This window comes from Amia ocellicauda, chromosome 3 (genome assembly GCF_036373705.1).
Source record: "Amia ocellicauda isolate fAmiCal2 chromosome 3, fAmiCal2.hap1, whole genome shotgun sequence".
Classification (NCBI taxonomy): Eukaryota; Metazoa; Chordata; class Actinopteri; order Amiiformes; family Amiidae; genus Amia; species Amia ocellicauda.
Window position 1 is genome coordinate 31,019,021 of NC_089852.1, and position 123,502 is coordinate 31,142,522.

The following is a 123,502-nucleotide window of genomic DNA, read 5'->3' on the forward strand; positions in this document are numbered from 1 at the left end:
CCATAGGCAGGCAGGCAGGCAGACTGTGCTGGCCTGTATGAAGTTAATCAGTCTGATGCTGAGCTGCACCAGAAACCCAAGCTCCCCTCTCCGCACCTCAGCCAGTACACACAGTGCGGGGCCCGAGGGACACATTACAGTCACTGTGCACACACTGTGCCCCACGCTGCACACAGCAGAGATTACTGTGGATCTGAGGGCAGGTAACACATAACTACGATGGTATTACATATGCACATATATATATATAAATAATATAAATAGAGGTAACAATATCTTCCTCTTTATAAGGTTGATTCTCAGGGCCAGCCCTGTGTCGCTCTGACACTGTGTCTGTCCAGGAGCCCCACATCGCAAGGTGTGGCTCTTCATATACTGAACCAGCTTGCAGTCTCTAAGTCTTTTTTTTTTGATAGGGGTAATAATAATGCTACTGCTACTGCTGTGATAATAATAATAATAATAATAATAATAATAATAATAATAATAATAATAATAATAGTGACAAGGTGAATGGCAGCAATAGTGACAGTGATTTGAAGTGTTATCGTGCTGAGATGTTTGTAGTAGCAGCTGCTCTGTGCCACAGTGTGCCTGTACTCCACAGCGCTGCGCGGAGGCCGGCGTGATGATGTCACGGGCTCCTGCATCGGCCCCACAGTGAGGATGCGTCACAGCTGCTAGGGTCAGCCTCTGACACGCAGAGCGGGGGCGGTTGCCATGGCGCTCCTTTAAACAGAGGCCTGTCCTTTTCAGACGCAGCACAGCTGAGGGGAGGTGTGAGGAGATGGGGGGCTCTGTCCCGCTCACTGCAGCCCACAGACTGCTACACAGAGGGATGCACCTGGGCGAAGGGAACAGGGCACAGCTGGACACCTGTAGAGAGGGGGGGAGAGAGAGAGAGAGAGAGAGAGAGAGAGAGAATCAAGGTGTCAGTCAGTTGATGGGCTCTTCTGGAAGCTAGTTGGCTCACTGCTCCACGAGTCTCTCCCATCACAGCTGCTGGGCATCCCAAGCCAGGCCGACAGAGGCTGCAGCTGTGAGCAGTGTGGATGCAGGCCCAGCGCTCAGCCTGCCAGCAATATGGGAAACATTCATCTGGGCCCCGTGTCTGCTCTGCTGCAGCCGCTGTCCCCCGACGGCTGCCCTGGATAGCGGGGCGGCCTTTCATTAGTAGCGCGAAGGTGCTGCAAGATACAGGGGGGAGAAAGGCTTTTTTGTTTGGCATCAAAGAGATTATTTGCTGAACCAGACTGCCTATGGGCTTAATATACTGTACTCAAGAAACTATTCCGAAAATTGCAGCAAATTGAGACCAAATGTGTAGGAAAGGGAGTTGTGTCTGACTGTGAGGTACCGGTAAATTGCCAGCATCCTCTGAGGTATCCAGCCGCGATCGGCCCTACAAATGGGCGGCCACTGCAGCGCGGCAGCTTCAGGCTCGGGACTGGAGGGAGCAGATTGCTTTTGGGGGTTTTGTTTTTCTTTTCTGAGTTGTGCAGAGAGAGGGAAAAGAGAGCCAAGAACAATATAAATAAGTAAAATACCCTCTGTATGTTATAGTTTCCATGGACCAACCCTACCCTTCACCTTACTCCCACCCTGAGGCTGTCCAGGTGTACTGATACACACACACACATAGATACAAAAACACACTTACACACACTAATACAAACACAAACGCACACTCTGAGAGCAGTGTAGGTGCTGGTTTGGTAGTGAGCTGGAGAGGTTTTCTCCCCCCAGTCCGTCACGTGCTCTGGCAGACCCAGAAGGCCTGTCTTTCATTGCTCCAGCATGGTTTAATGGGCCTTTCATGGGCTTGAGACAATGGGCTTTGTTCACGCCTAATTCAGCCTGCACTCACTGTGTGTGCGTGAGGGGCTGGGGGAGGGGAGCCCACTGCCCTGCCAGTTAGGAGGAACCGAGAGCACACATGGGACCCCATCTAACACACAGTGCCTGTCTGCCTGTGTGTGTGTCTGTCTGTCTGTCTGTCAGTCTGTCTATCTGTGTACTACTGTAAACCATCACTAGATGTGCTTTGTAGGATTCTTTGTAACCTACAATAATCTTATATATATATATATATATATATATATATATATATATATAAATATAAAAATTAAACATAACACTTAGACTACGACTACTTCACCCTCTCACAGCAGTCCCTCATGCCCTTCACTGTGTCCTGTGTCCAGAGGGGGCATCTTTGAACCAACGTCAAGTCCTGGCTTCGCAAAACCTCGCAAAAGGCACATAGCCAATAGCAGTCCAATCAAGATCGAGCAGCGGGATGCAAGGAGTGCAGGAGAAGGTTACATAATCCAGTCACCAGTTATACACTCTAGTGTAGGACTCAGGCAGACAAACCTCAGTACAGTAGTTTTATTCTAGCTTCCTCCCCCCCCCATGACACCAGGGCTGTGCTAGGAAGCTGTGCGTTTACTGCTCAGTCTTTTTTATTATTATTATTATTATTATTATTATTATTATTATTATTATTATTATTATTACTGCTACTATTACTATTATTATTATTTTAAAGTTTAATTCTCCCCACTGTGCCCTACTTAAGTTAGGCAATTTGTGTAGTTAAAGCAACTGAATTGCATACACCTCTTTGCAGCTCTATAACCCCACCTGAGGCTGCGACAATTAGCTTGTGTGAATGAACGTGTTCAGGGAGGGATTTATAAATTATGCCAGTTGTAAGATGATGTTAAACTGTGTGAGCGTCAAGAAATGTTGCTCGACTGTATGCTTTGAATTGCGTGTGTAAAAGAAAACGCTTAAAATAATCTTTACCCCTTCAGTGCATTGTATCACAGGGCAGAACACCGTGTATTACATCTGCATTACAGTGTAATAACTATGTAATAGGATCGTTCAATGTTTCCTGTCCCCACAGCACACTTTTGTGTCCTAGAACTGTTTTAATCCGCAAATTGTGATATTTTATGGTCGCGCATGAGGTACTTTTGTTAGCATGTTTTAGATGTATATAGCATGTTTGCACCCTTTTTCCTGTCCTACTATATGTTTTGGTAGCATAAAACACTTTTTAGTCCGAAGTGTCATTTTTTACATGTTTTGGACGCCTATGAAACATTTCCTATTTGCATATTAAACGGAATATGCTGTAGCCTCACAGCTTCTGAAATACATAAACTTATAATTACGCCATTACATTCAACAACCATGGACACAAGCATACCTGCTTTTATAATAGTACTGTCACACACCATCAGCTATGTGCAGTACACATAAATGACCTGCATATACTTCCATACAAAATAATATATATTGTGTAAAAAGTACTGTCACAATCAAAGTATATTATTATTATTATTATTATTATTATTATATGCGTACTTCTTATCACAGTGCAGCTGCCGCGGACACCGGGGGCTTCAATGGGGGTCTGGGGGGCACAAACTCGGGGTGGGGGGGGACCATTGCATACCATATAATACCATGCCAAGGAGAGGAGGGGAGGGGGGATCTAGGTCCTACACAACTTTTGTAAACTTTGACACCACTGCTTTTTTTAAACTGATACTTACATTTACCCCGTGAAATACCGCAGCTCCCCTACTGCTATCCGAAACACATTTCTCCCTCTGAATTTCTTGTATTCATTATCTTCTCTTCTTGCGCTTCTTTTCTTAACCCCCCCCCCCAAAAAAAAAAAAAAAAAACCTTAAAAGAATCAAAGCAACAATTATACCAATTTACAATGAAGTAAACACTAAAATAACAGTAATGATAACAGAGCACAAGACTTTAAAAACACGGTGAGGCGCTGAGCACTGAAGTCTGGGATTTGGGGAAAGGGTCCTCCTGTTCCGACCCCTCCTCCCGTCCGGGGCGGAGGAGGAGCCGCGGAGGGAGGGCCCGGGACGAGCCGCGGAGGGAGGGTGGCGTTAGGAGCCACTCATCCAGAAGAGCCTCTCGCGTAGAGGAGCCGCGGAGCCGCACAAGATGTCTGAGTAGCGGCGCGGCAGCACGGCCCCACTGCACCGAGCCTGGGATTAACAGCGCACGACACCGGAGCTCTTTTGAACCCTTTACCCCGACCTACCATTTTCGGTAAGTGTGTGGTTTTTGTGTATGAGTGTGTGTTAGAGAGAGTCTGCCCCCTTTTCTTTCCCTTTCTCTGTGCTTCCCCCACACAGCGACCCCCTCTGTGTCTGGGCTCACGGTGCGGGACGAGCAGCCGGGCACCTCTGCGCTGCGGGCGGGTTCACACAGCTGAGCGCATCCCGGGCTGTTTGCTCCCCACGCCCGTTTGATTGGGCAACTTCGTGTGCATTTTTGGCACCGTTTTCTGCTCATTTGGACCTTTGGCGATGCTCTGTGGCTGTCGCTCTTTGCGCCCTGGAAAGCGGGGTTAACCCGTGTTTGCGCGGCGGTGTCCATTGGCCGGGAGCGGTGCTGTCACCGCACTCGTCCGCCGCGATCACCCGCTTCGATCCGGGGCGCAGAGTGAGGCGATCCGCCTGTACCGGCCCTGAAGTGCTGGGATCTCCGATAAAACACCAGTGCGCTGAGTCTGCCTGCTGCATTAAAACAACAGTGCGCTGCGGCTCCGCTCACCCAGGCGCTGCGTGTTATGGCTTTTAAAAGGGTTTGCTGGAGTGGAAGGAATGCATTTGCCGTTGTGTTTTCTTTCTTTTCTTCTAAACTTTTCCTATCAAGGAAGAGTGCATTTAAATGAGAGAAGCAACACTTTTTACCGGGGTCATGGAGCGAAGCCTTGCCCGCAGGCCTGCAGGCCCCGAGGGAAGCCGCCGAGTCGGTCCGGTCCGTCTGTCACCGCGGGCCATGTTGCCATTGAACCCGGCGGCCTTTCCTGCTCCCAGACCCCCTTTGAACGTTGGATTTCGTTTCTTGTCCAAAACCAGCACATTTGTTTCAGTTTTCTTTACTTTCAGTAGTACTTTAAGGTTTTTCCAAAAGAAAGAGAGGTGTCTTTGAATGACAGTCTGGTTTTTCCTATTTTGTGTGTTCTTGTAGGTATGCTTTTCAAAATACTGAAATGTTAACTCCCCCCCTCTCAATTGTACTATGCCATTACTCGCTGGGACTAATGCACTAACCAGTCCAAATACGGTAATTAAAATGATAATAAGTTGAGGAATTGACAAATTGTCAATGCACACCATGTTTTATGAGTAGTGTTTTGATTAGGTTATTATAACTTCATAAGCAGATGGCAGAAACCACGCACAGACATGGGATACTGGGGATTTTGCTGCTTTTCTGCACAGGTGTGAGATGCTTTGTTTTGTTTATATTTTTGTAGGTTATATGTACACAATGTTTATTTAAAATGATAATGAGATGCTAGGTCAACTCTGTCTCCCAGTTTTACAACAAATTTGAATTTATATTTTTATTAGGTGGTGTAAAGTTGTTAAGTCTTTCCACATAACTCTTTCACTTCTGCATTAAACTACATGTTGTTGTTGTTGTTGTTGTTGTTGCTGATATTCTGATGCAGTCCAGAAATATGTCTGGTTTTCTAGAGGTAACGTAACTGTCTGATAGCAGTGCTCTGCCCAGGTTGATAACCTGTGAGGGAGAAGGTCACATGACGTGTGGCTGTCAGTTATGTGGGGGCATCTTTCAATCACTATGCCATGATTGATTTTAGCTTAACTGGAAAGACTGCACAAAAGGGACAGCAGAATCACGTGTGTCCTTTGCTTTCGGTCAGAAAATTATTTTTAAATAGACAGATGGTCAGGGCTTCATTCAGTCCTCTGGCTGCTGGCCGGTCGGGAGGTACTGTAGTCCAAGGGTAGCCTGGAGATCTCCAGCTGCCTGACGGTGCTGCCCAGAGGAAGAGGGGGGAAATAGTTGCGCACCGGTCCCAGTTGGTCTGTCTGCGTTGGCCGTCTGTTCCCTGGCCTGCCCCGTTGCACACGGGGTGATGTACGCAGGGCTGGGTGCTAGTCTGAAGTGGGATATTGTTTGTGGTCAGAGAGGCAAGGGAAAGAAAAAAGACTTCTATCTGAAGGGTGAACATTTTAAAATAAAAAGCAGACTTGTTGCCCCTTTGTCAAACTGGAATCCAAATGGCTGAACTGTTTCTAACACCTGCTGCCGGTACCTGGCAGATCATACACAAGGGGGCGAGGCAGGGTGGGAGGGGGCATGCTTTTTTTTTGTTTTGTTTCTCTTTACTTCTCACCCTCTCATAATTTACTATAATTTTTTGATTCACTCTCTCCATCTGTCATTTTCTCTCCTTCCTCCCTTTCTGTCTTTCTCTGCTCTTTCATGATTTTTTCTGTACCCCCCCACCTTCTCATTCTCTCCCCTTTATCTGTGATTCACAGTCCTGGCTTCCTCTCTGCTGCATCGCCCCCCACCATCTCTCTGTCTCCGCTCTCTTTACCCTGTCTTTACGCTTTTCTCACACACTCTCTCTCTCTCTCTCTCTCTCTCTCTCTCTCTCTCTCTCTCTCTCTCTCTCTCTCTCTCTCTCTGGTTGGTAGTAAAGCAGGGTTGTGAGGCGGTCGGTGTTCCTGGTGTGTTTTCACTCAGTGCTGTGTGGTTTTTGTCTGGGGGAAGAATGACCGATCGCCTCCAGCCAGGAGTAGTTCAGCACATTTCCATTCTCCCAGTCTGCGTTTTAGGGAAAGGCAACGCTGAGAAGAGATGTTTTTCCCCTGTGTGTTTTTCATGGAGAAAGATAAAGGACAGAACAGTAATTCGCTCTTGGCAATTAGCCAGAATTTAATTTTCTTTTAAAGAGTGGAATCCCTCCCCCCTTCCCCTCCCCGACTAAATGTATGCGAGTCTGAGTGTGAGAGAGGCGTGCTAAATCATTTCCAAGCTGCCCTGTAGGAGATTGCACATTCTTTTCTTTTATTTTTCTTGGTAAAAGTGCGTGAAACCATAAAAATGAGACGAGAAATCGTACCGAACAGGGACGGAAGACTCGTACACTCCCAGCTTTCCCTCCTTAGTCTGTGCCAAATCAATGATCTTTTTGTTCATTTAGTTTTTCTGGCAAATTAATTTCCTATGACTTTTTTTGTGTTTTGAATGTGTTCTCCAGAGCTGTGGAATTAGGAGTGCTGTGGCAGTGTAGGCCATGTTTTGATGACTTGATCCTCCCCACATATCTGCTGCTCCTGTACCTGGATTTAGCAGCAGATTGCTACACTGCATGTGTGGCTCACATATCAGAAACAAACTTGTTTAGTCATAACAGAGCTCTGCCACTCTCAATGGGTGTTGCGCCTTCGTCTGCAGTGACGTTTGCAGTGGAGTTAGAGATGCAGGAGCCAGTTAAACGTGGGCTATACTCTTGTAGCAGTATCGCCAAAACAATGGTTAGACAGCTGGGTCACTGTAGAGTTAGTCTCCTGGGTTGCGTATAGTAAAGCTTATGGTGAGTGTGTTTGTGTATCATTATCATCATCCACCTATTTCGATCCACTGCTTGATGAAGGCCTCCCCACGATGTTTGCATTTGTTTCGATCTATAGCTTCCCTTTTCCAGGTCACGCCTGCAGAGTTTATTATTTAATCTTCCCATCTTTAATGTACTCGTCTTCTAGGCCTCTCCTCATCTCATGGGATTCATTGGATAGTTTCCTGTGTCAATCTTTGGTCTGTTCTTCTTGCAATGTGTCCGGCCCATTGCCATTTTAAGGTTTACGGTTTCAACGATTTCTTGTTTTTGTTTGTTCTCATTTATTTTTCTGTGTCCTTTTGTTAGTCCAGGCAGATATGTCTCCATGCTGCTTTGCATCTGCATCTGACTACTGACCCTCCAAAAATAAATAAGAAAACGAAATGCAATAGGAAACTATTAGGCTATTTTAAATTGTATTTTGTCATTTCTAGGATTTCATTTTTTTGTTTTTTACACTTGGGAGTCTGAGAGAAGTCAGGCCGTGTTCAGCACAGTGACCAGCCCCAGAACAGCACTCTGATGAGCCGGCTGTGGTTTTGGGGGGTTAGGAGTTGCCAGGAGTTCAGCTCTCTGGCGTGGAGCGGCCGTACTCGGCAGCTGCCCAGGAAGCCACAGGAAGTCGCAGAGGGACCAGAATGGGCAGCGCACCCAGAGCCCTGACTCGACACTGAGGGGCTGACACTAGTGGGAAACTGGCAACAATCACATTCCAGAGCACACTGAAACTTCCAGAACCCGGGTGGGAGGAAACTGAGTTCTGGCAGAAGCACAATATACTTAAATCAAGAGCCATGTTATATTTAAAATCCCTTACTAGTCTTCCTTTAATGTAAATAATTTCACACTCTTAGAATCCTCTTCAGATTGCATAGAGCATGTTTTTAATTGCTGATGTTTTTTTTTTCCTTATCGGTCACATACTATGGATCAAATCTAATTCCCTACAGTCAGTTGCTGTTTTTAATTATTATTTAATTATTTGTGAACAGGCTGTTATCTTAAATCTGAGATTAGAGAAAAAATATATATGTGATCTTGGTCACTGTCTTTAAAGGGCAACAAAGCAACTCCTTTTAAACCTAGAGTGTGTGTGTGTGTGTGGTGGAGGTGCAAGACAATTGTATGTTGATCTGTGTACACAGTACATTGCCACCCGACACACTCTAGATAAACACACATGCACTCTGCCACGGATGCTGGGCTGACGATGAAAATCCCAGGACAGGTAAACAGAAAAAGTGTGCGCGGGCAAATAATCCCCTTTGAAGTGATTGTTTGTGTAGAGATTAGGACGTGCTGAGAGAGCTTGGAGGAGCAAGTGATCCCAGCCAAGACAAATTGCTGGAGCTGCAGCTCTGGCCAGAGAGGGGGCTTCTGGGTCAGGCAGCTGCAACTGGTCTAGTTTGCACTGTAGCTGTGAGTCTCTCTGTCTCGGTGTGTCTGCTATTCCAGCGCCTGTGATTTACTGACTGATTTAGATGCTTTGATTTAGGAATGGTGGCAATGGGGGCAAGAGCTGACGCAGACTGCTTTTATCACCGCTTTGCTGAAGTGTTTTTAGATTGTTTTTGTTTAACCAAGATGGTGATTTTGGGGATATAGGAATATGCTTTTGTGATGTTCTGCTCTTACCTGCAAACTTTTTAAAATTTGATATATAAATGCAATAATGATTTGTGAATGGCTTAGGTGAGATTTAGGCAGAAGGGGTTTCATAAGTGTATTTAGGGAGTCCAATCAAGTCAGGCCTTTCTAACAGGGAATCAGAATTCCCCACAATGCCCTGAATATCATAGCCTGTAAGTGGAACTCTTCAAGCTCTGGATTCATTGGTTCTTCACTTGCGTTACAATAAATGTTTTTTTCTGTGCCACATGCCATGTAAGTGCCAAAACCCTAATTAACTGCGAGCTTCTTCATAGATTGGCTGGATTTACTATGGCAGGTAGGGGTTTCATTTAAGTTTTAAACTTTAGACGAAGAAGTATTTGGGATTTTGTTTTGTTTTGCTTAGTGTTCCTTAATCCTGGATACACCAGCAATGACTAGAGTTTATTATTCTGTAGTTGTGGTTTTGACTGTTTTATCCTCTGTGTTCCAGCTATTATTAGCCGCCGTTTGATCTCTCCAGGTTGTGCCGTCTGCAGGAGTGCTGCTGCTCCCCTCTCTCTCTGCCGTTAGGGACTCGCCTGTTTATTAAAGCTCCGTGCAGCTCGCTGTGGCTGCTCTGCTCATGGCTCCGATCAGTGAGGGGGCGAAGCAGACTCGGGGAAAGGAGAACCGTGTTAGAAATATTCCATGTGACAAGAGGTTTTGATGATAACGAATGGCTTGTTTGACATCTCGTACTGGCAGCTTCTTCGCAGTGGCTTTCTAATCAGGAACAGATAATTTGCACTGTGTCGGCATGTTGACGGACAGGGCTGAGGCAGGATGTGCGTCTCCTCAACACGTTTAAACTTCGCTCCCACTTAATGTGTTTTCTGTGTGTGGTTTTTTCGCCTTTGGCGTCTTGTGTTCTTTTTTTATTTTTTAGGCAGCTGTTTTCACCATGCGGTTCAAGTTGCCCTGTTTTCTGTTCACGTCACTGTGCAGCAGTGCGAAACCACATGCTGGGCGGACCTGGCAGCACTGAACTCAGTGGGTTGATTAGGATGGAAGGAAGGTGGCGGGCCAGTGCTGGCAGGGCGGCGCACTTTAACCCCTTCTTCTGGTGTGAGAATGAAGTAATCCCTAACTATGGGGATGCTTGTTATACTCCAGTGCTCCTGCTGTTGGGTCTTGGGTGTGCCCTGCTGAACTCTGTTACACGGAACACTGGTGAGGATGCAGACAAACCCCTTCTCCCTGCCACTGACTCCCACTGCGCCAGGCATCTTTCCCACTGCGTGCATCCCTGTATCAGGTGTCTGCTCACTTAATGAAGTGACATTAATCACTCATTTCTTAATTGACTTCTCTTTCAACTGGCAAGTGTGGCAGACCCAGGATTTGATTTGATTTAAAATAAATACATCGATAATGGTCAAGCAAGCAGGCTTGAATTGATGCACCTGCTGCTCAAAGAGCTCTGTGAGAGTGTGCCAGGCTTAGTGTGCCCAATCTGAGCCCAAATGGAAGACCATAATATCCACAGATGCTGTAGTGGAGCTTTTGTTGCTCATTGGACTACTGGACTATTCTGGACTACAGAGCCAGTGTCCCCCCAAGAAACAGACCTGAGTCTCTCTCTGACTCCCTGTTGAGCTCTGGCTCCGTGCTCTGTGGGACAGTGAGTGCAGCATTGCCTACTGGGGAGAGAGGTCTCGGTATGTCTGGTACACTTGGAAATGAGTCCCCTCCATGCACCCCTCCCTCAAAAAACAGGTCTTGCAAAAATGGTGGCTTGTGGCCCTGCCAGCATTCCAGCCTGTCGGTGCTCTTGTGACGGTAAGAGTTATCTGTGCGTTGACTGTTGCACATAGAAACCAGTACGCCTGGTAAATGCGTTTAAAAGAGCAGTGGGCAGTGTGGAGAGTCCTGGCGCCCTGTCTTGACCTCTCTCTGTAAAAGGTCACTCGGAGCTTTTGTCTGAATTGGGGGGGGGGGGGGTGTAACTCTCGGGAGTTCTCTTGGAATGTGGTGTTTTTTTTTTTTTTTATGTCGGTGGGGGGGTGGGAGGAGAACCTTGTCAGGGTGAGGGCTGGGAGTTGTAGTTTGCACAGTCCCTGTGGAGGTTTGTAGCACTGTGGATGGGCTGTGAAGGTTCAAGAGGGATGTGCGTTCGGAAGGACAGTCGTTTTTGCAGTTAATGCCAGAGTCGTCCCCCCGACCCACCTCTTTCCTCACTCCTCTGTGCATTTGGGAAATCAGAAATGTTCTCCCTCCTAATTCAAATTTAATTTAAAAGAATTACTCATAATCTATAATTGGTTCCATTCATGTGTGCGCCCTGATTCTGATGTATGTGCTCAGTATAAATCAGAAAAACATTTCCTTTTGCTAAAATATTCCGGGCCTCCCTCCAGCCCTCCCTCTCCCTCTCCTAAAAGAAACCAGACGCTGTCTCCAGCCCCGGTTGACTCCCCAAGTGTGAGGCTCCGGTTTCAGATTAGCTGTTTTTTTTTTCTCCCCCTCTCCACCAATGCCATTTCTTTTGTGTTTGGATTCAAAACAATAGCTGGGAATAATTACGGAAAGAAAACATTTGCTTCCAATATAGCCTTTCACTAAAAGCTACTCGCACAAAAACAAAATCCTCACAGCCCCTGGCAGCAGTGAGGTGGCGCAGGCCTGCCAGCTCCCTGTCTGGTGACAAACACCAGCTTCCCCAGAGCCACTTTGCCATTTTTCACTGTTTTTCCCGGGTTGTTAACGTGAATAAAGTTCTGCTCCAGGGGAGACAAAACACTAACATTGACAATAAGTTTAGTGAGGAGCACTCCACTTTGAATTTTGTCTGTCAGAATGCTGGAGCTAAATTTCCTCCTCCTTCTGCATTAATTTTACTCTCTCTCCCTCCATCTATCATGCATAAATCTCACATCTTATGCACGAGGTCGTGATTTGTAATTTTACAAAATTCCACCTTACGCTCGCTTCCTGTGCATTGGCACACTGGCATCTTGTGGTTGGCAGGGCTCAAGGTGCAAGTCTGCAAGGGCCTGGGGGAGGAGGGGGGGCAGCCTAGCGATTCCAAACACACTCACCCCACATATCGAGGCCCGTCCAGTTACTTTTCATCTTTGTTCTCCGAAAGGCAGCTTGGTTTATGTGATAAGCTGGGCTCAGATCTGTGTGCTTTGTTTGTTGCCAGTGGGCTCTGCCATACTCGAGGCCAGGTGTGCGTTCCCGATTGTTGCGCTGTGTGGATCCGACCCGAGCCAACCCAGTGTGATTAATTTAGCCATCACTACTCTCTCCTCCTCTCCCACTTTCTTTCTGTTTTGCTCGCCATCTCCAGAAAATTGGAGAACCCCCTCAGGAAGTCCGATTTGAATGGTGAAACACTTTGTTTTGGAAAGTCTCCAATCTTGGCTGAGTCTGCGTCTGGATTGGCCTGTGTTTGTGTTGTTTTTCATTTATTTATTTCTAATGTCGTCGTCGTCGTCCCCTCTCTTAAAAAAACGAAGCTGTAAACTCGTCAATGGATGCCCACATCCTTAAAACCGAAAGAGAAAATAGCTACACAGTGCTGATGTGACCGATTAGTGTGGGTCGTCCAGAACTGCTTCCCTGAATAAGCTGCCTTCAAAAAGCCCGTTTTGTAGGCCACTTTAACGAACAGCCAGCTGCAGTTCTTATTATGTGGGTAGGGAGGGGGGGTGGGGGCAGGTATGGCGGCAAAAGAGAAACTTAAATAACAAGATAAGTGATGATGTCTTAGGCCGCCTCCATGGCCTGTAGTGCCATGATGACATGTAGGATTGCTGACTTTAAAAAAACAAAACAAATAAAAACATGACTCTTCTCCTGGCTTTGAAGACCGCAGCCTGCATTGCTGAACAGGGCTTCTGCAGAGTTTAGGATCTCTTTGAACCTCCAGCCAAGTCTGTGGAGAGATGCGGAGGCCTGGGGGGGGCAGCCTGTGTGCCTAAGCGCGACACAGAGCCACAGGTCTGTCTGCCAACGCCAAGCCGGATAAAATACGTTTGGCTGATGGAAATGTCCATGCAAACTCATTTTGAATCTTCGATCCTTTAGCCAAAGTGTGCGTCTCTACAGCCTGGGGTTTTGCAGAAGCCCAGCATTGCCAAAGCTGAACCAGAAAAAGCTGGACTTTAGATCAGTGAGGAGAGATGTGCCGAATTCACTGTGCTTCACCGGCTTTGGTTCAGAAATCCCAATACGGTGAAAATGCATCAATCAAACTGCACCTTATCTCTGACAATGTAATGAGAGTAGGGAGGAGGGGAATCGGGTTGGGGGGGGGCGGAGTTGAACTGTTGTAAATGGCTCCATTTAAAGAATAAAGGTTTGGTATCACCTCAAGATCAACCTAATTACAGACTAAATTCTTTCCTGCTTTAAAAAAAAATAAAAGGGCGCGTTCCTGAGGGCGCTCTCCCTGCCTGGCTCAGGAGTTCGTGTTGCTGTGCGAGCTGGACCAGTCGCTGCTGCCCTGGGGGCCGGCTATAAATACTCTGCCGTCAGAAGGGTCATTTCAGCTTTAATCTGTCTGAAAGGATAATGAAAGTCTTATCAATGGAGGAAGCAAGAGACTTAAAAGACTTGAGAGGAGGAAGGGGGGAATTGAAGAAAAAAAAAAAGAAGAAAAAAAGTTAATGGAGCCCCCAACTCTGCGACCCGCTCTTAGAGATGGGAAGGAGTGGTGTTTGAAGTGCAATTTAGCCTGTTATTGAAACGGCTTTCTATCAGTTAAGGGATGGGTAATAACCATAAGAGAGGAAATCGACCCTTCCAGCCAGGAAACATCCCCTGGGCTGCCGTGTAGGTTGTAGTAGTTGCAACTTTGTCTCGTCTTCTCTTTAAAGGCAACTCCTCCTCCCTCAATCTCTGTCACATCACTCTGTCCATTCTGCTCTCTTTCCATCAGTCTCCGGGATCTCTTACTTCTTCCACTCTACCTCACTACCTTAGTACTCATGGCAACAACTCGGTCTCTGTTTCCACCATGGTGGACAATCACTACAGCGTTGTAGTGCAGATGTAGTGCATCTTGGGGGTGTGGGTGTCCAGGCGCCCAGACTGCAGCTCATTCCCAGCCCAGAGCAGGAAGAGGGCAGGGAGGTGGCCGGAGCAGCGGCAGCACAGAGACCTGCAGAGAAGATGCAGCCCAGAGATTGCCATCCTGCTGATTGCTGCCATTTTGTAAACCCAGAGGAAGAGATTAGCGAACTGCTTCCACCAGGAGCAAGTATGTGGTAGCTTAGCAAAAAAAAAAAAATAACATGCCAGAGCCCTTTAAAACACATGCATGCATACATACATACATATCATAAAATGTAATAAATACAGCAGATTGTTTAGACACCACTTACCAATATTTACTCTCTCTTTAAGACCCTTCTCCCTGTCTCGGCAGGATGTGGAGCAAGCTATAAGATGGGGGGGGGGGGGGGGAGGTAATCGTTGTTGGATCTTGCGGGGGTGCTGGCGGTGTGGAGGTCCCTGGGCTGGCCTGGCCTGGCCTGTGCATGTGCAGGCTTGATCTCCTCTCAGCAGGATTTCAGTTTTTCAGTTTGTTTCAATTTCAGTTTTTCCATTACAGTTCTGTGTGGAATTCCTCTTTCGATTCAATTCCACTTCCAGTAGAGCCTCTTATGTCAGTGGCGAATAGAACTGGAATTGGGAATGGGAATGGGAATGGGTCTGAGAGAGGGAATTGGGATTGAAGAAGAGCGATTGGCCCCAACCCTGCTTCTCAGAGCTGCTGTTTGTGCAGACAAGAGAAATCCTGCATCTAGCCAGCAGGGTGACAGTACATTGCTGTCATAACGCACTCGGGATGACTGCTTTTAAGTGACATATGACATATATGACATATTGTCATTATTACTGCACATAGAGCAGGGAAGGGCCCAGGCCACTGTGTTCATTCATTTGTTTATTTATGTATTTACTTTTCTACTTGGCTCCCAACTGTTTGTCTGAAACCTGAAAGGTGATGAGGGACATGTATCCGCTTTACACGAAGAGCTTTTCTAACTGGCCTTTTTCCATCGCGGTGCAACCCGCATTTCCTTCCCCCGGCTACACGCTCCACAGGCTTTTCACAGGCAGCCTTGCCAAAGAGACAGGAATGTTATCGGCACGATCAGCCTGATTGCTGGGGTTTGATGTCTTAAACATAAGATTTACAGACTTTAATTGATTCTTCGTGGATTTAATGTTTTCTCTCTCTGATTTATGATTGCATATTATTCGCCAAGATTTCATAACGGATGCACAACATAAATAATGGAAAATCTTAAATTCGAACTATATTCCAGCTGTTGAGCTAAAAGCCAAAACCTTTGATGGATTATCCTTAAAAATAAAATCATATTTTATGTAGTACTATATATATAATTTTTTATCCCTGCATACATACATAGAGGTGAAGTGAAATATGAGGTAACAATGGCAGGAGCGTGAGGAGAGCTTTATTTGCCCACTAGTAAATATGTTTGGACAACGCATCAGTTTCTCTAAGAAACTGTTCTTAAGACAAGCTCATGACCCGAGAGGTGCTTTTTTCTTCTTTCTTACCTTTTGCACACTATGTAATATTTCTTCTTTGATCCTAAACTGTAGCAGTTAAACACAAGTTGTCTGCCTCTCATGAACTGCATAGTTCTAGAGTAACATAAACAGCCCTGCAAATCCATTTCACACACTTAAGGGATTAATTAGCCCTTAGTTGTTAATTCTGCTTATATCATTGCAAATACAGCCGAGAGTTAATTTATTATCTCGGAGACCCCCTCCATTTGGGAATTGTTTCTTCAGCTCAGTTGGCTGGCCGAGGGATGGGAACCAGCTTGATTGCTGTGCTTTGATGTCTTTAATTTTTCCGTCGGAGAAGGCCGTTCATTGGGGTGGGACTAGCCTGCGATGCCTGTTCAGCGAGTTGGCCTGCAAGGGCGTCTTGTAATTGGGTGCTCTGCCAGGCGCGCCTCTCGTCAGGGCCGGGGAAGATGCTGCAGTTTCTCAGCCATTTGGTCTGCAGCCGTTTTGGTGAGAGAACTGGCCATTTACTCAGAATCATCGCTGGAGGTGTGGAAGGGAGGGAATTAAATAAATGAATCCATAAATAAATAAGTTGTTGGAAGTATTAATTTCCCACCATCAGAGTACTTGGATTTAACCTGATTTTTTCAGTAGCAACAGCAGAGAAATATCTAAACAGCTTGGTTTATAACAATTTTTATATAGCTTTTTTGTGTTTTTGTTTAGTTTAAATCTGTTTTGTGAATGTGCTCAGCCGGTGTAAGAACCAGCTGTTGATTTGAGAACCACTGGCGTGTCTGTAGAGACACTGCACTGAACTGCCATTCTGCAGGCAGGACTGTGGGCTAAGGAGAAACGTGTCCAAGCTGCGCAGTGAGTAAGAGCGAGTGAGTCAGTTGATAGAGACACTCACACTTGCTCTTGCCCACATAAACTGGGATTTTTTTAATATATAAAATGAAGATACTCTTGTGGGGATTTTACTTACTCTCTCCCCAAAGCACAATGGTTATGTGATGCGCTCTGCTGCTATCCCAGAGCTCTCTGGCAGGCTACAGGCAGTGAGTGGAGGAGGACTGTGGGTCCCTATCTTACCAGGGTACTGAAATCCTAACCTCCACAGCACACTGGCACACATGTGCACAGGAATGCAGATGTGCTCACACACACACACAACTTTAGCAGAGAAAGGAAAGGGAACCTTCTCAAACTGGAAGCAGGAGTGTGGGCGAGTGTGTGGTTACATGGGCCACAGTCCTGCAGAATGTTCTCTAGCAGGGTTTGTAGTTATTTGAACAAGCTGTGTTTGGGATGTTGCCCTATATGAGGAGGAAGTCTTCATTTCTGTTGGCTGTGGAGGGGGGGGGCTTTCCTCTTGGTAGTACTTTTAGTTATGGAAAAACACTCAAATGACCACTGCACCTTTTTATATATATATATATATATATATATATATATATATATATATAATATAATCGGAGTTTGCCGTATGTGCCGGAACACATCTAGCAGGTATTTTAAAGAATCAGGTGTTGAATCCTTATTATTTTCTTGGTCACAACTGCTCCCTATACTCTTGAGGAGATCTATCCTGCTATTGGCACTAATTATTTCCGGGAGGGGCACAGTGAAAATTAACACTGGAGTTGGGTGTGTGGGCAGGAGAGGTGAGAGAGGAGGTGATTGTGTCATGGCAGCATAGACCCCTGCGTGCATCCTCTGGAAATTCACTCTGAAATGCAGAGTACCGCCCCCCCACTCTGTCCCAGCAGCGCTCGTTTAGAAAGCGGCTGATTGGACGTGTTTACAGTCCTGATCGGTGCACTGAGACCTGCCTGCTGATGCAGTCTGTGTTGGCTGCAGAATTAAATTTTGTTTGCTTTCAAAGTGTCGGCAAGAAAGAAAATGTATTAAAAGATGGAGAGGATATGTTGACCCCTAGTTTGTATCACCACCTCCTTGCCTGGGGGAGTGTGGATGTTTAGTAGACGTGGGCAGAGCCCTGACAGTGCCGCTCCACTGTGCTCCAAGAGACCCAGCCCTCTGCTCTTGCGCTCCTCCCATTACAGAAATTAAATAAATAGCTAGATAAGCGCATCCAATTGGAAAGGGAAGCTTTTTTTGCAGCGTTTCTGAACACTGGAGGAAAAGGCAGCCATCAGTTACTGTCTGAAGTGTTTAGCCATCTCCCCCAATCTCTGGAGACTAGGCTGCAAATTACAGGACAAGAAAAATAAACAGCCAGTGTGTGGAAAAATAAAGTTCAACTCCCCGGCCACACACTCTGCTTGGAACTATAACACGGTACGCTCGAGATTCTCAACTTTCAAAACCTCCCCCCCAGTTTGTTTAGTTTTTTTGTGCCCCCCCCCCCCCCCCCAACCCCTCATTCTGTTCTGTCTTTGTTTTGGTGGTTCACAGCTGGTCCAGTAGTCCGTGAAATTACACGGCGCACAGTGTATACATGCCCTCTGTCCAACTGTACACAGCAGATCCTCTGGTGAAATACCTACACTTATCGCAGGAGGGGAATTAGCACCGTGTCATTAGCATGGCCCCCTGGCGTGTTAATGTAGAGCAACAGGCTGCTGCCCTCTGCATGCCTCGGTGCTGGTGTGAGAGCTGTGCACGCGGGCAGAGCGAGGCACGCAGTCGGCAGTGTTTGTTTACCTTTGCCTGGATTGTTGAGTGTACTAGAGCTCTCGCCCTGCGCTGCACCAGCCCGCACCAGCCCGCCACTGCCCCGCGGCTCTGACAGGGAGCTTACACTGTTTCGGCAAAACGGAGACCTGAAACGGAGCTGCCTCGGATGTGTTCAGCAAGGAATCGATCCAATGATCGTTCAAAACTGAGCTGCAAGGATCAGGACTGGGGTTATGCTTACTCTCATTCGCACACACTCACGCTATACATACACGGAGAGAGAGAGACTCACTGCTCAGGACTCCTAGGGGAAGACAATCGGTCTGCAGTGGTCAGACACACAGGGCTGGGAAACGACAAGCGACTGGACCGCAGAGCCAGCTTGGTCTGAACGTTGTGAGCTTACTGGGCAGGGATGCAGGATGGCATATTTAATGCAGTGTGGTGGTGGTGGGAGCCCGGCACACCGATCTGGGGTGGGGGTGGTGAGCGTGTCTTTGGTTTATTTCACTAAAGTGTTTCACTGTACAGGTGTGGGTTGTTTTTTGTTCGCGTTTGCTCTCTGCAATCTGAACGTCAGTTTTGTAACTTGGTTATTTTTTTTTTCTTTGGGTTTTAATCATTTTGAAAAAGCATAATGCGGGAGGCAGAGGGATGAAGCAGGTGGACCTGATGCAAGTAGACCTTAGGCTTGTGCAAGTGACATAATTTTGAAATCCATCAGTGAAGACTTGTCTCGAAGTCTTTCTTCCTGCTGGTCGGCCCGGGGTGGGGGGGTGCATCTCCACACCACAGAACCCACTCCGTCTGGTACGGTACTGAGGCCTACGTATAGCCCTCTGGTGTTACTGTGACAAGGAAGTAATAATTGTGGCCCAAAGTTTTTACCTCTTCCCCCCCACCCCTCCTTTCTTCTTCCCTCTGCACACCCCCCCCCCCCGCCACCCTCCTTCCTATTGAGCGGCACCCATCAACTCTTATTCTGGCCCTTCAGAAAAACTGCTCTCTTTTAAAAAATACAAACCCCTGGGGCAATTGTCCCTCCACCAGCTCACTGCATTACAATGAATATGGACTCTATTAAGCTGCGTTCTGCCTGTTAGTGTCGTCAGGGGCAACCGGGCTCACTTATGAAAAATATGCAGCTGGTTATTGTGGACCCAGGGCCTCCTCTGGCAGTTGAACTGCGCACTCCTTACACTTGACACTGGCTCTGTTTATCTAAAGGGAGGAAAGAGTGAGTGTGTGTGTGTTTGGGGGGGGGTGGGGGTTTCGGGGTAAAATTATTTAAAAAGATCGAGCAGGGAGGGGGGAGCAGGCATGAGGGAGAGGGGGTGGGGTTTGGTTTTGAAGGGGGTTGGGGGGCGGATGGGTATCTTCATGAATATTCACCAGTTCTCCCCCTACACCCTCTCGTGCTCTCTCTCTCTCGCTCTCCCTCTCACACACACTCTCCTTCTCTCTCTCTTTCCACCCAGGCCTTTCCCTCTTCCAAAAGCAGATGGAATGTAAAGCAACAAAACAAAATAAAAAAGATAAAAAAAAAAAAAAAACACTTTCCAGGGGGAGACCGATCGTATTTATTCAATTACCAGGGCTGTCAAGATGCCTTTATCCAGAGGGGTGTGGGACAATGCGCAGTGTAGCTTCGGAGGGGGGAAGAAAGAGCAGAGGTATTCAACAAAGGGGCATTATTAAGTGACTTCTCCTTTCCTCGGCGCCACAAAGACTTAATGGCTCCCCTCGTCGCAGCCTCTCGGCTCAAGGTGCACTGCGGCCCAGATTAGCAGCCTGTGCTCTCTTTTCTCTCCTTTTCTTTTTCTTTCTTCCTTTCGGTTTTCGTTTGCCATTGAAAGAGTGCTGAGAACTCCAACATTTTTTTTAATTTGGGGGGCAGAGAGAATTCCAGAAAGGCGGCTGCTGGTCCACGTTACACGCCGTGAATGGGAATTATTGGATGTGTGTGTCGGGGGGAAGTATATATACAGTGTAAAATATTATTTTAAGTTTGTTCTGTGATATGGAAACATACTGTAGTTTGTAATGTAGTGAGATGAGGCCTAAAAAAAAAAAAAAAAAAAAGTATTGTTGCAGTGTCCCTTCCTGCACTCTCGGCTCCTGTAGCCTGACTTCAGACAGGCACTCCAGATGTGTCCTCCCATTACTGTACCTCTGTGTGTGAGCGTGTGGGCAGTCCAGTGGGTGTCTGTATGGTGTGTCAGAACCTTGTGGCAGTGTGCGGTGAGCCATGGTTTCAACAGTCTGCTTTCCTGTTTACCGGCCTGCCAGCGAGTGCTTACTGGGCTGGAGAAGATTTTTTCTGATTTGGATTACCAGTGAATTCGCACCCGAAGGTTTTGGAAGCAAAAAGGCAAAACGAAGACTGGATCCAGAGCTCCCGGCTGTGTGTCCAAGTTTTATGCGTTTGAAAGGAGCAACGGGCATTACAAAAAATAAATGTAAAAAAAGGCCGGAGACCATTTCTCTGATATGGATTGGCTTCTGTCTCTCTCCAGTTCATTCTGGGGCAGGCGTGAAGTGCAGTACTGCCTGTACCAGGTGGTTGTTTTGATTGGTCTTCCACGTACAGCTCGGATTGTGACTGAGGTGCTTGTGGTCATGAAGTCAGGAGGATGGTGGCATGCAGGGGCCCCCCAGAGCCCTTGTGCTCAATCAGTCTGTGAAATGAATGTATGGGGAATCAGAAGGGCACTTTCATTTGGGGTGTGGTGTCTGTCCTGTCCACCCCCATCCCTCCTGTCCCTCCCATCTCAGTTGCCTCTGGGCAGATAGGGGATGCAGACCAGGCAGCCAGCAGATCCCCCTGAAGCAGCCCCACACTGCGCCCTGGCTCTCGTCTGCTCTTTATAAAGGGCAGATGTTGCAGACAATCAGATCTTGACATTACTGCCTTTATTCTTCTGTTTTTTTTCCTTCTGGTTCCTCCTTGGCCTCCTCCTCCCTTCTACTCTCCTGATGAAAACCAGCAGTGTTATGTTGAGTTTTTGTTGCTGCCGAGATTGTGGCTTTTATTTCTAAAATAGGAAAGCTTTTTTTAATTTAGAAGAATATCACCCCCTTCAGGAAAGAGATGTGTGTTTTGTGTGTGCAGCCTTGTTGCTGCTGTTTGTTGTGTTGAGTAAGTTGAGTCTTTTCATTTGTTCATTTGACCCAGTTCATCCATTTCCCAGTGCAGTTCTGAGTGTGGAACCTTCTCAGTGGCTCCTGTTGGATGGAACAGGTGTGTCAACACTTGTTAAGCCAGGGGTTAAAGGTCACCGTGGCTGGGCTGTTCTGGGCAGCTAGTTGTATGCTATTCATGGAGTCTTCAGGGCAATGCTGAGAGGGCCATGCAGGAGAGCACCCAAATTACAAGCCAATGAAACTGCCCCATGTGGCAGTAATCGGGGCAGCCCTTGCTGAATTCTGGAGTGCAAACTTTGCTTTGCCCTTTCATATTCGGCAGGCTTGGTTTGTTTTGGAGCGTGGCTCGGGAAAGACCAGTGCTAAAGACACTGACCGAGGCATCTGCCCCGGTCTTGGCCCGAGCTTCAATCTCTCAGCGATGCCGGATAGATGCATTCCTTCTTTTTCCAGTGGCACCCTGGTGAAAGGGCACCAGTGTTTTGCGCTTGGTTGTAATTTGATGTATGTATGTGTGTTTGTTTGTCCTGTGTTGCTCCAGTGTTTTTGTTTGCCTCTCCATTGCGCAGGTTGTTATGGAGGGGGGAGGGGGGTGTGCAGTAGTCGCTGTACATGCACAGTCTAGCTTCTGTTTTCAAAGTTGTGTTTTCTTGGCTGAATAAACAAGCCCAGAAAGCCCGCTTGTGTTTTTGGATGCTTAGGGCTGCTGATGGCCTTCATTCGTACCACCCTCATTAATTATCCTGGGCTAATGACAGGAGAGGGGCTCAGGGGGTGAGTTTGGGTGGGGGGTGTGTGTGTGTGGGGGGGGGGGGGTTCTCGAGGGGGAGCTGAAACTGATCTTGATTTGCTGGCATTGTGGGACCAGTAGACCACCCTCCTTATCCTGACGGGAAGTTGTTAGTTTAACCTGACAGGAAAGAATTCAGAAAACTTGGCAGAGAAAGCCCCTTCCTACATTAACTGTTAATAGACTGACTGCTGGGTTTTTTATTTATATTTTTTCTTTCCGTGCACAGAGAAGCATATGAGGAACTTTCACTCGCAGCACTTCCTCCCTCTGGCAGTGTCTCTGCGTTTCAACAAACAAAAACCAGGAGTTTACACCAGACTTCCCCCCGCTTTCGAGACACTCTGACAATCCTGTGCACTGAGCCTCACTCGCTGTCGGCAGCCCCCCTGACCGCAGCAGCTCTGGTGTGTGTGGCTCTGCCTGTCGGTGTGGCAGTTGCTCCCCGGGGAGCCGATGAAATTAAGTCAACACAAAACAATTAGGTCGGTCAGCAGCATGTGCGTGGCAATGCCGGCCCAGCACAGGACCGGTAGGAGTCCTGTAGCTGATGCCCCAGACCTCTGTCTCTAAAGACACCGACTGGGAGTGTAGATGCTATGGATATCCATCACTGCCCCCCCGCACCCACCATATTGTCAAGTATAAAACCGACTGTTGAACCTCTATTGACTTCTCTGTAATCTTTAATCTAGAATAAGGGGACTTTATTAAACAATATTGAAATGGGAACTGAGCTGTACTTGGAAATGTAGATTTAACCCCCCCCCCCCAAGTGATGTTTTTTCTAGCGAGGTTCTCAAGTGTCTCCCGGTGGCTCCAGTCTGCCGGGTCGGGAGGAATGTGAGCGGTTGCAGTGCAGTGGAGCAGAGAAAGCCGGCTCTGTTCCCCCGCTCCTCCGGCCTGCGCGCTTACCTGACAGCAATTAGGAACCCCTGCGAGTCGCCCACTCTGCCTGTATCACTTACATCTCTGCTGCGTCTCAGAGGGGCTGGGGTGGTGGGGGGAGCGGATAGGGGCTCTTGTAGGCGGGATGAGGGGCGGGGGGGTTGTTGGGTTTCCACATGCAGGTGCAGTCTTGGGAACTCGAGCACTCTTTGATCGCGAGCAGAGAAGCCGGGCTGTGTAGGAGTATTACTGTGCTGGTACGGGCGCTTGGCCATCTCTCCCCAACGGCGCTGTCTGAAACTAACGGGACGGGTCTCACTTAATTACTCTTTTGGTTGTCACAGAGCTTGCAGTATATTCACTGTAGTTTTGTTTTTGTGTGTGTTCGTGCATGTCTCCAGCCTACTGTTGCACAGTTCAGCTAAAGCTGTGAGGTTGGAGAGATAACTGGCAGTTCTTTCGAATTAAGTCTCTGCTCTTGTGCATAATTGTAATATTACTCCCCTGTTTGTTTTTGTGCATCAATCTGGTATGGTATTGCTCACCCCACACTCGCTGTCTAGGGAGAGAAACAATCAACCCCCCCACATCGCCTGGTTCTCCGGTCTCCCTTTCCCTGCTGTTCTCCTATAGTAAGTCACTGCTTCACTAACTCTCCATCCTCTCCTCCCATCTCCCTGCAGATTGCCCCCACCCTGTGCTGGGTTTATGGAAGTGTTCCCCCATCCAGCCCCCACCGGATGATGACAGACTCTTTCCCATCGTGCTGGAGGACAATGGCGCTGCGGACGATCGGATTGGTGGTGACGTCGCTGCTGGTGACAGCTGTACATGGACAGCTATCTACTGATGGTGAGTACTGCGGTCTACCAGGCCTGGTCAACCCTGGTCCTGCAGGACTGCTGCAGTTGGGTCTTCTGGGTCGTGCTTGCAGATGGACACAGATAAATGCGCAGTATGCGGCTGCGGGGCGGCCTTAGGCTGTGCTGAATTTGGACTGCAGGAGCTGGTGTGAACGTGGCTGGGGAAATCATACACAGTCTGTAGTTCAGGTCACAAGCTGCTCTGCTGCCATTGCGCAACTCCGTCTTTCCACTTATTGACCACAGCGAGAGCCCAGGCCAGACCGACATGCAGATGCTGCCAGCCAGCCAGATGGACAGAGTTGGACACGGATGCTGCGGAGATGTTACTGTGTTGTAGACAGTCCGGCCACAGCTGTGCCTCCAGGGAATACCCTGCTGTCTGGAGCAGTGTGGAGAGAGAGGGGAACATACAGGGCAAAAGAAAAAAGACTGAACATGCTGAACAAGACTAGAAATGGTGGGATGCTGCAGAAAAGGCTGTATTTGCCGATTTTGGTTTTAGCCAGTTTTTTAGCCACTTGGTGCTTTCCTGCCTTGCATTTCGGTAGTTGAATGTGCGCGTCAGCATCCTCGCACCCGGCTGCCCTCGCTCACGCTTTACATGGCTCTGTGTCCTCTGTGGTTGCCTTCAGGTGGCCTTTGATCAGAAGAGGAGGTTTATTATGTGTTTGCCATGCGTGAGTGAGCTCCTCTTCGCTATAAAATGCCTGGCAGATATACCGGTGTACGGAGCGCCACTGATGACAGTGGAGACACTATCCGCTGCTGAGCTGTCCAGAATAAGTGCGGTATTGATGGAGGGAAACTCAATTGGCAACTGCTATCATGCCACACTGACTTCAAGTATGCATAAAGGAACTTATTGTGCCCTGAGCAAACCTTGCTGGGGTCCTTCCACAGCTAATAAAAAAATATATATACAAGAAAAAGGCAAAAATGCTGAAAATGGGGAGAACAAAATAAAATAAAGGCCTAGCAAGAAACAGATCTTAATGTATTTACATGAACATAAAACCAATCCGAACTGAATAATATAAACATGCGATGGAGTTAAACTGCACCCCTGCTTAGTTCGGTCTGCTTTAGGCTGGGGGCAGGGCTGAAATGGGCCTAGTTAAGTGAATAATTAGTTATATTCATGTGGAGTGTTTGCACGACTGACGGTCTCTCCCTTTCTGCGTTCTAGATGAAATGCCTGTCTTCATGGTGCAGCCCTCCTCGGTGGTGCAGAAGCTGGGTGGCCCAGTGACCCTACTCTGCAGCGTGGAGCCCCCCAGTGCCAACGTCAGCTGGCGTCTGAACGGGCGTGAGCTGGGTGCTGCGAATGCCAGCCTGGGGGTGCAGCTGAATCCCACCGCCTTGGTCATCCCCACCCTCACCAACACCACTGTGGGCCGCTACCAGTGCATTGCCACGACCACCGCCGGAGCCCGAGCCAGTGTCCCTGCCAACGTCACGGCTGCCAGTGAGTAAATCCCACCCGGCTCCTCTGCCTGACAGACAGACACAGACAGCCTTCTGCCCCCTTTCCCAACCCTCACCTTCTGCTCCTGCCCCTACTCCACTGTCTGTCCCTCCACCTTCTCCTGCCTCTTGACTCTGCCCCAACTGCCCCCCCCCCCCCTGCTGTTGCTTCATCGGGTGCTGCAGCAGGATTCCTGGGCACTTGTTCAGAGAGCTTCATCCACAACCCGCCCCCCCAGACTGCCTGACTCAACCCTTGGACCCTTACCTCCTCCCCATGCCCCTAGGGGGAATACTGAGAGGGACTTGTTACAGCTCCATGCACAAATATGGTCAAAGGCTGATGTTGGTACCCGCGTCTTAGCAGTCATGCTCTCATGGTTGACGAGGTTGTTTTTCTGGGACTCTGGCAGCCGTCCGCTTCAACGTGACTCAGCATCAGAACGTAAGGGAGCTCAGGATTGTTTGGGTTTAACTGTGGATTTGAAAATAGGCTCTTGGGGGTGGGGGCCAGGGGAGAACATAAAATCGTTCAGTTAGGTTATCTGTTGGTGATCCTGCGAGTTTTAGGTTCTGTTTGGGCCGTCCAGCCACCTGGGGGGACACCCGCTTGCCTGCTTGAGAGGAAGAGATAGGAAAACAATGACATCATCTGGCGGACGGAGGCCTCTGTGTGTTTGTCCTCCGTGGATCCCTGGAAAGCCAGGCGTGTGGCGCAAGGATTACTTCCTGCTAAAACAAACGAAGGAGCTCCCCCGAGCAAATGTTTGCTTTGCGAGAAGTGGAGTGTCTCTGGGATGGACTGTGGCCGACTCTTCGGCAGGCAGGCAGGCAGGCAGGCAGGCAGGCAGGCAGGTGGCTGGGCTGGAGAGAGGGGTCAGAAAGATGGACAGAGAGAAAGAGAGAGAAAGGGATAGAAAGAGGGAAAGAGATGGAAGGGAAGATCTGGTTGGAGAGAGGGAGGGATGGAGAGCTGAGAAGGAGAGGATGGGAGGGAAAAAGGAATAGATAGAGGGTGCATGTGGAGATAGGTGTGTGCCACTTGGGGAGGAAGAGACGGAGAGAGAGAATCCTTTGGCTTCCCACATCCCCTGCACTTCCTGCAGCTGGCAGGGAGACGCACTTGATGCAAAAGCACAAATAAACACGGGCTTGTGACTGTAAGGATATATCTAAATAATGGGGGCTGGTGTGGATTGTTGGGGGAGGAGAAATGGTGTTCTTCAGTCTGAGAGCCTCTTGAGAAACTGGTGGGGGTGGAGGGGGGCTTCGTCTCAAGGCAGGAGGCAGTAATGGGAAATTAAGAAAAACCCGGAGGATGGATGAGGGAGGTCTCCCCCTGCTTTCGGAGTAATATAATCCACCCCCCTCCAGCTCAGGGAGCGGGGGTGGGGTGGTCCTGTAGGGTTCACACTTTGCAGGCTGTCGGTATGTTCCCTGGTTTCTCGGGACTGCAGCCCCCCTGGCTCAGATAATTACTCACAGTGCATTCCCAAGTTGGGAGAGAAGAATAACGGGATATGTCCAGGAGAAGGTGATCCATGGGGGGGGTGGGGGGATAAGGGGAGCTGTGGCGGATTTATTCTAGGTGGGTTATCACTTCACTGTACCCCCAGGAGGACTTATTTTTCTGTTCAGGAAAGAAAAGCAAAAAACTAAAAAACGAAGGAGAGGGGACGTTTAGACTTTAGTTCTTTGTTAGCCCCTTCAGTCCAGTCAGTGACTCTGTAGCAGTTCAGTCCAGTCAGACTCTGCAACCATCTAGTCCAGTCCAGTCCGGTACGGTGCGGACCGACTCTTCAGCAGTACGTTTTTGATCCTGTCTCGCTCCAAGATTTTGTGATAAATTATACTAACTTCATGCAGATCCTGCTTTAAGTAAACTTCAGTTCTGCATTTTGGCTCTTAAGTTCTACTTTCAGCAGAATACTTTTTTAATAATTGTATCCAAATGCCTTGGGACGCCAGCTTTCAATTTATTGTGCAGCCATCGCCTCTTATTTGAAATATGCTTTTCTCTCTCCCCCCCCTTGCTGTCTCAGAGGCCCAGCGCCTGTGTTAAATCCTGAAGTCATGGAAAGGCTATTGCTGTTCTGGTTGTCTTTTAAGGATTAATGATATTTATAAAATAGTTCTGACTTTTATTTTTTTTGTGTGGGTGGAAGAAATCTCATTGGCAAGGCTCTCCTAAAAATTGTAAAAGGGCTGAAGGTCATTAATCATGTTTATGACTTGCTGATGAGCAATGATATGAGGGCTGCTGTTCTGAGTACAGTGTAGAGGTGGGCTTGGGGGGCTGTGAGGGGAGTTGGGGGAGTGGGAAAGGGAGTTGCCTTCAAAAAGAGCATGAGTAGGGAGTTTTAAACACCGCGAGGAAGCCTTCCTTAGGGAGTCACTTCAGTCCAACTTTAAAAGCTAAATGTTTCTCTTTGTTCCACAGTCGACTTTAAGAGGTTTAAAGAGGGCAAAACCTCACAACTAGCCGGATTCAACAACACACCAGCTTTCTTCTCCGTTTAACAAACCGAATGGTGACAGAGACCCAGACCTGTCCGCAAACCTTACTGGGAGTGTTTTATATACAGGGATTCCCATTGCTCAGAGGAAAATAAAGTTTCTATAATATAATTCAAACCTCACTAGACCTTTCATTTGAGGCATTGGACTTTTTAAAGTCCTTTTCAATGAGAACCATCCCGTTCTGGTCCCCCGCTCTGTGTTGCAATGCAGGAGGAGCAGCAGGGCTGGGGGGGGGTGCCGGGAAGTGGTCTGTGCTCACGAGGGTGAAAGGTGTACTTGCTGGAATCTGAGAGGGGGAGAGCCATTAAAACAACCAAGATGAATTTTGCAAAAGCAGCCAGTATTTCGGCGCTGTCGTGTCTCCCCCGCGAAACCCGAGTCCCCCGACGCTGGCAGCCTCCGTCCTGTGTTTCTCATTCCAGCTTGCTTGGGCCGGGCAGCAGGGAGGGGGTCAGGAATGCAGAGAAGACAGAGTACCTGTCAGCGCAGTCGGGGGGCCGGGTAGCAATGGTACAGGGAGTACAGTTTGAATGTCTAAGGAGAGAGGGACCGGGGGGGGCATTTACTCTGTTGTATAGTCAGGTGATTGCTCTCTTGGATGTTTTGCTGACACTGGTCTCCGTGTATGGGGGATGATTACTCTTCCCCAAGACAGTTTCCATTGGGGGGGTGGGGATGGGGGCAGGGGTTGATTGATTCAAGAACCTACAAGATTATATTTTGTAATCTAATGACAGAACAAAACGGAAAACATTCCCAAGCCAAAGCTACAGTGTGGAGATGATCCTCTGAAAATCCGCCCCGTTGAATACGAGTGTTTTCCTCCAGTCTGGAGTGCATTTCTGCAGAGCATTAACGGCTAACTCAAAGTAGTGACTAATATGATTTAGTTACAGCCAGGCCTAATGGAAACCAGACCCCCCCCCCCAAAGAGATGGAAGAATGTTAAGCTGGCCAATGTGGTCATCTTTACATAATATAATAATCTGAGATATGTAATGTTTAGATTTTAATTATTGATTTCACATTTAAAACAATAACTCCTGTGAGGGTGCCAGAAAAACCTGAAGGCGCAGAGGGAGGGGGACCGATTGAAATCCTGGCAGTGGGAAGCAGGATGCTCTGGGGTCTGTGTGTGTGTCTGTTGCTTTAGCTAATATTAAAATGACCCGAGACGAGATCAATCTGGGTGACAGGCATCTGGAGATCCTCAAGCAGTCTGTGGACTGGGCTTCTTCATCTCATCCCTGAGAAGGATTATTTTTTTTTATCTTCTCTTCTTCTTCCTTTAGTGCCCCCTTTAGAGTGCCTCTCTCCTCTTGGCCTGCAACCCCCCACTCCTTTCCCCTTGCCTCCACCCCTGAGCAGCCCCACCCCTCCTCTGGGGTTAGAGGCTAATTTAGTCTCCATGCCTACTCAATCAAGGGCCCCTCTCCTTCCAGGGCCTGTCAATTACCCTGACACGGATGACAGTTTGGTCCCGCAGCCGTGAGCTCCCCTGGGGCTGCATCTAAATCCCCCTGCCTGCCCTCATTCCTTGGCCCCGCTTTTCTTTTGAAGAAACCTGAGAAGGACCACTGTGACTAACGACACCCCCCTCCACCCCCTTTTGAATTTCATTCCCCTCCCCTCCCCCCTCAGACCTAGTCAACTCCCTGAACCCCCGCATCTAAATCAGTCATAAGTGCCAAGAGGTTTGTTTTGTTTCTTCTTTCTTTCTTGTGATATATCTGTTGGTTTAATTTTTAAGAGCACTGTTTTGTACAGACCCTTATACCGAAGAACATGATTGGGATTTTGGCGGTAGTGGTGATGTTATAGACACGAGGTTTCTGCTGTTCTGTAACTGCACTCGGTCTGTTTGCCTCAGTTTGACAGGCCACTCCTGTTCAGCCCAGCTTGGATGCCCACGGCCTCTGCCTCTTGTAACAACATAGCTTTCCTCGGGTAGATCCTGCAAGTTGGCTTGTGAGTGAAGCTTCAGCCAAATTAATAAAATAAATACTTCAACTACCACCACTACTGTTACTACTGCTGCTCCTGTGACTACACATACTATTATTAGTACTAGCGCTACTAAGCCACATGTCTAGGGACTGTATTTCTGGACACTCGTGTATTGATGAATGGCTGTAACCCGAGGGTGCAGGCAGCAGGGGGCTACAGGAACAGGCTGATGATCTAGTGGCTGTCCCTCCTTTGCCCAGCTGGTTCTGTGTGTACCGGAGTGTGTGAGTGTTGTCCAGGCTCTGTCTCACCGGCCCTGGTGTCCCTGCAGAGCTGCGTGACTTTGAGCCGGACGACCAGCAGGAGATCGAGGTGGACGAGGGGAACACAGCGGTCATCGAGTGCCACCTGCCGGAGAGCCAGCCCAAGGCCCAGGTGCGCTACAGTGTGAAGCAGGAGTGGTTGGAGACCTCCAAAGGTGAGTTTCATGAACCTCAACATGCCACACTGGTTGTAAGCTTTTTCTCCTCCTGTCTTTCTCTGCCCCACTCTCACTTTTTCTTCCTGTCTCTCCCTCTTTCCCTTTTTCTCTTTCTACCCCCTCTCTTTCTCCTCTGTCTCTCATCTCTCTTGTGCTCTTGATCAGTTCCCCCTCTCTCCTCTCCCTCCCTCTCTCTGTCTTTAATTTGTTTGGCTTTGCTCAGCCAAATTTTAAATTAATAAAAAGAAAAAGAATTGGAGAGGACTGATGGCGTCTTGTTTCGCCTTATTCTTCGAGGTAGGTAGTTAGTACTGATGAAATCAATCACCTAAGCCATTGGAGGCCCTGAGGCCCCTCTCCCTCTCTCTCTCTCTCTCTCCTGCCTGGTGGTCCTCTGCATGTCCCCTTAATGCATCGTGTGTTTCACTGCTGTACCAGTGTGTGGTCAGGGGCTCCTGCTAATCGGGAGAATTTATCTAGATAAGGGAGTTATTCAGTGAATCTGGGAACTTGTTTTTCTTTCTAATTTTTTGTTCATGCTATATTGGACAGGATGGGGGAACAGGACAGGATGGCATGGGGACAAGGGGGCAACAAATACTTGTATTTATTTTTGCTAGCAAAGTAACTCAAGTAGATTCTTATAATTTATCTCTGGGGCTTTAAGAAAAAGAAAATAAAAGTTGTATAAACTAAACCATGTTTTAGTTTCACTCTCAAAACCATAACCTCTTGAGATGAAGCCATAGCCATGTCAGTCAGTCCGTGCAGTCTGTAAGTCCGTCTGTTCTGAGAGGTGACGGAAGGCTTCTGTTCTTGGTGTCACCCACAGGAAATTACCTCATCATGCCCTCGGGGAACCTGCAGATCGTCAATGCTACCCAGGAGGATGAGGGCACCTACAAGTGTGCCGCCTACAACCCTGTGACCCAGGAAGTGAAAACCTCCTCCTCCTTGGACAGGCTGCGCATCAGACGTGAGCAGATGCAAATTTGTTAATAATTCAAAAATAAATGTCTAGTGTCTGTGAGTCAGATTTTTCCCTTTGTGTCTAACGCTCACTGTCCCCTCCCTGCAGGCTCAACATCGGAAGCTGCCCGCATCATCTACCCGCCGGGCTCCCAGTCCATCATCGTGACAAAGGGGCAGCGACTGGTGCTGGAGTGTGTGGCAAGCGGCATCCCGCCCCCGCAGGTCACCTGGGAGAAGGATGGCGTGGGACTGCGGCCACGCAACAACACGCGCTTTCTGCTGAGCAACCTGCTGATCGACACGGCGGGCGAGGGCGACTCCGGCACCTATGTGTGCCAGGCTGACAACGGTGTGGGCGCCCTGGGCAGGGCCTCCATCCTGTACAACGTGCAAGTGCTGGGTGAGTGCGTGGAGGTGGTGCCGCATTGCCTGCTCTTGCGTGCTTTCAGATCCCTCTCTAATCGGGGTCTGTTGCTCTTAGTCCAGCATAATTTCTGTGCATTACATCTTGGTATTATTATTCTTTTATTTTAATCTGCATCTTAATACCATTTATGGGGGGGGTTCTTTCATGTTCTCGGTCTCTGTTTTGAAGGCTAAGGTTGAGGAAACCTAAGGAGCTTCCTATGAACAGTGTCGGTCTCCTAGAAGCACAGTTGTTGCCCAAGTGTGCCTTCACAGAGAAATAAGGAAATAATGGTTTTCTTTTATAAACAGTTGTGCAGCAAAGACAAGTTCTGAAATTTGATGGTGTAAAAGCTGCACGTTGCTCTGTCATGAACACCCTGATCTCAGTGCTGCCGTGCTGTACTAGCAGTGAGTGCTGCTGCCGCTTACTCGACCAGAACTTGATTGCATTATAGCACGAGATACAGACAGGCCCAGATACAGCAGTGCAGGCCTCACAGATCGAGCGTTGAGTGAGTTTCACATGTTCTGTCAACATAGACGGAGGAATGTAGCCCTGGCTTGAATTCCAGCGAGTGACAAATTAACAGCAAAAAAAAATAAAATAAAACGTAACTTAGTAACAAGATTTTCCATTAAGTTTTTGTCTCGGGTTCTGAACAGCTGTTATTAATATCCCAAGCAGATCGCTGCTGGTTTAAGCAGCGTCGTTTTATTTGATTTAATTTTCTTTCCTCTTTATTGAAACCGATTCAAATTCAGCCAACCATCAACTGCACTGGGCTCATCGCATTATTGCGCTTTGTAAACACGGCCCAGTGACTGGCATGTTATTCCAACGATGCTCCTCAGCTGTCTCTGGTTTCTGTGCACAGCATAACGGGGGGGCACAGGGAAACGTCTGTATTTGGGGTTATAAAAACGGCGTGCTCTTAATCTGAAATGGGGCTCTGTTTTCACACGCTGCTCGCGGCCTCGCCAGCACTTTGTTTGTTTGCTTCTGTGCGCTTCGTTGGGCCTCGTGCTGCACATCTTTGCAGCTGTGCTGAATTCGGCTTGATCTTGATAAGGTTTCCGAGTCTCTCCGAGTCTCCGGCGAGACTGCTGCCCACGCCACTCCTGGGCTGACCAGCAGCGCGTCTGTCTGAGTCTCTGCATTGCTGGGGTGCATCTCTGGCTTCGGTCCTGGAGGTGCTGTGATGTAGCCCTGCGGTGCCATTCTACACTGTGGGAAGAATTCCTTCTGTCTGCTGTTGTCTCATGAGAAATAGATGCCTTCACCAAGGGCACCTTACAGCCCCTTCCTTTAGCCCAGTTGTGCTCATGCTGTCTCTGTATGTGTGTGTGTGACGCAGAGCCCCCGGAGGTGATGGTGGAGCTGCAGCAGCAGGCCGTGCCTTGGGGGGAGAATGTGCGGTTCAGCTGCAGCGTGCGGGGGAACCCCCAGCCCTCAGTGGTGTGGCTACACAACGCGCAGCCCCTGGCCCCCTCGCAGCGCCACCGGCTGTCCGTGCGCATGCTACGTGTGCTGAACGTCGGACCCCAGGATGATGGCATCTACCAGTGCATGGCGGAGAACGGGGTTGGCAGCTCGCAGGCCGCAGCCCGTCTCATCACCCTGTCCCCAGGTCAGTACACACCACCCGGGACCCCAACCTCAACTCTGTCTCTCTGACCCCCTTTCTTTACTGTCATGTTCTGGAAGACATCCAGTACATACAGGCTAGACCTGATCAAAACTTTGACTGACACTGCAAATCACAAATCATGAAGTTGTACCCCATTTGTTATTTTGTTTTTTTTTAATATTGTTCACAATGGCGGGCACAGTGTGCAGCTCCAGAACCACAGCAGTGCATTGTGGGAGCTGGCAGCTCTGCAATTTGTGAACTCAAAACCGAACTCTGTTGCACTTTGCAAACCCGGTTTTATTTATAACCCCATCAGAAGGCAATTTTTTTATTTAATATTTTTTAAGTAGAAAATGCTTTTTCTGTGCAGTCTGCAAATCTGTGCAGGGATAAATGAAGCAGTTTTCAGAACCTCAAAATCCCGACCTTAACTCCTTCTGGCAGTGGAGTCGGATTTCCTTGAGGCGATCGCTTTCTGTCTGACGCTGGGATTTTCCCAATGTCACAGGATCGACGTCCAGAGTGGGGAGACTGCCCTCCGCTGACCTCCTCCCTCTGCCCGATATCCTGAGGCCTCTGAGCCCAGACAAGATGCTGATCGACCGGGCCTCTCAGAAACCTGGGGCCACGGTGCCGGCCAGCCCCCCAGACTGCTCAACCTTCTCAGGACAGATCTCTCTGGCTGAGGCCCCCATCATCCTCAGCCTGCCCAGAACAGGCAAGGCCGACTCCTACGAGCTGCTGTGGCGACCCCGGCACGACGGAGGGGCCCCTGTGCTGGAGTACATCGTGAAATACAGGAAGGTAAGACAGACCGACTGTGAGCCTGTGGGGAATTGTTGACCAGGGAGAGGGTTTTTGTAGTGTGCTGAAGACGGTAAGCTTGCTCAGCAATTACCTCTATCACTCTAATGCAGTTACTGTAGTATTGCTATTTCTTGTTCACACCCACACGCAAAAGAAGAGTGTAGTATCAGTATTAATACTGGATTGATAATACGCATACACACACTCTACACAGGGCGGGGTGTGTTTGCTGTTGTGTGTTGCTGATGGAGCTATCCCCCTCCCCCCCCCAGTCTGGAGACCCCACAGACGAGTGGACAGTCAGTGCCATCCCCGGCTCCCTGCACAAGCTGACCCTGGCGCGGCTGGACCCGGCCAGTCTGTACGAGGTGGAGATGGCGGCCCGGAACTGCGCCGGCCTGGGGCAGCCGGCTATGATGACCTTCAGGACTGGGAAAGGTAACCAACCCTCTCCAGCTCCGGCCTGCTCACTCATGTTATCTGATTTTATAGTCTTTTTTTAGTTTTAGTTTGTTTTAATATGGAAAGGTGTTTTTTTGTTGTCTGCTGAATGTAGCTTTTTCCAAATGTTCCCAAAAATGCTGTGTCCGGTGTTGCAGTGCAGTGACCTCCTGTCCTCTTCTCACCCTCCAGGTCACATTAACGGTCAGAAAACTCCGATCAAGATAGTCCCTGGACCAGTGGAGACCGCACGACTCTCTCGTATGTCTCATTATCCCCATCTCTCTCTCCTATCACAGCGTCTTCTGCTAACCCTATAATATTACAAAACACTGCAGTTTTTAAATCATAACTGCTTGTGCAACACCTTAAGTTTCTTCCATTAGGATTAAAAGTCTTTCTTAGAAAACCTTTTTAAACTTTTAACCAATCTATATTTTTCCCTGATATTTTTAACACTAACACTGGTGTCTCTCTCTTTCTCTCTCTCTCTCTCTGCTTCTACTCCCCTTTTGTTACCGTGCATAGGATAACCAGGCCGTAAGTGCTCCGCATGCAGCTGTTGTGTGTGTGTCTGGTGTGGTTATACTCTCAGTAGTGTCTGGGTTTAAGCTCCAGTCAGTGGCAGTTGTATAAATCACTGCTCTTTGGTACGAGGTGCACTGACAATCGCCCTGCCATTCCTCTAGTAGTGGAGTAGTACCTGTGTCAGCTTTGGGCTTCTGTTTGTGTCTGAGGAAGACTGAAGATGCTGTGAGTCAAAGGGGTTGACATCTTACCCCCCCCACTCTCTCTCTCAGCTCCCGAGGCCCCTGACCGCCCCACGATCTCCACGGCATCGGAGACCTCCGCGTACGTCACCTGGATCCCCCGGGGCAACCGCGGCTTCCCCATCCAGTCGTTCCGCGTGGAGTACAAGAAGCTGAAGAAGGGCGGGGACTGGACCGTGGCCGTGGGCAACATCCCGCCCTCGCGCCTCTCTGTGGAGATCGCCGGCCTGGAGAAAGGTGAGGGCAGGCCTGGGGGAGGAGCAGCAGGGTGGGGGTGGAGTCGGAGCAGCTTCTCAGAGGCTCGTGGTAGATCTGTTTATTTTACACATTGTTAAAATGCTGTATAGAGAGAGAGAAACAGATACAATCTGTGTGAATGTCTGTTAATACATGAATCCCTTACATTTGAAAATGTATTGCCCTATTTGCCCTGTTCCTGAGCCCTAGACCTGTATGTGATGGTTGTTGCTTCTCCCTTCAGGAACCTCCTACAAGTTCCGTGTGCGAGCGGTGAATGTGCTGGGCGAGAGCCCCCCCAGCGCGCCCTCCAAGGCCTATACCGTGTCGGGCAGCAGCCACACCCACAACGAGCGGCCCATCGCCGGGCCCTACATCACCTACAACGAGGCCATCAACGAGACCACCATCATGCTGAAGTGGACGGTGAGGAGCAGTGCGTGTGGTTCAATGGCAGCCACAGAGGAAATCTACTCTGATGGTTGGAATGCTGTGGCTTTGCTGAGCTGTGATTTTACCCAGATTGCTTCTGGAGAATCTGAGATGATTCATTTATGGAAATAATGACCTGATGCAGACAGATCGACCGACACAATCGCACCCTTACAAGGAACCGTGACGCCGGTGCAGAGGCCTGGAGTGAGACGAGTGTCGGCTGACCTGTTTCTCTTTCCTTCGCAGTACACTCCCACCAACAACAACACCCCCATCTACGGCTTCTACATCTTCTACAGGCCCACGGACAGCGACAACGACAGCGACTACAAGAAGGATGTTGTGGAGGGTAAGGCTGGCCACTGTCCAGTCCCATTTGATAGACGAGGCTCACAGTAGTGTGGCTCCACACTTGTCATAGTGTGATACGGGTTGTCTTAGTCCTGTAAGTCGCCTTAGACAAAAGGTTCTGCCACGTGATGAAGATGATGATGATGATCACTTAGCCCCGTCCTGTCTTCCCTCTCCACAGGTGACCGGTACTGGCACTCCATTACCGATCTGCAGCCTGAGACGGCCTATGACATTAAGATGCAGTGCTACAATGAGGGTGGGGAGAGCGAGTTTGGCAACGTTGTGATCCTCGAGACCAAAGGTGAGTGGAGATGCTGGGTCCTGCTTCCCCCCCTCGCTCGTTGCCTCTCCATCAAGACAAAATGGACAAAAAAACCTGAATAAGCTTTTAATCTTGGGATACGGGCCACACTGAGCTTTTTGTTTAGTTGGCATGTTGCAGAGCCAAAGGCTGGGCATCTCTCTCTCCAGCTGCAAGATGCCTCCGCTCAGCCCTGAAGCTGGCTGTGGACATGGTTGTTAGGATGTGCCGTGTGGTTGCGGCCCTTGTGTAGCGTTGAGCTCCCTGTGACCTCACCGTGCGTCTCCCTCTCACAGCACGTAGACACCCGCGGCCCCCGCTGGTGGAGACGACGCCGGGCCCATTGGAGATGGAGGGCAGCGTGGCCACGGTGCCGCGGTCCAGTGACCTGCCCTACCTCATCGTGGGCGTGGTGCTGGGGGCCCTCGTCTTCATCATCGTCGCCTTCATCCCCTTCTGCCTCTGGAGGGCCTGGGCCAAGCAGAGTGAGTGTGCTGCTGCTGTTGATGCTTTTACTGTAATTTGTTGTTATTGCTGAAGTCTTGTATAGAGCAAATTATTTCCATAGAGTAAACCTGGTTCTCTGTAGAGCTGATTAATAATGCATTTCATCGGTGCAAACAATTCGTACACCTCTGTGGAGTAGCGGTTGTTGTTGTTGTATGGAGTGCATGCTGTTGATGCTGGCTGGCGCGTTGTGTGTTTATACAGAGCAGACCTCAGACCTGTGCTTCACAGGGGGCCCTGCGCCCCTGTCGTCCTGTCAGTACACCATGGTGCCCCTGCAGGGCGTGGTGCTGCCAGGTGGACACTGCCCGGGGGAGGGGGCTCTGCTGCCCCACACAGACTACAGCACCAATGGCAAGCTGCCCGGCTACTGCCTCTCCAGCGCACACCAGGTGAGTCCTGGGGTCCCTCTGCGAGTGAAAACCTGCTCATAGATGATGCTTATATTTACCCTAAGTTGATTGCTTAATGTTATTAGAGGTGTGTCAGTGTAATGTGCTGGTTGTCCAAGTATTTGGGTTTGGAGTGAGTTATCTCTTACTCACCCCTCTGCTGCAGGACGCCCTGGACTGCGAGATGGAGGCCAACACCTTACTGCCACAGAGAGCCACAGCAAATGGCAAGCCGGCCATCTACCATTACTGTGACAGGTCAGTATGTTTGTGTGTGTATGTACAGACGGGTAACAAAGGAAAAAGCTGAATAAATGAGTGGAGGAACATAACGAATGCAGATGCCTCCAAACAGGTATACTGCATGATACAATTAAGCAATTAGCATCCTATCACGCTCTGTGGCATGTATAAAAATGCTGAGCAGTCACCAGATCTCAACCCAGTTGAACACCTATGGGAGATTTTGGACCGACGTGTTAGACAGCGCTCTCCACCACCATCATCAAAACCCCAAATGAGGGAATATCTTTTGGAAGAATGGTGTTCATCCCTCCAGTAGAGTCCAGAGACTCGTAGAATCTGGCACCATGAGCCGCCAGAACAGCTTCAATGCTCTTGGCACAAACAGCTTACTGACACCTTACTAGTTTTTCCTTTAATTTTTCACCTGTCTGTATATACGTGTCATTATTTGTGGCCAGCCCAGTGGCTCTCATCCTGCAGCCTGAGGCCAATGGGAGGCTCTGCTCTGGAGGACACTCCTGTGCCAGTGCCACTCACTCTTGCCTGCCTGTGTCTGAGCTCAGTCCACCCAGAGGTCCCTAACCCCTCTCTCCCCTGGCTGTCAATACCCCAGGACTCCAGAGCCAGACCACAGTGAGACCTCCTACCTGCCCGATGACTCCACCCACCAACTTCTCCACACGCCCGAGGAGCCGATCAACTTGTGCATGATCACGGGAGGCGACGCCCACTCCCACTGTGGAGGAATGGGTGTGGCCAGGGAGGTTCACCTTAACGCAGGTAAATATCCCACCTGTGTCTCTGCATTCCCCTTTTGGGATTTTTGTTGTTAAACTGGAATCTAAAGCTAGAGACCTGCAGCTACACTGGCCATCTATTCCCTTGAGTGCAGTAAAAATAGTGATGTAGTTATTTTCCTCCTGCGGTGTTCTGACCACCTCTTTTTCTCCTCTCCCTGCGCAGGCTTGCCATGCATTGTGCTTTTAACTCCAGTGGAGGAAGTTGAAAATCCCAAAGTTCCAGAGCGTCCGAGTGGCTCCACTTCCACAACGCAGCAGCCCCAGAATGCCCTTCAACAGGAAGTGGTGTGGGGAGTGACAGAGAGGTGTCACAATGGGACACAACTGGAAGATAAAGGGACTCAGAACTCATTAAAAGAGTGAAAAGACTATAGGAGGAAAAGGAAAAAGAGAACTATTTATTTTTGTATAACAGACATATTTATATATTTATACTTTTGTAAATAAATTGATGTGTTTTGTTATACTGTACATATAGGGGGATTTGTATTATTATTTATTTTTTTCTTAAAGCAACATGGATATGTTTTACTCACAGAAAGCTGCCTGGCAGGTACCTATGGACAAAGGGAGTATTCTGCTGGAATCTTTTCAATTCCTTGTTTTCTTGTACCAAGAAAATCTTTAATCATGCCCCGTGTTCATTAAGAGTTTTACCAGAACATGCTTTGAACATACAATGTATGTTTTGGGCTCGACCTAGGCATCAATATGGTAAATGCAGTCCTAAGTACTTTCCAAATTTATCATTTTCTCACATTATTTTTGTATAGGTTTCTATGAAATAATGCAGAATGTCAACTCTGATGAATCGGAACACCACAATCCTTTAAAAATAGAGATCTGATTTATAAAACAATGTGGAAGATACACTGGTACCTTGTTTTGTAGTACAGACGCAGTGCCGACTCTACAAACTGGCCTCCTGCAGTGGTGACTCTCCTGTTGACCCTGCACTACAACGTGCCAGTGGCCTTTGAAGAAACGCCGATTCCATCGCAATTAAACTGCAGACCCTGACAGTCCCATAGCGACCGCTTCGCTTGCCGTCCTCCGCAGACCAGGGCTCTGTGGTGTTCAGTGCCGCGCTGCCCTGCACATCGCTGTACCCACTCCAGCCTCCTGTAAATACTGAGCGTGTCAGCCCAGGGGCCGGGCTGTTCTATACCGTTCTTGAGCATCTTTTGTATGTTTGTATGTTTTGCATGGTTGAAGCGTTTTGTACTGTTTCTTACAAGAAAGTATAAATCTGTGATTTGCAGGTGCCTTCATTAACAAAATACTACAAAGCATGCTGACTAATTTCTTATACAGCAAAATGGAAAATGTTTAATTTTAAGATCTCGTGGTGTTTGGATATGCATATTTATTTTTAGGCATTTATATGGATTTATCTGTGAAAGAAATTCTGGTAAAACTGGCTTAATATATATATATATATATATATATATATATATATATATATATATATATATATATATATATATATACAGATTTTACACATTTTTAAGATTTATTTGTGTGTGTGTATGCGTGTGTGTATGCGTGTGCGTGTGTGTGTTATTTTTATTTGACTAGGAATATCTGTGTATTTCAGCAGGTCTTTTTTTGACCACAGTAATAGTCTCTTCAGAGACACTCATCCCTATTGCCCAGTGAGTATTATTGGTCCTGTGCTGCACGACTCCAGCAGTCGGGACGTTTGAGCTGCTCAGTGTTTGCATCCCTGTGTATCAGGGGAACCCTGTGCTTTGAGCTGGGGCGGTTAGCTCTCCGATAATATGAAGGATCACTTCTGTTCTGTCTTATGTAAATTGAACAGCCCTGTGTGGCATCTTTATTTTTGTTTGTGTTTTAAATATATACATTTTACATGTCATGCACTTATGAAAAATAGCAAATACTTCCTAGGAGAGAAATGCATGTAAATAAAGCTTGAGAAACTATGTCTTTGCATCATCTTTCCTTCCTAACGGGCCGCAGTGTTAATGTGCAGAGATCTGGGCGGACGCTGTTTCCCCTCACGGCTCGGGTATGGGTGTCACAGCCTGCAATTCTGCATTTCAGATCCATGCATCATATCACAGCAGGCGGCTGCAGCTGCTCCCTCACGAGCACGGACAGTTCTCCGGAATGAATTCCGATCTGAAGAGTAAACCCTATTTTCAAGCCTGTAAACTGATTTAAAAGCTAGTGTTCACAGCTGAATAGAGTGACTTCGACTACAGCTCTGCTTTCCTACAGACGTGAAACAGCATTTGGTTTGTAAAGCAACAAAATGTCTTGGAAAAAGGACCCTTCACTCTTGTAGTCAACGCTCTCCTGCTGGAAGCAAAAATCACGGCCCAGACTCCGTGTCCGCTGGCTGCCTTACTTCATTCTGGTTTCTTATCACATGCTAGAAGTGAACGCCTGAGTTCTGGTTCTGTAGGCTGAGCACAGCTGGACTCCACAGTGATCCATGTGGCGCTGGGAAAAGCTGGGCTGACTGTGAAGTGCTCAGCAGTTTCCCCTCAGTGGCACGCTGCTGACCGGGCAGCCATTCTCCAGGATACTTCAGGCAGGAGGGTTGAGAAATGGTGGATGTTTTTTCTCATTTAAATTATCAAGCTTTCAATAAGATCTATATGTAAGATTAAAAAAAAAAAACATACATTTGTATCACATTGAGTATAATGTTTACTCATTAGCAAAGAAATTTCATGTCTTTCAAAATGGTCCATTTTATTCATTTTTATTGTTCAGATAGACAATGAACAAATAAAGTTGTAGTCAAATTCTGTTCTCCCATCATTTCCTTTCTTAAGATATAGTACATGCATTCCAAATGTCTCAGATTGGCAAAATAACTCCTAGCAATTAGAGATTGTTACACACTTTAAGTTAGTGATTTATGTTGAATAAACCTCTCAAGGTGACACCACAGAGGTTTACTAAACTTCCCAGTGAATGTCTTTATACTGAACAAGAAAAACTACTGCAGTCAGGCCTTATTTTAAGGGGAAAATTGCATTAACCTCCAAAAAGGTTATCAAAACTTTGAAATATATACATTGGCTAGCATAAGGTTAGCCATTTTATTAGTCCAAGTTTAAAACTTGAATCTACTAAGACTTATGGGAACAGATGCATTTCAACACTTCTTAAAAGTCTTTTTCTAAACAGATGCATTACTTTATTGTTAACCCTAATTTACCCAAATTGAAATACAGGCGCGTTCTGACCTACGACAACCTCGTTTTACGACATTACATACTTACGACAGCCCATTATTTTTCAATATGGACGTGCATGGATTCTGTTGCATTTTCTACGTACCATTTAAATATAGTCTAACTTATGGTTACAATCTTTAACATTTAGCCTTACTTTTATCGCCTTACGACAGATCATAGGAACAGACGCGCCTGTATGTATAAAGCACTTCACAGGTGTGGTGCTGTGGAGTGGAGTGTCGTGGGGTCAGTACCAGGTGAGGGGCACTGCTGTTGTGCCTGTTGTAAGCTAGATTGCTCCAGTAAAAACCCAGTTGTGTTGCTAGCATTCCTGATTTTGTTTGAACTGCCTTAATTGAAGTTAATCTTGTCTGTAGTTTGCCTTAATTTAAGTCAATTCAGTACAGCTGCTGCGTTGGTGAAAGTAGACAGGTTGAAGGAAAGGTGATTTAGTCTAGGATTAGCAGGATTTCAGTTAAGTGAGTTGTGCCAGGTGGATCCAGTTGGAGACAGTTAGGTGTGAATTGGGGGCAGGTAGACAAAAGGGTACTTAAAGCTGCTGTTGAGAGCAACTGACTGGAAGATGGTAAATGTCATACCAATCCACAAGAAAAGGGACAAAATTGAGCCAGGAAATTACAGACTAATCAGTCTCACCTGCATTACTTGTAAAATGTTGGAACAAAATGATTAGACAGAAAACTATATTCTTGGAGACAGTCAACACGGGTTTAGACGAGGCAGATCAGTCTTACTAATTTATTCGAATTATTTGAACATGCTACTGCAGCTGTAGATCACGTGAAAGCATATGATATGATATACTTAGATTTTCAAAAAGCTTTTGATAAGGTTCCACACCAAAGACTGATCCTCAAATTGGAAGCTGTAGGCATTCAGGGTAATGTAAGTAGATGGATTATGAACTGGTTGATGTCTAGGAAACAGAGGGTGTCGATTAGAGGAGTCGCTTCTAACTGGAGTGAGGTTGTTAGTGGAGTTCCACAGGGATCAGTACTAGGGCCTTTGCTTTTTCTAATCTATATTAATGATCTGGACTCTGGGATAGTTAGCAAACTTGTCAAATTTGCAGATTATAATAAAATAGGTGGCTCAGAAGATACAATCTTGGCAGCACAGGTTATTCAAAGGGACTTAGATAATATTCAGTTGTGGGCCGACACCTGGCAGATGAAACTCAATGTGGACAAGTGCAAGGTATTATATGCAGGTAACAACAATGTCCACTATAATTACACTATGGGGGGAATAGAACTAGATGAAGTAACGCATGAGAAAGACCTAGGAGTCTATGTGGACTCCTCACTTTTCCATCCAAACAATGTGGGGAAGCAATAAAAAAGGCAAACACAATGCTAGGGTATATTGTCAAAAGTGTAGAATTGAGTACAAGGGCAGTAATGTTCAGACTGTACAATGCACTCGTTAGAGCTCATCTGGATACTGTGTGCAGTTCTGGGCTCCACACTTCAAGAAAGATATCGCTGCTCTAGAGGCAGTTCAGAGGAGAGCAACCAGACTTATTCCAGGTCTGAAGGGAAAGTCCTACTGAGAGACTGAGGACCTGAACCTTTTCACCCTGGAACAGAGGAGACTACGTGGGGACTTGATCCAAGTCTTCAAAATCATGAAAGGCATCGATCACATCAACCAGAGGAGCTTTTCCAGATCAGCAGGGACACACGCACCCGGGGACACAGATGGAAATTGGGCTTCAAGGCATTCAAGACCGAAAACAGGAGACACTTCTTCACACAGAGAGTCGTCACAATCTGAACAAACTCCCCAGCGATGTGGTAGAAGCTGAACATTTGGGAACATTTAAAAATAGACTGGATAGGATCCTTGGATCACTTAGTTATTAATAACATTTAAAAATAGACTGGATAGCATCCTTGGATCACTTACTTATTAATGGACACCAAACAAGCACGATGGGTCGAATGGCCTCCTCTCGTTTGTAAACTTCTTCTTCTTCTTCTTCTTCTTATGTATAAAGAATATAATAATAAGCATGTGACCCCGACCCTGCAGGTTGCAGTCAGCGTGGAAAATGGTGAACTCTCTTTGTGCTTATAGGTGAAGCCTTATATCATAGGTGAGATATAGATCTTAGATATAGAGAAATATTTGACAATCAATCCATTAATAAATACTTTTCTTCAGATTATAAATACCATGTTAAAGGTGCAAGATGTATAGAGAGAAGGTAGGCTAGGAAAGGGGTAACAAGGAATATAGATTACACTGGCTTTTAAAAACGATCTTGATCTGGAGAGTTGGAAATGGTGCAGCATTGGGCCACAACTTTCCCAGCAGCACCCTGTGAGTCCTGAACCGCAGCTCACCAGAGCGGCCACTGGCAACTGATGAGACATTCAGTCACGTAGTCACTGTGTGTCAATAATAGCACACTAGAGCCTTTGACACGCTTGTTTGTTTTTTTCATACAAAAAGGTCTTTAATAATCAGCTTTATGTATTTACACATATCTACATACAATACAAATATTAATCCAGGAAAAGAATAAATACAAAATAAATATTTACACTGAGGTCCAAACCCATTGCTTCTGCAAGCAGCACCTCCTGATATCAGTTACACTGAGCCCGTCCCGTCCTGCTATTGGGTCGGACACACCAAGGCCGACGCACACAGGAAACATGTCTCCCCAACCCCGCCTTTTACATTCCCATCTCTTGTCAGCTGACGCACTGCTTCTCCAGCCCTCTCGCCCCTTGCCACACTGCTGTTCCAAACACACAAACAAAAAGAGCAACCGCCAACGAGAAGGACTCTGAACAATAACCCAGATCCATTCCCAGTTGTCATTTTAGTACAGGCTCGTAGTTATAAATAATGCAAATAAATATTCTGGCTTTGTATTCTCTTAATGTTTTCAATTATTATTGATTTATTTTAAATTAATAATAATAATAATTCATACTAAACCTTCCCACCCTCAACAGCCACAGCTAGCATCACCTGAGTATCCCACACTTACTTCTCTGGGCTCTGTGCTTTCAACAGTGTTACAAAGATTAGTTTGAAATTGGTTAAAAAAAACAACTAAATAATAATAATAATAATTAAAAACCCCAACCAATTATGAATTCCCACAGTGAGGACTATACAGGAACAATTACAATATTAACATTATATAAACAAAGAAACTCAATTTTCTCTGCCCACACCACACACCATATGTCAGGGTCTCACTGCAGCATGAGGAGCAGAAACCAGGCTGATTCAGGAACCCACTGGAGCCAGAAAAGTGCTAATATGTTTTTGCCTTAGTGTGTAGCACCCCCTCCTGGCCAGAACCGGCATTTGCGCTGTACTTGCTGAGTCCAGACCAGTCCCATTCAATTCAAGCCGCTCTCTCCTTTTTATGAACAATAGTTGATTTCAGATGCACAAATTCACCATCCTTTTCCTTTCTCCAACATTAGAGTCTGAGTTTCTTCCTCAGAATGTTTCTCTCATCTTTCATATGCTTATTTCTAAAGTCCTTTTTTAATGCTACACTACACATCCTGGAGGCAAGGAGGGGAAAGGTCAGAAAGGTAAATTTATGCATCTTTTGCAAGAAACAAAACCAAAAAACAGCCTCTATAGAGATGACTTGTATCTCATGAACCACAGCTCAATATTCATCACAGAAAGCCTTAGCGGGAGACCATTTCAGTCTTATCAGGTTCGTCTTGGCCAAAGTATCACAAAACAGGTTTTAAAAAACTCAGACAAAAACAATGTCAGTGAAAGGAAAAGTGTTTACCACATTTCGTGCACATCACCATGTTCGAGACAGAGTGCGTATGGAGCCCATGAAACACTCGACTGTGGAGACTTGGCACCGCTCCTCTGTCAAACAGGCAGACTGGTCGGACCCGCGGCTTTGCCTTCTGCACCCAGTGCTGTTCCCTCTGCTCCCCCACAGCCAGTAGACACCCATTTCCTCTTCCCGTCATGTCCAGTCAAGATGTGCCACTGGTTGCGTCTCCCACAAGGATTTTTCTGTCAGACGGGGGACACAGACCACCAATGCGTTCACCACTCTGGAAAACTGTAAAGCGCTTGATCTTAACCAGGGCAGGGAGGCTGTGGCTGGCAATCACAGGTGTTGGTTTCCGAACCCTCGGGTAGTCTTCTCACTATGAGCCCTGAGGCTCTGAGGGCCTGGGAAGAGGGACTCCCTCACACGGCCGAACTGCCGTCGTGGCCCAGGATGTGGCTGATGTTGTGGGCCGGCCGGTTGGAGGGCTGCTTGGTGGAGTCGGAGGCAGCAGAGTTGGACAGCGAGAGCAAGGGGGACATGGGCATGGTAGAGCTGTCTGAGGGCAGCGCGGTGGCAATCTCGGGGAACAGCGAGGTGAGGTTGAAGTTGGAGAGGTGGGGAGTGATGCCGCTGGAGTTGGTGATGGGCATGGGTGGCATGTCGGGGAGCAGGGGGAAGCTGGGCTGTGCGAAGCCCACAGGCCGTGGCGGGGACAGGATGGAACTGAAGCGATTGTTGAGGCTGCCACCATTGCTCTTCTCCGTGCTGGGGCTGCTGAACATCTGGTTGGAGAAATACTGGATGGAGATGTCGTTGGGCAGGCTGGGGTGGGTGGCAGGCGAGTAGGAGGGGTAGAAGGAGGGCAGCGTATTCTGCGGCTCTACTGGGAGGATGGCAGGCGTCCGTGCGGTACTGGGCTGGGTCACGGGTGGGATGAAGGAGGGGTTGGTGTTGATGGTGGGGTTCATGCCACTCTCAGGGATGAAGGGGAAGCCAAAGTTCTGCGACAGGCCATGCTGCTCTGCTGAAAGGTTGTCCCCGCCCACCTGGGGGCTGTCTGCCATGAAGCGCACAATGCTGCCGCGCCGCTCTGCCCCCTGCTGGCGACTGAGGATCATCCCCCCGCTGGACGGCAGGGGCAGGTGGGCGTCCGGCTCAAAGGGGTTCCCGGGGCGCAGGGTTCCAGATCGCCCCCTCTCCGTTGGGCGGATCTTGGAGCTCTGGCCATCCTGTCCCGGGTGGCGCGAGCGCTGGCTGACAGAGTTGGGTGCCCGCACGGAGGAGCGTCCAGGCTCTGTGCTGCTGTGGGGTACCGCAGAGTGGGGCAGGCCAGGACGCACGCCCCCTGCTGGGTGCTGCATATTAGCGCTGACCTGCGGGTTTAGGTGTGCCTTGTTGCCCTGGCCATCGCTGATCCTCATGGGCTTCTGTGCCGGCACGTTGGGGCTGGCGGTCTTGGCCTGCAGGTCCCCGGCCGAGGAGGAGCTGGAGAAGGAAATGTTGATGGCATTGTTCCTCGAGCTGATGGGCCCAAGCGGCATGTCGCAGCTGTCCCGGCCCTGGGCCTCGCTGTCCCGGCGCAGGTGGACACCGTCTCGTGATGGGGGGCAGCTGTACTCCATGCTGACCGGCGGGCAGCACTGCGTCACCCTCTGGTGCTCATGCATCCTCTGGTTTCCACCCACCTGCTCCCCGAGGTGGGGTGCCAGCAGGCTCTGCATGAAGCTCTGGTGGCAGGCGCTCTCGTTCTCCCTGGACTGGATGGCGGCTCCTCCCTGCAGGCTCTGGGGCGGCGCGTAGGGCCCTCGCTGCTGCCGCTCGATGGACGCCCCCTGTCCAATCCGAAAGCCCTGTGACTGGACCCCTCGGTGTCCCGGGACGACTTTCGAGGACATCTCGTTACTACGGGAGACCTGCACCTCAAAGCTGCCCAACTGGTGCTGGTTGGCGCCGATGGTCTTGAAGGGAGGGCATTCAGACACCCTCTGCACGTCAGACGAAACAGAGTGTTCCGCCGGGATTCTGCCCTGGATGTTGTGCACGCTGCCTTTTCCCCGGGATGCCTCTAGGTAGCTCCTCATATCTGTGTTCGAGGGCGTCTTCCCAATGAGGGCCTCTGCGGAGTAGCTGGAGATCCGGTTCCTCTCCTGCCTGGAGGGAGTGCAGATGATGTCGGCAGGCCGGGACACGCTGCTGGGCTGGGAGGTCATCTGCTGCTCCAGTGTGCGGGAGGTCAGGAGCCTCTGCATTGTGCTTTGTCCAGGGACGTGCTCCACCTGCACACCCTGCGGCTGCCGGCCGTTCCCGCTGTCTTGCTGCTGCTGCTGCTGCTGTTGCTGCTGCTGCTGCTGATGTTGTTGTTGTTGTTGTTGTTGTTGTTGTTGCTGCTGATGCTGCTGCTGCTGTTGTTGTTGCTGGTGCTGCTGATGCTGCTGGTGCAGGATCTCCTGACTCAGGTGGCTCTGTGAATGCCCGCTGTGGTGGCTCCTGGCGGAAGACTGGGTCTCGCAACTCTTCTCTGGGTGGGGTCCTCCAAAATGCTGCTGCTGCATCTGCTGCTGGAGGTGCTGGTGGCGGGAGTGAGACGTCTGCTGATGTTGTTGCTGCTGCTGCTGCTGCTGCTTCTGCTGCTGCTGCTGCTGCCCCCCGCCCTTCTGCTGCAGGGACTGGTCCCCACCTCCGCCATGGTGCTGCTGCTGCTGCTGTTGCTGCTGTTGCTTCTGTTGCAGAGCCATGGCTGGCCCCTGCTGGCCCCCACGCACCAGACCTCTCTTCTTCTGGATCTGCACCTCTTGCTGCATGGCCCTCTGCTGGTGCAGGCTGTGGTGCTGCTGGCTGACTGGCGGGCCCTCTGACTGGGTTAGGCAATGCTGTAGCTGGTACAGGTGGTGTCGCGAGCCCTGGAGCTGCTGCTGCTGCTGCTGCTGCTGCTGCTGCTGCTGTTCTTGCTGCTGCTGCTGCTGCTGCTGCTGCTGCTGCTGCTGTTGCTGTTGCTGTTGCTGTTGCTGTTGCTGCTGCTGCTGTTTGAGGTAGGGGTTTCCACTGCTCAGGTGGAGTGCCCCCGGTGCCGTGGGGTGCTGGGGATGCTGCTGTAAGTGCTGCGCAGTTTGCTGACTCTGCTGCTGCTGCTGCTCCTGGATGGCCACTTGAGGGGCGCAGTGGATGTCCGACTGCCTGAGCACTGTGCTCATGAAGGCATTGTTTGGGAACAGAGCACTCAGTGCATCCTGGGGTGGGCGGCCGCCACTGGAAGAAGCAGAACTCACGGAGATGGGGGGCAGCTGGCTGACCATCATATGGGGGTGGTCGGGGACCGTATCCAGGGCCCTGCCCACTGCAGACTTCATGTCCACTCTGCCCATACCTGAGCTGTGGCACGACTTCTGTCGCTTGCTCGTGGGCAGCAGCAGGTCCTCCTGGGTGGGTCGCTTGGCTGCGTCCTTCAGGTGCTCAGTGCTCTGCTTGTGGTGCAGGTCACTCACAGCCTGGCCACGCATGGGCACGCTCTTCAGAGGGGTGTATTCTGACATCTGCCCACCACCCGGGCACTGCGAGAGCAGCGAGGTGCTGGAGGAGGACCGGGGCACATGCACGGCAGCAGACACAGGAGTCGGTTCGTTGCTGGTCTGTGTCAGGCCCAACGGGCAGGAGTACGGGTGACTTATGCTGTTCTGCCGGATCAGGTTGTTGATGCTGAGGCTGCCCACTGGCCCTGAGGCCTGAGAGGATGGGAGTGACTGGGGGTGGGTCGTCCCTGCATCGCTCCCACTGGACGACACCATCACCCTGTCGCTGCTCAGCTGGGCCTGGGAGGCAGCCTTCACACTGTGTGTCTCCGGCTGCTTGGGGAGCTTGTGGAGCTGGCTGCCTGGCCTGTCCTTGGTGAGGGAGGGCGTCTGCTGGCCTTTGGGAACCTCCCATCCTGGGGCAATATCTACCACACTCCCAGTGGCAGCAGCAGTAGAGGCTTTCTTGCTCTGGTTTTCATGGTCGAAAATAGCTTTGGCTGCTAGAGCAAAGATGTCCGCCTGTTCAGAGAAGCTGAAGCCGCTGAAGGTGCTGGTAGAGGAGCTGACACAGGGCGCCTCCTCCCTGCTGGCATTGGGCAGCATGGAAGCCACCGAGAACCCCCGGCTGCTCCCAGAGCTGCTGGACATAGGCGAGTCAGTCTGCCGGCTTGACACCAAGGGGCCACCCAGCGCATCCTGCTCCAGAGCACACACTTGTTGCTGGGGAGCTGATTCCTTGCGGTTTGTGGAAAGAGCCCCGCCCTCAGCAGCCTTCTCGGTCAGTTCAGCCGAGGGGGACTGCCTGGAATGGGTTTGCTCTCTGGGCGGTAACTGGACGGGCAGTATTTTGTCCTTGTTTGTCTCGGAGCAAACTGCCATCGCAGGGACTGCCTGCTTCCCATCTGATGGCAGGGGCTTGGTCTGGGCAGCGGGCAGAGGGACGGACTGGGGCTGTTGAAGGCGAGGGTCGGGAACACTCTTGGAGATAGAGGGGGCGGCACATGTTAACGGTTTGCTGCCACCACAGACATCAGTGACTCTGGGCTCGCCTCCTGAGGCCTGAGCAGGAACATCCAGACAAGAACTGGAGCTGGTGGAAGAAAGCTCTGGGATACTGGCCATCACTGTGGTCAGGGACTCGGAGGAGGCAGCTGAGGTGGCCACAGAGGTCTCCTGGGGTGGGCTGGTCGACTGGCTCTCCTGTAAGCTGCGTTGCTGAGTGGCTGAAATAGTGTCCTGGGAGCACAACTCGGGGGTGAAAGGAACAGGCCTCTGTCCCAATGAGGACTCTGCCTCTGTGGAGCAGGAAGCGACAGTGACTGCACATGTGACTGCTTCAGGGAGCCCCATGCCAGGAGCCTGGTTGACAGCAATGGTGGAAGCTACAGGAGATGCCACTGCCGCCACAGCTGGAGCCACCATTGTGGTACATGGTTCCACCGCAGGGGACAAGCCCTCGGCAGGGACAGCACGGGCTTCCTTGCTCGGGGGCTGCGGCTGAACCCTGGCAGGCCCTGGTGGCTTCCCCACAGGACGCGGAGGATTGGTCAGGGAGCCGGGGCCCTGTCGGGGGGCCGCCTGTTTGGCCGAGCTGGATTTCTTTGCTGGTGTCCTTTTGGGTTTGCCTCCCGAGGGTGTGCCTGACTTCACCAGTTTGACTTCACTGCTACTGCTGGTGGGGACACTGGTGCTGCTGGAGGGGACACTGCTGCTCAAGACCCCAGGCACGGCAGCTATGGAGCCGCTAGCAGATGAGGAGATAGTGGGGCTGCCGGCACTGGAAACCACAGTGACAGTGGTGCTAGGTAGGGGGCTGCACGCCTGGCCACTGCTGGACTGCACTGTCTGATTAGGGGGTGGAGCCATAGTGATCTGCATGCAGCTCTGGGTGGCCATCTGCGAGATGCTCTGGTTGAGACTTGCGAGGGCGCCGAATGTGTTGAGGGCCACGTTGGTGTTGGGGTCCTCGCAGGTAGTGGGCTGGATTATATGCATGGGGCTCTGACTGGGCACCCCTGTGGACGCCTTTACGGGCTGCAGGGCGAAAATCTGACCATTCACTGAAATGGTCTGAGGCTGCTGCTGCATCTGCAACTGCATCTGCGTTTGTGTCTGCATCTGCACCTGCGTCTGCATTTGTGTCTGTGTTTGCGTATGTGTCTGTGTCTGTGTCTGCGTCTGTGTCTGTGCAGGCCCTGCTGTGTTAGATGCACAGGAGGCGAGTGGCCGAGGGAGAATGTGCACCAGGTGTTTGCCTCCCACGGTCTGCACGCTGGGGATGGTAGCTGAGCAGCTCGAAACGGCAATTTGATTGGCCACCGGGACATTAGCGGGTACAACACTGGTCTGTGGGGTCTGCAGGACTGAGCTCTGATTGGCTGCTTGGATGATGACAATCTGCTGGCACGGGGCCGGGGCTTGATTGGCCAGGCCTTCCCTGACCACGGCTGGGGTGGGGCAGGGGTTGGCGGGCTGCAGGATGACCACGTTAGGGTTGCTGGCCGCCTGTGGGACGGGAGCCCCAGCTGCATTCGTCATCTGGATTACCTGCATGGCCTGCAACAGGGGCATCACACTGGCATGAGGGGGCAGTGGGATCTGGGGCTGGGCTCGGACTGGCTGTACCGGCAGGGTGACCGCTGCTGTCTGAGGGTGGGCTGCAGACCACACAGACCCCCTCGACCCCGCAGTGGGGGCAGACCTGCTGCCCTCTGTCATGGAGCCTATGCCTTCATTCCCCGAGGTGGGCATGAGACTGGAGGCCATCTGATTCAGGGGCAGCACGGTGTTGCCTGCCAGCTGCAGTGTGGTCCAGGTGGTCTGGGTGTTCCCGGATGATGTCATCCGGGGGAGGGTGTTGACGCTGCTGGAATCGGGGCCGCTGCCGGGGGAGGCCAGCGGAGGGGGCAGAGAGGTGGATGGGCATAGAGATGCATGGCTCAGCACCCCAGAGCCGCTGTCTGGGCCGGGCGTGGGGAATATTTTCTCTGGGGCCTGTAGGGCCAGCTGCTGGGGTCCCGGAGGAGCCTTCTGCAGACTGGAGGCATTGACCTGCTGCAGCTGCAAAGGCAAGACTCTCACAGGGCTGATGGCTGCAGCCGGCAGTTTGCCACAGCTGTCCGACCCCACAGGTTGGTTCTGCATAGGAGGACAGACAGGGGGATTCTTGGGGGGGGCATAGTGTGACCCCTGCAGGGTGATGTAGGAGACAGAGGGCGTCAGTCTCTGGGCGGGCCGCACTGCGCCGGGAGATGCACTCCCTGCCGACTCATGCACGGTGCTGGGCGGGGTGGGAGCAACCGTGTCCCGGGTCTCTGCAGACAAGGCAGGGGCTGTGGTCTGTGGTGGGGCCCCATTGGAGCACAGTTTCGGGAGGGCTGCTGGCGTCACGTCGCAGCCAGCCTGCACCACCACTGCCTCGGCAGGGGGCTTCCTGGGACTCTGGCCCGCGCTGAAGACCACATTCTGTACCGGCACGTCCTGCCGGCCAGGGCAGATGATGTTGCCATTGGAGTAGACGATGATGCCCTCGGGCACCTGCTGGTGCGTGGGCGTGACCTTCGCCACCCTCGTGCACTTCAACTTGCCCTTCCAGTGGATGGTGGGGTCATCCAGGAAGTTGATGCCATTGGCCTTGAGCAGCTCGATATAGTGGGCGTTCTCCCGGCGCAGCTCTTCCTGCTGTCTCCTCAGCCTCTTAATCTCCTCCGCTGAACGAGAGAAAAGGGAATCGCACTGTATGAGAGGGTTGCCTTTTATAGACACGTAGAGATACACGCACAGACACAGACGCACACGCAGAGATATGCACCAACGCATACGCAGAATCTTGCACCAACACGCAAACGCACACAAAGACATGTGTACACACATTCTTGGTTTCCATTGCACTTAAAAGGCAAATAAAATGAATTGGCAGTGTAATGGATGGCTCAGATTGCAAGGGGTGGCACAGCGACTCTGAAACAGTGTGGATGCGTTAGAAACAACATGGCACGTGCACACACCGGCGCTCCTGCCTCTCAGCGCACAGGGTGCAGCTGGGGAGCGTACCTTGCTCTCGGTCTCCTCCGTTTAGAAGCAGCTCGTCATTCTGCTGCTTCAGTTCAGTGATGTACACAAACGCTTGGTCCAGAATCATGTTCTTGCTCTACGACAGAAATATTAATAAAACAAACCAAACTGTTAAAAACAAACAACATAACACACACTAATATATATATATATATATATATATATATATATATATATATATATATATATATTAGTGTGTGTATATATACATATATATATATATATATATATATGACCTGCTGTGCTAGGCTGAGCAGGTGGAAATCATGCTGTAAGCCTTGAGGAATTCAGGAAAAACAGGAGACTAACAGACTTTTCTTACAAGGATGGCACAGAGGGAGTGGGTACCTGTTTTAAAGCTTGAGAGCACGGCAGGAGTTCTCCAATCCGGTTTATTCCTGCGTTGATCTTCTTCTTCCGGTGCCTCTCAACTGCAAGACAGACAGAGGAGAAACAGTAGTAAGATGTGCATGTGACAACAGTGCATTCTGTTCTAGAATAGAGCTTTACCACAGGGTGGTGCTGCGGTGTGCTGTACAACCTCTATGGGACCAAAGGTTTCACAGCTGTAGCCCCTTTCTCTGTATCTTTAGTAATATTAGCAACAATGAGATACAAACCATGCTGTCGACTGTAACAGTCCTCCTGCGTTTAAACAACTCGTGGAATAACAAACAATAATTCAATGAAAACACAAATATAGCTGTACAAATAACTGCTAAACAGCCCTGCCTGCGGGCAGCGCAATCAGAATCATGCAGTCATTGTTTAATGCTGCGTCTAGTTTTGAAATTAAGACATTAATCAGGAATATTTCCAAGGAATACAACGAAACAGTTCTCCACCTAAAATGTTAAATCAAAAATGAAATGCTGAACATTATGCCAAACAGCCTGTACCACAGTATGCCTCACAGATCAGCCAAATTAGACCCAGATGGGTCAGGAGCCGCAGAACGGCGGTTATCAGTTTACACAAGAGAATGCTAAAATCAGGAATTGGGAGAACATGGCAAAAAGTACTTCGCTGAAGGATCTGTTAAAAATATATGTGCTTGCCTGCATTGTGAGTCTCTTTGTTTTTCTTTCTGCAAAGGAGTAAAAAAAAGAAACAGAATAATTAATCTGCCCTGTGACTTTGAAAAAAGAAATTAAATAAATCCCAACACTGCTCAATTTAGTCAGGTCTCTGAAAGCCCCACGAAGGACATATGGAGTAAAGTCTACGGTGTTGAAAATTACAGACCAAAACCGTGGGAATTCTATTTGCTTACTTTTTAGCAATCATGCAAGTAACACATTTAACCAGTTACCTTAAAATAATAAAAATAAAACCCATAAGTAATTAAGCTTATATGCATTTAAAATATACATAATCATTACAAACTTACAAGGCAATATAAACAGTTACGTAGTGAGCTAGACCATAGAGAGTTAATCAAATACATAATGAAATAGAATAGTGTCTACCATGGCTGCCAGCGCCGAAACTTAAAACAAACAGACAAACACAATTCCCAGAGTCTCTGGATAATCCAGTTACTCACCGGTGAGGCTTGGAGGCAGGGGTCTGGTTCTCAGTCATCTCCGGCATGCTCACACGGGCACGTCTCTGTAACACACACACGCAGACACGGGTCACACTGCAGCCCAGGACCAGAGCCTACACTGCCTGCACACTCCAGTACGGCTGTGAAAGGCAGGTGCAGTGATACAGCTTATTCCTTCCTCCACAGCTCCAGGGCAGTTGCCCTCTGCACTTGGTAACTTCACTGTCCCTTATGGAACTGCCCGGCACGAAAATACTGTGCTCTGATGCAGCTTCCTGCTCAGACAGGTGGCTTCAGCGCTACATGCTGGAACAGAAGAGTTGTTGAGGGAGAAGAGGAATAGACAGGTAGAGAAGACAAACAGTGAAGTGTGCGTGTGTGAATGGGGGGATTGATGGATGGATGAATGGACAGACAAATGGAAGGAGAAGTATAGGGAGAGAGGGACGAACACAGTAAGGAGGCATGTGGAATGCAGTCTCCTCTCACAGAGAGAGAGGAAGAGAAGCTCACCTCCGCCACCTTCAGCTACAGTCCAGTCAGTGCGCGCGGTCAGTCTCTGCTGAAGGGGCGTCCCGGACAGTCAGCAGCTCCTCTGACCACGGCGCTGCAGCCCTCGCTGCCAGGCCTGCGACACATAGAGACACTCAGCACCGGAGCTCAGTTCAGACAGCTGCAGATTAAGACCTGCTGCCTTCATCTGAGCCAGCATTTTATGTCTCCAACTCCTGCAAGGAGTCTTGAGGTCAGGCATGGCTAAAGGCACTAGATAATATATAATTTTAAACACACACACACATAAACATGTGCTTGTGAGCCCCCTCTCCCCAGACAGAGGAAAATGTCCAGCCAGCCCACAGCACTTCCCAGGAGCCTGCTGGTATCAATCTATTAGGAAAGAAAGCTGCCCCAGAGCCGCCCTGGCCGGATGCTGGACTCTGGATACATCAGAAATGGTGAGTGATGGGGGTCGAGTAACACAGTGCTCTTTGGACATCTGCTCATGTCATGGAAGTGTCTCCTCTGCAGTGTGGACACCAGCCAGGACCCAAGGTCAGGTTACCTTATCCCCACTGTGTTTGTGTGTGCTCCTTTATGTGCCATGTGTTGCTTCTGACAAGTCAGTGTTCATCTTAATAGTGGACAGTGTGAGAAGAGCAGTGGACAGCATTTTGAATAATTGGCACCGGAGACAGAGAGATGTGTCAGAGTCCTTTGTGGATAAAAATAATAATATGTTTCTGTGAGATGAAAAAGTTGAACTTTGATCAGGTAGTGCTAGAAGCTGCTCAGGCTTTACCCGTCTGTCCTGGGGAGAGCAGGCAGGTCCACGTGAGCAGTACAAGTCCCAGAGTCCCCTCCAGCCATCCCCGAGCACTATGAATCAACACAAGGTTTGGGCTGTGTGTGCAAGATTTAAAAACTCCTTTTCATCTCCTAAACCGAGCCCAGAACACAAACGAAGACATTGTATTCAAAAAGTTTATTTTACAATTAGCTCAAATGTGTTCCACAAAGGTACACTGAAGTTGTATTTTATTTTATTCGGCACAAAAAATAAAATCTATGAAAAATGTTCTGTGCACCAAGCCAAGAATAAAAAACCCTACTAAAACTCAAAGTAGATGGCTGATTAAGAGCTGGTAAACACAGCCCTATGCAGGGATCTCATTACTTCAATTTTTTTTCATGGCTCAAATCACATTTACAGATTTGAGTTGGCACTGCTGGCAAAGCCACATTCCTGAATACCACCCAAGAGCAAAGAAAGGTCAAGTTACAGGAGACTCTACTAGCCAAATGTTCAAAGCTGAGCAGCACTATCTAATTGCATCAAAGTTCAAAGGCCAAAATGAAAATGGCAATCGATTGTCACATTTTTGTGTGTGCTTGGCTGACACAGGGGAGGTTAGGTCTGTGAATCGCAATGAAGGCTCCTGCGTGTGGTGCATCGCTCTTCTCTAGACCCCACTGCTGGAGTGCACTGTTCCTGCAGAGGCTCCAGCGGGAGCAGAGAGACCATGTTCCAGAATGGGAGAATAAGGCGTTGGGTTAGAGCAGGAAAACTGGTGCCCACTGAGTGCCATTTCCTGTCCTCCGCCAATCCTAATTCTCCATGCAATTAAGTATTTACACCCCTCCACTTTTTGTAATGCATTGCTCAGTTAAACCACAGGTTTTGTTTAATGTCTGCCTTTCTTGGGAGAGTCTGCTGAGGAAAGGCCTGGGGGATTCCCTGGCTGATACCAGTACAATACAGTATAATAATAATAACAACAATAATGTATTTGGCTGAGCTTTGATCCTAAGTGACCTGTGTGGATCTGAACAGAGCACCTTGCTGAAGAGTACAATAGCACTGTCCTTGGATTGGAACCCTAATCACTACTCCACACCACAGACCCCACTACTGTAGAATTCAGAAGCATATGAAAGGATGAAGTACAGCACATACTGTAAAAAAGCTCTTGCAGGATGATTATCATTCACTCACTCCTGCAGCTCTTGCAGGATTATTATCATTCACTCACTCTTGCAGTTCTTGCGGGATTATCATCATTCACTCATCCCTGCATCTTTTGTGAGTGTATTATTGATCACTCACTGCTGCAGCTCTGGACACATATCCTCTACCTTGTTGCTGCATCATATACGCAATAGGTTTTGCATCCAATATCATGCTATTTTTAAAAGCATGCCCTCTCTCCAATCACTGATCACTCCCATACCTGGGTGGCTGCATAAACTACAGGATTGAGTACCAGTGGCCTTCAAGTGCTCTAAACCTCCCCAGGATGGGGTGACCCCTCCTAACACACTACAGGGACACATCTTTACGCTGTTTTATATTGAAGCTATATTATAAGTTTTACTTTTAGACCATTAGAAAGTAAGCAAGTATTAATAGAGTATACATACGACTATGCTTAATGCAACTATGCTTAGGCTACATAAGATGGTAACCTACAGACCTCCATGCTGTATTAACACTGCTTCTGATACACACATAGTTGCACAGTATCACAGACACTACCCAACCCGTTACCTTGCCTCTGCACGACCACTGATGGATACTACTGTTTCGACTGATACTAGCCGGCATACTAGCATAGCAAATATGAGCTATATATTCTGCAACATGCCATTATGCAAAAAGGTCTGTCGCGTACAGACAACGTATCTCCCGATAATTTTATTCTAGTTACTATAATTACAAATAGTGTTGTTGTTATTGTTGCTCATAAAAGCTTTAAACCCGCGAAAAACGGTGGTAGTTTTGCTTTTCTCCAACACCAAACAAAATAACGGACGGACACAGCAGTAGTACACTCTCTGCTGCCAGTGCGTGATGATGGACACTAACCGTGCGGGACCTAAACAATCTGGATTACTTCAATACCTGTACATTATGATAAGCAATTAATTAAATAAATGTTGAACCTGTTGGTGTTGCGAACAATACACACACACACACACACACACACACACACACACACACACAGCCGAGCGCCGTCGTGTCAATAACGCCCGGACCCAATATGACAGCCCGCCCGGTGTACTGAGCGGAGAGTATAGCCCTTTACTGTACTGCCACAACAAAGCACAGACACAACATTGATCTCACAACACGACACCATACCCGGCCACAGCCACGGTACAGGCGGGCTCATCCCTCTCCACTGCACGGTGCTCTGCTGGCTGCATCGTTGTGTATATCGGTGATAATAACAATAAGACCCGACAACAGGCTATGGCATCAACCGGCGAGTCAAGCTCTACTGAGGGCAGGAAAGGTGCAAAATATACATATACCATTTCTGGGTAACTAACCGAGTTTTTCTCCATCTGCGGCTCGCGTCCCTGTCAAAACTTTAGTTTTTCTTGGCCATCAACTCTCCTCACAACCTAACCCACAGGTAGTACGAGTAGGGAGCGAGGGAAGGCGGGGACAGCGTGAAAAACCGACCAATCCGCCGCCGAGAGCCAGTGCGAGCCATCCAATAGGGTTAGCGAGAGGGTGGAGATGAAGACACTCGCATTGTAATTGGATACTCCTGTGATTGACAATCCCATTTTACCAATTGGAAACGAGCTTTTCTTGTTATTAGCCGATGAAACCCTACGAGTTTGAGGTAGGTTGAGAGTTACAGGAAGTGTTTTAAAGGAAACTTCCCCATGCTTTTCTCTTAAAGGAGAAAGGACAGAAATGTGTTTTTTAATAGAAAAGCTGCAACATTAAATTTAAATAAATGAAAACTAATATCAGATTACAAACAATTGTATTTAACGATATAGTTGCTCATTATTGATCCGTCCTTTACGTTTTGCTGTATTTGAGTTCCTACTACAGTTTATGTCATATTGTTATTTCTTAAAATACTCTACAGTATCTTTTCAAAAAGTGTTTACGGTTCCTTGAATAAGGTTAGCTTGGACAAAAACGTCAACAATGCAAATAATGACAAGTGTTTTCAAATCGAACCAATTATAAATCGATCTCTATTGGACCACTGTTGCAGTGAGGAGTGCGAGATTGAATTAGATGTTAAGGAGGATTGTGAAAGGAGGCCGAGTGCTGTGCATTCTGTCATTAAGAGAGATTTAATTAGGGGGAGGTCGGGATATCTGAAAGCCAACAGTGCTGTGAATGAATTCATTAAAAACAGACAGAAAGGGGACTTGCCAGATATAGAAGACAATGACAATGATGTCTTCAAGTTGCCCTCATCACAGCAGTCAGTCAGCATGGTATCTCTCTAGGAGAGGTTCAACTCCCACTGTGAAAGGCTTTGTTCAGCACTTAAGGTCCATGGTCTCCTAGCCCTGGAAGTATCCACTTTTTCCTGTGCTTACCCACTTTTAGGCAACCCCGACATTAAGCTAATCTGAGCTTGCGTTATATTTTCATATTCAGTTACACAAGACAGAAGATATACAAGCACACCACTGCAGAGACCATCAGTTAATGCAAATAGTATCCTTTTTATTCAGAAGTTAAAAAGTCTTATAATATAGAGCTCCAGAAAAGATAAAATTCTTCAAAGAAAAAGAAAGAATGAAGAAAAAAAAACAAGAAAAAAACCCATCATGCTTTAATTATAATGGGAGGGGAACATCACCAAGCTGGATTGTACAGGGTGCTTGTGTCCTCTGCAGAGTGTTTAAATAGTACAGGGTTTGAGCCTCCAGCACACAGCTCCTGGGCCAGCCAGTTTCCACAGCAGGGCCAGCGAGCCGTACCTGGTGCCGCCCAGCAGCCTAAACCATGTGGCACAGCGCCCCAGCACACCAGGGACCTCAGTACGAACCATTCACTGCCTAACCGTTATGCTCCAGAGGAATTCTCACCCACAGCTTCCTAGACCTTTGCAGCATGGATGGAAGGAAGGAAGGAAGGAAGAAAGAAAAAAAACAAGGGAAAGGGGGCTGGTCAGCAGCAAGGGGAGGGGTCACACTACAGCCCCACTAGAAATCTGAACCCCAAAACCCCAACGCAGAAGGACCATGACCTCCCAACCCTGTGAGAAAGCATCCATTCAGGAGGGGACGAGGATCATCAGCACAGTGTTGGTTCAGGCCTGTCTGCACGCTCCTCTCCAAGATCTATAAGACTGAGCTGCACTGATAAAACAGACTGGATGGCGGTGTTCCCCCCTTGTAGTTTTCATCTTTTCATTTCCTCTCTATGCCTTGGTACACAAACGCTGACGTTCAAATCAGTTTAAAAAAAAACCAAAAAAAAACACAAGACTGCTATTGTTTCGCACAAACTATTCAATTAAAAGGAGTCTCCAGCAGTAAAACGTTCAAATGACGAAGCGGGGAGTTGCACACGTGTGCGCTTGTGTGTGTGTGTGAATGAGTGAGTGTGTACATGCATGCAAGTGTGAGCGAGCATGTTCAAGAGTGCATGCATGTGTGTGACTGCACATTTGAATGTGTGCATGCATGTGTGCACGTGTGAGTGAGTGAGAATGTCAGCATGTGCATGAGAGAGCAGCAGGTGCAGTTCTCTAACACTGGGCTCCCTAAGAGCTGCTGCTGCAGGGGCTGGATCCTCCGAGCCCAACCCCTGTCCTGCAGGGTGATGGTTCTCCTAAAAAAAAAAAGGCCCGGTTAACATCTGCATCATTTTGGCACCGACTCTGGCATCTACAGCCACCTGTCTAAGAAGCAACCGAGCCCATCGGTGCCTACCTCCACCTCCATCTTCACGCTCAGCTGCCACCCTGACAACATTCCCAAGCTGTTAAAGCACCGCTGCCGTGTCTCTGCAACTAACCCACCGCAAGCGCCCCCCCCCCCTCTCACCTGGGTCACTACCCCCATACCCCCACAGGCTCCACACCGCCACCAAGATATTTCACTGTGGACTTCAATCCCCATCCCTCAGTCCCTCCTCCCCCCACCCCGACAGGCTGGGTGTTCCCAATCCCCTTTCTGTGTTAGAGCTAACCGGAGGGACTGGATCCCACAGACATGGCTGAAAGAACGCAGTGAACGCATTTACTCGTCGCAAAACCATTCAGTCTTTAAAAAAAAAAAATCAGTGCAGTTTTCTTCCTCCTTTTTACCCATGTTGTCTAGTTGCGTTCTTCCTTTTGCCCCACTGACGGAACACAACGCTGAACATCCCAGGCGCCGTGTTATTCGCTGCTGTGGACCCACAGCCTCCCACTACCGTCACTCCTTTCTCCGGCATCAGCTTTTGTAAACGGCAAAGATGCATTTCCCTAACCTTAATGACCAATTTTTACTTTAAAATGGGTGGAAAAAAGACCAAAAAAAAAAATAGACTAACAACTCATAAACCTATAACTCCCACCCTTCAGAGGGCTGCTCCTGGTAACTTCCTTAAACACTTTCTTCTGATGCACTTTTGGATTCTGAAACCTTACGATTGTTTTGTCATCAAACTCACCGAATGAAACAAAAATAACAATAATAATTATAATAATAATAATAATAATAATAATAAAAGGAAAACATTAGAACGACTCCATTTTGTTTTTGCAAAAGAAATGTAGCGATTTTTTCTTTTCTTTTCTTTTCTAGTAAATTTAAATGTCCCTTGAAGAAAGTGGTAAATGTTTCGTCGACCATCCAGAGTTCTCGCACTGGGCGTCTGGTACAGTTCTGGCGCTTGGGCGAGAGAGAGCGCGAGAGTTGTGTTGTTCCTAGGTGAGTCGCCTTGCTCTAGTTGGCTTTCTGCAGCTCGCTGCCGGGGGCTGGGCACTGGCCCTTCAGGGTCTTCTGCAACACGTGGGCGTCCGCCGGCTCTATCCTCTTATAGTAATTCTTTTTCGTTTCTATAATCTCGAACCCGAACTTCCGGTAGAAGTCAATAGCAGATTCGTTGCTGATCTGGACATGCCTGCATGGGAGGGAGAAGGATAATTAATAAATAAATAAATAAATAAATAAAGTGAAGTTAAACTCAGCTCTTGGGATGATGTCTGTGTTGGGTTATGGTAGCTGTAGGGTCATGCTTGGAGGTGTTGTACAGGGAACTGTATTTGAGTTTGTCTAGGAGAACACTTTAGAATGGTCCTAATGACAATTTATGTTTAGATCCTATCAGTCAATGTGGCGATAAAGGTTCCCAAGCTCAGATCAAGACCTGGGCCCCATTCCTCATACCTGGTTTAACTAATTCATGCTAACCAGACATTAGCCGATTTAATTTAAGTCAGGCTGTCTCTGTTCCTCGAAGCCGAATAGAGGCTAAACTTGTCTCTTTAACTGGATCCCGATTTAAGAAATCTGTGTGCGTGCGCGTGCTCGTGCTCATGCCACCTCACCAGGGAGGACTGCGGAGCACAGAAACACTGATCTGCACCAGAGATGATGTCAAAACAGAGAGCAACTTGTGTCAGCCTGGCTGAGCAATGGAAAGTTTTGAGGAATATAAAGACATGTTTTGCAGCTAACTACAACACTGCTGCTGCCACCAAGTCCAGAGAGGAAGCATGGAAAAAATCACTTCAATATATATTGTAGTAGGCTGTTTAAATTTAAATTTAAATTTAAATCTGCATGCTTGTAGTAATAGAATATAACACAGACAGGGTTTGTGGCATCAGAATGATTAGCTCTCTATTGTTTTGTCATTTTGCCATTTTTCTTTTTTAAATATATATTTTAGTATTATGTTGTACTAATTAAATCTGATATAAATGGTTTCTTCGCCTTTTTAGCAAAATGAATAGGATATTATCCCATCATATTGAAGTATGAGATTAACACTATTAGATCACTTCATAAAACAAATATTTGAGCAATGATTTCTGGCAAATAAGATTTCCTACACCTTCCTTGAATCTGACACAATGAGTCTCTGAATATACTTGAGTTGTGCACAGAGCCTGGACACTTGGGTTCAATACTTGAAATGAGGCAGGTGGATTCACAGATCATATGGGAATAACTGAGGTCAAGTCATGGATGATGTACAGTATTATCCAAAATCTGATACCCTACTGTCATTGCACAGGCATTGTATAGGCCTAGTTGTCATTAAAATTGTAATTAAAATCATAATTTCACAGCATTAATGTACAGGTGCTTATTTCCTGAGGTGCCATCATGTGGATCTGACTGTACAGCACCAATGACTTTGTGGATCTCTGCATAATAATGTAGTCTATAATACAATAATAATAGGATTATCTAGTGATTAAATTGCATACAACCTCGTATCAGCAGCTCTGAGTAGCTACCGAGTAGGAATGCGCCACTAGCAAAAAGCACAGTGCTATGCATATAGTCTGCGTTATTATCAAAGCACGGCTGTGCCGGGTGGCGTGGCCACTGTACGGCTCAAGTAGATTTATTAGGTAAATTATACCTTGCTGACTGAATCTGTAGCGCTTAAATAGGAAAACATATGAATTAAGTAAATTATCTTCACGATCTCTCAGTACTTGTTCCCTATGAAAAGCTGATCCAATTAAAATTGCCCCTCTCTAAGAGAGGGCATTGCCATTTCAGAGGGGTGTGTAAAGTGCTTTCATTGGGTTGAAGCACAAGCTTTTCTGCACAGATCCAGCTAATTCAGAGTTAGCCTGCGCTGGAGCAGGTTTACGATTAAGTATGTGTTGCTATAGTAACTTACTCAGCAGGACATCAAGCTTGTTTCGAGAAACAGAAAAAGACAGACTTCTGTCAAGGTATCCTCAAAGTTATCTGGCTAACTCTATTAGCCAGCTAAGAGTAACTGGGCCCTGTTCAGAGTCACAGGCAAAACCAAAACCCTGCTGTAAACAAGGAACTCTTCTGTTTAATACTTCAAATGTTGATAGGGTTTTTTATTTACTTATTTTATTTTATTTAGCCGACTCACAGATAGATGTTGTCGAAGGTGCCATCCTTCTCACAGATGTTTAAGACGTGGTTCAACATCTTTGTTCCTGGGGAGGGACAAAGTATAACTATAAACACAAACACACACACACACACACACAGGAAGAAAAACTCGTAAAGAGTTTCGGTACATTCGCTACCACCACCACAGTGCCATTGGAAATAGAACAACTCAATGAGCTGATGGGAAGGCCAAAAAACACTAAAGTTTTACAAACTTACTAATACAATTACAAGTAACAATACTAATGTAAAATATCTCACAAGCACTCAGCCCCTCTACACAAAGTCCCCGTGCACAGACGGGCTGCGAGAGCAGAGCGCTGGGGCCCTACCTATGCCCAGTCTACGGTACGGGGCCAGGCAGCCCAGAGTCATGATGTAGAGCCGCTTCTGGTTCTGGGAATGGTCCACCCTGCAGCACACTGCTCCCACTGCGATGTCATTGAAGTAGGCTGGAACACAGGGAAGCACAAAATCAGTGGCGACACAGTGGGAACTCTTACGCCTCAGAGCCCCCCGCCCCCACTGTCTCAACAGCTCTCACATCTAGACCCACAAATCCCTGCCGCAACGAGCTTACCAGATCCTCTCCTTCCCTCCTATATCCCTCTCTACCCTTCAATCCTCTCTTCTTCCCTCCCCTGCCACATCCCACCCTCCCATCTCCTCCCAGCAGCCCCTTTCCTACCCTGCAACCCCCCCAACCCACATCCCTCCCCTCTCCCTCCTTCCTCTCACCTAGCTTGGCCAGCTCCCCCACCTCCAGCACATCCTTGTAGAACTTGTCATTGTAGCTGACAGGGAAGATGACCTGGTTCAGCCGCTTCAGCTGCTTGATGTTGTGTGGCGTGACGTCTCCCAGCTCGATCCGGCTACTGGAACAAAACCAGACTGGTCAAGAGGCGCAGGGCACCACAGGTCAGCAGTCAACCACACACTTACTCTGTGCCATCCCTCACAACCAGCTGCTCCACACCGCTCCCCAACTCAACCTGTTCACACCCAGTCTTTTTGAACAGCGGCTAACGAACAGGTGCCTAGAAGACTGACATATAAACACTATCCGGAAAGCGTATTCTGAACTGTGATGCTGCAGTTTGGTACAGAAAGCAGAGACCTTGAAATATAAGTCCTTGTATTACATCACCAGGTGACTTGCTCCATGTTAAGGCCATACAGGATCCTGGAGCCCAACCCCAGCCAATGGCAACATTTCAAGCAAGGCCTATACAAATCTACCACCCCACCCCATCCAGTTAGTAGAAAAGCATCTATAAACCTTAACATAAGCCTACATTTACAGGGGGCTCTAACTGAAACCCTAGCCTTGACCCAACTATAATCCTAATTTCATCAGAACATTTTGAGTTTAGAGTTACTACAAACATTCTCTCTAAAAAACACCTTCATCCATATTCCCAATGTGAGTTTAGCTTGTTCACATTTTCCAAGACTGATTTTTCTTCTTCATTAATTTTAACACCCAATTCTTCAGTTCATACAGATAAATACACCTAAACAATATTCAGAATCTGAATTGAAAGGCGAGACCTCACACCCTGCACTATTGTATTGCATTCGTAAGCTGCCTGCCGCAAATTAAGTTTACCATTGTCAAATTTCTATCGCCATGTGTGCAACATTTGGAAAAAAAGAGTATCTTATTAAATATCTTAAACAAATCAATAATTCCTAGCACCATTACACAGATGCAGATCAGGACCAACTCGGTAGACCACTGAATGTCAGTTTGGTTTAAATGTTTATAATGGAGCGGGTGGGCAGGAGAGGATAGGGTATTACACAAGATTTCACCTTTAATAGTGATGACTGAGCCCTGAAAAGGTTCTGAAACACTGCAGTAGACCATCACTAAGTTGAAGTGAACTCAATGTCACTTTAGCACACTCAATAAAAAAAAAAAACTAACCAAATAAAATGCCAACCACTTTGACGGAAACCCCTCCCTGTCCGACTCCAAGCTTGGCCAGACCGCAATGTCACACATTTCCACTGGGCTCCAGTTGCAGCCCGAGGTGACGGACATGTTTAAAGCCCCCTATAAAAGCTGCAAACAGACTGCCAGAGCAGAAATAGACCCTGTGTGCGGCCTCAGCACTGAGCAGGCCCTATCTCCCCCAGTGACCCTTCCCTGAGGGACATGTCAGACACCAGGTACCATGAAGTTACCCCAGAAAGTAACATCGCCATGGCTCCCAATACACGATCTCACTCAAAATTAACCGACTACTAGCCGATTTGTTTAATGTGAATTTGTAAAATGTTCTTGCAGTGCTCATATGTAATTTATTTGATATGCACTTGGAGAAGTGTTGCTTCGCACCAGCCAGAGACCTCTGTGTAGACTGTGCGTGTGGCCGGCCTGCTCCGGGACTTCTAGCCGGGGGCAGGTGGGGGGAGCAGGGATGGCTGCCATCGGGGGACAGACTGGAAATCCCCCTGCCCCCCATGCTCAGCAGAACCAAGGGCTTCAGATTTTACCAGCTGCAAGTTCATTTCATTGTGTGTGTAAAATTATACAAAAACAGAAAGGCTCATTAGTTTAAATAAAATGTCTGTGTATGCAAATTTACAAAAAAAAAAAAAAAAGGTAAGCAGTATAACACTGTCTGGTGCTGGCTCACCTTCAACAGCTAGCAGCTGGTAAATGCAGAAGTAGCTCAGGCCACTGTGCAAGGGGAGCAGAAAACCACATCTCAGCAGAGTGCACACAGGCCCCAGTGCACTCTCTCCACAGCCAGACGGCCTGCTAGCCAGCAAGCACACAGCTGCACAGGCCACCTGGGCAGAGCTCACTGCTGTCCCTGCTCTTTGTTATTGCTGGTTCTGTTTAACTAGGTTGCTCTTCCATTAACTCATGAACAGTTGAGAAAAAGGGGGGGTGCTGACATGGAGGCTCCCCCTCCTCTCACTCAATGCAACCGAACAGGTCACCTTTGAGTTAGGCTTAAACCCAAAGATACGTGCCATGGCCAGCCTAAGACTGGGGTGAGCTCCAGGTGCTGCCCAGAGTGGCGGAGCAGCAGGCTGAGCTGGGCGACAGTGGAGGTTCTGCACTGGTCAGCCCACTGCAGGTGATCTGTCCTCTTCAGATTGCAACTGACAGATAATATAGTGCCGGATTACAAGGTTGAAATAGTGCTTGATCTATGGCAAATGCTCTTCCAATCTGTCCCAGCGTACCCTGGATGCTGCTTTGAAGGGATTGCTTTTAAAAGGAGTCACAGAACACAGTTAAAGAAAGAAACAATGAAAAGTAATGCACTCTCAATGAGGGTCTAATAGAAGCAGTCATTTTATAGTGATAGGGTCACTATAAAACACAGCGTCTAGGTACAGCGCTCGGGGTGGATCAAGGAGCCCCACACTCACATGCTTGGCACGGTTTACACTCTCAGCTGGGCAAGAGCACTGCACCCCAGTCAGTCTGCTGCTCCACACATATCCTGCTAGCCGCTCGTCTTGGGGGGGGGCAGCAGTGCCGGGTATTTTTAGGGTGCTGAGCACGCTCGCCCTCCGTTTTTAAAACAACAGCTGCCCCAGTCACGTGCCATGTCATCTGCCGGAGCAGGAGCCGAGCAGCTGGGAACGGCAGTGGACTGGCCTGGCAGGCTGAGACAGCCCATTCCCTGTGCACTGGGCTTTGGAAACTGAAGGATGGGAGTTCAGATTGGTTTGTTTTAAAAACTTGGGAGATAACTGCATGTGTGTTTCAATCAGAACTAGGACGTTGATATTCAATGGGATATACAGGGGGGTTCTCCTGTATAAATCTGTACATCTGGCACTATAATCCAGTTTGTTTGTGATGACACTCCACAATGTCTAAGTCAGCACTATGCAGCGGTTGTGCATGTGCAGACTATGCTGAGCTGAGCTGTAAACCCACGCGCGTGTCGTTCTACAGTGATCCACGGTGCGCGCGCGCTGGAAAGCCCGCACAAGCCTGCCGACGCGCGCGCCTGCCTGGCCCGGACCGCCAGCACTTCCGGGGTTACGTGCTGCACTTTACCTGTTGATCTGGATCGGTGTCCACCTCCAGCACATGTGCACCGACACGACTAGCCCGTCTTAAAAATGCAAGTAACGGGCGAAACCTATTGCAGAATTGTTTTTGAGAAGTGTACAATTTTAGAAACTTTAACGGTTTCTCTTTAGTTTGACATTCAAACCCGAAGAAAAGGTTTGAAGTGCGCCGAGAATGCAACATGAGCAGCTTTCGCTGTCCGCGTCCAGTGCGTGTAATTCCGTCCAGACACGCGTGGATTACGAGACGCGCACACACCCACGGGAGCACATTCGCGTCCGCTCTCTGCAAATGAAAGGTTAACTTGTGCTCACATGAGGCACACGCCGCTCACAGTTAAACTGGATAAAATCAACAATAATCGCAAATAGGCGAGGCGATCGGCGATGGAAAACCAAAAAGTGCAATTCTAAAAAGCGAGTTCAAATGACCAATACCACGTTTGCACACTCACGGTGAAGAGAGAGATTGTCCAAAAGGAAAATGAAAGGATAACTACGGACTTTTTTTTGCCTGCTAACGTGGTCCGACACACAGCGTTCACCAGCAGGACCGAATCACGCGTGTCGGTAACACCAGAAAAGACGTGCTGCTGCTGCTGATGATGATGATGATGATGATGTCGTTGGCAGATCTTCCCCCCCAGCACTGGGCGAGCACACTGAAAGCTCGTTGCATTGCATTGCATTGCATTGATTTCAACCCCTCCACCAAAAAAAAAAAAAAAAAAAAAAACTTTATCCGTGCAGAGGACAGAAACGTGTCGGGACGGCGTTCACTCACCCTTTCATGGTGAACTGGGGCAGGTTTCCCGACTGCTCTACGGGTAAAGGTGACAGTAGTGTGGCGTCCGGGGGTGAATTCGGGCTGAGTTCGGGTGAGGATCGACTCCCGCAGATACCCTCTTCCACATGGATCTGTCTCACTCCCTCCTCCACGGCACCGCACAGACAGCTCAACTCTGACCCCGCTGGCTCCACACTTCACACCAAAAACGGTCTTTCCCTCTGACCACGATAAAATATACCGGGCAGCTACGACCGAGACACTTAGGCCCCGTATCGCTCGCCCCGTGTCCTGGAAATCAAAAGAAACTCGGATTTATTTGTTTCATATTTTGTCCCAAAAAAGGACGTGACCTTTGACTCGTATACAGGGGAGGTGTTTTTTGTAATAAAAGCATTAATATTTACTTATCGGATATATTTCGCATACTGTTGCAATGAAATAACATTATATACCGAAGGTTGTGATTTTATAAATTGATACACATTTTTTTAATCAATAACCCAGGCTCGAGTTGAGAACGTCACGTGACCAGGAAGAAAACCCCGCGTAATACATGTGTGGATATTTCTTTATTACGCAATGCAAACAACGAAACCACTGTTTCTTAACAAATCCCCAAAGTATCAGTTAATAAACATGGGTGATTAAGTCTAATTTCATCAGTTTACGCTTCTGTGAAAGCACGGTGGCAGATATGATAATGAATGTGAGATTAGGAATTCTGCAGCAATGTTTCATGCCATAATGATCTTCTTACAATTACGACTGTTACAAATGTCCCCAAGTCCTTCTTTGGAAATTATATCACCTTCCTCTTTTTGTTTATTCAGATTATTGTGTCAAGCAATCGTCTGGTAAACAGACACGACCGTGGTCCTCCGCTATCCCACAATGCAGGAGTAGCCGGGTGACGATGTAGACGGCATAAGTGCTCATTTACATCATTGTAAAGGAAGTTGAGAAACTGATCACTTAATGGCCGCCATCTTGGCTCTGGGAACCGCCGCGTTTCAGTGAGAGCCCCAGTCCGTTGTTTGAGCCTCTATGGCGACAGTTTCTTCACAGCCCGAGCGGCGCAGCTCCGAGAGAACGACATCAGCTGACTACCTGCTGTCGTATCGCTGACAAATTCTTATCCAAGGAAGGGGAAAAGGCTTTAAAACACTGGAGCTTGGAAAGGTAATGCGACGATTTTTACAAATTATTATTTTAAAACATGCTTGTGTATCTATGTGCAATAAAATACACCATCGACGTGCATCCGACATTTAAATAATATACACAAATGAACAAATACAAATTGCACCATTTATACATCAGCTGACCTTATTGCCACTGGGATGACAGACCAGGGAGACAGATGAAAATACAATAAAACATTGCGTCTTTCCTCGTAATAATAAATATATTTAGATCCAGCACGCTGTGCCTATAATAATAATGACATATCTGTACATGTTAAATCATGATCGTTTTTGGTTTTGAACGGAAACCTCCTGATCTATGAAAAGCACTTTTATTAACCTCTTAAATAAGCCTCCTGCACAACATATCGCTGTATCAGGAGAAGCAATGATTCATTTTAAACACTATGGTCCAGCATCGGTGTTTTAATATCTAAGAAGGCCGACATTTATACTATATTACAACCCGATTTAAGATCAGACTGTTTAATTGCATGCGGAGATCATTATAAATATAACGCTGCTGGTGATTTTAATTACGATGGAAACCAATAGCACTGTGTGGTTTTGTATTTTAATATTAGTCATTGGAAACAAATGGTGCTACAGCCACATATGACGGCAGTGTTTAAAAATCAAGACATTACATTGGAAAATGTATGTTGTTAATTCCGTTTCCCTCCTACACGTACAGAACTGTGTCAATTAATTTCGCTACATCTGCCGCGAATCCTTTAGTCATGTGACCAGGGAGAAGGAGAATGCCCTCTCTGGAGGCATCGGAGGTACAGCACATACCACCATTTTAGTGCCGTCATTTGTGTTGTCTCCCAAGGGCCCTAGGCAGGTGTGTGAGGGGGTGCCTCACAGTCTGGAGCTGCACAACACAGCAAAAGGACCTGTCTGTTCGCTGTACAGTATTTATGGACCTGAATACTTGCTGTGTCATCGGGCCTGAAGCCATTGTCTAGTACTGTACTGGGTTTGCAATTTGCACCTTTGCATGTGGGTGGAAGTTTCCTGGTAATTTCTGGTCCTGGTAAAGAATAACTTAACAGATGTGGACAGTAAAGAGTGCTGATGGGAGATCACTTAGCAGCATGTGACCAGCACCAAAGGCTGCCGTACTGTGCTGTGCCGTACCTGTTTTCCATCGCAGATGAAGACAGGGTGCCACCCGAGCCTGACTAGAATGAGCTTTGTGATGGGTTCTCATTGGTTGTTGGGCCCATTCAAACCAATAGGCACTAGTGCTAGTCAGCTGCTCTGTAGTGATGGTTCAGACTGTGCTGTCCGTGGAAAGTGCATGAGGGCAATGAGTAAACGGTATAAAAATGAGATGTGACTGTAATGCACACTTCTGTTTTCCTTAGTCCCCCCCACCTCATCATCTGTTGGCTTCATTGACCAGTGCACTTATTCCACTGATGTGTCACTGCATCGTGATTCAGGGCTAATTCTGTGTATCAGTATATCCACCGTGAGTGATCCATTTTTTTTTTCTGGGAGGGGTGGGGGCTAGCATCATCAAATGTGGATGTTACAGGAGAGTCGCAATCCTGCAGGTTCTCCAGGTCTCTCTAAATGACCAATCATTGGATACATTGAACACAGGGGCATTTTGCCTAACTAAGACCCACAATTGGTTCAATTAAGCAGTTAACGATCTGGATAGAACAGAAGCCTGTAGACTCTGTGGCGCTCCAGGACCAGGGTTAGCCACCCCTGCACTAGATGAACAGAGCTTAGCATGCAGCAGGTGCGCTTGTTTAGCAAACAGAGGGGACACGCCAGATTAATCCCCAACCGTGTTGGTAAGGGGGGTGGAGGGCAGGAGTGAATCTTCACACATACAAGCAAAAGAGTTTCCAAGATCAACCAATTCATGAACTTAAACCTGCGAAGTTACAAAAAATGATTGGTTACAAAGTGCAGATACTATGTACTATGTAATACTACTACTATTAAATAATAATCATCATCATCATCGTAATTAAAGGCAGGTTTTCCTGGCACAGAGGAATCTGACTCTGGCTGCCTGGCTCCAGTGACATGGCTGTGCTGGCTGTGACCTGTAGCTGTCAGTATCAATAGGCTGACACTGCAGTGAAGCTGCCAATGCTGAGCCTCCCCTTGGCTGTGAGGGTCTGGCTAGGGAAGTGCAGTTTACTCTGTTGCAACCTTGGGAACTCCTCTGTCGCTGAGCCACCAGTTTCTCTTCTCTGTTGAGGCTTTGTGTCCGTTGAACTGTAAGCGAGAGCCAGGAAAGCCACTCAGGGATGTTACCGGGCTCCGTGTCTCTCGTGGGCCATTCCTGTGTGTGTGCTCTCGTGTGGATGGCAGGAATGGTGTGTGGTTGTGCCAACTGTTTAACATCTCAACCCCGGTGCCTTGTAGATTCAACCCCAGCCCACCGTTTATGTTACTTCACCACCAATCTGGTTAATTTCTGATTTAATTAGTGTGAAAGAAACCAAAACTCACCCCACCTCCTTCAAGGGCTCAATCAATTAAGAGATTTCTGTGAAACTTCTAGGATTTGCGTATCCCTGTGGGACTGGGTGACTGCTTAACAATGCTGACCCATCGAAGGACAAAAGGTCGCCGGAGGAGCGGGGGAGAACGGGCTGTAGTGAGGTGTCCTGTTGACGAAACCCTGATTACACACGGACATGCGGGTGCCTGAGTGTAGCTCTGCACGGAAGGACAGAGGCTCTGGTGTTTTTTGTTTGTTTCTTTTAATCTTATGTTTGTTGTTGGTTTTTCTGTTTAAGTGTTCTACACTCTAATATGAGAAGAGAATGGCAAGACCATACAGGAGTCGTGTGTGTGTGCACCAGTATTTGTGCAATATACTGTGCTTTGAGGAAACGCACCAGATTGTGTGGAAAGGGGGTGAGGGGGATTGGAGGAGAGAAGAGAGAGGAAGGGGGGGCTGTAGTGAAGTGTGTGTGTGTGTGTGTTGGTGGGGGGGGGGGGTTGTCTGTTATTGCGTGGGATGCACAAGCTCAGATTAGTCATCAGGTCAGCTGACGTGTGTTTGTGTGTGACTGGGATCTCTTCTCCCGTGGTCTCTGCGGCTGCAGTTGAGTCTGGCTCAGCCTCTCTGTGTTTCCCAGAGAAAATCCTGCTTTTGCTGTTCAGCTTCAGGAAGCAACCAGGCGTGGAGTCACAAGTGCAGCACGGGCCTGTGAGTAGAGGGAAATGCAGATTTGAGTGCAGATTTTTAATTTTTTGGGGGGCATTGATTGGTTTTGTATGTGAAAGAGAGTAGGCAGGCTTGCAGCAACTGTGTTTCCTGTAGTCTTGTGTAGCACAATTGTACAGGTGAAGTGATGCATTTATGTAACGGATAAATTTGTGAAATGGAAATCCTAGGACAGGCTCTGGCCTGCAAGCTGAGGTGTGTGTTTGTGTGTCTGGTCACCTTGCCACTGCGTCTGTGCTCAGAGCGGGAGACATAGGCTGTGATGCAGTGTGTGCTGGTGCTCAGCTCAGTGTCGGGAGGCCTGGACTCAGGCCCACTGGGAACTGCCAGGGATCCCAGCCCAGGGCTCTCACTGTGGGTATGCATCTACTGCCACACAGAGTGTATGCTGGTCCCCTCTCTCTCTCTCTATCCATTTATCTCTGTCTCTGTCTCACTCAGTCCCTCTCTCTGTCTCACTGTCAGTCTCTTATCATTGTCTCTAGTGGATCTATCGGTCTATCTTTCTGCCTTGTCTGTCTGCTGCATATATTCCCTCTTATTTGTCTGCTGTCTGTGATTGCATCTGAATGCTAGATCTATGTACTGTATCTGTCAACATTTTTTAACTCCCCTGAGGTTCATTTATAGCACAGTGCAATAGGAGTTAATTATTTTCTGTGTACTATTATAGCAATTGTAAACTTAATACTGTGTCATGTCCTTTGACATGTGAACCTAAAAACCAAACACACAAGAAAGCGTATTCTGTACTGTCTATCGATCTGTAGTGTGTCTGCACTGTACTGTGTATCTGGACTGTAGTGAAACACAGCCTGAGCACAGTGACTGTACAGTTGCATTTTCATCTCTCAATGGGGAAGTCAAATTTAATTTCTGTTTCTTGCATTATCAGCCTAAACATTTTTTTAAATTAACTAAATCCCCCCAGTGCTGTTCAGGGGAATCAGAGAAGCAAGCATTGTCTGTAGGCACGTGTTTAAGGTCCGGTCACCGGGGCCGTGGTGTGCGGTGGCCTGGGCAAACACAGTCAGCCAGCTTGGGCCGTGCACACTGTGCCCCAGGGCCCCCGCGTTACGCAGCCCTGCTGTCATTAACAGAGCTGTGTTTGTGTGTGTTTGCGCATGCTTGCGTGTGTTTGTGTGTGTTTGCGTGTGCTGCAGGCTCATCGCACAGGGAGTCGGGAGAAGGCAGAGGTGGGAGCTGGGAGGGAGGCACAGCGCAGCTAGGGCAGTGTCCCACATCTTGCACAAAAAGGTGTGGGGGGTGTTAATTGCATCCCCTGTACAACAACCAGTCTGAGCACACAGACCAGTAGCGCGAGTGAGTTCTGGAGCTTGGTTCCTTTTTTGTTTGTTTTGTTTTGCTTTTGTAATGCCGGTTTGTTCCCTCCCTCTTCCCTCAGATAAGAGTCAGCAATGGACTTCTCAAAGCTGCCCAAGATCCGTGATGAGGATCGAGAGAGCGAGTTTGGATATGTGCATGGAGTCTCGGGGCCTGGTGCGTTGTCAATTTATACTCTGTGCTGTGTGCACTCTGTGCTCTTGTGTGTGCCCTGTGCTTGTGCTGACTCTGTGCTCTCTGCCCACAGTGGTGACAGCCACCTGCATGGCAGGCGCAGCCATGTACGAGCTGGTGCGTGTCGGGCACTCTGAGCTGGTGGGCGAGATCATCCGGCTGGAGGGGGATATGGCCACCATCCAGGTCTACGAGGAAACCTGTATCCATTCGCCACATAGTGCCCACACAGGGCTGGGAGGAGGCAGTGTAGGGATTCTGCAGACTTGTGCTCGATTCAAGAAGGCACAGAGCTGCACCCTCCCATACAGAGCTTGAGAAAAGAATGAGAACAGAACGTTGTTGTTTATGATGATGGCGAGAATTTCTGCAGGCACCGCAGGCCAGGATGCCAGTGTGTCTGGAGTTGGTGTGGTCATCAGTGTGTCTGTGTGTTTGAGGATGGTGTGGTCATCAGTGTGTTTGGGGATGGTGTTTAGGCGTCAGGGTATCAGTGTGTGTCTGTCCGGTTTTCCTGAACGATGTCCCCCCACCAGCTGGTGTGTCAGTAGGTGACCCAGTCCTGCGCACAGGAAAGCCCCTGTCTGTGGAGCTGGGCCCTGGCATCATGGGCTCCATCTTTGATGGCATCCAGCGGCCCCTGAAGGACATCAACGACCTGACCCAGAGCATCTACATCCCCCGCGGTGTCAACATCGGCGCCCTCAACCGCCACATCAAGTGGGAGTTCACGCCTTCCAAGAACCTCAGGGTGAGAGTCTCTCTCTCTCTCACACACTCTCACACACATCCCCTCCTCACCTCCTCACATTCCTCTCTCTTTCTCTCTCTCTCTCAGGTTGGCAGTCATATCACAGGGGGTGATATCTACGCCACGGTCTTTGAGAACTCTCTCATTAAGCACAAGCTCATGCTGCCACCACGGAACAGGGGCACCGTCACCTACGTGGCGCCACCCGGCAACTACGACATCTCGGTGAGCTGCCCTCTGACCCATGGGCCGTTTCTGTATGAGCTGTCAAAGGATATATTGTTTTTTGTAATTCTTCTGTGCTCTGTGTTCTGTTTGTATCTGTGACAGTCTCTCTGTGTGTCTGTCCGACTATCCCTCTGTCTGCATGTCTTTCTGCCTGTGTGTCTGACTGTCTCTCTGTCTCTGTTTGTGATGGCAGGATGTGGTTTTGGAGCTGGAGTTCGAGGGGGTGAAGGAGAAGTTCAGCATGGTCCAGGTGTGGCCTGTCCGACAGGTGCGTCCCGTCACAGAGAAACTGCCCGCCAATTTCCCCCTGCTGACCGGTCAGAGAGTCCTGGACGCCCTCTTCCCGTGAGTAACCCCAACCATTTGTGTGTTTAACACGTTTTCTTAACGTATTTATTTTAATTTTACAGTTTGTTAAATGAAAATAATAAAGCTGCACAGACGCTGATTAAGCAGCTCCATTAACCCTCCTGATTTGTTGTGTCTCCTGAATCTTGCTGACAAACAAAAAACACACAAACCAATATTGTGTTGAACTGCTCCTGAAAGTGCCTGTGAGCACAACTCAGTGCTGTGCATCTGGCCCAGTGTCTGCAGGCTGGGGAGAGCTGTGTTTTTGTCTCACGCTCTCCACCCTTCTCCCCCTCTCTCTCTCAGGTGTGTGCAGGGTGGCACCACAGCCATCCCTGGGGCTTTTGGCTGTGGTAAGACTGTGATCTCGCAGTCGCTGTCCAAATACTCCAACAGTGAGGTCATCATCTACGTGGGCTGCGGGGAGCGCGGAAATGAGATGTCGGAAGTGTTGCGTGACTTCCCCGAGGTCAGAGTCCCGTCCCGTCCTGCCCACTCTCCATCTCTCCCTCTATCTCTCACCCCTTCCCTGACCCCACCCTGTCCCCTTCCTGAAGAAGGTGAAGTTCCCTGTAGTTACTATCAAGCCGAAGGAAAGACATTTCATTTCACGGCGGTGACAGTGTAGCAGTCAGTGTATCAGTCAGCCATGTCGTATTACAGCTGTCTCTGAGTGAAGTCCTGATTGGCTGTGTGTCCCTGCGCTGCAGCTCACGATGGAGGTGGACGGGAAGGTGGAGAGCATCATGAAGAGAACCGCGCTGGTCGCCAACACATCCAACATGCCAGTGGCTGCCCGAGAGGCCTCCATCTACACAGGTACCACATGGCCAATCACAGCACAGTCCCTGACAACAAAGGAAGCGCAAAGCCAATTGCAGGGCCCGTTCTAATCGACACCGTTACCACACAATCACAGCCATTACCACATTACCACATTATCATAATATAACCTCTAAATTCCTGTAGTATATCTTAGTGTGCGTGGGAGTGTACATGTATATACACCTGAATGGGAAGCATGAGAGACTTTGGTAATTTGTGTGTTCTTCAGAAAACATTGATCTGTTTTAGGATTTCCCTGGATATTTTCATTACTTTAGAAACCCATGTAATGACACGTTCATTCCAGTAGAGGGCAGCATCGTCTGTTCTGTGTGAAGTCCTTTTGAGGGAGTTGGGTCTGTTCACTGTCCACTGTACTGAACTACTGTAATACTTATATAAGCCAGTAGATCTGTCTCATTCCTTTTCTCTCTCTTCATTGCAGACTTTCTTTCTCGCTCTGCTTATGCCTTTCTCTTCCTCTCACACCTCTCTTTCTCTGATACACTCTTCACTCTCTCTGTCCACAGGGATCACGCTGTCAGAATACTTCAGAGACATGGGATACAACGTCAGTATGATGGCCGACTCCACCTCTCGCTGGGCCGAGGCTCTCAGGGAAATCTCTGGGCGTCTGGCTGAGATGCCTGCTGGTAATTTTACCCTGCACACACACTCTCACTGAGTGATTGAGCGATTGAGTGTTATAGTTCTTCTCGGGTTCCTACTAACTGATTGTGTGTGTCTGTGTGTCTGTGTTTGCTCGCCCTTAGACAGTGGATATCCAGCCTACCTGGGCGCCCGTCTGGCTTCCTTCTATGAGCGAGCCGGCCGTGTGAAGTGCCTGGGAAACCCAGAGAGAGAGGGCAGCGTCAGCATCGTGGGCGCGTGAGTACCCAGCAGACTCTCCTCTCAGGCAGCAGTTCCCCCATCCTAAGATAAATCTGGCACAGACCCTTTTGATAGGTGCAAATAAAAGAAGGCGATTCTATTTGCTATTAGGGGCGCGCACTGGATGAAGATCCCGCATGTGTCGGCAAACCCTTCTGCAAACTCCCCAGCGATGTGGCTGAAGCTGAAAGTTTGGGAACATTTAAAAATAGACTGGATAGGATCCTTGGATCACTTAGTTATTAATGGACACCAAACGAGCACGATGGGGCGAATGGCCTCCTCTCATTTGTAAACTTTCTTATGTTGTAATAAATCAATCAGTAAATAACAAAAGGAGAGGAACGCAACACCTGTCCTCTACAGCTATGCACCCCCCCTTAAGAAATCGCAAAATACTAATTTGATCCACTTTGATATTTTTCCAGACTTTTTTCTCTTTTTTTCCCCCCCCCCCACCCCCAACACCTGTGTCATAAAGATGTTTTTTCTGTCATTTCAGTGTGTCGCCCCCTGGTGGTGACTTCTCAGACCCTGTGACATCAGCCACCCTAGGTATCGTACAGGTAAAGTCCCAAGACTTTCCCTGGCTGTCACAAAAAAGACTCTTCTGCGAACTTGTTTGTGTTTTTGAAAAGCAATTTTTTTTGTTCAACACACAAAGGGAATACCACCCTGACCTATGGTTCTTACTCTCCCTCCATCCCTCCTCTCTCTCTCTTTCTGTCCCCATACCTCTTCCACCTCTCGCAGGTGTTCTGGGGTCTGGATAAGAAGCTGGCCCAGCGCAAGCACTTCCCCTCCGTGAACTGGCTGATCAGCTACAGCAAGTACACCCGGGCGCTGGACGAGTACTACGACAAGCACTTCCCAGAGTTCGTGCCCCTGCGCACCAAGGCCAAGGAGATCATGCAGGAGGAGGAGGACCTGGCCGAGATCGTGCAGCTGGTCGGCAAGGTGAGGAAGGGGAGGTGGAGATGATTTGGTTGATAGGGGGAGCAGGGGAAGTTGTGGAAGCTGGGTAATTTAAGGATGGGTGGTTCTCTCTGTTGACCTCTTTTGGACTTGGTGGCTCTAACCACTCATGGAGACCAGCAATGTCTTTGATTACTACCTTCTGGGGAAGTTTCATTCCTTCAGGGGGTTGTGCGTTATGTGTTTGTTTATTGCTGCTGTTCTTGCTGTAGGCCTCTCTGGCGGAGACTGACAAAATCACCCTGGAAGTGGCGAAGCTGATTAAGGACGACTTCCTGCAGCAGAACGGCTACACTCCGTATGACAGGTAAACACGCAGCGCCCCATTGCGCACACTGCACACACCTACCATGCTGCTTGTTGTCTATTCAACACCTCGGGGTAGGAGGTCATTAAAGGGCAGGACAGGGGAAACCTCCTCCCTTTGCGTTTGGTAGGGTGTGGTGGAGTCCCACAGTGAGAGGCTGAATGTGCAGTGGAATGTGTTTGGGCGTGTGCAGAAGGAAACCCCAGACACGTGGAGTCCAAGGATGTGGAATAAAAACCAGAAAAACGCCAGGACCAGGGCTTCTGAACTTTGTGGTATGGAGAATGAAATGGCCTCCTCTTGTTTCTCCTCCTCCTCTTCCACAGGTTCTGCCCGTTCTACAAGACAGTGGGCATCCTGTCTAACATGGTCGCCTTCTACGACATGGCGCGGCACGCGGTGGAGACAACGGCACAGAGCGACAACAAGATCACCTGGGCCATCATCCGGGAGCAAATGGGCGAGATCCTCTACAAGCTCAGCTCCATGAAGTTCAAGGTAGGCTGCCCCCACCCCCTTGCCAGGTCTCTGGAGCCACGACTGCACTTTCATGGCTGAGAATGACTTCTGCTTGGATGTTTCTGTGCTGTGTGCGGACTCCCGTGATGGAGGGATGTATGAGGCTGGAGATGGTGGGACTCTGAGTGTTGAGGTGTAGTGCAGCCCTGCTCCCTTCTCAGCTAACATTTGCCTCTGTCTCACAGGACCCAGTGAAGGAGGGAGAGGCCAAAATCAAGGCAGACTATGCCCAGCTGCTGGAGGACATGCAGAACGGCTTCCGCAGCCTGGAGGACTAACTCCCCCTGCCAGCTCCCTAACCCCCCGCCCCGCCCTTCAACACCACCGCAGGCATCAGAGCTCCCTGTGCAGTGCAGTATTCCACCAACGCGGTGTCCTGGTGTTTCTACTGAACGGGTTTTATTTTCGTGATCAAACATCAAAAGGGTTCCACTACGACTGAACATTCCTGAACTGTTGTGACCGTTTGTTTGGTTGTTTTTTGTTGTTTTCTTCTTTTCATTCTGCCGTATATGGCGCTGTAGTGGAGTAACCCTCCCCCAATATCTCTATGGCCACAGACACACACACACACACACACACACACACACTTAAGATGTCACAGCCTGCTGTTATAAAATTACATGTGGAAGTTAGGTAGTGAGTGATGTTCTGTGCTGTAGCTCCTGCATTAAGACAGCCTGCCGTTGTACTATATATATATATATATATATATATATATATTTTTTTTTTAGAAATGCCACCAGCAGAGTAGAGACGGAGAAGTTGAGGCGGCAGCAGCAGCGCGGTTCAGGTTTCGGTTCCCTGTGGCCCTGCCGTCGGGGGTGTTGGGCACTGTTCCCTGCCTAATGGGGAGGTGGGCTGCTGTACTGCAGGTTAGCCTGGAAGGCTGGGATGTAACTGAGAGCCAAACTGTGAATCAGACTGAATGGATGTTTCATGTTAGCAGCTGATATACAAGTCTGATTCAGCTGCACAAAAGGCAGGGGGGATTGTTGGGGAGGGAGTGGGGTTGGGAACAGTGGCCAGTTGAGACACATGACAATACAATCTAGACCGATCTGACTAGGGCACGGCTGACTGGACTGCAGAGGTGGTCTGTTGCTCCTGTGCTTTCGTGAGCTCCAGCGACATGTAGACCCCCCTCCCAACACACGCCATCTCTCCAACCCCTGTCCACTCAGCAGCCCTGGCATTTCACTCAGTCTTTCAGCACAGGGAAGCCTCTGCTCACCCAAACCCCTGCATTGCAAAACAGAGGGCCCACTGATCCCCTGCCACCCCCACCCCACTCAAGACATTTCCACCCGTTTCCCTTTCTACCAGGTAGCCATCTCATCTCATCTCATCTCATTTCATCTCATAGCTGTAGCTGTAGACCTAAATAAAATGTTTAAAAAAATACACAAAAAAAGAAAACCAATACAAATGGATGTACTTGTTGTTAATGTTCCCTACAAACAAAAGAAATAATTATATTTAAAAGAAGAAAATCAGACTTCTAAACTAGGAAGTGTGGAGTTTGAAAGCAAGGGATGAAACAGTTCTGTATTTATTGCAGGCAGGTGGCTGAAGCCTGACTGTGGTTCTGTATTTCAGGTGTTGATGTTTTTTTTTAATTTTAAGTATTTTGTTGGTTGTTTTTCTGATTTTCTTCCTCTCTTTAGTCACTCGTGTTTGCTGTGTGTGTGGGTGCACAGGGCCGTGCACATGTTCATGTCATATTCCAGTGGTATCCATGTGATAAATTGTTTCAGTCCCAAAGAATAAACTGTTGAAAAATGATTCCAATGAGTGAGCTGCTGTGTTTGTTTAGTTTTTTTGTCAGCATTTTTTCCACTACAGGTGTCCCACAGGTTCCTTCGGCACAGTTCTTTCTGAAGACTAAAAAGATCATTAGCACACGGAAAGCAGGTATAATAGTCGCAGAAATCCCAAGCATGAATTGGACTCTCGTGGTTACAGGGCATTTTGCTTCCGTCAACGCTGTGCCCGATGGACTCAAACCGAGTTTCTGCGTCCCGTCTGCCCCCCTGCATTCATTACCAAGATGGCGTGTGGGTTGTGTCTGTGCGATATCATTTACAGATGCACCTAGAGACCCCAATGACAAACAGCCCCCCTGTGGTCACAGCCAGTTTACAAAATCCGGTCGAGACACGAAGGCTGCGAAAGCAGGATCAGAAGCCGCCTTACTTGAAACGGTTGTAGGAATGCGAGGGGCAGTGCACTTGGAATGTGTCTGTTCTCTGCGAAGCCCCTGGCTGGTGTGCGGCCTGTCAGGGGACTGCGCTCCCTCTCCCAGCTGCCCTCCGGTTTTCCACAACGGTTACAAAAACAGCGTGCGTCTGCCTGTCATTCCAGTACAGACACACAGACACGCACACACACACAACAGCACCAAGCAGAAAGGAAAAGGGAGACCTGCAGCTCCTCCTGTATCGTGTGTTTTATTGAAGCTTCGCACACAGCAATCGGGACCAGGCATTGTTTGTAGCCTGGCCTTACAGGAAGTTAGTTAGTGTGTTTGTTTAGTTAGATTAGTTTATTGCTTTCCTTCAGCCTCCAGCTATCCAGGGGGTCCAGTAGTATTCATGCAGCTCATACAGTAGCACTGTTAACCCTCACGAAAGTTTAGCTCAACCTGCATGGTCATTTGGCAGTTTTGTTTTTACCCACAGTTTCCCCACTATACCTCCTCACCCTCCACTGCAATAGCACTTTGTTTTCCTACACTTTACTGTGTGGTTTTACCATGACGATTACACAGCAGCAAACTGACAAGGTTTACAGCAGAAGAAATGGCTAAATCTGATTAAATCATACACATTTATAATTCACGTCATAATGTTTTTTTTCTTTATTGTTCTACTTTAAGAAACTAAGCAGTGGTTAACTGTCTCTGACAACTTCAGGTAGGAGTGAGTGATCTGCTGAATAGCAGGAGGGAGACTGAGTGACCTTGGGATTTCTGTCTCGTATTGGTCCCTCTCTGATGGAGATGCGGGCAGCACAGTAGCAGGCTTCAGGGAGGAGCAAGGCCGTGGCAGTGTGTGCTACCGCAGGGTGGAAGAGGACTCGAGCCAGAGCAGTCCCCTTCCAGCCAGTTTTGCACCCGCAATCACGTCCCACAGCATTCCTCCTGGATTAGTTTACGCACACCTGACGCAGTAAACAATGGTTGCTGTAAAAGCATTACAACTGACCTCAGTATTGGAGATTGTAGTTATACAGGTGAGAAAACCTGTCCTCAAAGGAGAAATAAGTGCTCACTAAAATAAATACATAAACAAATCTATAAATAAATAATAACCATCGTTTCACTCAGGAATCGGAGCACCTCAGGCATGAGGCTTTCATCCAGAATCAGCCTGAGGAGTTTAAAATGGTGTGAGGGGGATTTTTACTCTTACTGGCTTTGGATGCCTGTCTTTCAGCAGACCAAATGTCTGTCTCACTCCTGCGCTTTGGCCCGCTCTGTTGTGGCACCAAACATCAACTGAGCACAACCGATTTACTGAAAACATTTTAAACTGAATGATAAAACAGTCGTCATGGAAACGAGTGAGCCGGAACACCAAGGCCATCCCGTCAGCCATCTTGGCCTGTGAACATAAAAACAAAATGATGGGTCACCTCTTCACAAAGGTCAAAAACATCACAAGCCTTCAACTATCTGTGCAGAGGAGAAGCTGTCATGGGCAGTATGAATTCTTCAGAGAACACACACGTGTGGTCACAGGGGAACATACGAATACATTCATACAGTAAGAGTGAAATATCAATAAATGTGAATTAAATAATAAAATATGAGAACAAGAAAGTAGTTGTTCCATGTACACACTTCTGTGCACTTTGAGACTGCGTTGAGTAACACTGGCCACCTTCAGTCTCCAGAGCTCATTGTATCTATTTCTGACTGTTAATTTAAGAGACACTAGCTGTGACATCCTACTGCAGAGGCCTGTCCCACTGGAGAGTGGACATTCATCACTGCCCCCCCCACAGACAAGGGCACAGCAGTCCAGCACTGGTCGTCGTGCTGGGGCCAGTCCTCCGAGACGGCACAGGCGGCGCGTGTGACTGTCACGCTGCTCTGAGAGTCACCTGCAGCTGTCACTCGGCTCCCTGCTGGAGACGTGATGGTGGCAGCAGCCCCTGGCACAGACCCCAACAACTGTCACCGTGAAAAAGCCAGAGGACAGGCCAGACCCACAGTGCACAGCCAACACATAAAACTCAGCCCGTCCGACTCTCTGGCAGGATGTGGGCCGGTGATATTTGATCATGTGACAACATGGCTCTGAGGACCGAGCACACTAGCAATCTGACACTGCTTAACAAGGGCCTGTGAAATCCGCCACATCAATTCATTTCTTCACACTTACTGTTTCTCAACCTTTAGACTGGCAGCTAAAACAGGGATAAGGACTCTGATAATGCTCCGGGCTGTGATACTGACGCTCCTGCCCACCGCTAGTCGCCTTCAAGGCTGGCAAAGTCTTCACGTGTGGTGGTTCACTCACCTCAAGGGGGCACCTGTTTATTTCTTGAGACACATGAGCTTCTCTCTGAACTGCGGCACTATGATGGTCACCAGTCCCACCGTCACCCCCACCGCCGCCACCACCACCCCGATAATCGTCCCGATCGACTCCTCCATGCCGAACAGCCCTGTGGGGAGCATACAGATCAGAGCAGCACCTCCCTGGGGGCTCTCACACAACACCCAGCACACCCCTCCATCTAAATACTGTTTACTAAGGGTGGACACAGTAGTTTCAGGCCTGCGATGTTGCCAACCCAGTACGCTGGCTGGAGGTAAGGCTGTGGTTAAAATTAATGCAGATCTATGTCAAATACTACATAGGACATCACTTCAAGACATCAGGCAGTATATGAACTGTTCAGGCCACCCAGCAAACCGAATCTGTACCCACAGGATAGTGGTGCTGTGAATAAGCTTGGGGTAAAGAAACAGGAGCCTGGAGGACACAGGGGGTGAGAGAGAGTTAGTGGGGAACCCCCCCAGCTCCAGCCTCCTGAGGAAGTCCCTCGAGCCTCTCACATCCACATACAAATTACCTCAAGCATTGTTATTAATCGTGCTATTTTTGTTTTGTTTTGTTATCAATACATATTCAATGTTGCATTCCTACCCCACCCCCCACTTTCAACCAAACATCAAACTAAATCAGGTCCCTAGGTCCTGATACAGTTATATAATGCAGTTGCAAACGCAGTAATGCAAACACCTGCTTTTCTGGACTGGCAGGCAGTCTAGTTTCTCTGGCATTCTTGCCATAGATCTCGAGAGACGTGGCTCTGCGCTGGAATCCTGCTCTGTGGGTTCAGCCTCTCTCAGGCTGCTATTGTCCTCTCTAGCGGCTCTCTCTGCCTGACACATGCCACGCTGTACTAACTAAAGTAAGGTATTGTTTGGGACTTAAAAACATCACCTTTGGTAGTACCTTCAGGCGAAATCATTGCACAAAATGTATGTCTTGCTGTGTTTGCTTTTTGGGCCTCAAGCTGGCCCTCTACCAGAAATAACATTGGTAGTCAGCTGAAGTGTAAGGGAAGATGCTGTGTATTCAATAGTATCAGATCAGATGACCGGCCCCGTCAGAGCTGGGCTGCCACGGGCCGTCCTGGAAGGTGTCACTCACCCAGACTCTTCCGGATGCTGAGCTTGGTGCCGGAGCCCTGGAGAGCGGTGCCATTTGCCAGCTCCACGTGGCAGATGTAGATGCCGTAGTCATTGGAGGTGACGTTGAGCAGCGTCATGGAGGCGTCCCCGCTCTCCAGGTCCCCGCTCAGGTAGGCCCTGCCAAAGTAGGCTTCGTCATCTGTCCTGTTCATCTGCAGCACCGTCAGCTTCTCCTCCAGACGCTGGTTCGTCCAACTGACGTACGAGACCACGGCCGTCTTCAGCAGGCAGACGAAAACCACGTTCTCCCCCTCCACTGCTTTCTCCTTGGGGGGGCTCTGCTCCAGGACAGGATGCCCCTGGGCCTGTATTGGCTGCTGCCCTGCTGTGCCCTGGTCTGTTGGAGGGGGCACAGTGGTGAACGTCACCTGACCTGCTCCAGCTGTCCAGATCTCAGGGGCCATCGGGCCAGCAACTGTGGCACTGTGAACCACATGGCCGCACAGGAGCAGCACTGCAGGGACAGGACCGGGAGAGACGCCATTATTACCTGCCTATAGCTGAAACTTGAGCCTTGCTGACAATCTCCCCTCATGAAGGCTGTATCAACCCACCAGTATTAAAACGTCACTTTCATTCAGTTTAGTTTTGTTTTGTTTTCAGATACGTGTCTGTTACTTGACTCCCGAATTGTGTGGGGGATTTCTGTGTGTTTTTTTTATTTATTTTTATTTACCTCAGCTATAAATTGAAAAAAAACATTGCCTGCTATAATTCCCACAGTCACTGGTCATGGGGTGAGTTTTAGAGCACCGCAGAACAACACTCTTGGAGACGATGCGTGACTCTGCATCAGTGTCCACCAGCAGTCCTTACAGACATTACATGAGAAATGCTGTTCAGCAGCATCATCTCATACACCGCTGTCACTGATTAACGACATCACTGCTCCTGGCTGCCAGAGGGACCCTGGTCAGGGATGGTTTAAATGGCAAACAGACCATGGATGTTATAATTAAATGAAAGACAGACAGGTGAATAAAAAAAACATTAAATATAATTCAGGCGTTAAAGTTCACACACTGAGAGAGGGAATCGGGGAGAGGGTGAGATGGGTTGTCTCCACAGTCCCACACACTGGCCAGGGAAGGCGGGGGCACAGCAGTGTGTGCAGCGCAGTGTGGGATTAGGGTGGTTCCAATACCTAAAATTATCCCAGCCCTGGCAGAACAAAAAACTGACACAAAATACTTGGAATCTAAAATTAGAATCACCAAGGTCACATGGTTTAAAATATCACAGCTCTCTGCACATCCACCCAGTCCTGCTTTTTAAATATCTCTAATTCACTTCAATTAAGACAGGCGAGGTTTTAATTACTATGTGTCCGCACTGTCAGGGCAAAAAATTGATACACTGATCAAATGAGAAACTAAGAGCTGCGACAAGCTCCACTGCTCGTGCTGGCACATTAATAACACACAGGTGTGTCCAGGCTCTCAGTTACATGGATAAAGTCCCCTAAATCCAATGTTATGTAACAAACCTACAGCTGCTAAATTGCACCGTTGTAATGGGGAGGCCAGTTTACAGGATAGTGCAATGCATTCTCTTGCCAACTTTTATTTATTAAAATGTATAAAACTACAGATGAGCAAGAACTCTGTCTAAATATGTTGTCAGAGCTGTTTGGTATCTACTAAGAAATATAATAAGAAAACAATCATATGGAGCTTTCAGTGTGTGTGTGTGTGTGTGTGTGTGTGTGTGTGTGTGTGTGTATATATGCGTGTATATATGCATGCACACGCACGCACGCACGCACGCACGCAATGAACGCTCCATATGATGGTTTTCTTTGTGCATGGCAGTCTGGCCCAGGGAAGGCGGGCGCGATGCGGGAGCACAGCAGGGATCCCAGCGCAGTGTGGGATTTACAATAGATATGTAAAGCATACAGGCTGTCTCTGTACCAGACAGAAATAATGACTTTGGAAGAGCTTGAACTTTCTGAGCCAAAGCAGTGACTGGCATTCCTGACACAGCAAAAGCAACAAAAACACACAAACATACCAACAACAACAACAACTGCCCCAGTGAGGCACCGAGCTTCAACCCCCACTATCATTACCCCCTTGAAGACCAGAAGGATCCCGAAATGCCTCTGTCAGACTGTGTTTGATCGGTGGAAAGATTACACAAGGAAGGCAACAACCAACCACAACATCAAAAACACAGAGGCGTCAGGAGTCAGGAGCGCAAATACAACCATGTCATGTTTTCCCTGCCAGCCACTCCATCTTCTTGTTGTGCTGAAGTGATTTTGGTTTGCTGTTGTTGTTGTTGTTGTTTTTAAAGAATCATGTCAATACAAATATGATCAGAAAGCCCACATGTGGAATTGGTCCCCTTACCTGTTAAAGCAGAGAGCAGCAGGCGTGCGCGGGAGCTGGAGGGAGCCGAGAGGAGCATGGCTGTCAGTGTTCAGGGGCAGCTCTGTGTACTCAGGGGGAGGAGAGAGACCCACAGCTAAATTCAGACAGGGGCTCAGGCTCTGATCTCGTTTCTATGTTGGTGTCATTACAGCAGGCAAAGTCTTCCTCTAGTGGAAAAAAACAAACGCAAGAGGACAAAACCGAACGGGACTGCCAGAGCAGTTCACCCGTACTCATCCCTCCAACGGCCTCCTCTGCGCTCGTTCTTAATTACTTCTACAGGTTGTCGGACTTCCTGTCCCCAGTGGTCACCCTTCCGGCTGTTTTTTTCATTTATTATAACTTGCTTTTTTGTTGTTGTTTGTTTCTTAAGAAGTAATGTTTAGTTGTATGCATTTGGTTTGCTGGCGTGTGTGGGGTTGTTTGTCTGTTTGTTTTACATGTGATCCCCTGCATAATGCTGCAGAGACAGAATTGGATACCGACCTGCTCTACTGACACCACAGGGCACTGCCACTGGAAATGTCAACTGGACACACACACACAATCCTGTCCCCCTCACCGGTGTGACCATGCAGGCCCTGCCTCAGCAGAGGAGGGGGGGAAGTGTCCCTGTCTTCTAGCCCTGCCTTCTCTGCAGAGTGCTAGGAGTTTCAGTGGGGGGATGCTCTCCATGGGGTCCTGAATGATCTTTCAAAGCGTACCCACCAACACAGCAGCCTATGGCAACACTTTAATATACTGGTCAGTAAATGCTCATTAATTTATTAATATAACAGGTATTGATCACATGAACCATAACATTGACCCTAAACCCTTGTTATACAAGTGATTAACAGCAAAACTCGGATGAAGTGCATGAGGTATTCATGTGTTATTCCTGTGGGATTCATACATTAACTAATGAGGGCTACTGAACATTATTTTAAAGTAGTATCTATATAGCCATATTGAAGCATGGAAAGATGTCTGCTTGGAATAACAAGAAGAGACAGAAAAAGAAATGAGTGTATCTGAGAACAAACAAAAATATGTAACATTACTGAAAGAGTGGAAATGTGAAAATGGCCACATTGCAAGAAGAACAGATCAAAGACGGACAAAGGAAACTACTGAGTGTATTAAATGGAAGAAGGGTTTTTGCTACAATGGCAGCTGCAGCCGCAGTTTTAACAATGAATGTAACTGGTGTCAAGTCACTGTGATGTATACCCGACAGACAGACACTGTTGAAACAATGGAGTCAGTGTCTGGGACCACGGAGCTCCCTCTGTGGTAAGATATGTCCAACACCACATAACGGTGCAGAGGAATGTTAGGAAACTGTCTGGGGGCTCTTGACCTCCCCCACCCGTCACACATTCACAAAATGAACCACAGGTCTGTGGGTATGTGTGAATGTAGCTGCATTTTTTATGTTATTGATTGACCGATACTGAGCTTTTATTTAGTGAAATTCAACAAGAACGTTGTTTTAAAAAACGGCAAAGAACTCTATAAATGTACATACAGTGGAGTCCAGTGTTGCAATAAACACATAAACACAAGTGTCAGCTATATGGGGCTGCAAAAAACAAAACAAAAACATACAATTGCAAGGTGCAGTGTTATTGTGTTACCTTTTTAAAAAAAAATCTATATATCAATACATCTAACATTTCAGAAAGTGAGAAACTGAGAATACTTACAGTGTTGTGCAGAGGATACTTAGTGTTGCACAGAGGATACTTACAGTGTTGTACAGAGCACAGAGGATACCTACAGTGTTACACAGAGGATACCTACAGTGTTGCACAGAGGATACTTACAGTGTTGCACAGAGGATACCTACAGTGTTACACAGAGGATACCTACAGTGTTGCACAGAGGATACCTACAGTGTTGCACAGAGGGTACTTACAGTGTTGCACAGAGGATACTTACAGTGTTGTACAGAGCACAGAGGAAACTTACAGTGTTACACAGAGGATACCTACAGTGTTGCACAGAGGATACTTACAGTGTTGCACAGAGGATACTTACAGTGTTGTACAGAGGATACTTACAGTGTTGTACAGAGCACAGAGGATACCTACAGTGTTACACAGAGGATACCTACAGTGTTGCACAGAGGATACCTACAGTGTTGAACAGAGGATACCTACAGTGTTGTACAGAGCACAGAGGATACTTACAGTGTTACACAGAGGATAACTACAGTGTTACACAGAGGATACCTACAGTGTTGCACAGAGGGTACTTACAGTGTTGCACAGAGGATACTTACAGTGTTGTACAGAGGATACCTACAGTGTTGCACAGAGGATACTTACAGTGTTGCACAGAGGATACCTACAGTGTTGCACAGAGGGTACTTACAGTGTTGCACAGAGGATACTTACAGTGTTGTACAGAGCACAGAGGATACTTACAGTGTTACACAGAGGATAACTACAGTGTTGCACAGAGGATACCTACAGTGTTACACAGAGGATACCTACAGTGTTGTACAGAGCACAGAGGGTACTTACAGTGTTGCACAGAGGATACCTACAGTGTTGTACAGAGGGTACTTACAGTGTTGCACAGAGGATACTTACAGTGTTACACAGAGGATACCTACAGTGTTGCACAGAGGATACTTACAGTGTTGCACAGAGGATACCTACAGTGTTGCACAGAGGGTACTTACAGTGTTGCACAGAGGATACCTACAGTGTTGCACAGAGGATACTTACAGTGTTGCACAGAGGATACCTACAGTGTTGCACAGAGGGTACTTACAGTGTTGCACAGAGGGTACTTACAGTGTTGCACAGAGGATACCTACAGTGTTACACAGAGGATACCTACAGTGTTGCACAGAGGATACCTACAGTGTTGCACAGAGGATACTTACAGTGTTGTACAGAGGATACTTACAGTGTTGTACAGAGCACAGAGGATACCTACAGTGTTACACAGAGGATACCTACAGTGTTGCACAGAGGATACCTACAGTGTTGTACAGAGCACAGAGGATACTTACAGTGTTACACAGAGGATACCTACAGTGTTGCACATAGGGTACTTACAGTGTTGCACAGAGGATACCTACAGTGTTACACAGAGGATACCTACAGTGTTGCACAGAGGATACCTACAGTGTTGCACAGAGGATACCTACAGTGTTACACAGAGGATACCTACAGTGCTGCACAGAGGGTACTTACAGTGTTGCACAGAGGATACTTACAGTGTTGTACAGAGCACAGAGGATACTTACAGTGTTACACAGAGGATAACTACAGTGTTGCACAGAGGATAACCACAGTGTTGCACAGAGCACAGAGGATACTTACAGTGTTACACAGAGGATAACTACAGTGTTGCACAGAGGATACCTACAGTGTTACACAGAGGATACCTACAGTGTTGTACAGAGCACAGAGGATACTTACAGTGTTGCACAGAGGATACCTACAGTGTTGCACAGAGGATACTTACAGTGTTGTACAGAGGATACCTACAGTGTTGCACAGAGGATACTTACAGTGTTGCACAGAGGATACCTACAGTGTTGCACAGAGGGTACTTACAGTGTTGTACAGAGGATACCTACAGTGTTGCACAGAGGATACTTACAGTGTTGCACAGAGGATACCTACAGTGTTGCACAGAGGGTACTTACAATGTTGCACAGAGGATACTTACAGTGTTGTACAGAGCACAGAGGATACCTACAGTGTTGCACAGAGGATACTTACAGTGTTACACAGAGGATACTTACAGTGTTGTACAGAGCACAGAGGATACCTACAGTGTTACACAGAGGATACCTACAGTGTTGCACAGAGGATACCTACAGTGTTGTACAGAGCACAGAGGATACTTACAGTGTTACACAGAGGATACCTACAGTGTTGCACAGAGGATACCTACAGTGTTACACAGAGGATACCTACAGTGTTGCACAGAGGATACCTACAGTGTTGCACAGAGGATACCTACAGTGTTACACAGAGGATACCTACAGTGCTGCACAGAGGGTACTTACAGTGTTGTACAGAGCACAGAGGATACTTACAGTGTTACACAGAGGATAACTACAGTGCTGCACAGAGGATAAGTACAGTGTTGCACAGAGCACAGAGGATACTTACAGTGTTACACAGAGGATAACTACAGTGTTGCACAGAGGATACCTACAGTGTTACACAGAGGATACCTACAGTGTTGTACAGAGCACAGAGGATACTTACAGTGTTACACAGAGGATACCTACAGTGTTGCACAGAGGATACTTACAGTGTTGTACAGAGGATACCTACAGTGTTGCACAGAGGATACTTACAGTGTTGCACAGAGGATACCTACAGTGTTGCACAGAGGGTACTTACAGTGTTGTACAGAGGATACCTACAGTGTTGCACAGAGGATACTTACAGTGTTGCACAGAGGATACCTACACTGTTGCACAGAGGATACTTACACTGTTGCACAGAGGATACTTACAGTGTTGTACAGAGCACAGAGGATACCTACAGTGTTGCACAGAGGATACCTACAGTGTTGCACAGAGGATACCTACAGTGTTGTACAGAGCACAGAGGATACTTACAGTGTTACACAGAGGATACCTACAGTGTTGCACAGAGGATACTTACAGTGTTGCACAGAGGATACCTACAGTGTTACACAGAGGATACCTACAGTGTTGCACAGAGGATACCTACAGTGTTACACAGAGGATACCTACAGTGTTACACAGAGGATACCTACAGTGTTGCACAGAGGATACCTACAGTGTTGTACAGAGGATACTTACAGTGTTGTACAGAGCACAGAGGATACCTACAGTGTTACACAGAGGATACCTACAGTGTTGCAGAGGGTACTTACAGTGTTGCACAGAGGATACTTACAGTGTTGTACAGAGCACAGAGGATACTTACAGTGTTACACAGAGGATAACTACAGTGTTGCACAGAGGATACCTACAGTGTTGCACAGAGGGTACTTACAGTGTTGTACAGAGCACAGAGGGTACTTACAGTGTTGCACAGAGGATACTTACAGTGTTGTACAGAGGATACTTAGTGTTGCACAGAGGATACTTAGTGTCGCACAGAGGATACTTAGTGTCGCACAGAGGATACCTACAGTGTTACACAGAGGATACTTAGTGTCGCACAGAGGATACTTACAGTGTTACACAGAGGATACCTACAGTGTTGCACAGAGGATACCTACAGTGTTACACAGAGGATACCTACAGTGTTGCACAGAGGGTACTTACAGTGTTGTACAGAGCACAGAGGATACCTACAGTGTTACTCAGAGGGTACCTACAGTGTTACACAGAGGATACTTAGTGTCGCACAGAGGATACTTACAGTGTTACATAGAGGATACTTAGTGTCGCACAGAGGATACCTACAGTGTTACACAGAGGATACTTAGTGTCGCACAGAGGATACTTACAGTGTCGCACAGAGGATACTTAGTGTCGCACAGAGGATACGCAGTGTTGCACAAGGGACAGGAATGAAATAATGCGACACACTGAAGCGCCTCCCTTGAATGGCATGTCCCACGTGTTTGTTCCCAGGTGAGAGCGACTCTGCTCGTCCAGCAGGTGAAAGAGCGAGGCCACGCACAGGCGCCTGACTGGAGGAGGTTGGTGGTGATGGTCAGCGTGTCCACAGACAGCTCGTTTTGGGATTACATTTCATGACTTTCTTTTTATGTGTTTTTTAAACGAAGGCGGCGAGGTGCATCGCTCCAGCGACTCGTGAGGAAACGTGAAGCTGAAAGTGCGCAGGTACTGTCGCTGTTATGACCTCTCCACAGCCAGGACTGCCGTGCCATGTCTTTATAACTTCATGCTAATTGAATCAAATGTCAGCTTCATATTGGTTACATGCATGAGTCTGTTCCGATAAGCTAAACGACAATTAGGTGTGTTCATGCATCGTTTGGATCCACAATCCTGTCATTTTCTGTGCGATGCACATGCAGAACAATGTTATCTTTAGAAGATAGAAGATAAACAGATCTATATCTGCGTGAATACAAGATGCTTCTACTAATCTTTCATCTGTAAAATACTGAAACTCGCAGTGCTTACTCAAATAAACGGAGGAAAGATACCACTGGCTTGATAAACAATAGGCAATTTGTTATTATTATTATTATTATTAATAATAATAATAATAATAATAATAATAATAATAATAATAATATGATGATGATGATGATGATTTTTAGTGTTGCTTCCACTGAGAGTGTACTAGCATTTAAATGGTACATTAACATCAACATGTACAAACTTTATCTGCCAGGATAAATGCAGCGAGAAATTATTAGCTTCATTCATGTTTGCAATTTCTCCTAGTGTTTTGTTTTGATTTAGCCTAGGTTTTTTTGCACATTTTACCACAATTTTCTGTATTGCATTCTTCCCAGTCACCACACAGGAAAAACTGGTCCTCCAGTCTTGTTGTTATTTTCAGTATAAGATTGTCAAGAGTTAATTCCTTTCTCAAACAATGTAAACGATTGTCCCTCATTCTTTCATCTCGGGTAAAGCTGCGCTCCCAACACCAGTGACGATTTATTACAGAGGTAATTGATATAAATAAACCAACCAAGATAAGTCACAAATAAAATAAAAAAATAAGAGTAATCATTTGGAAGTCGACTGTTTGTTTTTGTTTTTTGTTTTGTGGTGTTATGAATACTATGTCTTAAATAGAATATAATCAGTCTCATACAATATAAATGAGCTTAATTAACAGGGTGTGTGTTTATATTTGTCCCTTAGGATTGGTTGTTTGGCAGTGAAAAGCTGACAGTCAACAAGGGAACTATAGTAAGAAATGTTAAAGAGGGAAGATACTTGTTGCCCTTTAGGAGTTCATTCGATGGTGTCAGTGGAAGGGGCCTGGTGGCTCAGCTGGTTTGAGCAGGGCAGAGACTTGCTCTCATACACTCTGCAACCTGTCTGGCCAGCCAGTCCCCTGTTTCTCAGCCACAGGTCTATTGACAGTGGTTAATCATTGTGTGTTTTTCCATAACTGGTTTCTCTGTCCATATGACATTTTAAGATGTACACGGCCCATGAGGTATTGCTTTGAATGAAGCTTTGAGAAGTCATGAGGCCAAAGACACTGCTCGGTGACCAGGCAGGAGTGAAAGAGGCGTTCTGTGATACCGGAAGGCTATTGAATAAAACTGAGATTTTAGAAAAGCAACCCTTCCGACCATTATGATCTTGAGATTAGTTTGCTGTTTCTTAGCTTTGCTATTTTTTCCCCATCTATTTTCTTATTAGAGTTTCACACCTGGAACACATCTGTCATCCTGCACGTTGTACAGGATGTGTTGTGTACATGAAAACGAGTCATCACTCTGAGGTTGGTCTGCAGAATCAGTCACAGTAGTTCATTCAAGCAATTGCAGGGGGAGAATCAACAACAGTCTGACAGAGTTTCCACACAGGCAGAATCAGTCAGCTTATATAGGCAGTATCTTACATTAACATAGTTCAGATACATTCCTTATATGGTAATCATATAGATGTTTCCTTATAGAAAACTAACAGCAACAGCAAGGCAACAAAAGCAGAAGTACTAAAAGGTCAAAGAGTTTACTGGCAGTTTGCAGTTTTGGTAATTGCTTTCAAATGTCCAAATACCCCCTATACCCGTCCACACACACACAGAGTGCACCAAAATCTGATGACTATTTACTTTGTTTCAACAGTGTCAATCTCTCCGTCACTGCGAAGTGTCTCTCTGAGAGGCATGGTTAGACTTCCTCCAGGGTAGAATCAAGTTGGGTGATGGAAAAAGCATTTGATGAAGTTTGAGATAATAAGCAAAATAATGATCACTATCATGTGTTCAAAGAGAACAGGTGTCATTGCACTACATGTGTGACTTATTTGTAAATGAAGTCTAGCTAGGAGTGGTTATTTTTAATCCATTGTCTTGGAAACGTTCTCTTCTCTAACACCTGGATAAAGCAGGTCTGTTGAGGCTTTAGCAGAAAAGAGGGCTGGTTATCTTGAAGTGGAAAAGGACGCTCACAGACACTGCTTCCAAGCTGACCAGTTATAGCAGACATATAAGACACGAAGGTGTGTTCCTCAGCTGTATAGCCCACAGCAGTAAACAGCTTTGAATTTGCGGCCAACACACCAGGGAGAGCTTCTGAAAAAGAGACAAACAACCTTTCTCCCTCTGTCACAGTGGTACAAGGGCTGGTACTTCGAGAGTGTGGGGTGTAGCGGGAGCGATGTCACTGGGGCGCAGGAATGCACTGTGGAGCGATGTCATGGACGACTGCTCCTCCTTCATCGAGGGCATTTGGAACTCCGAAGAGTATGATGTGAGTATGAGTCTGACCACCTCTCCCATCACCTGCAGCCTGCAGGCCCTGTTTACTGTATCCAGGAGCAAACCCCATGCCAGTCTGCCCTTTCAGCATGCTGAGGGGCAGGGCTGTGTCCACAAAGCTATTTGGGGACCGTGAGTGTCTTATGAATGTAGCAGGGAGATGCCCACTGGGCCTGTGTCATTCCCAATTTGGAGGTTAAAAAAAATAAAAATAAAAAGATCTTTGGAAACGTGAGTAAACAGTGAGTAAATGATCCTGTTATGGCTGTGGTTAATTTCCCGTTTCTGAATGTCTCGTGTTACGGAAGATATCTCATACTTATACAGTAATCTCTATTGTGGTTTAAGAAACACGATTGCACGACTTAAAAGGCAGAGCTACTCAAGTAACAGCTGATGAGAATACAAAGAACACATAATGGACCCTTGACAGTCAAGCCTTCCATTATTTACACACACAAACATATATATATATATATATATATATATGCTTTTTTACTGACTTGGGAAGCTGCCTCTGCTGTAAACATGTCAACAAGCCGTGTTGTATAGAGCAGAGAGTGGCGTTTCTGGTTATGCCACTGTGGGCCCGAAGTTGCGATGATTAGTACAAAAGCTCCATCTGGTGGAGCTGAAGAATTGTTCTGTTTCCCACGAAGCTACAGTACAGCAGCAGGACAGGGGTTGTGTTATGCAGCTCCACACGGAAACTGCAGCTGAGTCTGAAATGTGTTCTTCACACAGCAATGATGTCATATTTTTTTAATTGTATTTTTTACCTACAAGGTGCTGTACTGAATCAGCTCAATTAAGGCGTCATTTTAATGTCAGAAACTGTAACACTAGTGTGTACTATGGTTGAAGGCAGCAGCCATCAGCTAATTGTATATAAAAATAATGTGCTATATTGTAAGTATGCCCTGGATAAGGGTGTCTGCAAAAAAATATTATAATAATCATAATAGTAAAATATGGGTGTATCGTCTGTTTAGTCTTTCCCTGCACAGAACACATTTATAATTACCCTTAAACAAAAATGTCTAAATATTGCACTTGTTCAGGCCTGTAGTGTAAATATTATTTTGATAAAGAAAGAAAAGACAGTGGAACCTAATATGTTTAAACTGCTCTTGCTGAACTGGCTTCCTTCATCATGGTATAGCAATGACTGAACCCAAGCAGCTGCGTGTGTGTACTATTAAAACAATGCGTCCCTGTCCATCTTTTGTAGTACTGTCAGCTTGGCATGATTTATTACTCATTTTATTTTATTTTAAATTAATTGCTGATGAATCCAAGGGCCTGCAGCTGCTTGTCAGTTATTAGGGTAGTGAAGAGCATAACAGTGCAGGCTGTGCATCCCAGTCCAGGAATGATATAAAGATATATGTATTATAAGTGAATAGGTTGTGTGAAAGGAGTATCTCGCTGTATAAGAGATGCCATCTCATGCAGTTTGGGCAAGGGAGTGGTTCTGTCTGCACAAAACGCATGAAATAACAACTCTTATTCAATAAAAGACACTTCACATGACCTATTAACTTATTATAAATCACACATTTCAAGATTAGACACACAATATCTTCATTATTATTATTTTTATTTCTTGGCAGACGCCCTTATCCAGGGTGACTGTATCAAATTTAACAATGAACCCCCTTTTTTCTCTGTCTAAAAATGTTTTGGTCCAGAATCCACAGTAAATGACTTACAGTAGTGTATCTGTTGTGTTTTCATGGTGGTTAAATGTAACAAAACTATACAAATTAATTACATTACCTGTTAAACTTTCACCACTAGAATTGAGTATCCTGAAAAGTTCTGGTAACTGAAGAATTTGTAAGCGCTGATGATTCTATGAATGGGATGACATTTATACACAAGATATGAGCAATAGGATTTTTTGGAATTGTTGCTCTGTGATTGGCTGGTTTCCAATATGTGATTTATAATGTACAGAGAGAGAAAGCCAACACATTTCAGTAGCACACACATGTGCTGTTTGTAATATGTGCATTTTCCAGTCTCTTTACTCCTCCTTTGTCAGGGGGGAGCACTGATGTGAAACAAGCTCCTACTTGATCCAAGTTTCAAAGCTGTTGACTTTCAAATAAATAACAGGCATGTTTCAAGATGCAGTACAAGATGTTGACCCTAGTGTGTAACAACAAATATTTCACCACCAAAGATTGTGCAACAACAAGAATTAAATCACTGGCGGGGGGGACAAACCTGCTACAATCTCTCTCTGATTAATCCAGCTGGGCTCTTCTCATCCTTCACCCTTGTTTCTCTCCAGGCTCAGGGCACCACTTACAAACAGAGAAGTGAGGAATTCAAGAGGCTGTTTAAAGATTTACCAGAGTCTGAGAGACTAATAGTGGGTAAGTCAGTTGTTGTCTCTGCTTGAGGAATTGAAATATATACATATCTAGTCGTAACAAATCTTCGTGTGACAGTGGCACCATTAACAGAAATTCTGATTATCAAAGGGAAAGTCTTCAGTCAATGAGCAGCACAGTATATGGTTCACACTTCCCACAGATGAAAAGTGAGTGCTGTCCCGTACACTGGGAGCAGATGTGTCAACATATTGTTACAGCTAGTACAGCTGTGCACCTGATGTCCAATGTCTCATAGTAACCCTCAGGTCAGTTTATATTGCAAATCTACACCTGAGGGATGGATACATTTTTTTTTTTTTTATTACGATATGAAGTGAGATTCGGTGCAGTTAAAATGTTACAAAAAAAACAAATGTGTGAAGGTGCACCAAGGACCCGGGATGGCTGTACCAGAGTGCTGGCACTGTGCTAACGCCTGTCTTGTTGTTTCTTGTAGACTATGCCTGCGCGCTCCAGAGAGATATCCTGCTACAGGGACGGCTCTACCTCTCCGAGAACTGGCTGTGTTTCTACAGTAACCTGTTTCTCTTGGGCACAACGGTGAGACTCTTTACTACAGCAACACATACGCCGACCGCAGGGGAGTGCGATGCAGGGCCCTCAGCAAAAGCACAGAACAAGCCACCGAGATCCGGAGATTGTTGTTTATTTCCCCCACAACACATGCATCTGAGCTGGGCAGCATGATTGTCAGAGCAAGATTGAAGTATTAATGACAACTGAGCAACATGGAGGACAGTGTTGGCAAAATCCACTGCTCCCTGTTTCTCCCAATGTACTAGAAAAATGTAGCTGCACAAGGGATGTATGTAGAATTTTGTATTGATTTAGTTCTCTGTTCTCTCTCATTCTCTGTACATATATATTGCACAATACCACAAATATATATATATATATATATATATATATATATATATATATACACTCACCTAAAGGATTATTAGGAACACCATACTAATACTGTGTTTGACCCCCTTTCGCCTTCAGAACTGCTTTAATTCTACATGGCATTGATTCAACAAGGTGCTGAAAGCATTCTTTAGAAATGTTGGCCCATATTGATAGGATAGCATCTTGCAGTTGATGGAGATTTGTGGGATGCACATCCAGGGCACGAAGCTCCCGTTCCACCACATCCCAAAGATGCTCTATTGGGTTGAGATCTGGTGACTGTGGGGGCCAGTTTAGTACAGTGAACTCATTGTCATGTTCAAGAAACCAATTTGAAATGATTCGACCTTTGTGACATGGTGCTTTATCCTGCTGGAAGTAGCCATCAGAGGATGGGTACATGGTGGTCATAAAGGGATGGACATGGTCAGAAACAATGCTCAGGTAGGCCGTGGCATTTAAACGATGCCCAATTGGCACTAAGGGGCCTAAAGTGTACCAAGAAAACATCCCCCACACCATTACACCACCACCACCAGCCTGCACAGTGGTAACAAGGCATGATGGATCCATGTTCTCATTCTGTTTACGCCAAATTCTGACTCTACCATCTGAATGTCTCAACAGAAATCGAGACTCATCAGACCAGGCAACATTTTTCCAGTCTTCAACTGTCCAATTTTGGTGAGCTTGTGCAAATTGTAGCCTCTTTTTCCTATTTGTAGTGGAGATGAGTGGTACCCGGTGGGGTCTTCAAAGTTGCTCTTCTATCAGCTTGAATCAGTCGGCCCATTCTCCTCTGACCTCTAGCATCAACAAGGCATTTTCGCCCACAGGACTGCCGCATACTGGATGTTTTTCCCTTTTCACACCATTCTTTGTAAACCCTAGAAATGGTTGTGCGTGAAAATCCCAGTAACTGAGCAGATTGTGAAATACTCAGACCGGCCCGTCTGGCACCAACAACCATGCCACGCTCAAAATTGCTTAAATCACCTTTCTTTCCCATTCAGACATTCAGTTTGGAGTTCAGGAGATTGTCTTGACCAGGACCACACCCCTAAATGCATTGAAGCAACTGCCATGTGATTGGTTGGTTAGATAATTGCATTAATGAGAAATTGAACAGGTGTTCCTAATAATCCTTTAGGTGAGTGTATATTTAAGCAACTTACACCAAGTGTTAAATACATTATATAAATGGATATGCAAATCCGTTGCACGTCATCACACGTGATGGTATCGGGGGATGTGAACAATGTGGGCTACTGTACGTACCGGATGTGTGAAGCACTGCGTTGCCCTCTTGTGATTTCAGATAACATTGAAATTGAAAGACATTTCAACGATGACGAGGGAGAAGACTGCTAAACTGATTCCCAATGCCATTCAGATATGGACCAGTTCAGAGAAGGTGCTGTTGGCGTGAAGCCACTTATTACAGTTATTGTTATCATGATTGTCTCCTGTACCGCCTCCTTTTTTACTGATAAACACACCAAACTGAAGAGCGGCGTAAACTCTCCAGCTGCCCGCGGAGGGTGTCTCCCTAGCGAAGTGCCAGCTGCTCCAGTTATATGTTGTATATTGTACTTTACTCCTCTGTGCTGCATTCCTGTGCTCTACATTTCTACTGAAATATTTTTATTTTTGTTGAACTGAACACATTCTCACACATTTAATGTGAGTTGCCTCAGATAAAGGAACCAGACAGATGATTCTTAATAATAATTACGATAATAATAGTTTTCAGAATGATGAATGATGAACAAGGTTTCAGCAGTAGTATCATAGCTCTTGTTCTACTCCTTCACAGGCACAATAAGCTGACTCATCATAGTCTCATGTTTTGGGTGCCATGTTGCATGTAATTACACTGGTGACAAAAGCCCGAGACAAGCAGCGTGATGGCATCAAGCAGCTCAGCCATTTTACTCCAGCCTCTGAGTTCCTGCCCTGCATTTCCCCCAGGTGCACACGGAGTAACACCCGGGGAGAGACACCGATTAATAGCTCTTCTGATTTATTGAATTTTAGTCTTACGATTGGGCAGTTTTCTCATCTCTTTTAACAGACAGACAGGCCTGTTGGAAATGGAGGGGGTGCCCCGGGTTAACGTGAGCCTGTTTCCTCCGCAGTATTTTTTCACATCCTTCATTGCCAGAGAAAGGAGCTACCTCAGTGTCTTCAGGATGTGGCAGAACACACTGATGGACAAGGTGAGACTCCTCCTCCTCCTCCTCCTCCTCCTCCTATTATTATTTAAGAGACACCTGTAACCAAGGAGACATGAATGGTTTAGTAACCACAATGTACACACAATACTACAAGGGTTTTGACATCACCATTAAAAATTAGTCTATACCTGACAAGCGGCTTAAATTAAACATTCAGCTTTGCTCGTCTTAACGAACATAACCAAAGATGGTACAACACAAGGATAATTACAAGAACATGACACTCTGGCTTTCCATGAAATCGCACCATTAATCAGGAGGTTCAACAGGTGCCAAGATCACTGGAGCCCCTCAGAGAAGCATCTGTGGATTGGTTTCATTGCAGAGGGGGGTTATTTTTGTGTATCCTTTGTCATCTGGCAATTAAGCCATTCGTTCTGTGCGGGCGAAATAATTGGTATCAAAGAATGAAAGTGAGCCTCACGCCACAAAGGTGGGGGTCACGCTCTCTGGCATTAGAAAACCAGATTGCTAATTCACTGGATGAATTATGTATAGCGGCTCATGGCAGGATTAAGCTGAGGTGCACAAGGGTGGGGGGCTTTTGTGCTGGTGATTGGGTGAGGTATAGGATGTTCACATTCATTGAGCAAAAGGAAAATGATATGAATTAAAATAATCAGCACAGTATCACTTTTCATATGAGCTGTATGTTACATCACAAAAGAGGACTGGCAAGCAGTAACGTTTAGTGTCACAGAAAGCTAAAATGATATTGCATAATCCTGCCATTACTCCAGTCTCCTTCATGCTTTTGACAACAGTCGGCCGTGTAGAGCAAAGCTTGTGCTGAACCCTCACCACAGACTAGTCCCAGGATTCAATTTGGTATTGTGTGGGTCAGAAAATGGCCCCATGTTCAATAAAAAAATATTAATAATCAGTAAACAACCATGCGCTAACAATTCATGCAACAATTACTCAGAGCAGTGATTACTGATATGGGCTTCAATTTCATACATACAGTCAATTGATGCATCGCATTAAAACAGGGCTCAAAGTCTGTTTCTGTTGTACACTCACACCCTGACTATGTGACGATGCGTTCATTTTAGTGGGTGTGGCCTACAAGGGACAGTGTGATTAGGATACACTTACAGTGAGGGAAAAAAGTATTTGATCCCCTGCTGATTTTGTCCGTTTGCCCACTGACAAAGAAATGATCAGTCTATAATTTTAATGGTAGGTGTATTTTAACAGTGAGAGACAGAATAACAACAAAACAATCCAGAAAAACGCATTTCAAAAAAGTTATAAATTGATTTGCATGTTAATGAGGGAAATAAGTATTTGATCCCCTATCAATCAGCAAGATTTCTGGCTCCCAGGTGTCTTTTATACAGGTAACGAGCTGAGATTAGGAGCACTCTCTTAAAGGGAGTGCTCCTAATCTCAGCTCGTTACCTGTATAAAAGACACCTGTCCACAGAAGCAATCAATCAATCAGATTCCAAACTACTATACTTGTATACTACTATATTAAAATAAATACTTTTTTCCCCTCACTGTACATTTGTGTGTTAGACTTGGCAACTCAACAGCTGACATATAGTATCACACTGATTTGCACTGATGTTTTTTAAATATCTTTTAAAAGTTGATTCTTTTTTTAGTTTCACTCTCTGTCTCTCTGTGAAAATGTTTTTGCGAATGAAAACTGCAATGTGTCTTTGCAGCTCACAGACCACTAAATACAATAGACCTATAGATCAGACAGGCATTTACACCCAGGGGCTCTCAAGTGCTGTAGCTAAAGATGTTTTGCTCTGAGTAGATGTGGCTGGAGGGTCATTGAGAACAGTACAAGTGCAGATAATTCTACTCCACATCATGCCTGTGTCTCAACTAAAACCCACATACTGCCATGTATTCAATTAAAGAAAATATCAGTGGTGTATTTACTAACCTGGAAAACCAAATAATTGATACATTATACTTGTAAGACTATAAGTTAACCATGTGTTTACACTGTTACACTGGACTGCATAGATTTGTAACAACTTCAGATGCTTCTGTGTCATTATGTTGTGGCAAATTCTGCATTTGTTTGGATTGCTTACTCACTTTCTTACTTATTGAGGAGCTGGTTAACCTCACAGTAGATAATAGAAATGCACAGACATGGCCTAAATCAGATGAAACATACCACACTAGCAGTTAAAACCATTAAATAGACACACAGTTTTTCTGTTCCCTAGTCATAGTTTCCTGTCAAACAGGTTTTATTGTGCAAGGATGTATCACAGAGTTAATGGCGAAGGATGTTGGCGTGAATAATACAACTCAAACTGTGATAATTAGGAACAAGGACAGTGAACCCTTGACATATTTTGCATGTTGTTTAATTGCAGCTGGTGTATTATCAACCTGTAGAACTTGGTTTCAGGTGAACTGTATGTCAAGTCTAGCTTTTTGTTCTTTGCTATTCTTGTGAAAGATGTGGGAATGTGATCTACGGGTGTGTCAGGGGACGCTAAGACACAGTTACAGTGGAAGATTCATAATATACTCAGAACAGTATAACAAGAAAATACCTTAAGTATGTTTCACTACATTTGAAATTATAAATCTGGATAGCCAATGGGAAGTTTATAACATGTTTAAATCAGATTTAAGGTCACACTTCAGATTTGTACAACAATAGCGTGAAGGCTAAGCAACTATTGCGGGCTGTTGACTGTAGTGCCCAGTATAGTACAGTATTTATTTACACTGTGAAGTCTTGCCGGAAATAATGAATGAGGAAAACAGCCTGGGCAACGCGCTGTACTTGTAAACACATGGGCCTTCAGGCTGTCAATCGGGTTCATCGACCTCAGGGTGTGGCTCGGCAGGGATCCGGCATGTCCCTCACTTGACACTGTGCTGAAGTCCAGGGCGAGTCGGTGCGAGGTTTCGTCACCGGCAATCATAGGGACTTAAAGCAATCACCCTGACTGTGATTATTGTAAAACGAGATTAAGTGCAGGGATGAGGAGATAACGCCCTGTTAAAAAATCCTCACCTGTGCTCCTGCTGCGCCCTGGGTGCGAATCCACTTCCGGGTCTGACTCCGCCCCCGCAGGTCACCGTGCGGCCAGGTGCGCCTCCTCCGCGGGCATCGAGCGCTTGTTTTGCAGGACGGGACACGAACAGACACCGACGGTAATGGCTCTAACTCTTGTCAAGTTCAAACAGCATTGTCGAATAATAATACTGATATTAATAATAAGCTTTTCCAGGGAGCCGTCGCTTCCTTGTTGTGGTTGGGTTTGTTGGCGGAGTTGACGCTCGGCTGTTGTCGCTGCTCAGCCGGGTCTCAGGGGTCACACGCATCCAGTGCAGTGGGTTGTTGTTCCACAGCTGTCTTTGAAAACTTCAGTCTAACTCGTATCGCTTTGCTTTCCGTCGATAATAAGCGGTAAAATGAGACGGTATTATTGTACAGATGAGATTTATTCAATAACTGCGTTATGGCCGTCTCTGCTTCCCCTTGTTTTTGTCAAGTTTCTCAGTTGTTGCCTTTGGTTCTTTGTGCACTTTGACTTACTGACCGGAGTGATCCTGATAGTGACTTTTATCACAGGCGCTGTTAAAGAGAAACTGTACCTGGGTTATACGACGTAAGGATCCTGTTTTATTTGCTATCTTATATTGGCAATACTGGTAACAGTAACCCCCTAAAAAATAAAATAAACCACAACATAAATGTGATTTAAATCAGTCCAGGAAAACATGTTTTTGCATAAAAGTCAGGAGAGCAACCCAGCAGCTGCAGGTGTGGGTTTGTTGGAGCGCAATGACAGGACTATCTATTTTTCTCACTGTAAGCGTTTAGACACGAAGAGAGGGAGTCAGACAGGTACAATGACTTGGATGTATTTTGTAAGTTGCCCTGGACAAGGGCGTCTGCTAATAAATACATAATATTTACACAGAACCTTTCCCCTGTGTGTGTTTTGTTCTCAGCGATTGACACCGCAGGAGTTCTGTCAGATGGTGAAGCAGCACTATGGGAATGACTTGGGGTTAAACATTGAAGAAATGGAGCGCTTGCTGACACCCTCCAATGACAGTGGGGTACAGGCAGGGTAAGACCTTGCCCTCCAGTCTGTTCGGGTGTGTTAAGCACACCGGCTGGGTCGCTGCTGAAAGCTGCTCCTCTGTCCCGTATGGACAGGGGTCGGTTATAATTTTCAGGTTTGAGGATAGGCTTCCACTGACTCATTTATCACCTGAGAAGGCGACCCAGCATGCCCTCTGGCTTGTTTTCGGTCTTTGTTTACTAACTGGTCACCTGTCAGTTCACAAAAGTAGTCGTGTAGAAATGTATTTCAGGTTTCTTTCTTATCATTTTCCTCCCCAGAATCACTATGAAGCAAGGTGGTGGAGAGCAGCCAGGGAGGCCACAGAGGCCGAGCTCCCTCCGGCTGCAGCAGGCATCGACGCCATTGGTGGAGGCCAGCAGCACACCTGAAGAAGTGAAGCTGAGCTCTCCTGTCGTCCTCAGTGGGAACTCAGTCAACATGGTAAGAGGATCTCTGCTTTGTGATGTGACTTGTAGGTGGTCTTGACAGTAGCTTATTATTTTGTATCTACTGTGACCTAACATATTTATGTTTGCACACATACCCATGAATACACCTGTTTAGACTGTGTTTTATATCAAATTAAATGTTGCATATTCAGCAAGGTTAGGGTTTTGAACAAACATTATACCATTTTTATCTGAGCACCTCTGTACAGCGCACTGTTCCCTGCCCATGATGTGCCAATAACGTCCTGGCTGTGTGTGTTCTTGCAGGAGGAGCCCAAGGACAATGCTGTGCGCCCCAGGTCCTTGGAGCTGGACAGGCGGTTCGAGGGCAGGTCCTTCAAACGCTCCTCCCTCAGCCTTGACCTGAATGACAACGAAGACCAGGTATCGGAGAGGAGCATGTCTGACGTTCCTGAGGACGGTGAGGGCTCTGATGGATAAACGGACAAGAACCTCTTTTCCCACATAGCTAAGGCTTCCTGATGCACAAGCCTGCTGTTTAAGCACACAGGATTAGTGCATAACATACGGCACATGAAAGAACAAATCTCAATAATAAAATTAAAATATATCCTAATTGCGTGGGGCTCATGTTAGTATAAGTTGAATAATTTTATATATACACATTGATCTGTTATATGTTACGATCTGTGGGGATGGGCATGGACCTTGTGTAGCCCTTTGTCTGATGACTTTTCATGAGACTGGCCCTTGTTAAAAATATGTTGTGCACTCCTACTCTAAACCAAATCAAATGTCTCTGCTGGGTTGAAGTAAACGGTTATAACATACCCTCAGAGCTCTACTTGACTGTGTAATTATGATCGGTGTAACCTTTTATTGCAGCCCAAAGTGAACCTCTATACTGCCCAAGGGGTTGTCATCCTAGCTGTGTAAGACCTGTTACGTAAATAGAGGCGTTTCATGAGCCTGTGGTGGGACGCGAAACCCACTGAGATTGTTCTTGGGATGGGGGAGAGATGTACATTATAATGTATAATGACACCCCAGGGGAAGGGGTCAGTGTTTAACTAATGGAACAATCGGGTACCTTGTGCAGCTTGTTCATAGCGCCACCTATCTCTCTGTTTAGTTGACAGGTTCATTATTGGCATTGCCTTTGTAGGCAGTATTTCCAAAGCACTTTTGTTGTGTATTGATAAACAGAGGGGGGAGGGGGGGAAGTAAACTGGAGTATGTTCATGTTTGGCTTTGTATTTGTGATCTGCTGTTATAGATATAGTGGCTCTCAAAAGTATTCACCCCCCTTCTACTTTTCTACATATTATTGTGGTACAACATTAAATCAGAATGGATTTAATCAGGAGTTTTTGCCACTGATCAACACAGAAAATGTCCATAATGTCAAAGTGAACAATATAATCTGCAAATTGTTCTAAATTAATTACAAAGACAAAACAGGAAATAATTGAATGCATAAGTAATCAACCCCTTTGCTATTATGGACATTTTCTGTGTTGATCAGTGGCAAAAACACTTGATTAAATCCAATCTGGTTTCATGTTGTTACACAATGAAATGTGGATAAGTCCAAGGGGAGTGAATATTTTGAGAGCCACTTTTTTCTCAGATCAGCATCTTCTGCAGCGGATATAGGCCTATACAGTTCCCTGCTTTTATTTGAATTTTGAACATCTCTCTCTCTGTCCAGTTGTGCGGTATGATCCCTGTGGCTGCAGTGTTGTCCATCTTTTTCTGTTTGGTTTGTTTTTCTCTGGCTGCAGTGCCATCAATCTTTCAAACCTTGTGTTGCAGCTAATGACCACCTGGGTTCCAGTCCAGCCCAAGGCAGGCTGTTCATCAACCGGGTTTTCCACATCAGTGCAGAGAAGATGTTCGAGCTACTGTTCACCAACTCTCCTTTCACCCAGAGGTTCATGAACGTCAGGAAGATCACAGGTAAGTCGTGTTCACCTCTGATGCACTGAAAGGGCATGGGTGGGGCTGTCTGCTGTCTCAGTAGGGTGCAGGAACTTGGCCATACCGGGGGAAACCACTGCACAGCTGCAGGTGCCAGTGTCCAATGCCAACCCCTATAGAGTCCTGATTGCCTTACTAAAGAGCGTGCCACAGGCAGCTGGTGACTGTACTATGTGTTTGCTGTAGGGGTGGTGTCCAGCCCATGGCAGAGAGACAGCACCGGAGCCAAGAAGAGAACTCTGAATTACACCATCACCATCACAAACCCACTGGTGGGCAAGTTCTCCACTGCCACGGAAACACAGGTGGGTCACAGCAGTCACCCAACACGTCAGCCCCGGCTGCAGCCTTTAGAAACACACAAATATCATTGTTCTTTTCTACAATTAAGTGGCATTTGTACCGCATATAAATCTTGTTTTGTTTCCTTGCCATCACAGTGTGCAAATTGTGCAGCTGTGTAGTAACATTGGAGATCCAGGTTTTGTTGTGGACAGTAACCCTGTGAATAGGTAGTGTTTACTGTTGCCTTGGCTGCACACGATTGTTTTAGAGTTGTAGTCTGACGTGCACAGAAACTCGGGAAAGAAAGGATGAACCCTACAGAAACTAGAACATAACTCTCAGATGGCTGATTTGATTACATTAACAAAAAAACAAAAAGTGCCTTTTATTTTTGGGATTCAGCCTAATTCAGATTTTTTTGTTTATTTGAATGATGCGTCTACATTTACTGTACTTCTGGGGTACCACGTACATCTTTTTAATATTTTTTTCTTCAAATATTTGTATGTGTGTGTATATATTTTTTATAATAACGGTACACATTTTATAATATACATACTATTGGTCAGTTTAAACTATTACTGTTTCAGTACTATTACAGTTTAATACAACTTTATTTCCTCTGCTCTGCTTCCCCAGACCTTGTACAAGGACAGCCGGGAAGGGCAGTATTACATGGTGGATGCAGAAGTGTACACCCACGACGTGCCCTACCATGATTATTTCTACACCCTCAACCGCTACTGCATCATTCGCTCCTCCAAGCGCAAGTGCCGGCTACGGTAATAATCGGACAGATTTGCATACATTCGTGTTTTGATTTGAAATTAGCCCCTAACTAAAAGCAGCCTTTTACTAATTTGCTGAGTGTAAATGCTGCGCTGAAGGAGTATATTAAAATAAATAAAATATAAAACTGCATTAAAAAAAAAAAAAGGTTGTATTTTGTTGATGCATTCTGTTTACAGAATTCTCAATTGGCCATGTTTGAGCTTTTTTGTTTTTTAGTAACTTTGTAATTGTTTTCCCCTTTAATTATGTTTATTTTTATTACCTCCCAAAGAGGAAATTGTTTAATGTTAAAAGCTAAATTGGACTCCGAGTGGTGGGATTTGAGCACTTCTCTAGGCTTTCCCTACACTAAGGAGTAATGAAAAATGAATTGGTTCCTCTGTGCTCTACTTTAGACACTCCTGGACTCCACTCAGCAATAAAAATAAGACCTTCACCACTAAGCTATTTATCATTTGTCAATCAGAGAATTACTTAGTTGTTTGTATTTTTTTTTTTTTTCCCCACATTTCACGTTGGCATTTTAAAATAATCTCTGCAAAGAAATGTGTGTTTGCACGACAAACTGTATAACAAGAAATGGGAACTTCAGCATAAACAAAATTGTGCTGATCCCCTGGGGATGTCAGAGTTGCATTTTTCACTGAGCTGAAAAATGCAACTGGGAATCTACAGGGCAATTAAACTGGGTCTCTATTGTTGCTTTATGAACTCCTTAGGAAGCAGCCAAGGCAGCATTTACACATCTTCATGGTTTCACTTCAGCCCCCCCCACCACTTAAGATCAAAGGGACTCCTTCTGTAACAAAAGCTTCAGACTCCTTGTTTATAGAAAACAAAATCAACATGGAGGGCTATTTGTGAACTAAAAGCAAGTAATACAAGTTTAGATAAACTGATTCTTTGGGAGTGGTAGCATGTTTCCTTTAGTGAAGGTGTGCACATTGTTTGACCTGTTACCTGTTTACACTTTTTTTTTTTTTTTTTTTTCTTATGCTGCACAAATAATGCCAGAGCATTCCAGCCTGAAGACACGCCCACGTCATAACCCCAGTATTTATGTATTTATTAACTTCACTGTAGTCTTAAGTTGGTTGCTGTATTCCTGAAGATCTTCTGTGTACAAATTCTTATCTTTTCTTTTAGGATCTACACTGATGTGAAATATAAGAAGCAGCCCTGGGGCCTGGTCAAATCCTTCATCACCAAGAACTCCTGGAGCGGCCTGGAAGACTATTTCAAACATCTAGGTTGGCTTCACTCGTCTCTATGTCCCTCAAAGTACAGTAACAAAAAACTAATATAGCGGCCAGATGGTTTGTGCAGAAAGAGGCCCCTGCTCAGTGGACTGCACTGCACCATTCTAGCAAAGAGCAAAAAACACACCTGAAGAGCAAAACCTAATATATATGTATATATACAATTAAAATTAAAAAATTAAAAAGTTTGATCTGCAGTAAATGTCAGTTTGCTCAATGTGAAATCTATGGCCTTTACATTCTAGTAGCATGCAGTTTGTTAGCTTTATAGACATCACAAAAAAAAATGCAACTCAGCAGTTACTGGCAACCCCCCAACCCCAGCACAGACACCACCCACCCTGACCGCGGTGCCAGGCACCTGGTCTGTACAGGCGAGCCGTCTCCTCATTTGGTCAGCAGTTCTTCTCTCCTCTCGCCTGCCCCGGGTTTGAGGCAGAGCAATCTGTGATCTCAAGCTAGTTTTATTTCAAGGGTAATTGCATTATGCACATTAAAATCACATTGGGCAAAGACCAGAGAGATTGATTTTTAAATGGGTTGACTGTCTTGTAAAGCTCATCCTGTAGAGTTTCCTGTTGTGGTGAGATCGGGGCAGAATGAATGATGCTTACTTATTGTGACCTGAGAAAATATTGGTACTAATTCATATAGTAGCCACTGTAAAGATAAAATATTAAATCCCTTTGTGCATAATTTAAACCTACAATCCTTACTGAAGCCACTGTGCTATACAGTTAATTTGAAACTAAACAGATTGATCTTTTTGAACAATATTACTGTACAAGACAACCCAGGGGCACAGTAGGTTAACACAGTTTGTCTCGTCCAGAGTTGGACCTGCTGGAGGAGGAGGCCGAGCTGAACCAGAGCTCCGGAGACCCGGGGAAGCCGAGCGGGCTGCGGCGCCGACGGAGGACCTACAGCCGCTCTGTCTCGGAAAACCTCAACAAGCAAGGCATGCATTTCTCCGCAGGGGACCTGGGGGCCAGGGACAGCCCGACAGGTCAGCACTTGCAACACATTAGAGCCCTTCCCTCCCCTCCGAACCCTTATTCTGCCCCAGTGTTCGGTTGTTCACGGCTCACAAAGTGAGATTATTTATAGGATGGCAAACTTAGAACCATGTCATTGGGTCTTGGTGCACTTTTGAAATGAGTGTAGGTGCAGGTTTCTGTCTGTTTCCTCACTGTTGAAGGTGGAGAATATGGAACAGAGTGAGAGGGGAACTTTACTTCAGTGGCAATTGTTTGTATCACTTAGGTATGTTTGTATAAAAGACGTCTCCCAGGGTTTTCTTCCTTTGTATTGGTTCCTGTGAAATTGATTCCACTAATGTTTGTATGTTAAAACCACAGGAGGTGGCCTGGACTTGAAGGGAATGCAGAAATGGAATCTGACCAACATTGTAGCCAGTATGAGTGTAATGTAAGTTATGCTCTGAAAGAACTTGCCCTTTGTCGGTGTGGTGTCTCTGTTTTGTTCAACTTCAGGAGCTTTCCTTTCAGTCTCAGAGGCGGTGTTCTGCACTGTTCTGTATCCCAGTTTCACCCAAGGACGATGTGTTCAGGCCTTTAAACGTCTGTGTTATCTCTGCATTGACGTCAGGACTCTGGGCTCCTGTTCTATAGCTGACTGTGTGTGTCTGGCTACTTCCCAGGACTCATGGAGACTCTGGTGCCTGATGACACCTCTTCTGAAAAGGAATCTGGACAGGGATCAGATATTTTGAGATTCAGATTTTGTTGCAGTTCAGCACAGGTTTACAATTCACAAAGACAGTGAATTTGCCACATTTGAGCTGCCAGTCCTGTCACAAGTAAAGACTATATCACAGTTAGTCCACCCAGATTCTGCACTGGAAAGTAAATCCACATCTAATGAAAGTGTAGGTAGTAGGGACTTCACAAACCAGCATTGTACTTGAATTGAACTGAAAGGGAAGAGAGCCTGTGCCTGACAGAAACATGCCTAGCCAGACTGAATTGAGCTTGAATGACAGGAAAAATGACTGCAGCAACATGCAGGGAAGTGTATTACTGTTATTTCACGAGGGCCTGATGCTTGCCCTCTGAGTCTGTTGCAGTTACAGCTTGCTGACCCTGTCCCCATCCCCCCACAGCCTCCTGATCCTCACAGTGCTCAATGTCAGTCTGTTCTTCAAGCTGTGGGCCATGGAGGAAGTGGCTCACGGGATGCACCTGCGCACCAAGCTGCGGTTCCAGGAGAAGGCTGACCTGAAGTGAGTCGCTCTTACAATCTCAATAAGGCAGTAATCGTTCTATGTATTCCTGCTCGTGTTATTTGGGAGGAGACAGGTGTTAATGATACCGTGCTTGGACAAGATATTTTAAATAAGACTCCCAAACCTTAACGTTTTTAGGTTTATGTCCTGCTCTGTCAGCCAGTGGCATTCTGGTCAGGGTTCCTTCTCTTCACAGACTCCAGTTGTTTTTTTCAGATTGACTCCAGATGCGAGTTCACGGCAGTTGCATCATCAGAAAAGCCCAGAAGAGCTACTGCTGCTGAGGACAGTGCTTCATGACTCCATACAGCTGCTGGAACAGGTGAGCAGGAGAGTTGCTGAGACTCTCCTAGTTGCCCTTGGATAGCATTTATCACCGTCATTTATCATCGCTTACATTGCATGGGGAAGTGACACGTGTGTGTATGTGTGTGTGTTTATGTTTCTGAAGTTCAGTGTGTGTGTGTGTGTTTAACTGCGGGTCTAAAATGCCAGGTGTCTTTTAAAACACTCATGCCAGTGGCTTCCTCTTTAATACTAAGGAAATGGACCCCAAATCATTTGTTTATAAAAAAAAAAAAACTTACTTGCAGTCTGACAAGTGATCCACAGACCACAAAATAAACTCCTAAAGCAGACTCTGGGCAGGGCTGGGATTCAATCACTCTTCTAACCCACCTGTTACCCACACTCCACTCTATAGTGGGGTTTGTGAGTAGAAGAGAGAAGCCAGAGACAGACGTAATGGCTGCCACTGAATACAGATTTGAGATTTGCTATTAGAGGCTGTGCCAGACTCCCTATTTGAATGTAGAAGGGTTTACGTTGGCGGTGGGGAACCCCAACGCTCTCCCGCTGCTCCCCTGCCCTGCCGGGCCCAGCTGATGGCAGGCTTTTCCTGGGATCGTGGCTCGGCTTCCTGGATGCTGTCGCTGGGCTCTGAGGGGCGCTCGTCCCTGACCGCAGTCTGTAATAGACGAGGTGTTACCCAGCGAGAAGCAATTTGTCCTCCCTGCTCTTTCCTCCGCTCTCATGCTGCTCTCTCATGTGTTCCTCCTGGGTGTGATTCTGTCCCACGTGATCAGCTTCTCCGCTTTTGTGCCTTGCTTAATGCAGCTTTACTTATTGCCCCACCCCAGCTGAGGACCTCGCTCGTGCTGCTGCAGAGGAATTTCGCAGTGCGCAATGAGACGGTGAAGGCGCCATGAGCCGAAGAAGAGGGAGTTCCTGCGAGGGCAGTGTAGAGGTGAATCCGTTTCTGTCAGCCCTTTGCAGCCTCTTCCGGGGTTTTTGCTTCAGGAGAATTCAGCCATTGAACTGAGTGAAGTGTCGCAGACGGGGTGATTTAACTGAGCAGTGTGTGATGGGAGGCCTCATTGTAGGTATTGTTAATAAGAGATTAAATGACCGCATGGAGATTTTTTTTAAAGATATAGAATGTATATATTCTACTTTTCCCCCCCAATTTGATTGAGATGAGCAAAGCAGGCCTCCAGTTTCTGACTTCTGTGTTTTTTGGTTTAGTTTTGTATAATTTGTTCTAGGTAGTTCAGTCACGGGGTGGAGATCTGCAGCGCCTCCAGCTGGACATTAAGGGCTGCAGCTGAAGGGCAGGGTCTTGCTGTGCAGTGTGGGAGCACAGTTCTTACAGTGGTTCACTCAATTATACTGAAAAGTTCTGCTTTATTTATGTGAAGAAGCTTTTTTTTTTTTTGCCTCTTTCCTTCCTCCTTCCCCCTCCTTATTGGACATACAGTTCATACTGATCCAAAAGTGTGAAGTAAAGCTTGAATTTGTATCGATGCACCAGTGAAAGCATGCTCCGTTGTTTCGAAAGAGGGCTCTTTTATGGGTCGAGGGTACCGTTTTGTGGCTCGTCTACTGGAGCCACCGGTCCTTCCTGACCTGTGCGGGCTGCTCAAATAGGGAAGCCAATTGCCAGCTGTTCTCCTCTTGAGCCTTAAAAACCCTGAAGGGCCATTGAACAATTTCTCAGTCTATAATTCTCTTGCACTACACGGACCTGCACACCTGTGCCTCTGTTCGTTGCTGTGTAATAAAACCACTGTGATTGTATATTGAAGGAGAATTCTCTGCTTGCAGTTCTTCAGCATTATTTTAGGTCCAGGGAAAACCGGACAAGGCGTCTTAATGATTGCAAGAAAACTAATCTGCAAACCATAGATAAAGAAAAGTTTTTTGGTTTTTAATGAATGTTTGTTTTACTTAAACAGTTTTGATCATTTTATTTTTTAACTGTTTTAAGTAATCATGTGTAAGTTTTATTTCCATTTTGAAGTAGACAGATCTGTATTTGTCTAAGACAAAAGTACTGCAGCTCTTCAGATAAACCAGTTCTGGGAGAGTTCATGGTTTCCTGGTTTCTTGCTTTGTATTTCATAACAATGGGAAACGTATGGGTTCAATTTTGTATGTTCATGGACACCTTGATCCTTATATAGTTTTTGCACAACACTACTGAATGTATTATGTATGTGTTTTAAGTTATTTCACAAGCCGTTAACGGAATCCATTAACGAACCAAACATCATGTATTTACTTCATTTTCTGTAGAAATGTTATTTCCCAACATGTGTATGTATGTATATATAGAGAAAATGTGTCTGTTTTCAGTGCTACAGATATCCAGATGTTTACATTAAATCACAAAGACCTTATCTGGTTTACAAAGCACAGGATGACAGAACAAAAGACAAAACGCTTTCAAAGACAGTTTCTCCAGTGCCACTCTTGTATTTTCTATATACAAAATATATAGCTTGTAAAAACTGTTTATAACCTAAATAACAAACTCTACATGGTTGATTTTATAACTGTTTAAGGAAGGTTAAGGCACTATACTGTCAATATGCAAGTTGCTGTTGTCAAATAAAGCATTTGTTCCCCTTATGATCTTTCAATTGCATTCCAGGCTTTTATTTTTACAAATCCTTGTTGGGTTAATGTATACAATGTATTGATTTCATTGGGATGATGTTCATGTTAAATGTACGCATCCCAGCAAAAGACCAGTGCATATTCGGCGTTTGTCAGTATTCTCACCTATTACCTTTTTAATAAACAAATTAAAAATAAACATGGTATACTGGAGCTTTATGAAATTAGGATATTGTAGCATGTCAGGAGGTACGCCTCCTAATATGTGTGGTGGTGTTATAGGGCGATAGGTGTGGTGTTATAGGGTCGTATGTGAATAGTCCTGCTGGGGACTAAATCCTTTTGCATATTGGCGCAGGAGTGCTGGGGCATATAGTGTTGTGATTGTGGGATGGTCCCTGTTAAATTAAGTCCCAATCATGTGTATGTAGATATTTCATTGGCTTATGGAATCCATCCCATAGGGTGAACATGTAGGTGATGGGTGACTACAGGCAGGAGGGTTGGGCCTGCACGGTAGACCCCAATAGCAGGGGAATTATTTACAGCAGTGCAAACATTGTTTAGAGTTGATGCCCTGTGAGAGTGGAGCTACTGCTCAGCGTTATTCCTCAGACTGCGACCCACCACATAGGCAGAATAAACTCCCCTCTTAGGTACACGTGTGAAGAACCCAGTCTGGATGCATAGATGGTAAATGTATTTATTTAACATGCCAGGCCTGGAAGGGGCCCGAAATGGAAGCACTCTACCTCAGCAGAGACTTATTGAACAGCAGAAGTGGACAGCCTTTTATACATTGCAGGACATGTGGGTCTGTGGCCGGGGTCTGTCACTGGGGGTTTGTCAGAGTGTTATCTTGAGGTCAGATTTCTGACCCTTGTAATGTTCATGGTAGTCTTCCGCTGAAGAGGTGTGGGATCCAAAGAACAGATGTCTTCCTTTGATTATACTAGGTAAGGTCCGATCCCATGGTTGTCATTTAACAACTGTCAATCGCTCATTAACATAAACAGTTCCTGCCTATCTGGAGAAAAAATTACGTCCACAAACAGACTTTTAACAAACAGCTGTGGGCCCTCTCTCTCTCTGCAGTTTGATCCTTTCTATTATTGACAGGAATGTCTAGAGGGTATGCCCTGAACAACTTGCAACGTGGTTTTAGCTACCATAATACATGTACTTTGCTTGGTCTGCATATTATTATTAATATAAAACATAATATAGTTTATATAAAACAATAACGGCTCTACAACGTGGGTCTGCATCAGTGTTATCGCCGACTTTGTTGCAATGTGGTGGGGGTCCAAGGGTTGCACTTGAGGATCTGGGGTCTGCTGGTGCAAAAACCTCTGCTCTAAATGGACTGCACTGGCCTCACACACAGGGTATTGAAATGCTTGTTAATTGTCTCGAATTCGGTAGAAAAATATTGTCTTTGGGAAAACTCACGTCAGTTTCCTATTTTGAACACCACAGTGGAATTCTGCAGTTTCATCAGGGAGTGATGCGGTGAGGATTTATTCTGTTCAATGATTACTTCATTAATGGCCGCTAACTTAATACAGAGGGTGCAGGTCTCCAGTTGCGCAACCACCTGCATGTGTTGGTGGAAGTGGCCGCTGCGGTTTACATTCATTAGCAGTATTACTGGCACACGTGTCTTTGGGGGTGTTGTGAGGGGAATGTATTTCAGTAGCTGTGGGACCCTGTGTGTGCTGTGCTTTGGCTTTGCCCCCAGCATTATGGTGCATCTAAGCACAGGGATGGACTGGGGGCCGTGGTGCTTTTAGTCCATGCGCCTCCAGCATTCCCCTGTGGGCTCGATTTAATGAGACCTCTCAATCGAATTCTGTGTAATGCTTGCTCCCTAATTGATGGAAAGGAAATTTAAATCATTGGCTTTCTCTGAATCAAAATGCCCTGTGCATCTACATAAACAATTAGCATTGATTGGAAGCAGACTGTCATGTTTGGTGAAGAGAAACTACTAGTAGGAATACTTATGTACATGTGCTTTTTTTGTTTTTTATTTTTATTAAATTTGCAAAGATTTCAAACAAACTTCTTTCACGTTGTCATTATGGGGTATTGTTTGTAGAATTTTTAGGAAAATAATGAATTTAATCAATTTTGGAATAAGGCTGTAACATAACAAAATGTGCAAAAAGTGAAGCGATGTGAATACTTTCCGGATGAACTGTAGTTATACACCGATGAGCCATAACATTATGAGCACCTGCCTAATATTGTGTAGGTCCCCCTTTTGCCACCAAATCAGCCCTGACCCGTCGAGGCATGGACTCCACTAGACCTCTGAAGGTGTGCTGTGGTATCTGGCACCAAGACGTTAGCAGCAGATCCTTTAAGTCCTGTAAGTTGCGAGGTGGGGCCTCCATGGATCGGACTTGTTTGTCCAGCACATCCCACAGATGCTCGATTGGATAGAGATCTGGGGAATTTGGAGGACAAGTCAACACCTTGAACTTGTGATTCATCAGACCAGGCCACCTTCTTCCATTGCTCCGTGGTCCAGTTCTGATGCTCACGTGTCCATTGTAGGTGCTTTTGGCAATGGACAGGGGTCAGCATGGGCACCCTGACTGGTCTGCGGCTACGCAGCCCAATACGCAACAAACTGCGATGCACTGTGTGTTTTGACACCTTTCTATCAGAACCAGCATCCACTTTTTCAGCAATTTGAGCTACAGTAGCTCGTCTGTTGGATCGGACCACACGGGCCAGCCTTCACTCCCCACGTGCATCAGTGAGCCTTGGCCGCCCATGACCCTGTCGCCGGTTCACCGCTTTTCCTTCCTTGGAACACTTTTGATAGGTACTGACCACTGCAGACAGGGAACACCCCACAAGAGCTGCAGTTTTGGAGATGCTCTGACCCAGTCGTCTAGCCATCACAATTTGACCCTTGTCACAGTCACTCAGATCCTTACGTTTGCCCATTTTTCCTGCTTCTAACACATCAACTTTGAGGACAAAATGTTTACTTGCTGCCTAATATATCCCACCCACTGACAGGTGCCATGATATCGAGATTATCAGTGTTATTCACGTCACCTGTCAGTGGTCATAATGTTATGGCTGATCAGTGTATGAAATAATCAACTTTGCAGGCATGACATGGAAAAGAGAATCTATAGATAAAGTGGAAACAACTTGGGGGGCAGTGGATTGATATAGGCCGACGATGTATAGATATATATATATATTAAATTCAAAGCAATTGTTTTACAGAAAATACACATCAGGGGTCTTCAACAGTTCCCCTCTGTACAGTACTGAACTACATTACCACAATCTGCAGGTTTTAATGGGTACTGTAAGTATATTTATCACCAGGGAAAATGTTGGTAACAAATAATAAATAAATAATAGAGAATGTAGAAATCACGGTGCGTGAAAGATAAAATGGATCACAGGGTTATAAACGGCAGCAATAACAGCAGGCCTCCAGCCAGTGCAGTGCAGGACGAGGGACATCTGATCCTCTGCTCTCTCACTCCCTCCCTGTATGTTTACCTACCTGACAGCTTGTCCAGAGTTGTTCCTGACACCTTGGGAAGCGCTCTGTGTTATTATTACTGGCTCGGACCCAAGAAAACAGACACCCCTGCACTGGAACTTGACCTCGGACTTTATTACCATATGGGAGCCTAGATCCTTCCATGCCTTATTTTCTTGACTCCATGTCAGCAGAAGACATTTCAGCCCCTGACAATAGTGGAGAGACCCTACCTTAGCCAGACTGAGCCAAACAAGCAGAAATGCAGCCCTAAGAGTCACTGATGTTGCCTGGAATACGTGACCCTAGCCCACCGAGCCTAACCCCAGTCTGAATTTCAATTGCAATGGAAACAGTAGCTGAATTACTATTCAAGAGACAGCCCAACTGTAACCACAAGGCTTTCCAGTGCTGTAAGTATATCACCCAAAAGTACAGGTGCATTTTACACTTCAACTGTGTGAAACTACCAAGAAGCTGATCGCAGGCTAAATCAGTATTGCTCTGCAAACAGACGCATCAGACCACAGCATCCTGCAGAAGGATCTCAAATTTCCAGAGAAATTCCTGGAAGGCTGGCAACAGTAGACTCCCTGATATCTGACACGAAACACCTGAGGCATTGAGGGTGGTGAGAGTAAGCGTTCGGAACATCTAAATTAAAACTCAGATTCTCCTGTGCTGTAAGTGTACACTGTGACATTTATTAGTCTGCATATGAGAACATACAGAGTCTTGGCTGGATAGCTGCAACTCCTTCCTGGCTGAGCTGCTTTTGCTACCCACCGGCACCAGCTCATCCAGACCTCGGCTGCTCGTCTCTCTCCCCCGATTCACACATGCTACTCCATTACTCCACTCCCTTCATTGACTTGTGATCTCAGCAGGCATCCAATTCAAGGCTTTGGCTCTTACCTATCGTTGTCTCAACCAGACTACACCGAGCTACCTTCAGACTCTCATCTCTCCTTACACTCCAGAACCACACAGTCTGTGACCACCTTCCAGCGATTACTCAAGACACATCTGTTCAGACTGCTGGGCTGCTCAGCACTCTTGCTCTTCTGCACTTTATTTAATGATATTTCCTTATGCGGCCGTGTACTTATGTACTGTTGGTACTTTTATTGTTTTTCTGTCCCCCTCCCTTTAGCAATAGCTGGGACTCAGCTGTATTATGTCTGCACTTGTTACCTAATTGAACTAGGACGTATGCTTATTGTATTATTGCACTTTTGTAATGCTGTAAAATGCTTCTTGTGTAAACTAACTTGCCCTGGATTTACATCATAAACCCTCTATAATATGCAGTAAGTGTGGCAGAAGGCAGCTTAAAAGTGTCATAAGGAATTAACAATTATCATACAGGACCATGGGCCCAATATGAGGCTGACACTTTTGACCTCTACAAGGCTGTAGTGTGGTGTACTGTGGTAACAATATAGTAAGGTGTAGTGTGGTGTAGTATGGTAAACGTGGTAAAGTATAGTCTACCATGGTAAAAATTACAAACCCAAGAGAAAATGCTCAGTATGGACAAGGACTGTCTAGCTTTGCTTATTGTGGAGTGCTGTTCCAGATCCACCGGAGAGTAGTTTCAGTATCCCAATTCAATAGACTTTAAATGGAGCATCTCTGTAACAGAGCTCAACCAAATACCCAGCCTTGTTATGGATGTGGGTTGATCAGTATTTGGCACATAGCTGGATAATGTTCTTGAGTCAATAGAAAACACTCAAAAATTCCAATATCTCATTTGTAACTTTTTGAATCACACAAGTTACTTGAAATGCAGTGGTAGAGATTATTTTAAGTATGTCCTGTTACTGTAAAGCATGTAAGTCGTGGTTACTTTTTGGTCTATTTAGAGACCCAAAATGTAACCTTTGCAACAGCTCAGATTCAAATAATACTGTGTTATTGTTTAGAGTATTTTACATTTTACAAATAAAAACATTTCAATTTTTTAATACTTGTGATTAAAAAATTTAAAAATACAATTCTTAAGATCAATTAAAAAAATTTAAAATCTTTGTGATTTAACGAAAATAAAATACTTAACTTCAAATAAACAAGTGCACAAAACAACAAAACAAACGTGATTAAAGCAAAACTGCTACCAACAAAAGGTCAAATACATTGATAATAACTGAAAATGCACTGGACAAAATAAAGAAACAATTAAAAAGGTAAAAATAAAAAACAAACAAAAAAGATCCAATGCATTTAAAATTAAATCAAAAACGGATTATTAGGAACACCGTACTAATACTGTGTTTGACCCCCTTTCGCCTTCAGAACTGCCTTAATTCTACGTGGCATTGATTCAACAAGGTGCTGAAAGCATTCTTTAGAAATGTTGGCCCATATTGATAGGATAGCATCTTGCAGTTGATGGAGATTTGTGGGATGCACATCCAGGGCACGAAGCTCCCGTTCCACCACATCCCAAAGATGCTCTATTGGGTTGAGATCTGGTGACTGTGGGGGCCAGTTTAGTACAGTGAACTCATTGTCATGTTCAAGAAACCAATTTGAAATGATTCGACCTTTGTGACATGGTGCATTATCCTGCTGGAAGTAGCCATCAGAGGATGGGTACATGGTGGTCATAAAGGGATGGACATGGTCAGAAACAATGCTCAGGTAGGCCGTGGCATTTAAACGATGCCCAATTGGCACTAAGGGGCCTAAAGTGTGCCAAGAAAACATCCCCCACACCATTACACCACCACCACCAGCCTGCACAGTGGTAACAAGGCATGATGGATCCATGTTCTCATTCTGTTTACGCCAAATTCTGACTCTACCATCTGAATGTCTCAACAGAAATCGAGACTCATCAGACCAGGCAACATTTTTCCAGTCTTCAACTGTCCAATTTTGGTGAGCTTGTGCAAATTGTAGCCTCTTTTTCCTATTTGTAGTGGAGATGAGTGGTACCCGGTGGGGTCTTCTGCTGTTGTAGCCCATCCGCCTCAAGGTTGTACGTGTTGTGGCTTCACAAATGCTTTGCTGCATACCTCGGTTGTAACGAGTGGGTATTTCAGTCAAAGTTGCTCTTCTATCAGCTTGAATCAGTCGGCCCATTCTCCTCTGACCTCTAGCATCAACAAGGCATTTTCGCCCACAGGACTGCCGCATACTGGATGTTTTTCCCTTTTCACACCATTCTTTGTAAACCCTAGAAATGGTTGTGCGTGAAAATCCCAGTAACTGAGCAGATTGTGAAATACTCAGACCGGCCTGTCTGGCACCAACAACCATGCCACGCTCAAAATTGCTTAAATCACCTTTCTTTCCCATTCAGACATTCAGTTTGGAGTTCAGGAGATTGTCTTGACCAGGACCACACCCCTAAATGCATTGAAGCAACTGCCATGTGATTGGTTGGTTAGATAATTGCATTAATGAGAAATTGAACAGGTGTTCCTAATAATCCTTTAGGTGAGTGTATGTTAACCTTCAGTCCCGATTGATCATTTTATAGCATTGCCATCCACCATTATGTTTGCTAGCACAGAGTTGAGGATCAGATGCATTACTCATGCCTACCTGTTTCACTGTTAACAATATCTGTTAAACATTAACAAATATGCACCCTGAAGTTGTGGGATTTGTATTATTATTACTATTCCCTGATTGATTTATTTATTTTTCTACGTTGCTGAGGATTCAGTCTTTCCGTTCGTGTCCTGTGGCCCCCGGCTGCGTCCTGTCCGCCCGCCGCGGTATGCCATCTGCCGAGGGGCCGCATTCCGACGCCTTATCACTTTACCCCCGGAGCCGTGCCAGCTTCCCCTCGCCTGGAGAGGAGCCGCGGCGGGTAAAGAGAAGCGACCCGTTATAGCGGCCTGCGATGCTGTGTATTTATACTGATCACATTCCTAGCCTTTTATAGGTAATATTGTGCACAGGCAGGCAGTCCCCAGGCCTGGAGAAGCACTGTCTCCCTTGTTAGATTGGAGATTTATTAACCTGCTCTAAAAAATCACCTTCAGGAAATGCACTGCTCCCCACTACACAAATCCACAACTTAAAAAACACACAAGTTAAAAGGGACTGTAGCCTACAGCTGCAGTATACAACAGCCTTGTGTGCAAGGTGTATGTTGCATAGGCGTGTTTGAGATCTGTGCCCAAGGATAACCCCTGAAGTTATTTACATAGACAGATATATATTTACAGTCTAATTTGTGCTTGTTTTCTTTCCTTTCTGGAATAAGCTGATATCATTCCCCTGTTGGTGTTAGCCTGTGTCCCTGTTAATCGTATCCACACAACAGCTCCAAGGGAAAACGGTTGTGACACGCGTTACACACAGGCACAA

General features: G+C 46.8%; 6 protein-coding genes across 11 annotated transcripts; 3 read left to right on the forward strand and 3 right to left on the reverse strand.

Annotated features, from left to right (window-relative positions):
• The first annotated feature begins 3,943 nt into the window (after window positions 1–3,943).
• On the forward strand, window positions 3,944–40,579 carry boc (BOC cell adhesion associated, oncogene regulated). Its single transcript, XM_066699059.1, has 19 exons — window positions 3,944–4,095; window positions 23,738–23,906; window positions 25,107–25,385; window positions 30,183–30,329; window positions 31,165–31,308; window positions 31,411–31,704; window positions 33,068–33,340; window positions 33,852–34,147; window positions 34,423–34,588; window positions 34,784–34,852; window positions 35,392–35,598; window positions 35,843–36,024; window positions 36,280–36,382; window positions 36,566–36,688; window positions 36,985–37,173; window positions 37,400–37,587; window positions 37,754–37,845; window positions 38,447–38,613; window positions 38,797–40,579. Exons 2-19 carry the CDS (start codon window positions 23,795–23,797, stop codon window positions 38,994–38,996), a joined length of 3,231 nt encoding a protein of 1,076 aa, XP_066555156.1. The 5' UTR covers window positions 3,944–4,095; window positions 23,738–23,794; the 3' UTR covers window positions 38,997–40,579.
• A 3,734-nt stretch (window positions 40,580–44,313) lies between these two features.
• usf3 (upstream transcription factor family member 3) lies at window positions 44,314–58,703 on the reverse strand. The gene is made up of 7 exons (XM_066699060.1): window positions 58,611–58,703; window positions 55,293–55,407; window positions 54,777–54,841; window positions 54,289–54,317; window positions 53,579–53,661; window positions 53,210–53,306; window positions 44,314–52,866 (listed from the first exon to the last, which is right to left on the reverse strand). Exons 3-7 carry the CDS (start codon window positions 54,821–54,823, stop codon window positions 46,067–46,069), a joined length of 7,056 nt encoding a protein of 2,351 aa, XP_066555157.1. The 5' UTR covers window positions 54,824–54,841; window positions 55,293–55,407; window positions 58,611–58,703; the 3' UTR covers window positions 44,314–46,066.
• Window positions 58,704–59,742: 1,039 nt separating this feature from the next.
• Window positions 59,743–69,265, reverse strand: naa50 (N-alpha-acetyltransferase 50, NatE catalytic subunit). 2 transcript variants are annotated; one of them, XM_066699067.1, is made up of 5 exons: window positions 68,977–69,265; window positions 64,884–65,017; window positions 64,478–64,597; window positions 64,123–64,189; window positions 59,743–62,154 (listed from the first exon to the last, which is right to left on the reverse strand). In XM_066699067.1, the coding sequence occupies exons 1-5, from the start codon at window positions 68,982–68,984 to the stop codon at window positions 61,977–61,979; spliced, it is 507 nt and encodes a 168-aa protein (XP_066555164.1). In that variant the 5' UTR covers window positions 68,985–69,265; the 3' UTR covers window positions 59,743–61,976. The 2 variants fall into 2 exon arrangements, with proteins under 2 accessions (XP_066555164.1, XP_066555163.1); XM_066699066.1 differs by having other exon boundaries at window positions 64,884–65,020; window positions 68,977–69,263.
• Window positions 69,266–70,005: 740 nt separating this feature from the next.
• On the forward strand, window positions 70,006–81,524 carry atp6v1ab (ATPase H+ transporting V1 subunit Ab). 3 transcript variants are annotated; one of them, XM_066699061.1, is made up of 15 exons: window positions 70,006–70,161; window positions 74,780–74,874; window positions 74,966–75,094; window positions 75,429–75,643; window positions 75,731–75,868; window positions 76,065–76,216; window positions 76,529–76,691; window positions 76,933–77,041; window positions 77,578–77,700; window positions 77,821–77,935; window positions 78,441–78,504; window positions 78,692–78,895; window positions 79,126–79,220; window positions 79,547–79,718; window positions 79,925–81,524. In XM_066699061.1, exons 2-15 carry the CDS (start codon window positions 74,793–74,795, stop codon window positions 80,015–80,017), a joined length of 1,854 nt encoding a protein of 617 aa, XP_066555158.1. In that variant the 5' UTR covers window positions 70,006–70,161; window positions 74,780–74,792; the 3' UTR covers window positions 80,018–81,524. The 3 variants fall into 3 exon arrangements, with proteins under 3 accessions (XP_066555158.1, XP_066555160.1, XP_066555159.1); XM_066699063.1 differs by lacking the exon at window positions 70,006–70,161 and adding an exon at window positions 71,626–71,646; XM_066699062.1 differs by lacking the exon at window positions 70,006–70,161 and adding an exon at window positions 73,183–73,356.
• Window positions 81,525–82,170: 646 nt separating this feature from the next.
• Window positions 82,171–88,092, reverse strand: LOC136746512 (uncharacterized). The gene is made up of 4 exons (XM_066699064.1): window positions 87,804–88,092; window positions 85,409–85,903; window positions 84,266–84,413; window positions 82,171–83,344 (listed from the first exon to the last, which is right to left on the reverse strand). Exons 1-3 carry the CDS (start codon window positions 87,859–87,861, stop codon window positions 84,283–84,285), a joined length of 684 nt encoding a protein of 227 aa, XP_066555161.1. The 5' UTR covers window positions 87,862–88,092; the 3' UTR covers window positions 82,171–83,344; window positions 84,266–84,282.
• A 5,334-nt stretch (window positions 88,093–93,426) lies between these two features.
• Window positions 93,427–115,676, forward strand: gramd1c (GRAM domain containing 1c). 3 transcript variants are annotated; one of them, XM_066699069.1, is made up of 19 exons: window positions 93,427–93,606; window positions 95,119–95,200; window positions 96,038–96,176; window positions 98,484–98,568; window positions 99,026–99,129; window positions 100,799–100,894; window positions 101,619–101,699; window positions 105,666–105,787; window positions 106,063–106,225; window positions 106,501–106,654; window positions 108,010–108,153; window positions 108,361–108,479; window positions 109,099–109,241; window positions 110,398–110,501; window positions 111,343–111,516; window positions 111,869–111,938; window positions 112,633–112,752; window positions 112,972–113,077; window positions 113,895–115,676. In XM_066699069.1, exons 3-19 carry the CDS (start codon window positions 96,084–96,086, stop codon window positions 113,961–113,963), a joined length of 1,947 nt encoding a protein of 648 aa, XP_066555166.1. In that variant the 5' UTR covers window positions 93,427–93,606; window positions 95,119–95,200; window positions 96,038–96,083; the 3' UTR covers window positions 113,964–115,676. The 3 variants fall into 3 exon arrangements, with proteins under 3 accessions (XP_066555166.1, XP_066555165.1, XP_066555168.1); XM_066699068.1 differs by lacking the exon at window positions 95,119–95,200; XM_066699071.1 differs by lacking the exon at window positions 95,119–95,200 and having other exon boundaries at window positions 111,343–111,468.
• Window positions 115,677–123,502: the final 7,826 nt, after the last annotated feature.

What these genes read in the sequence shown, in the direction of transcription:
- usf3 (XM_066699060.1), bottom strand. Translation starts at nt 54,823, where the DNA reads ATGCCGGAGATGACTGAGAACCAGACCCCTGCCTCCAAGCCTCACCG. An exon ending in CCTGCCTCCAAGCCTCACCG is followed by an intron (nt 54,318 to 54,776) that starts GTGAGTAACTGG and finishes ACTCCTTTGCAG; the next exon opens with AAAGAAAAACAAAGAGACTC. An exon ending in CAAAGAGACTCACAATGCAG is followed by an intron (nt 53,662 to 54,288) that starts GCAAGCACATAT and finishes TCTGTCTTGCAG; the next exon opens with TTGAGAGGCACCGGAAGAAG.
- naa50 (XM_066699066.1), bottom strand. An exon ending in GGGGGAGCTGGCCAAGCTAG is followed by an intron (nt 64,598 to 64,883) that starts GTGAGAGGAAGG and finishes CCTGTGTTCCAG; the next exon opens with CCTACTTCAATGACATCGCA. An exon ending in GTACCGTAGACTGGGCATAG is followed by an intron (nt 64,190 to 64,477) that starts GTAGGGCCCCAG and finishes GTCCCTCCCCAG; the next exon opens with GAACAAAGATGTTGAACCAC.
- atp6v1ab (XM_066699061.1), top strand. Translation starts at nt 74,793, where the DNA reads ATGGACTTCTCAAAGCTGCCCAAGATCCGTGATGAGGATCGAGAGAGC. An exon ending in CGCCTTCCAAGAACCTCAGG is followed by an intron (nt 75,644 to 75,730) that starts GTGAGAGTCTCT and finishes TCTCTCTCTCAG; the next exon opens with GTTGGCAGTCATATCACAGG. An exon ending in CCGGCAACTACGACATCTCG is followed by an intron (nt 75,869 to 76,064) that starts GTGAGCTGCCCT and finishes TTGTGATGGCAG; the next exon opens with GATGTGGTTTTGGAGCTGGA.
- boc (XM_066699059.1), top strand. Translation starts at nt 23,795, where the DNA reads ATGATGACAGACTCTTTCCCATCGTGCTGGAGGACAATGGCGCTGCGG. An exon ending in TGGACAGCTATCTACTGATG is followed by an intron (nt 23,907 to 25,106) that starts GTGAGTACTGCG and finishes TCTGCGTTCTAG; the next exon opens with ATGAAATGCCTGTCTTCATG. An exon ending in GTGGTTGGAGACCTCCAAAG is followed by an intron (nt 30,330 to 31,164) that starts GTGAGTTTCATG and finishes TGTCACCCACAG; the next exon opens with GAAATTACCTCATCATGCCC.
- LOC136746512 (XM_066699064.1), bottom strand. Translation starts at nt 87,861, where the DNA reads ATGCTCCTCTCGGCTCCCTCCAGCTCCCGCGCACGCCTGCTGCTCTCT. An exon ending in GCTGCTCTCTGCTTTAACAG is followed by an intron (nt 85,904 to 87,803) that starts GTAAGGGGACCA and finishes CTGTCCCTGCAG; the next exon opens with TGCTGCTCCTGTGCGGCCAT. An exon ending in CAGCATCCGGAAGAGTCTGG is followed by an intron (nt 84,414 to 85,408) that starts GTGAGTGACACC and finishes TGCTCCCCACAG; the next exon opens with GGCTGTTCGGCATGGAGGAG.
- gramd1c (XM_066699069.1), top strand. Translation starts at nt 96,084, where the DNA reads ATGTCACTGGGGCGCAGGAATGCACTGTGGAGCGATGTCATGGACGAC. An exon ending in GACAGTGGGGTACAGGCAGG is followed by an intron (nt 105,788 to 106,062) that starts GTAAGACCTTGC and finishes TTTCCTCCCCAG; the next exon opens with AATCACTATGAAGCAAGGTG. An exon ending in GTGGGAACTCAGTCAACATG is followed by an intron (nt 106,226 to 106,500) that starts GTAAGAGGATCT and finishes GTGTTCTTGCAG; the next exon opens with GAGGAGCCCAAGGACAATGC.